The 137,614-nt window shown below is 53.5% G+C and overlaps 6 protein-coding genes and 1 non-coding gene across 13 annotated transcripts in view; 2 read left to right on the top strand and 5 right to left on the bottom strand.

Moving 5' to 3' along the window:
• The window catches only part of Dhx34 (DExH-box helicase 34), a 24,338-nt gene extending 4,439 nt beyond the window's left edge, over window positions 1–19,899 (top strand). For all 3 annotated transcript variants that reach the window (XM_021648315.2, XM_060367985.1, XM_021648316.2), the window contains exons 2-17: window positions 1–191; window positions 1,657–1,968; window positions 2,670–2,924; window positions 3,659–3,761; window positions 4,977–5,194; window positions 7,739–7,913; window positions 12,033–12,226; window positions 12,641–12,742; window positions 13,908–14,141; window positions 14,306–14,479; window positions 14,748–14,865; window positions 15,875–15,981; window positions 17,941–18,225; window positions 18,784–18,960; window positions 19,141–19,276; window positions 19,678–19,899. The exon at window positions 1–191 is cut by the window's left edge. In XM_021648315.2, coding sequence (XP_021503990.1) covers window positions 1–191; window positions 1,657–1,968; window positions 2,670–2,924; window positions 3,659–3,761; window positions 4,977–5,194; window positions 7,739–7,913; window positions 12,033–12,226; window positions 12,641–12,742; window positions 13,908–14,141; window positions 14,306–14,479; window positions 14,748–14,865; window positions 15,875–15,981; window positions 17,941–18,225; window positions 18,784–18,960; window positions 19,141–19,276; window positions 19,678–19,811 — 2,915 coding nt within the window. In that variant the 3' untranslated portion in view covers window positions 19,812–19,899. The remainder of the gene's footprint in view (window positions 192–1,656; window positions 1,969–2,669; window positions 2,925–3,658; window positions 3,762–4,976; window positions 5,195–7,738; window positions 7,914–12,032; window positions 12,227–12,640; window positions 12,743–13,907; window positions 14,142–14,305; window positions 14,480–14,747; window positions 14,866–15,874; window positions 15,982–17,940; window positions 18,226–18,783; window positions 18,961–19,140; window positions 19,277–19,677) is intronic.
• Window positions 19,900–28,777: 8,878 nt separating this feature from the next.
• Window positions 28,778–38,439, bottom strand: Meis3 (Meis homeobox 3). Of its 3 annotated transcripts, none has more exons than XM_021648318.2 (13): window positions 38,195–38,435; window positions 36,441–36,622; window positions 36,157–36,316; window positions 36,015–36,065; window positions 35,281–35,331; window positions 34,975–35,124; window positions 32,438–32,549; window positions 32,125–32,273; window positions 30,787–30,863; window positions 30,547–30,605; window positions 29,933–30,016; window positions 29,554–29,623; window positions 28,778–29,280 (listed from the first exon to the last, which is right to left on the bottom strand). In XM_021648318.2, the coding sequence occupies exons 1-12, from the start codon at window positions 38,204–38,206 to the stop codon at window positions 29,574–29,576; spliced, it is 1,137 nt and encodes a 378-aa protein (XP_021503993.1). In that variant the 5' UTR covers window positions 38,207–38,435; the 3' UTR covers window positions 28,778–29,280; window positions 29,554–29,573. The 3 variants fall into 3 exon arrangements, with proteins under 3 accessions (XP_021503993.1, XP_021503994.1, XP_021503992.1); XM_021648319.2 differs by having other exon boundaries at window positions 34,975–35,073; XM_021648317.2 differs by having other exon boundaries at window positions 34,975–35,331; window positions 38,195–38,439.
• An 11,346-nt stretch (window positions 38,440–49,785) lies between these two features.
• On the bottom strand, window positions 49,786–80,419 carry Slc8a2 (solute carrier family 8 member A2). Of its 2 annotated transcripts, XM_021648311.2 has the most exons (10): window positions 79,775–80,416; window positions 75,765–76,455; window positions 67,565–68,226; window positions 63,787–64,209; window positions 58,295–58,398; window positions 58,149–58,166; window positions 56,324–56,448; window positions 55,922–56,021; window positions 52,478–52,756; window positions 49,786–51,413 (listed from the first exon to the last, which is right to left on the bottom strand). In XM_021648311.2, the coding sequence occupies exons 2-10, from the start codon at window positions 76,437–76,439 to the stop codon at window positions 51,037–51,039; spliced, it is 2,763 nt and encodes a 920-aa protein (XP_021503986.1). In that variant the 5' UTR covers window positions 76,440–76,455; window positions 79,775–80,416; the 3' UTR covers window positions 49,786–51,036. The 2 variants fall into 2 exon arrangements, with proteins under 2 accessions (XP_021503986.1, XP_060223934.1); XM_060367951.1 differs by lacking the exon at window positions 58,149–58,166 and having other exon boundaries at window positions 79,775–80,419.
• Window positions 80,420–82,460: 2,041 nt separating this feature from the next.
• Kptn (kaptin, actin binding protein) lies at window positions 82,461–90,305 on the bottom strand. Of its 2 annotated transcripts, none has more exons than XM_021648297.2 (12): window positions 88,036–90,305; window positions 87,627–87,709; window positions 87,432–87,516; window positions 87,304–87,358; window positions 86,626–86,701; window positions 86,440–86,513; window positions 85,855–85,964; window positions 85,705–85,782; window positions 84,978–85,053; window positions 83,867–84,002; window positions 83,613–83,783; window positions 82,461–82,849 (listed from the first exon to the last, which is right to left on the bottom strand). In XM_021648297.2, the coding sequence occupies exons 1-12, from the start codon at window positions 88,256–88,258 to the stop codon at window positions 82,724–82,726; spliced, it is 1,293 nt and encodes a 430-aa protein (XP_021503972.1). In that variant the 5' UTR covers window positions 88,259–90,305; the 3' UTR covers window positions 82,461–82,723. The 2 variants fall into 2 exon arrangements, with proteins under 2 accessions (XP_021503972.1, XP_060223947.1); XM_060367964.1 differs by lacking the exon at window positions 88,036–90,305 and adding an exon at window positions 87,974–88,013.
• Window positions 90,306–91,033: 728 nt separating this feature from the next.
• Window positions 91,034–109,391, bottom strand: Napa (NSF attachment protein alpha). The gene is made up of 11 exons (XM_021648303.2): window positions 109,157–109,391; window positions 100,608–100,687; window positions 98,940–99,056; window positions 95,643–95,689; window positions 95,117–95,194; window positions 94,886–94,941; window positions 94,732–94,816; window positions 94,015–94,119; window positions 92,921–92,989; window positions 92,547–92,597; window positions 91,034–91,710 (listed from the first exon to the last, which is right to left on the bottom strand). Exons 1-11 carry the CDS (start codon window positions 109,252–109,254, stop codon window positions 91,609–91,611), a joined length of 888 nt encoding a protein of 295 aa, XP_021503978.1. The 5' UTR covers window positions 109,255–109,391; the 3' UTR covers window positions 91,034–91,608.
• A 2,225-nt stretch (window positions 109,392–111,616) lies between these two features.
• On the bottom strand, window positions 111,617–137,083 carry Znf541 (zinc finger protein 541). The gene is made up of 14 exons (XM_021648293.1): window positions 136,680–137,083; window positions 131,190–131,430; window positions 127,934–129,773; window positions 126,063–126,121; window positions 125,610–125,769; window positions 123,897–124,215; window positions 118,013–118,076; window positions 117,355–117,497; window positions 116,945–117,048; window positions 115,501–115,576; window positions 114,947–115,035; window positions 112,677–112,817; window positions 112,360–112,541; window positions 111,617–112,269 (listed from the first exon to the last, which is right to left on the bottom strand). The coding sequence occupies exons 1-14, from the start codon at window positions 136,984–136,986 to the stop codon at window positions 112,101–112,103; spliced, it is 3,894 nt and encodes a 1,297-aa protein (XP_021503968.1). The 5' UTR covers window positions 136,987–137,083; the 3' UTR covers window positions 111,617–112,100.
• On the top strand, window positions 133,268–133,374 carry LOC132652067 (U6 spliceosomal RNA). Its single transcript, XR_009589559.1, has one exon. It is a non-coding gene; the product is annotated as a U6 spliceosomal RNA (small nuclear RNA).
• Window positions 137,084–137,614: the final 531 nt, after the last annotated feature.

Here is a 137,614-nt window from a genome sequence, read left to right as displayed (position 1 = left end):
TGCAGACGCTCAAGAAGCACCAGGTGGTGGTGGTGGCCGGTGACACAGGCTGTGGCAAGTCCACTCAAGTGCCCCAGTACTTACTGGCTGCCGGCTTCAGTCACGTGGCATGCACTCAGCCCCGGAGAATCGCCTGCATCTCGCTGGCCAAGCGTGTTGGCTTCGAGAGCCTCAGTCAGTATGGCTCCCAGGTGAGCGGCACACCAGGGTCCCAGGTGTCCCAGTGAGACACTGGGGGTGAGCTGACAGTCCTCAAGGCAGTATGCATAAAAGGCAACACTCAGGCCCAGAGACACCAACCCAGAGCCGATTCTGCCAGAACATCTATCTATAGATCAGCTTGTACAGGGGCCAAAGGACAGACAGCTGGCATCAACCATTGTAGGGCCTTAACAGCCAGACGAATGGAAGCATCCATAATGCTCATCCTAGCAAGCCAATAGAAAGTTCTGATGAAAGGCACTTTTATTTTATTTTGTTTTATTTTATTTTTTAGTGGGAGTGCTCAGGGTTGGAGGTAGGGTCTCAATCATACCAAATAGTTGCCCTGTCTCTGGGCTATATCCCTAGCCTGTTGCTTTCCTCTAACCTCCAGAATTCCTGGACTTCATTTTGAGACAAGGTCTCACTCTGTAGACCACCCTGACATGGAACTCACAGAGATCCGCGTGCCTCTGCCCCCCATGTGCTGGGATTAAAGACATGCTCCACCACGCCTGGCACTCTCCAGAGTTCTAATCCTGTCTCTACCATTTAAAAGCTTCTGCTGTTGCAGCATTTATGATTCCTATCCCTTCAGCCTTTTTTCACATTTGCCTCTTCATTGTTCTTCCTATTGTTGGTGCACTGTTTTGAGAATTTTGCCTACTTTTGTGAGATGAAAAAGCACTCCTGCCGGGTAGTGTTGGCACTCACCTTTAATCCCAGCACTCAGGAGGCAGAGGCAGGCAGATCTCTGAGTTAGAGGCCAGCCTGGTCTACAAAGTGAGTTCCAGGACAGCCAGGGCCACACAGAGAAACCCTGTCTTAAAAAACCAAGGTGTATGTGAGTGGAGACAAAGTACTCTTAAGAACTTCTGCATTTAGAGCCAGGGTTCATCAAGAATGAGGTGGGGTGTGCGTGGGGGTGTTGTGGGGGTGTGAGTGTATGGGTGTGTATGTGTGAGGTATGGGTTTGTGTTTGGGGGGTTATGGGTGTGTGTATGGGGAAGATGTGGTACAGTGTGAGGTCAGGGTTACGATATCAGTGTCATTTCCGCTGTCATCGAGATAAATGGCTTTGCCTCCTCATGTGGAGTCAGGATAGTCAGGAGGTGGGGTAAGGGTGACATGAGTCACATGAGGGGAACCAGGGGAGTCATAACTGTTAGGATTACTCTCCATTACTTTGATATCAGGAACTGCACCCATACACTGCATGGGCATAACCACACACAGTGCTGTGCACCCAGGGGAGGAAACCCAGCCTCCAGGGCGGCCTTGTGTGCCTGGGGGAGCTTGTGTGCCTCGCAGAACTGCGAGTCAGCCCCAAGCCCACAGGGCTCCAGTTCCACCTGCAGGCGTGGCTTTGCTGGCTCATAGGGGGGACAGGGAGCAGCTCCTGTGCCCCGGCTCCTGCTTTCGCCCGTCCTGAGCCGTCCCTTCCTCCCACCCCAGGTTGGCTACCAGATCCGCTTTGAAAGCACACGCTCCGCAGCCACCAAGATTGTGTTCCTGACGGTGGGGCTGCTCCTGCGCCAGATCCAGCGCGAGCCCAGCCTGCCGCAGTACCAGGTCCTGATAGTGGATGAGGTCCACGAGCGGCACCTGCACAATGACTTCCTGCTGGGTGTCCTGCGGCGGCTGCTGCCCCAGCGGCCTGACCTCAAGGTCATCCTCATGTCGGCCACCATCAACATTGCTCTCTTCTCCAGCTACTTCAGCCATGCTCCTGTGGTGCAGGTGCCCGGGAGGCTCTTCCCCATCTCGGTGAGCACTGCCCCACCCTCCCTTGAGGCCCTGCCCACTGCCCCTTCTCTTGTTAAAGGCTCTGGTCCCCGAACATCCCAAGCCATTGGGGTCTGCTTTAGGGGAGACATTTTTTTCTTTTAGGAAATCTAGCCCTTGCAGCTGGAAGACAGCCGTTCCACATGGTCCTTCAGGGACCCCCGTCTTGTGGGGCAGGGCTCCCTTTTTGGTCTGGATAGTCTGTGGTGGGGACTCTCACCGTAGAACCTTTAATCCTATCACTCCCTCTGTGTAGGTACCAGGGGCATTCTCCTCCCGCTGTGGGCACAGCCCAAATGTTGCCATTGTGTAGTGAGGCTGTGCTCTTGTCTGCGTGGTCAAGTGTTCGGGCAGGACTTCATTGTTGCTGGTAGTTTGTGGTGCTGCAGGCCAGGATGGATGTTTCCGAACAAGTCCTGGGTGGGCCCTCACTGCTCAACTCTTCTCCCTGTGCAGTGTTCCATTCTCTAAGGGCATATGTGCTGTCCACTTAACACACCGCCAGGACCCAGAAGCCTTCGAGTCACCTTGCTGCTTTTTTGATTTCACCATCTCCTCTAAAAGTTACCTGCCAACCAGTTGTGCTGTTGCCCCGCCTCCCCCCCCACTTCCCACGAGACCACGGTTCCTGCCCCATCGATGCTCCAGAGTGGCAGTGTGTTCCCTCCCTGGCTCTCTCACAGGTAGTGTACCAGCCGCAGGAGGCAGAGCAGACAGGGTCCAAGTCGGAGAAGCTGGACCCACGGCCTTTCCTGAGAGTGCTGGAGGCCATCGACAATAAGTACCCCCCCGAGGAGCGGGGGGACCTCCTTGTCTTCCTCAGTGGCATGGCCGAGATCAGCACGGTGCTGGACGCTGCCCAGGCCTATGCCAGCCTCACCCAGCGCTGGGTAGTGCTGCCGCTGCACAGCGCCCTCTCTGTGGCTGACCAGGACAAGGTACTGAGCGCAGCCTGCAAAGCAGGCAGTGGGAGTCTCCAGGCCAGGAGAAGCAAGTGCAGCTATGTATAGCACTGGTTGTCTCCCCCAGTCCCAGGTCAGTGGGCTTTCACGGGGTTACATGGCCATCAAATGGCCGAGTAGCCTGTAACCCAGGATATTTGGCCCCAGGGATCTTAGGCAGAAGTCGGCAGATTTTTCTATGAAAGGCCAGAGGGAGATGCTTTCAGGTTTGTAGGCCATAGGCTCTCTCACTGAATTCCAGTGAAATTTTGTTTACACTGATATGTGGCAGGCTGGATGTGCCATCGCTGTCGCTCTTAGCCATCGTGCTTAGCTGTTCCCAAGCAGCAAGAGAAGGGGCTGGTGCAAAAGGGGTCTTGGTGACAGTGTGAAGCAGTCAGGAGAGATGGGCTTTGTCCTGAGTATCCCAGGGAGTCCTGGGAAAGCTCAAGGGGGATTAGGCTGGAGTGTCTCCAGAACGGAACCTGGAGGCCAGGGAGTAGCTTTGTGGGTGTAGGGTAGAGATGGATGACCTGGACCAGGGAAGGGGCCTGGGCTTGGGGTGAAGGAGTTCAGGGAATGTTTAGGATGCTCAGGGCCAGGAAGCTAAGGAAGGGGCCTGGGTGGCTCAAACGCTGTGCAGAGGTGAGGTAGGCACCCAGGAGGCCACTGAGGAAGCTGGCCAGTCAGGGCTGAGGTAGCTCCCGGCGTGACCTCCTCCCTTGCCCCAGGTGTTCGATGTGGCTCCAGCTGGAGTGCGGAAGTGCATCCTGTCTACCAACATTGCCGAGACCTCGGTCACGATTGATGGCATCCGCTTTGTTGTGGATTCGGGTAAGGGCGGCGCTCTGCGTCTGTGCACCACCACAGGCACAGTGAGAGGGGCACGGATGTGGCTGTGGAGCCCCAGACCACCGCAGGGAGGAGGTGGTGTTGAGCTGTGGAGCCCAGGCAACACTCACGTGCCTGGACAGTCTCGCTCACGCCGCTCCAGGGCCTCTGTGCTTACTGCTGCCCCCGCTGAGGTCTGTCTTTCTAGATGCCCTTGCCCCATCTCTCTCTCCTCCTGTTTCAGGGCTCATGCAAGTGTTCACACCTAGAAACTGCCCCTGCTTTCACTGTGGGGGCTGTGGAGAACCGGCATTGTATTCTAGCTCTAAGGCTCTGTTTCCTGTGTCCTCAACTGGCCCCTTCACTGGAAAGTCAGCCTAGCATACCAAGCTACATCAAGCCAGCTGGTGGGGGCTGGCCGCCCACACCTTTGTGAGAAGGAAATGGCAGCTGGCAGCGGCCTTAGGCTGCAAGGAGGAGTGGCCTGCTTGTCTTAGGTGTGCGGGCACGTGAGCCATAGCAGTTAGTGGTGGCATGGCAGGTAAAACATCCCATCGTAGGAAGACATTGCCTAAATGCTGGTAGTTAGACATGGCGTGCTCTTGACTGTGAGGCAGCAGAGTGTGGCAGACAGTGGAGGCCATGCAGCAGGACACTTGGTCCTGGGACCAGGGCCCTTGCTGTGGCTGTCTCCCTGGCGCCTGTGCCTGTACATAGTAGGTGCTTAGTTAATCAGCTTGTGTGGCATGACTGACCATCCAAAGGAGCAAAGGTCAGAGAAAAAAAAGGTAAAAAGGGGCGTGTATGGCCACCATCCTCCTACCTAACTGACCACGCCTCATCGCTCCTGCAGAGGTGTACCCTGGTTTCTGTCCCTGCCAACCCCGAGACTGTGGGCCTGTGGTAGCAAGTGTAAGTGTGTGACAGCAAGACAGCCCGCTCAGGACCAGGAAGCAAAAGGGGCAGACGAAGGGTGAAGCTCTGCTGTCCCCTTCACATCAAAGGGACCCAGTGGCTGGAAGCCTACCTACCAGACCCACGTCTGAAAGGTTGGGGTGCTGTGTATGCCAGGCATGCTATAGCCATGCTCTGGAAGTGAAAGCACAAGAGCATGGGGCCAGGCCTAGAATGTTCCCTCAGGGCTTGTGGGCATGTGTAGGGCTGCTGTGCACAGTTGGTACCCTCCTCAGCACCTGCCCCTACCTTCTCTCCACCCAGGGAAGGTGAAGGAGATGAGCTACGATCCGCAAGCCAAGCTGCAGCGGCTGCAGGAGTTCTGGATCAGCCAGGCCAGCGCCGAGCAGCGCAAGGGCCGAGCAGGCCGCACAGGCCCTGGTGTCTGCTACCGCCTCTATGCCGAGTCTGACTACGATGCCTTCGCTCCGTACCCAGTCCCGGAAATCCGAAGGGTGGCTTTGGACGCACTGGTGCTTCAGGTGAGGCCTCCTGACCTCGGCTGCCAGGGAGGAGTCTGTGGGGGTGTTGACCCAGTCAGGGCTGTCAACAGAACACACGCAGGTTGAGAGCTGCGCTTCAGATCCAAGGCCACACAGCCAGGGCTTTGGTGGGAAGCTGAGCTCAGTGGCTTTTAAAAAAAATAATTTATTTTTATTTTATATGTATTACATGTATGTCTGTGTGAAGGTGTTGGATTAGAGATAGTTGTGGGTGCTAGGAATTTAATCCCAGGTCCTCTTGAAGAGCAGCCAGTGCTCTTAACCACAGAGCCATCTGTCTAGCCCTCTCAGTCACTTTTGACACCAGATTTCTCTCTGTGTGTGTGTCTCTCTCTCTCTTTCTTTTTTCCAAGATAGGGTTTCTCTGTGTAGCCTTGCCTATTCTGGATTTGCTTTGTAGACCTGGCTGGCTTTAAACTCACAGTGATCCGCCTGCTTCTGCCTCCCAGAGTGCTGGGACTACAGACCTGAGCCAGCATGCCCAGCCACACCAGATTGGTGTAGCTTTTGGTTTAGTTTCTGTGACAGAGACCCTCAGGGGATGGCTAACAGAGCTCGCTTGTTCTTCTGTCTCTCAGTGGATCTCTGTGTCTTCCTCTGGAACTTGTAATGTAGCCCAGACTTGCCTTTGTGTGTGTGGTGGGGGGGGGGGGGAGGGAGTGGTTTGAGGCAAGATTTTTCTGTTCTGTAGCCCTGGCTGTCCTAGAACTCACAGAGATCTGCCTGCCTCTGCCTTCCGAGTGCTGGGATCAAAGGCGTGTGCCGCTACACCCGGCTGCTCTTGGTTGGCCTCTGAGTTGCAGCCGTCCTCGTGCCTTTGCCTCCTGATTGCTGGGATGACGGGCATGCATCACTCCTCTTCATGGGCCCTCTCGTGGGAGGAGAGTCTGGAGTGAGACCAGCCAGGTGTGGGACCCTGATACAAAGCCTGCCACGGCACCTTTAGGAAGGCCAGGACTGGGTGTCAGCCGCCATCCCAGCACACACAGGCTGAGCAGCAGCGGGGTGCATGGCTGCGGTTCAGGACTGAGGCTCCACCTCAGTGGAGCGCTTAGGGTGTTTGGCTCCATCCTCTGCACTGTGCAACCCGGCATCCCAGCACCCCAGCACCCCAGAGGTGGAAGGGTCAGGTTCAGGTTCCACAGTGAATCGAGGCCCGGCTGATCTGTCTTACGATGAAGGGTGGAGAGAGCTGGCGGTCTGGCTCAGACACAGGACACTGATTTAGCTCGTGTGAGACCCCTGTTCACTGTCCAAGACCGGAAGAAAAAGGAGAGAGCAAGTGAGGAGCTGCCCACACCTGCCTGGCTTTCCGTCTGCCCAGGTGTGGGGGACTGAAGCAGGCCCTCCTCAGGCGCACACTGTGGCATCCTCCGTTCTGATTCAGCTCTGAAAGGGAGTTTGAACGTGACAACAGATCCTCTGACCCACTGGTGACTCCCTACCTGCCAGTTAAAATGACAGGGGTTCCCTGGGGTGATGGCACACGCCTGGAACCCAGCATCTAGGACGCTGTTGGGAGGATGTAGAATTTGAGGCCAGCCTGGGCTACACAGAGACCCTGTCTCTAGAACTCAAAATACAACCTTGAAAGCACTGGCCTGTGGGAAAGCTGCACTGGCTGTGTGGGAAATCTAAAGCAAAAAGCCAAACAGTTCACTTTTGGTTTCTTTCTTTCTCTTATGTTCTTTTCCAGTTTTTCAGTGAGAGAGAGAGAGAAAAAGAGAGAGAATGTGTGTATATGAGAGAGAGCACTGTGAGAAAGTGTGTGTGGGGGAGAGAGCATGCGTGTATGTGTGTATGTTGAGGCAGGATCTCATTCTATAGCACAGGCTGGCCTCGAACTCAGAGTTCTCCTACCCCAGCCTCTTGCGTATTGGGATGACACATGCTTTACTCATTAGATGCGCTTTTGACAGCATCAGGGAACAAGGTGGAAGGTAAGGTGGCAGGTGTCCTGGTGGACGGCCAGCTGGCCCAGGTGGGCTCTCGGAACGGTCCTGTCACGTCTCCTTTCATCTGCCCAGCACAGTGGTTCTTGTTCTGTGTGCCAAGATGAGCCTGGAGATGGGGTATTTTCGTTACATTCTCCCAGAACGGGCTCACCTCCGGGGACTCAGTGTGGCTGGGGAGCCTTTATTCTACAAGCGAGAAAAGCGCAGTCACATTGTCACGGTGGGTCACGGTCCCCTCAGAGGCGGCTGGCCCAGCTGGGGAGAAATCCAGAGTCCTCTGCTGTGGCGGGCTGGTCCAGGTAGCACCTCAACTTGTTAGAGCTAGGCCTCCACCCAGCTTCCCCAACCCAGAGGGCGTGTCAGGGGCACTCCAGCCGCATCGTGCCTTGTCCCCGGGGGTCGCGTGCACACTGGAAGCCGGTTGCTCTAATGGGTTGAGGAACTGCAGTTGATCCACTGTAGGTTTGTGAGGGAGGCCAACCAGGACATTACAGACATTTGGATGAATTTTATATCCCATCGTCCACGCGCCGCAGTGGCTCACGTGGGCATTTGCTTCGCATTTCAGATGAAGAGTATGAGCGTAGGGGACCCACGGACCTTCCCCTTCATTGAGCCCCCGCCACCTGCCAGCCTGGAAACTGCTATCCTTTATCTCCGAGACCAGGGGGCCCTGGACAGCTCGGAGGCGCTCACGCCCATCGGGTCCCTGCTGGCCCAGCTGCCTGTGGACGTTGTGATCGGTAAGGACCCGCTCCAGTGGCGCTCACAGCCTGCTCACTGGGAGTGACCACAGCCAAGGCTGGGCCTCCCCCGGACATACACTCTCACACTCATGAGGGTCCAGCGCCTTGTGCTGGGATGCCATGGTGGACGTAACAGACCAGGAATGTGAGCGGTGTGCAGAGGGGCCTGATGGCACAGGCAGCACAGGGAAAGCAGGAGATGGACGGGGGTGAGCAGGGCCCCACTCTCACCTCATGGGCGGCTGACAGTCATGTGGAGATGAGGGTGTGAGTGATGGGCATGGAATGGGCAGTCCGTTCCCAGGATGAGCCAGTTACACAGGAGCATGTGTAACTTTAGATTCAGCAAAGGAAGATTTGGGGAATCCATTATTATTGTTATTATTAGTTTGTTTTTGTTTTTTCCAGATAGGGTTTCTCTGTGTAGCTTTGGCTGTTCTGGACTTGCTTTGTAGATCAGACTGGCCTCGAGCTCAGAGATCCACCTGCCTCTGCCTCCCTGAGTGCTGGGATTACAGGTGTGGGCCATCACGCCTGGCTGGGAGTATCCAGTTTTAATAATACATTTTATTTAAACAGACACATCCAAAACATGCTTACGACATGTAGTCTGTGTAAAATTATCATGGCCTGTGTGTTGTTTTGGAACATGGCCTGTGTGCCAGTCTTGGAAGTCCGGTGTGCATTTTATTCCAGCACCCATGTTTGTTTTTGGATCAGCCACATCTCAAGCGCTTAGTAGCCATGTGTGGCTAGGGGCTGCCATGTTGGACAGATGTGGCAGAAAGGCATGCCAGGCCTCAGGAGTAGCCAGTGCAGAGGCCTTGTGGTGGGAACCTTCCAGTGTGATTCAGGAAGCCCTGTGTGGCTGGTAGAGGAAGAGGGCAGTGAGGTAGGGGGAGCAGGGGACCTTTAGAAGGCAAAGAGAAAAAACCAGGGAACAGCCGCTCTGCAGGTCAGTGTTGAGCCCCGGTATGTGCGTGTGCTGCCAAGTACCATGTGTGCCTGAGAACCAGACACGTCTCCTTCCGAAGCCCGATGCCTGTCCTCCACCCAGCCACCCCAGCCTAGTACTTTGAAATACCCAATCAAAATGTATGTAGTAAAGAAGCCCAAAACGTGTAACTGGGGGCCTCTAGCCTTTGTCTGTACCTCTAGAGCAGGGCTCTCAACTTCCCAGTGCTGCGACTGTTAACACAGCTCCTCGCGCTGTGGTGACCCCAACCGGAACATGATCTCCCCTGCTCTTTCAGAACGCTGATTTCCCCACTGTTGGGAATCAGGGTAAATATCAGTTATGCAGGATGTCTGAAGTGCAGCACCTGGGAGAGGCTTGCTCAGCCCCCAAAGCGGCGGTGACTCAGGTTGGGAGCCCTGCGCTGGAGGCCCACTGTCGGAACGGCGTAGTAAACGCTGTCTGGCTTCCAGCAGCGGCAGTGTGCCCTGAAATAGAGCGAGCCCCACCCATCACCAAACGCTGGGGAGGTGTATTCCAGACACCAGCGGGACAGTGAAGGGCCACAACCCACCCTCACGGAGCTCACACATGCTCGGGAGCAGAGTTCTACTCCTGAGGGGACACAGCAGGCACTGTCTGGGAGAAGGCCAGTGGCGGGGGCCAAGCTGGTACTCTGCCATCAGCAGAGGCCTGTGGCAGACAGGGACAGGGCTGTCTCCAGCTGGGTCAGTAAGAAGCCTTGGGGGAAAGACTGGAGTATTTAAGGAGAACTCTGTGTCGGGCTGGGGGGCAGAGTGAGCAGAAAATGAAGAGATCTGCCTGGCAAGTCAGAAGGACTAGGTTTGGGCTCAGGAGAGGGTAGGCAGTCTTAGCTGCTTGGTGGGTTCTTCTTTCTTCCACCCTTTCCACTCATTTTCTTCTTCCCTTTCTACCCCCAACACTAAATAAGAGAAAAGAATAGAGAGGAAAGGAAAGAGATCCCGAATAAAGTCAGGGGTGAGAAGGGGTGACATTATCAGTAGACTACTTCCTGCTGCTTAGGGGTGTCAGGCTTCTTGGAGCAAGTTTGATCTTCACCACCAGGATCTGATTCCTCCTCCTCTTCCTCTTCTTCCTCCTCCTCCTCTTCTTCTTGTTTCTTCTTTGAGCATGACTACTAACAAACCTGCAACCAACCAGCGATCAACCAGCAACCCATCTTGCCTCTTGGGGCCCTGGCATTTACGTAACGTCTGAAAAGTCCCCAGAATTCCAAATGGCACACACTCGCAGAAACTATTTGCAGCTGGCAAAATCAGGCCTCTGCTCGAGCTCGAGGCAATCATAGTCAGCTGCTGTAAGCAGCCCCTTTTCCCCACGCCTGGGATTAAAAGAGATTAAAGAAACCAAAATTCCAAAACTGTCACTGGAGTGGAGCCTGTGCACCTGCACACTAACTGCACACTGTTGAGGTCCTCGGTGTCTGAACAGATTGGGTGAGCGAGTCCATTACCAAGAAGGGACATTTGCCCTGAGGGTTTGGGCCTAGGAGCTCTGTCTGACCTGTGACTCAGTGCCAGTCACACTCTCTTCAGGCAGATATCCCATTGCAGGCGCTAACATTGGGAGTTCGCATGGCCTGAGGGCGAGTTGGAGCTGCCTGACTCAGCAAGAACTGCTGGAAAGATGGGCCTTTTGCCACCCCATCCCCGAGGAGGGTCAGCAGCATCGCCCACGGCTCTCAGACCACAGCTCCTTTCCACAGTAGACCCACCTACTTCCAGGCCCCCCTGCTGTGTCCTGGTGGCCCTGTTTTGTCATCGGATGTGTCAAGCAGACTTTCTCTTCCTCTTGCTCATACTGAGTCACTCCTGTACCTCAATTCTTCTGACTCATGATGTCCTCACCACAGGCCACATTTTGCCACCTCAGCAGGGCCACCCACACACCAATGTCCAAGTCTGTGGCCAAGGTCAACTTTCCTATCCTGGCAGAGCAACCCTAAGAGGCTGGGTGCCACTGTCTCTGGGGCCTGTGGCAGCTAAGCAGGCGGCTGGTTTTGTCTGTTTGGAAGTTGGGGCTAAAGTATAGGAATGAGAACTGGGGGCCAGAGAGCTTTCCTGGGGGATCTGCTGTGCTGTGCCATGGGGGTGTCAGGTCACACCCCACTTCCTCAGCTCCTGATGAGGATGGGCCTCTGGTGTGCCCCAGGGTGTGGAGTGGCCACCTTCAGGGGAGCCCTACAACTATGCTTCACGTCCTCTCCCGAGAGTCCACAGTCCACTTGACAGCCGTGGTAAAGCAAGCATGTGCAGGGCCAGAGCAGAGGGCGTGAGGCACACACAGCGGGCTGGCTCTGTGTCACAGTGAAGCGCAGATGGTCTTGGGGCAGTCCCAAGAAGCCCATGACTCTGTTGTTTCACAGACACAAACAGGTGCAGATAGGGATGTGGAGACCCAGGAGCACTGGGCCCGTGCAGGCCTGGGCCCTGACTAGCCCAGCTGCAGCCTCAGTGTCTCTGCCGCGGGGCAGTGTGTGACAGGTACTGAGGAGCGCAGAGAGGGTGAGTCGGCATGTGACAGGGGCAGGGAGACAGGGCCTGAGCGCCCAGAAAGTCTCATGTATACACAGGTCTCCAGGGCCGGGGATTCCTAGCTCCTCTCTGAGGGGCTGGATATATGGGCGCGGAGGCTTCCCCAGCCCTTGCCTGCTGCCTTCACCTTCCTCTCAGCCCTCCTTCCTTTCACTCCTGCTCCCCCCTCCATCTTGTCCTTGAACTAAATGAAGGCTGCAGGCAGGCACAGGCAGCACTGGCCAGACCAGGGCAGGCTGAGTGCAGGGAGGAGAGCTGTGGTCACAGAGAGGTAAAGAATCCAGCCACGGAGGGCTGGTGGAGGCCATCGTGAATACACGGGCAGCTCAGAGTTGTGTCCAGCACTAACCAGGGCCCGTGGGCTTGAGGAGGTAGGAACTCTGCTTACCTCCAGTGGAGAGATGGGGAAACAGGCTCTTGCCCAAGACTACATGATCACAAAGCGCAGCTTGCAGGTTTGATGCTGTCCCTTTGGCCCCCAAGGTTCTTAGGGAGCAAGGAAAAAGAGGTGTGAGCAGGGGCCCAGACCCTCCAGGGCGGGGAGGTCGCTCTCCTGAGGCTTAGCTCTGCCGCTGCCACCCACAGGGAAGATGCTGATCCTGGGCTCCCTGTTCAGCCTGGCAGAGCCGGTGCTCACCGTCGCTGCCGCCCTCAGCACTCAGTCACCGTTCACCCGCAGTGCCCAGAGCAGCCTGGACTGCGCCACAGCCCGACGGCCGCTGGAGAGTGACCAGGGTGACCCCTTCACGCTCTTCAACATCTTCAATGCCTGGGTGCAGGTGAGGCGGGGCTGGGTGCCCCACAAGGGGATCTTGCAGCTGTTTCTAAGCTGCGAGTCTACACGGAATCCCTTGTCCCTGCCATTCGTGCTCCAGGGCCAAGGGACAGCCAATGTCCAGCCTAGGATCAACAGGAAGCCAGGGACTGCCAAAGCCCTGTAGAAACTCTCTAGGGAAGAGCCAGCCTCCTCAGGGGACAGTGTAAACCCAGCCCACCATTCCTGAGCCCCCAACAGTGGCAGTTCAGTCAGGCCTCAGGGACCTAGCGAGCTGTCTGGGCGTTCCTGTGGAGGCACAGCGCTGGGGCCGTGAGTCCCTGAGCGCGGCCCCCGCCCAACCCCACTAAAGAGCCTCTCCTGGGGCTTCCTCCTCCAGCCAGCTGGGCCCTGACCGTGGCGTCTGCCCCCCAACCAGGTGAAGTCCGAGCGGAGAGGGAACTCGCGCAAGTGGTGCCGCCGCCGGGGTGTGGAGGAGCACCGGCTGTACGAGATGGCCAACGTGCGGCGCCAGTTCAAGGTGAGGAGCAGACTTCCTGGGGCCCAGGCCCACTCCCTCCCCCTTCCAGAAGATGGGCAGGACGGCAAAAATGTGCACCTTGAGGAGGGTTCCTGGCTGTGTGGCATCGTGACGGAGAAGCCCCAGGGTGCTGGCCTGAGTGCTGGGGGTGGGACATGCATGGACAGGACAGTCTGGAGGCCAGCATTGTGCAGCCCGTCCTGACTCGGCCATGTCCTAACAGCATGGCTGCGGGTGGCCCTTGCCCCCTTGGGTAAGGTGGAAGCTTAGCTTCCCCTGGAAGGTGGAAGATGAAAGTAGTGGCCGTCTCACAAGCCTTGTGAGTCCCAGGGAGCAAATATACATACTTGCTGAGCGACAGGCTCTTGGGTGTCTGTGTGGACCACTCGTAACTGGTCACTGGAGGTGAGTGGGGACCGGGCAGAGGATCTGCCCCTTGAACTTGGCTCCGTCGCTTACAGGAAGCTCAGTTACTTTGTGCTTTGGGGTGGTCTGGCAGTCTGGAGAGTGAGGCAACGGGAGGCCCTGGGGTAGACTGTGGCCTTAACGGCAGGCATGCCAGTGGGGCTGAGAAGCCTTTCTAGGGTCTCAGGGTTGGGCTCAGTCTTTCCCTCTCCATGTCTGCCGCTTCCAGTGCTGTGTTTCCACCATAGTTGCTCTTGAACCCAGGGCCTTGTTCACGCCAACTAAGTACCTTATCACTGAGCGGAAACTCCCAGTCCCTCTTTTTCTCATAGGGCCTTATGTAGCCCAGGCTGGCCCCAAACCCATGATCCTCATGCCTCAGGATTACAGGTGTGCATGGTTATGCGTGGCTTGCGATTTGGCATTCCTGACAGTTTCCCAGGCACTGCCCAGCCTAGGAGAGGAATCTCCTGGGCCGGCTCTAGCCCTCAAATGAGCCTGCGGGCAGTTCCGGGAACAGCTGCGTGACCCTCCTGTGACCCATCTGTGCCTGATCAGGTGTTCCTGGGCTAACTACTCGAGGCTGGGGCAAAGAGCTGACCCCACCTCCCCCAGCAGCGCAGGGGACACCGAGGTGCCCTCACTTTGCTGAGGAGAACACTGACTCGGGGGAGATATCCCCTGGCAGCCCATGAGCCTGTGTCAGCCCAGAGCCCACTCACCCACAGGGCCCACTCACCTGTGCCCTCCCTGTCGTCAGGAGCTGCTGGAGGATCACGGGTTGCTGAGTGGGGCCCAGGCAGCGGCCCCTGGGGACAGCTACAGTCGGCTGCAGCAGCGCCGGGAGCGCAGAGCCCTGCACCAGCTGAAGCGGCAGCACGAGGAGAGCGGGGGACGCAGGCGTAAGGTGCTGCGACTGCAGGAGGACGGCTGCTCCAGCGACGAGGAGCACGGGGGCGCCACGTCCCAGCAGGCCGACAGCGTGGACATCCAGGTGGGCCAGCCGGTGCTGGAAGTGTGGAGGGCTTTGGAGCACCGGAGGCATGGCCACCCCCGGGGTGACTTCCCTCCCAACCGTGCATCCTAGCACAGCGCCCTACAGGGCAAGGTGGGGGCCTGGGTGGAGACCCCCGAGCCACCACCGACCCCTCCACACAGGATGTGAAGTTCAAGCTTCGGCACAACCTGGAGCAGCTGCAGGCGGCTGCCAGCTCCACCCAGGACCTCACCCGAGACCAGCTGGCCCTGCTCAAGCTGGTGTTGGGGCGGGGCCTCTACCCGCAGCTGGCTGTGCCCGACGCCTTCAACAGTGGCCGCAAGGACTCAGACCAGGTGGGGTGCCACCTCACATTTGTCCCTGCCTCTCCCCCTGCTTTGTTCGGGGAACTCGGTGTGACAGAGTTTTGTCCTTGGCTTTGTCCTTGGACCGCTCTTTGCACTAGCCAGTGGGGGCCAGGGCTGGAGCTTGGGCAGAGGATGAGGGGGTATCTGAGGGAGGTCATGGAGGAAGGACATTGGCCCAGTGGGAGAGCAGAGGGGACTGGGTACCCGTGGGACAGCTCTGAGGCCTCGTCCCACAGCTCGCCTCTGGCCCCTGCAGCTTTTCCACACCCAGGCCAAGCAGGGCACCGTGCTGCACCCCACCTGTGTCTTCGCCAACAGCCCTGAGGTACTGCACACGCAGGGCCAGGAGGCCCCAGGCTGCGAAGGGAGCCGAGGTACGGTGGCCCTGGCGGCACGTGAGGCTCGGGCACTCCCAGGGCTCCTTCTCACACCCTGTCTGTGCTGTGCCGTGGTTGGCGGGTGGCTGTGGGCGTGTGGAGCTTCTGGGCCACTGCCTGGATCCCGCCGCTGTGGCACGGTGCTGGTGCCAGCCTCAGCTTGGCTCTGAGGAGGAGGGAGGGCTCCCCAGCTTTTTGTGCAGAGCCACTGGGGCCCCTGCAGCCTGACTGCAAGCTCAGAAGCCAGTTCACCCTCCTTAGGTGTGAAGAAAGGGATGTGGCCCCCAACACAAACCTGGCTTAGGCTTGGTAGGGTCTGGAGAGGAGTCAGCTTTGTTAACCGCAGTGATGGGGACCAGGTTGGCAGCCTCTCTGCCGGTCGGTCGCACTTCCTTCCTTCCTTTCTGTTGTTGTTTTGTGGTACTAGCTGTTGAACCCATACCCCACCTAAGCGAGACAAGTACCCTACCCAGCTACGTCCTCAGCTTCTTTCTCTCCGTTTTGAAAATTTCCATTCATACAAAGGTGCTAATGAGCCCGGGTGACCTCAGGCAGCGCTGCTGCCAGCCTTGTCACTGTTCGCTTTTTCCTTTCTAGTCTCTGCCGGTGACTATTTTCACAAATAGTATTTTTCACATTTACTTACTTTGTGTGTGTTTGTGGGCATGCACGTGGAGGTCAGAGGTCAGTCAGTGGGCCCACGTGGGTCCTGAACTCAGGATGTCAGGCTTGGCAGCCAGCACCCTTACCAGCCCAGCCACCTCACCAGCCCTTTCTGGAGCACTTTAAAGCACATGCCAGACTTCATGTCATTTAACATCAAGGACCATTTGGGTCAGGACACTGCAGTTCCTCAGTGTCAAGCCGTAGCCAAAGCTCATAGGCTGTGGCAGAGTGTTTAGCCGAAGTGGGTACACTGTGTGATGACGGGCCCTGAGTGGCAGGCGGTGGTCACGGGTGTGGGGGAGCTAGGCGGGCCTGAGCTGCCTCTTTCGTCGCCTTTCAGATGGCAAGGACCAGATGAGCTGCAAGCACCAGCTGCTGGCCTTTGTCTCCCTGCTGGAGACCAACAAGCCGTACCTGGTGAACTGTGTCCGCATCCCTGCCCTCCAGGTAGGCCTCTGCCCTGACTCAGGCTGGACGCTCGCCTGGAGCCACTTTCCGCCCTGGCTGGCTGCTGGCACGGTCCACGGCGGTTCTCACGTGTGGTGCTAGTCCACGGTTACTGTCTAGCACTGTCCGAAGCACCCACAGGCACGTCGAGCAGTCACGCCCTCTCCCGCCCTCCTGGGCTTACAACGCTGGGAGCCTCCATCATAGCTTCAAGGGTGGCCAGGAGTGAGTGCAGGTGCCTGGAATCCCAGTAGGAGGCTCATGAGTTTGAAGCCAGGCTGGGTTATTTGAAATTGTGTTTTTAAAGCAAAATCAGGAAAAATAGGGACGGGGAGGAGCAGCAGCAGGATGTGTGTGTGGGGGGCAGTGTCTGGTCTGACGTGAGCCGACGCCTGAAGGGACCGTGTCAGGTTCTGAGAGGAGTGTCCTTAGCATGGGCCAAGGCCCCAAGGCAGGCATGTGCCACTGTGTGCGGCTGGAGGCTGGGTAGGCTGTGATGTGGTGGCTGTGGGACGCCAAACCCCATCCGGGAAGAGGCTGAGGAAAGTGTTGCCTCTGTGGCCTAGGTGTTCCGCTCTCCACAGAGGAAGCTGAGGTTACGTCACTGCCTGGGCCTCACAGAGGGAGTGGCAGACCACAACTCTAGGGTCGCCTATCCCAGCGGCTCCTCCTGTCAGTTGGATGTCTGCACTAGTCAGACCCCTCTGGTTTTGTTCCCGGGGACAGGAAAGCGACTGTGAGGGTGGCCTCAGGAGGCTTGGCCCATTACCTCCACTGAGGCCTTTTCCCCATGCCAGCCACCATTGCTGTGGGTCAGTGCAATGGTGAAACAATGCAGCCAGGGCTTCTGGGTCCCATGGAGAAAGGGATGGTGTGGGATGCCGGTGGGGCGGTGATTTGAGGTGATGCCGGGATCCCAGTCTGCTCCCCTAAAGGGAGTAAACTGCTTGCTTAGGATGGCGATTCTCAAATGGGCATCACCTGCTAAGCCTGGTGGTGCCATCACCAGCCACGGCCAGCCCTGTCGTTATGTGGGACTGCCTCCAAATATCACCACTGAATACCACACGGGTGCTTCTGGCCCTGCCTTGGTGTCAGAGACTCATGTGCCTGTGTCTGGGGTCTTTGCAGCCTCCATCTTCCTGAATCAGCTTCCCAGGGAGCGAGATTAAAGCACACATCACCATTTTACTACTGCCTTTGATCATGTGACCCCCAGCCCCCATAAGAGCCCTTGACACATAGGCCTCCAGGACATTATACTCTTTAATTTTGTCCAAGTTGAGTGTTGTGTCTCTAGCATGGTCCCAGAGCATGGCTGAGGAGGCCTGAAGGATTGTTGGATGGTTCTGTTGAGTGGCCGGGAGAAGGAGGAGGATGGGAGGATGTATGGATGGGAGAACAGATAGGCAGGTGGACAGGTGGGGGACGGACTTGAAGCTGGATGGACAGATAGACAGGTGGAGGGTAGACAGTTGGGTACACAGATGGACAGGTGGATGATGGGTAGACAGGTGGGCACACAGATGGACAGGTGATGATGGGTAGACAGGTGGGCACACAGATGGACAGGTGATGATGGGTAGACAGTTGGGCACACACATAGATCAGTGGAGGGTAGACAGGTGAGCACACAGATGGACAGGTGATGATGGGTAGACAGGTGGGCACACAGATGGACAGGTGATGGTGGGTAGACAGGTGAGCACACAGATGGACAGGTGATGATGGGTAGACAGGTGGGCACACAGATGGACAGGTGGCGTGTAGGTAAATGGGATAGAATGGTGGGAGTGGTTATCGGATGCAGCGATGGTCACGGAGGAGAAGGGCTGGTGAGGAACGAGCAGGTGCGCGTGCTCACTAGACAAGGAGGTGGGTTCAGGCAGAAACACAGCCAGGTGGCTCCCTGAGACGGCTTCCTGAGCCGCCCCCTGAGCCGCCCGATGCCCCCTTCAGTCCCTCCTGCTGTTCAGCCGCTCCGTGGACACTAACGAGGACTGCTCCCGCCTGGTGGCCGATGGTTGGCTGGAGCTGCAGCTCGCAGACAGTGAGAGTGCCATCCGGCTCCTGGCCACGTCCCTGCGGCTCCGTGCCCACTGGGAAAGTGCCTTGGACAGGCAGCTGGCCCACCAGGCCCAGCGACAGAAGCTATTGCAGGAGGAAGAGGTGGAGCCTCCAGCAGTTGGCCCCCAGGAGGTGGCCGCTCTGAGCCAGGAGCTGCTGCGCTTCATGGCAGCCAAGGTACCGTGTGCCCAGAAGGGGTGTCCCTTAGTGGGGGTTCGGGTGAGGATTTTCAGTTCAGCGAGCTCGGTGGATGGTAAGGGGAGGCACTGGCATTTGGCTCCAGGGCCATGCTGCCAGGGCCACCCTGTGCCACTCACTGAGCAGGTGATAGGTGCCTTCTGTGTGCATGTGTGAGCTAAGGACACGTGGAGCGTGAGGGCCCAGGTGTCCCTTGTGAGGACCGATGGGGTGATGTAGGTGGGGTGGACCGCAGCCGCACTCCTTGGGAGCCCAGGAAGAGGGATGAGTCTGGGCTGACGTCAGCGGAGTGAGGACAGGCCCTTGTGGGACGGGAGTCAAGCCTGAGACCTCTTGCAGGAAGGACAATGGCTAAGGGCTGGCCTCACCGTCAGGACGGTGCAGAGGCGGTACAGAGGGAGGGCCACTGGGCCTCAAAGGCCAGAAAGCAAGTCGCAAGGGGCTTAGGCGGGTAGCTCCATGCCCACCAAGTCCAAGGGAGGGCTCTAGGCTCTGGGGATGCCCACCCCGTCTCTGTCTCTGGTCTCCCTTCTGTAGGTTCCCTACAGCCTTCGACGGCTCACTGGCCTAGAAGCCCAGAACCTCTACGTGGGACCCCAGACCATCACGACCACCCCTAGTCTGCCCGGCCTCTTTGGAAATTCTGCCCTGACCCCGCACCCCACCAAGGGGGGCTACGCTGTCTCTGATTTTCTCACCTACAACTGCCTCACGGTGAGTGTGGCCACTTCCTGCCTGATGCCTCCTGCTCTGGCCGTTGGTATTGCCCGCTCCAGGCCCACCTGGCACCCACAGTCCCACTTAGGCTAGAGACTAACTAGGCTGCAGCCCTGAAGGGGCCGGCAGGCTCCCAGCTGGTGAAGCCTGGGTCCTGACCCCTTTGCCCTGTCGCAGAGTGACACTGACCTGTACAGTGACTGCCTGCGTTCCTTCTGGACCTGCCCACACTGCGGCCTGCACATGCCCTTCACACCCCTGGAGCGCATTGCTCATGAGAACACCTGCCCTGAGGCGCCAAGGGACAGTCCAGGCAAGTGTGTGCATGTGTGTGTTTGTGTGCCTGTGTGTCTGTGTGTGTGTCCTGTGCCAAGCATGATGTTTGTAGCCTCTGTCCATCACCCATTATTTCCTGTATCTGCTTGCTGGAATCTGGGGACCCACAGCCGAAGCCCCTGGCCCTGGCTGGGCCCACACACTATCCTTGAAGTGTGGTTGGAGGAAGGAGGACCTAGAGGGCCAGCTCTTTCCCTGTCATGTTTTTTTCTTCAGTGGGTGCTGTGTTTTCTTCACTGTGCAGCCACTTCTGCCTTAGCGTGCTGCTGTCACATTGGCCACAGAGCCACAGTGCACCTCAGGGGAGACTGTGTGCCCCAGCTGTGCTCACAGGTCCCAGGGCTGGGTGGGAGCTGAGGCCACCCCTTTCCTCCACAGGGTCTGAGGAGGCTGCTCCTGCCCCGCAGCACAAGACGCCAGCCCTGCAGAGGCCCTACCACTGCCAGGTGTGTGGGGAGGACTTCCTGTTCACGCCCACAGAGGCGCTGAGACACCGCAGGCAGCACACGTGAGCCAGCGTACCTGCCAGAGTCCCCCGAGCACCCTGGCCGCCTGGGGCTGCAGTGTGTCCCTGGAATAAAGCCAGACTTTGCTTCCAAACCTGTGCATCCGTGGGAGGAGCCATGGCCTTGGTCAAGCTTGTGTCTTTTCTGTGTTTGCAGCCCAGAAGTCCCCCCACCCCTCACCCGCAGTCAGCCCAGGGACGAGCCCCCTGAGTGAGCACGATAAGGCCACTGCTGAGTGTGTGGGAGCCCGGAGCCTGGCCGCCCTCTGAGGCCCCTTGGGGTGCTGTCCAGGTTTGCCCTTCCACGTGCTCTCTGAGAGTTGGAGGTAGAGCTAGGGGTAGTGAATGTCCAAGCGGGACCGTGAGCACACTTGGAATCAGCCGCCCGGCCTCGCCCTGCTGCCGGACACAGGGCAGTCTTCAGGGGCCTCCGCTGGCCTCCTTGGTGTCTTTCTGCTCCTTCGACCTCACCCCACAGGTGTTGCCCATGGCCCTTCCCTGTCCTGCATCCCTCTCCATCCCCTAGGAGCTCATCCAGCCCTGCTTTGGGCACATCGCCCCCACCCTCGGCTCAGCCGCTTCTGGCCTTTGCGGCGTCCGGAGTCTGGGGGGCTCAGAGTAGTACACACTCCCTTCTGTGTTGCCGTGACCTCAGTCCCAGGCAGAGGCAGCACGAGGGACGAAGGCTTTTCACCTCACTGCAGTCTAGGAAGCAAAAGAATGGACAGTTGTGAGACACTAGCCTTCAGAGGGCTGTGCCCAGGAACTTCCGCCAGCCGGGCCCTACCCGCCCCCCGGGTTCCATAGCCTCGCTTCCCACAGTAATGCCACCAGGCCCCGGGGCCTCAGCTGGAAAAGTGCTTGCTGCACAGGCAGGATGACCTGAGTTTGGGTCCAGAATCCACAGGAAAGCTTGACGCAGCAGCGTGAGTCTAATCTCTACACCGGCCCAAGGCTGGAGGCAGGTGGATCCACAGCTCATTGGTCAGCCAGCCTAGCCAAAGACCTTGTCTCAAAAACGGTCAAGAGCCACCAAGGAAGACACCTGGCATCAGCCTCAACACACACACACACACACACACACGCACACGCACACACACGCACACACGCACACACACACACACACACACACACACACACACACGCGCGCGCCCACACGAACATCCATGCATACATATGCACACTACACATACAAGATAGTGCAGGCAGCTAGGAAGAAGTGGGTGAGATAGGTAAGATGCAGAACCTGAAAGAGCAGTAAAGCAGGAGGGGCTGAAGCCGAGGCATGGAGCAGCCACCGTCACAAGCCCTGTGAAACAGGCGCAGTCAGCTCAGCTCGGTGGGGTGCTCCCGAAAGAGGACAATTCACTGTCGCTGCTGCTTTCCTCTTGTCTAAACGACACAGACAGGAAGGGCTTGCTGCCTCAGGGTTGGGGCGGGGGCAGGAGCCACTGAGCCTGTGGGAGTGTGGAGGCAACTGGTTCCCGTAGGGCCATGCAGCAAGCACAGCTTGGGCTGGGAATGGAGCGGCCCAGGTCCTGATGGCCTTGTGCCCCAGAGGGCTGTGGCCTCTCAAACCAGCACTGCGTCGAGGCTAGTCAGGGACAAGAGGAAATAGACTGAGGGTCTCCATGCCTGAGTTGAAGTGTACTGTCAGGGACAGAACAGTGCTGCCTGCGCGTCACCCTCCAGCTCACCACTCAGGAGGCACAAGGAGGAGGAGGAGTTCAAAGTCACTCTCAGCTACAGAGTGACTTCAAGGCCAGCCTCTGCTACGTAAGACTGGCTCCCGAATACCCTTCCCCCGGCCAAGATCAGATGAGCACGGAGAAACTGCATCTTCTCAGACCTGCAGGCTTTGTCTCCCACACCCGTGCTGGGGCTCCAACTGGGCTTTGTGCATGGCAGCCAAGCGCCTCCCCAGGCCTCAGCAAACAGCTGCTTCGGCGATTGCCAGCGAGGACAGCGAGACTCCAGCCACACCCCAGGTGTCAGGGAGGCCAGGTCCGGTCTTGTTACAGCTCTAGACTTCCAATCTCGTATCTTTACCCAGTGAGTGTGACGGGCACACTTCTAGATTGAAGGCACTCTAAGTTGGGACACAAAGACCTCAAGTTCAAGGCCAGCCTCAAGTGCAAAGCAAGACCTTGTTTCGAAAAGCCGAGAACAGGGAGCTGAGCTCCGCAGTAGAATGAAAAGACTAGAATTCCCCAGTGAGGGGCTGGGGGCGGGGCTCACTTGTGGAGTACTTCCTAGAATGAGGCTTTCGCCCTCAGCACCACAAGAAAAAAGCCAAGTGTGGATGCATTGCCCTCTCATGGGTGAGGCCTGCAGTTTTGATCCGTGCTCATGAGTGTGCGTGGTCCAGAGCAGGCGGGAGAGCCCGTTGTTGTATAGCGATTTCTTTGCACCCTGCAGCGAAGCACCTTAAAACAGTAAACAATCAAAACTGCCCCAGGAAGTCCCTAAAGCTGACCGGATTCACTAGGCCCCAGCCTCCCTACGAGAAAACAGCAAAGACTGCTGGGCTCACCCTCAGAGCAGCCAAGCCTGGAAAGGATGCTCTCCAGCCCACTGATCCGCCTGCAGGCTGTGAGTGTGCCCGGCTCCAGAGCTGGCACCCATGCCGGGGTGGGCTTTGGTGACACAGCGGTCTCTCGGGCATTTCTGCCCCCTGTAAGTAACCCCTGGCCTATACTCCTGCAAGTGACTACAATACTCACTGATTCACCAACGTGGAGCTTGTGGCATTGTACTGTGGTCTGTCGTGGGCTCCCGTCTGGAGTAACTAAGTGTGTCACAATTTACCTCTCCAGGAAAAGTCTGTCACAAATGTCCACAGAGCAAGGGAGTGGGTTCCTGGCTTCCAGGGTCTGGGACTTCTGGGACTTCTCTAAGGTTTTCTTTTTAAGTTTTTTTTTTTTTTTTTTTAAGATTTATTTTCTTTTGTGTGTATTTATTTTTCTTTGTCTGCGTGTTCATTTGTTCTCCACGTGCATGCCTGGGGCCTAAGGAAGGGGTGAGCCTCCGAGTGGGTGCTGGGAATTGAACCAGGGTCCTTTGCAAGAGCAAGTGCTTTTAACCACTGAGCCAACTTTCCAGCCCCAGGTTTTTGTTTTGTTTTTCTTGATGTTTAGAATGTTCCAAAAACTGCTCCCTCAAGATGGGCATGTTGTAAGGCCTATAATGCCAGCACTTGGGAGACAGAGAAGGGGGACTAGAGTTCAAGACCAGCCTGGGCAATTTACTGAGGTCATGTCTCAAAACCAAACCAAACATTAAAAAACAAAACAAAAAAACCCCAAACCCAGAAAGTAATGATAATGGCAAACCAGATTGTATGAGCCACACCTATTCTCATGCAAGCAACCTTAATTGTTTCTTGGCTCACAAAACAAACAAGCAAATTAAATCAAAACAGACAATTCTGGAAGTAGAAGGGACTTGTTGAGAATAAAATGGGGTCCAGCCAGGAGCGAGAGAGGGTGAGAGAAGGGAGTGGGGAGGGGAAAACATCATGCATAAAACTGCCAGTATAAATACTTGTTAAAAGTTGTTAGGGATGAGGGCTGGAGAGCTCGGTGGTTAAGAGCACTGGCTGCTCTTCCAGAGGACCTGGGTTCAACTCCCAGCATCCACATGGCAGCTCACAGCTGTCTGTAACTCCAGTTCCAAGGGATCTGATGCCCTCACAGACATACATGCATGTGAAATAAAATGAACACAATTTTAACATGTTTTGGTAGAAAGAGAGACCTCCATCACACAGGCTCCTCTCAGCAACTAAAGAAATAAATGGGGGGGGGGGAGGGGGAAGAATCCAGGTGTTGTGGAAACCAAAAAAAAAAAAAACCAAACCCAAACCCTGTCATGGTTCCTCAGCGCCCCCTTGTGGAAGTCAGACACATGCTGCTGCATGGTCTCTGCGATGCTGGCCTCCAGCTCTTCACACCTGCTCTGAGGCCTACGGGGCTGCTGCGAGGTGCCTTGACTTCAGCTCCTGCTCTGACAGAAGGCCCCCAAAGACATTCTGGTCTCCTTGGATTGGGGCTATCGTTCCCCCAAACTGATTACTCTCTCTTTTCCAGCGCATAGTGGTCTAGGGAGGAAGCCACAGTTCCCTTTGAGAAGATGAAAGATCAATGGTGCCTGTTTCTGGTGTTCATTGTTGTTTGGATGCAGAGGACTGAGCCTGGGGCCTCAGTGCTGGGCAGGGAACTCTACCACATATGTAGCTGCCGTATCTGCATATCTGTATCTACTGTATATATGTATACATGTCCACCACATATGTATCTATATCTACCTTATATATGTATATATATCACATAGATAAGTATCTACCACATATATATGAATATTTTGTCTACATGCATGTGTGCTATTTACATGCCTTTCTCCCCACTGGCTGGAGTTGAGGATGGTTGTGAACTACCCTGTGGGTGCCAAAAACTGAACCCAGGTCTTCTGCAAAGGAAGCAAATGCTCTTTATTTCTGCTCTATCTCTCCAGCCCTGTTTTTTAAATGTATTTAGTGTGGGGGGCACGTGCGTGCCATGGCATGCACATGGAGAGTTCAGAGGCTGACCAGGGCTTGCGCTCATGTCGTCAGGGAGCACACACCGTCGCCAGCTGGTCGGCTCACAGCCCCTCTCATTTTGAGACGACCTTACGAAGTTTACAGGCTGGTCATGCTTCTGAGATCCTCTTGCCTCAGCCTTCCTAGTACCCGAGCTTGTAGGCATCCTCCATGCCGGGCACCTTCTCTTCCTCCGCAACCTGATCCTGCTGAGGGCTCTGGGACTTGGAAGTGGCTGCATCTTGCAAATGGCCTGAGGGTCTTGTGTCTCTGCTTAGGATTCAGGGTGGGTTTTCCTTTCCTTGACCTGAAACTCTTTCTCTATGCCCTATGGCCTCACGTAGTGGCGGAGGCACTCTGTGAGTGTTGGTGGATAACACAGAGTACCTCACTCAGATTCAGAGGGACTCAGATCCCCTGATGACACAGCCCTGCGGGTGACACCGTGGTCATGTGACCTGTTGTTTCCTAACGTGGTAAGATGCGGTCCAGGGCTCCGGAGACCCACTGTGCCTCGTTGTCTGGCTTCTGGAAACCACGGATAACCAGCCAATGCCATCACCCTGCGCTCTGCTTCTCCAAAGGCTGTTTGCCCTAGCTGTCCCTTAGTGACAGCACCTGGCCTGCCTTTGACCCTGAAGTGCTACCGCTGGTACCCTAGGCCCCGGGGCTCCCCAAAGGAGCCCACTAGGTTAAGGTTTCTGCTTCTGGGGCAGCAGCTCCCCTTGAGTTCTGACTTCTGAGAAAAGTGTCCCTTGGGCACAGTGGCACTGTAATCTCACTGCTGTTCAAGGCCCACATGGACCATATGAAATCCTATCTCAAAAATAGATACATAAATGACAAGAAAGCCGAATGAAAGCCAGGTGTGGAAAGCGCCAGGGAGCTGGAGGCAGGGGGTGAGGTGTTGATGGTCATTCCAGGAGTCAGAGGGTAGCTTGGGTTCCATGACATCCTGGGTTAAGGAAAAAAGGGGGAGGGCCTGGAGAGACAGCTCAGTGGTTAAGGGGGCTTATTCCTCTTTCAGGGGACACAGGTTCCATTCCCAGGATCTACATGGTGCTTCACATCGTCCAGTCCCAGTCCCTGGGGCCCAGTGCCCTCCGCCAACAGTGGCTTCTCATGCAGGTGGTGCACAGACATGCATTCAGGCATAGACACACACATAACATAATCTTTCCAAAAAAGGAAGGGGAGAAAATTCAGTGATGGATTGCAAAGCTGACCCCGCAGCTTAGACCGCTCCTATGGAGGTTCAGTTCCCAGGACCTGCATGGCGCCTTCAGCTGCTTGTAACTCCAGTTCCAGAGGATTTAACATTCCCTTTTTGACCTCAGTGGTCACTGCACACACACACACACACACACACACACACACAGAGTCAAAGCAATCATTTACATTAAAAGAACAACTGGTGGGCACAGGCTGGCAGAGGGTCTGAGCCGTAACCCCCAGGCCTGCCCTTGGTGACCAGCGAGGCCTTCCATACCGAAAGCATCACAGTGCCACTAAACACGGCCGGCTGTTCAAGACTGTGGAGGACTCACAAGCAAACCACACTGAGCCATGGGCACAATGCCAGGTAGCCACGTGCAGCAGCCCAAGGAGCGAGACTAGTGCACTGGGTGAACAGAAGGTCATCTCGCCGCTCACACACGGGGACGCAGTCACACCTGTCACTGGGCTACACAGAGCCACTTAGTTGGGAACGCACACAGAGGCACCAGGACACACAGCCTGGGGAGAGCCTCTTCCTGGTGGGACGCTGTATTGTGTCCAACCAGGGGCACGCTCACAGTGTTTCTAGGTACACTGACCCCCCCCCCCCATCTTTTGTGACAGCTGATTCCCATCCCCAAGAACCAGGTCTGGGCTCTCTGCTCTCACTTTGGTCCCACTACCCCTCCATTCCTGGGAGCTGCCACTCCTGCCTAAGGCTGGGCTGCTTTCTCCCCCCCACCAGGAAGAGGTATTTTTAGTTGCAATTACCTTCCACCTGGCTTCCCTCCTCCTGAGTGGCCCACCGGACCCTAACAATGGGAGGAGAATTCAGTGGGCGTCATTTCCGGGCACTGAGAAGATGGGGTACACCTTGACCCCACAACTAGCCGGAGTCTAGCCGGAGTCTCGCAGCCCCCTGGTTGGCCGCCGAGACCCTCGCCTGTGCCAGGCAGGGCGGTGAGTCTGCAGCCGCCACCCTGCGGCAGACTCGACCACTTAGTAACTTCCCATCTCCTGGGTCCCATTGCGAGCGGCATGGGCGGTCAGCTTGGTGGTCCCTCGCCCATTGCACTGCAGACTCCTGGGAAGTCCCGGGAGAAAGAAACTCAGCTCATCCTAGTCACAGAAGCGGTGCCATACCTGTGAAATCGTTCGAGAGTGAACTGTAAAATGTTTACTTCTGTTACCTTTGCTTGTGTATATGTGTGCGTGTTCGTGAGTTAATGCTGCCTGTGCGCAGGAGCCTATGAGGCCAGAGAGAGTTCCTCGTCTCCCGAACCTGGGGTTTGTGGAGGCCGTGAGCCATGTGACATGGGTGCTGGGACACAAACTGTCCTGCGCTGCTTCAGAGATTCCTGTTTTGGTCATGCTCTGTAGTACAGGCTAGCTCAGAGCTCACAATCCTTTCTCCTGAGCCCCAGAGCGATGGTGCAGGCATATCCCACCATACCTGGCCTCTTTTTTAACACATCCCAGAATTTTGGAGGTTTGTTTTCATTTGATTATTTTGAATGTGTGGGTGGTTTTTTTCCCCTGCCTATATGTATGTATACCACATCTGTGCAGCACCCATGGAGGCTAGAGGAGGGTGTCTGATCTCCTGGAATTGGAGTCACAGGCTGTGGAGAGCCACCATGTAGGCGCTGGGGAGAGAACTCTAGTCCTGGGAAGAGCTGCTGAACCATTAACCAAACTCCTATTTTATTTAACATGTATTTAGTGCGCATGTGTATGTGTGTGTGTGCACGTGTGTGCATGTGTTCTCAAAGACTTGAGCTCCACATTGCAAGCAGGGAAGTCAGAAGATAAATCCCTGGGAATGGCTCCCTTCTTCCACCAATGCAGGTTCCATGGAGCAAGGGCAGGTTTTCAGGTTGGTGGTGAATGGCTTCATCTGCTGAGCCATTTCACTGACCCCCTACTTAGTTTCATCTCTCTCCTCATCCTCATCCTTGTCCTCTCTCTCTCTGTGTGCATGCAATGCAGATGCGTATGTGCCACGGTAAGTTGTGGATGTCAAGGGACAGTGTCTTACTGGGGGATTCTAGACAGAGGCTCTACCACTGAGTCACACCCCAGCCCCTCACTTGGGGATTCTAGGCAGTACTACTATCACTGAGCCACACCCCAGCCCCTCACTGGAGGATTCCGGACAAACACCAGTTCTACCATTGACCCACACACATACCACAGACTCTTCCTCATCATCGAGCAGTTCAGCATGGCTGCTGTGGATAAGATGCCGTCGTCTTCAGTGACTCATAGTGCACAGAGCATTCACACACTCTGCACACACTCTGCCATTTTCTGTGAGGGGCTTGAGTGTATATGGGTTGGTGTCCCCTGGAACAGACCATCCAGGAAGCTGGATGGAGCTGGTCTCTCTCATAAGCCGGCTCTCAGATCCGAGCACCCTGACGGCATGCAGTGTGCTGTGGTGTCCTCGTGGTGTCTTGGGGCAAGGATCAGGCTGGCCCTCGAGTGTTCTGGCTTCAGGGCTGGGTTTCTATCTGCCCTGTCAGTCACTGCCACAGCTACCCCAGGTCTGAGCAGCAGCCCTGGCCGTCCGTGCTCTAGCCCTACCTGTTCTTAAGGTTTGTATGCTTCCTTTTAAAGGATGTCTTTTGACATTTCAGAGAGCTCACATCCGTGTGATGGCATGCGTGTGGAGGTAAGCAGACAGCGTATGGGAGCTGATTTTCTTCTTCCACCATGTGGGTCCTGAGTCTTCAGGCTTGTGTCTTCACGCTGGTGGTGGCGTTTACCCACTGAGTCATCTCCACAGATCTGGTTTTTATACTGCTCTTTTTGTAGGGATTCATGTGTGTGTGTGTGTGTGTGTGTGTGTGTGTAGGTCAGAGGGCAACGTGGAAGTGTCTGTTCTGTCCCCTTACCATATGAATCCTGAGGCTCAGACTCAAGTCATCAGGCGTGGCTGCAAGCAAATTTACTCACTGAACTATTTTGCTGACCTTTACCACTTTTAAAGCCCAGCTGTGCCTGGTGTACGAGGACAAGCAGAAGCGTGACAACCTTTACAATAGCGTGCATTTAAAGTCACACAGCAGCAGCTAACTGCTACACATGGTATTTCAGAGCAGGGATCAGAAGATGGACAGACAGTGGCTATTAGCTTTGTGACCCTTCAGTTTCAAATTACCGAGGATTTGAACTCTTAGAAGACAAATGAGAATTTTGATTTGTATTTTTAAGACTTTATCATTAAAAAAAGAAAAGTAGAAGACTGTCAGAGAAGGGAGGTGGGGGAGGCCGAGGGCAGGAGGATGGAGGATGCTCTCCTAAACATTGGGTCCAGGTGACCCTCCTTCCTTGAGCATTCTTGCCAACCCCGCTCCCTTCTCTGTCCTGGATTGGCCCAGCCCCGCCCCCTTCTCTGTCCTGGATCAGCCCGGCCACCATCTTCTGCAGACCTTGGCCCCGTTCTCAGCTCAGGCCCTGGGCAAAAGGGAGGACAGAAGAAGGGTACAGGACCTGCAGGCTCTGTCTTTGCCCTTGAGAGACCCTCAAGTGGGCTCTTGGGTCCCCAAGCCTCTGGGGTCCCCAGGGAGGTAGGCGTTGAATGGGGTGGGAGCTTTGGAGGTGAAGTCCTGAAGCCCAAGGACCAGCGAGGACCAATTAGATAACAAGGCTGGTGGTCACAGTCGGAGGCCAGGGCCTGTGGAAGAAAGGTGGACTGAGTCGGAAGGCACTGCACTGGTCATTATGATGGGTGAGTGAGTGGATGGACGGGCAGGTGGGCGAATGGGTGGGCGAGGGTGAACGGGTAGGTAGGTAGGTGGTGGGTAGAGGGAGGGATGGGTGCAGCATCTTCTCATCTAGCTTGGCAGATCCTCATTTCAGGAACCCAGGCCGGCACTGCTCTAACTGGGCCCACCCCCGGAGTTTAACGAAGTTTGGGACTGCCAGGCCCCGGACTTTGAACACTCACCCTCCTTCTGACCCCAGCTTCTACAGGCAATGCCACTCTCCTTCCAAGTTCAGGTTCATCCCCATTGACCCTGGGAAGCAAGAGAGCAGATCAGCAATGCCTCCTGCCCACAGAGCCCTAATCCCCCCTCGCCCCTTTCGGTCCCCAGGGTCCTTCACCAGGATCAAATGAATCAAGTGTTTCAAGAATAGAAGAACAGAAGAATGTTTGGCCCTTTTGGAAAAACTAGTCTCAGATTTGGCTGAGCCCGGCAGAACTGGAGCAAACCCGAGGAATTACCATCTTCTCTTCCCTGTGAGCCATGAGTCATTCATGAGCTGAGTCTAGGTTTGTGGTTAGAGGCGGAGCCTGGCATAGGAAGTGGCCACAGGAAACTTACCTGGTGTCCTGACTGTCACTTGTGACTGAGTCTCTGTGTAGCCTGTCATGGGCTGGCCCTCAGGGCTGAAAGATGCACCCTGCCCTAGGAGAGGGGACGGGGTCTCTGGTGAGTCCCAGGAGGCCAACAGAGGTGTTAGTGTGCAGCTAGGCCTCAGGAGCCCTGTGGAGGGGGCTGAGGCAGAGGCCCGGAGGCTCCTCAGCGTGGCCTGGGGTACAGGCAGAAGCCCCAGGGGCCCTTCAGAGACAGTTGCAGTGAGATAGACTAGGGATCACAGGGACAGGGTTGGAGCTCCAGAGGCAGGCAGACCTCTGTGCATTCAAGGCTAGCCTGGCCTACAGTGAGTTCCAGGCCTGACGGAGCTACACGGTGAGAGCTACACGGTGAGACCCACTCTCAAAAACAGAACAAAAACTTATTTTAGGAAAGAAGATGGTATTTGGGGTGCCGGCAGAGCACCAGGGAAGGGAGTCAGGGTTCGGTGGAAGCTGAAGCTCCAAGAATGGGCTGGAGGTAGAGGACGAGCTTCAGGAAGGCTCCATAGGTGTGGTGCGTACCCGGGCACAGGAGGCCGGGTCCTGCCTGAGGCGAGCGACCTCCCATCCCTCATGTACCTGTGCGATTGGACTGGTCGATCATGGGCTGCACGATCCTTCTCCGGGCATTAATAAACCTGAGAAGTGGCAGGGGAGGAAAAAAAAAAAAAAAAAAAAAAAACGTGTGAGGAAGTACTTGGGGGTCAGAGAGCCACCAGAGGAAGGGAAGTCGGAAGGAGTCCGCATCTGGGCTGCGACGACCGAGGGGCGGGAGGTGGCGGTTCAGCACCGCGGACAGCGCCCAGCCCGGCCACTCACCAGTTGTTCACCTGCAGGATGGTGAGCCCCGTGTCCTGCGCCAGCTGTTTCTTTTGCTCTTCTGAGGGGTAGGGGTGCTGCAGCCACCAACAGGAGTCATTCTGCCTGCCCCGCTGCTGTGCGCTCCCTAAGGTCTAGCCTGGTGCATCTGGTCCCCAAGGCAGGAGGAGCGTGGGAGGGCCACTCTCCCTCCCCGGCCAAAGAGGCCAAGCCCAGCAAAGTCTTGAGTAATTTACTTCCATCTCTCACACCAACCAGAGGCAAACTGGGTAGGAGGGGCACGGGTGGAGGAGGCCGCAGCCCCACCCATCCAGGCCTGCTCAAGGAGTCCCACAGAGCCCCTCCCCCGCTTCCATTTCATGTTGCTTGTGTGCCTCCTGCCTTGAGGCCTGTAACCCTGGCTGGCCTCAAATTTGCTGTTGAGTTGAGGCTGATGTTGCCTCCCAAGTGCTGGGGTTACAGTGTACCCCACCAACCACACCCGGTTACGCAGCGCTGGGTGGACCCCAAGACTTCCTCTTGCTGGGCCGGCAATCCACCAAACTTAACTACAGCTCAAGCCTCCTCTTCAACATTTCATTCATGTTCTCATTCTTTCTCTTCCCCCCTCCCTGCCTCTGTCCTTTCCCCTCTTCCCCCTGTGCTTGTGTGTGTGTGTGTGTGTGTGTGTGTGTGTGTATGTGTGTGTGAGCACATGCGTGTACATGCACGAGCCTGCATGTGCAGGCCAGAGGACAACTTGTGGGAGTCCGTCCTCCCCTTCCATCCATCACTGGGTCCCAGGGAGCACATTTGGGCTTTGCCTGTTGACCAAGCTCATCAGCCTTGTGCTTGTGTGGTTTTGAACAGAGAGGCTTCTACGAACCCCAGGTCATCTCCAACCTCAGAATCCTCCTGCCCCGGCCTCCTGGGATTGCAAGCATCACTCCTCATTCTAAGTCTGTCTCTCTCGCCCTCTTCCTCTGTTCTCAGCTCACCCCCAGCTCTATCTTCCTCCTACGAGGCCCTCCCCGACTGTTTTTAGTCTCCGTCCACAAGGCAGTGTGGTACAAGAGTTAAGGCTAGATTGCCTGCATTTGAACTTCGGTCTAGCTGTGTGACCACAAGTAAGACCCTTAGCCTCTCTGGGCCTTGTCTTCATGATGCATTTAGTAACAGAACATCCTCCCCAGGGCAACCTGGGATGAGTGGTCAGTGGATGATTGATGGGTGGGTGAGTAGATGGGTGGGGCAGGGGCTGCTGGGACCCATCTCTGACTGGACCTTGGTTGGGGCTTGGCCTCTGGGACAGTGACCTACCTATCTCCGTCCACCTCCACCCAATCTGAAGGCTCTCACCGAGAGATGCTGGAACAACCAGGCCCTCATGATGTTGGTCGCCACTTTGGGGAAGATCCCCCTCTTCTTGTTTCTCCGGCGCTCCAGGTCTAGCTCCTCATCCTCTCCTGCAGAACTTGGGGAGGCCACGCTTGTGTCCAGCACATCTCCTGGGGAGGAGGACATGAGCGATTGCTGCTGGTAAGCAACAGAGGACGTTGGTCCCTTTACCCCAGACACCACACGGCAGGGTTCCCTGGGAGCCCTGCTTGAAGTGTAGCCCTAACCCTCAGAGCAACTCCCAGGATTCCTCTGTCCCTCTGAAGTTTCTCACCTTGATCACTTGAGTTGTCCCCACTCTGGGAGGCCAGGCCTCCACTGGATGGACCTGGGGTCCCCAAGTGTACAGACCCACTGTCCTCATGGTCTCTGATCCATGTGTTGTTCTAGGAAACAAGAATGGAAAATCAGTGAGAAAGCTTAGGGAATCCAGGCTCTGCAGGTAAAACTTGTCCCTGTTTTTCTGGCTGTGTGATCTTAGGCAAGCCGCTTTGCCTCTCTGTGCCATTTTCAACTGGGAAATAGAAGACGAAACAAGCTCTCCCCTTGGCGTGAGAAGCGTGCGATGAGCTGTGTGCGGGTGTGGAGTGATTGTCAGGTAGGCAGGAGCCATGGACACCCACGTCTGACACTCTTGGGACCAGGGATGCTTTAGACTTCACACCTCATTCTGAAAGCCAGGGCTGGTGATGTCCATTAATCCCACTGTCCAGAAGGCTAAGGTAGGGTTGTCATGAACTCCAAGGCAGCCTAGGTTACAAGGTAGGACCCTGCCTCAAAAGAACAATGAACGAACTCAACTAAGAAAAGCAAACAAAACCTTTCTCGTTCTGAGTCGGGAGACTTCGGCAGTGGATTTCCTGCTCACCCCAGCAGGAGACAGGCCTCTGTCTCAGCACCAAACCCATTAACATGCCCTGGCAAGCCACATGAATATTAACTAAGTGGAAAAAATATAGGCTATAAATAGCCTCTCATTAGTTCAGGTTGGATTTTTTTTTTTTTTTTTTTTTTGCCAATGAATTTACACTGAACTTATGGAAAAGTTGGTGTCCAGATGTGTTGTCTTTTATTAAGTGCTGGGAACAGATTCTAAGGTATCCTTCATCTAGGTGGGGCCTCTAACACTGAGCCACATCACCAGCCCCTCACTGGGGGATTCTAGGCAGGGGCTCTACCATTGATCCACACCCCAGCCCCTCACTGGGAGATTCTAGGCAGGGGCTCTACCACTGAGCCATGCCCCAGCCCCTCACTGGGAGCATTTTTTTTTCCTTTTGAGATAGGGTCAGTCTGTAGCCCAGTCTGGCTTGAAAACGTACTGTTTTTCAAGGTGGCCTCAAGCTCACTGTGGTCCTCCTGCCTCAGCCTTCAGAATGATGGAATTACGAGCCTATAGCAGCATGCCAGGGTTTTCCCTGAGATTTTTTTGTATTGTATAACTGGTCATGAACTCCCTGAGTGTGAGTGCTAGTCCATGAGACTCCAAAGATGAGAGGAGGGTGTGTGTGTGACTCTGTGGGGTCATCTCTGTGTGTGACCTCCAGGTGACTGTCCTTTGAGCATAACTGAGAGTTTGTGAAATCTGATCAGGGACCTCCCAACCCTTTCATGAAAAGTTCTTCTGAGACTCAGCTTAGTCTCTTAGTCTGAGGTCAAAAGGCCTGTGTGTGTGTGTGTGTGTGTACACATACACATGTGCTTATGTGTATTTATTTGCATGTGTGCACAAGTGTGCGGAAGCCAGAGGTTTATGTGTGGTGTCTTTCCAAATTCTCTCCACCTTATGTGCTGAAGCAGGACCTCTCACTCAGCCCAAAGCTCACCCATCCAGCTTGGCTGGCTAGCCGGCTCGCTCTGTGGGCCCTGCCTCTGCTGCCCAGGTGCTGGGATTACAGTCAAGTCTTCACACTCAGCCAACATCTACCTGGACGCTGCGGCTCCTAACCCCAGTCCTCAGACTCACACAGCCAGGGCTTCACTGCGCTGTGTCTCCAGCCCCCTCGGAGGGTCTGCGAGGCTCTCCTGCGTGGTAGTGTGTGGTGTTCCGCAGGCTCTAGAGTCGTGCAATGTGCCTGTCTCTGACTCTGGGTTGTGCCCTTGCTGTGTGTGTTGCCAACATCTGGAGGTGGCCCCAGACGGCTTTTTCTAGGTGAGGTGACTTTCGATCCAACACGGCTACTCCCTATGTAACTGTTGCCTGATGTTCTGAGCTGATTTCATTTTACTTACCTGTATTTCTAAATCTACATAGATGACTATGAGGCCGCCTGGCTGCTGGGCAGCACGGCATGTGTGTTATGCCTGTGAGGCCCTATGTGTGCACAAGGGCTTCTTGTCAATCACTGTCCAAGAGTGACCATGTCTGAGTTCGTACACAAGTGTCTAGAGCTCTTTGGCTCCATTGGAATTAACTGTGTGGCCATGTGTGTATGCTATGGCTATACTTAGAATGGCAGTGCAGGAGTGACTGTATGGTCTGGGCTATTATCCTCGTGCTTGGGGCTCGTTTGCGGATGTGCGTGCGATGCTTACTTGACTGTGGCGGGTGGCTGTAGGGTCTATGCTGCTGTCTCACGCTTGGGGCTTGTTTCAGGAGGTGGTGCTTATTATGGTCTGTTGCGTACGGCTGCCTATGGCTGACTTAGGTTGGCCGGTTGCATGCACGTTTCTGTGCTGTGGTCCAGCCGTATCTGTGTGTTGCTGTGACACGGGAAGGTGAGTGGAAAGTGCACTCCATGGTTGGCACGTTTGAGGTGCTCAGGCGTGAAGCACGCCTTCCTGCCGTGGTACCAGAAAGTTGATGCCCACCTGGTCTGGGAGGCTGGGACAGGAGGCTGCGCAGTCCTCAAGGTCCTCCCTGCAACCACCGTCCCGATCCTCGATCACCAGGTCTATGGGCATCTTCCCCTTGAGGCAGGTGATGTAGCGGTGACAGAAGTTGTCGCACAGGTCGTGGACCTGGGAGGGCAGCAGGGTACTGGGGGGGCCACCCGGGGGAGCCAGGGCTGGGGTGAACAGGGTGAGGGGGCATTCTGTTTCCTCTCCAGTGGGGAGTAGGGGGGAGAGGGGGTGGAGGGAGGAGGGGTGGGGCAGGTGCCAGTGAGACACCCTCACCTTCTCCAGCTCCAGTAGGTGGAACCGGAGGACCTGGATGGCCTGGACCATCTGCAAACAGAGAGGAGGGCAGCTAGGCGTGGAGCTGCACACGTGGCCTCCCAGCCCTGGAACCACCCACAAGGACAAGGCCAGTCTGGGCTGCATAATGGGTTCTTGGACAATAGGGGGACACTGCTTTGAAAGAAGACAGAGAAATATCCTTGAGACAGAACAGCAAAGAAAACAACAGGGACAGGCCAGAGAAGCCAATTGGGCTAAAGGAAAAACAGAGACAGGCTTAGTAAGTCAGCATCAGGGAGAGTTTGATTGATGGCTGAGGTAGAAAGAGAAGTGACAGGGAGAGAGTCCATCACAAGGGGAACTTCGAGGTGCTGTGGCAGGGCCCTCTGCTCTGGTTCCCACCTCCACCTTGTGAACTACATTTCCCAGAGGTCTCTGCCAAAGGATGAGGCCCAGAGATAGTGCTGGAGTGCAAAGAAAGGGCATTTCTCACTAGTTCCCCTTCTCCCTTCTCTCCCCTGCACTTCACAGCTGTTTGGGTGGTGGCATCACTCGCTTGGTTCCCTGGTTCATTAGAGTGGCAGAGCCAGGATTCAAACCTGGGGTCTCAAATGGGCGACGCTCTTGTAGTTTGACAGGAGTGCTTTCCTGTCCTCACCCCTCAGCCAATCCCAGGTGGGGAAGGACAGGGGCCGGCTGCGGAGGGGACACGGGTGGGGCCTGGGTCTTACCAGGTTGTCCAGCTCCGGGTCGGAAGAGAACAGAGGCCTCTCAGAGCGGATCTGGGAGGGAGAGGAGAGGCCAGGCCAGGAGTCCCGCCTCCTGCCCACCCTTCCTGCTGCCTCCCTGGTGCCTCGCTCCGGGGCTGCCCACCTGCTTAGCAAAGGCAGCAATGTCCTCATTGAAGGAATCGGAGGAGCAGACGTCACCGCCTGGGGGTGCGCCCAGCCCAGCCGAGGCCCCATCTCGGGGCGAGCATGTGGCCAGCTCACACTTCTCAAAGACCAGGGCCAAGAGCGGGAAGAGGGGGTGTCTGGTGGGACAGGAAATGGGCTTTCATGGGGGAAGTATGGTGTGCTCAGAGACAGACACAACGAGAGAAGCCGACCCCCTGGAGACACAGAGGACACCCTGGGCGCCCTGCCCTGTCCACTCACCCATAGATGTCATCCTTCTCTCTCTTCAAGCTGTCGCTGTCCAAGCCCGGGGCTGGGGGTTGGGGAGGCCGGTGTGGGCCGTAGGGCCCAGGAGCTCGAGGTGCTGAAGGTGCTGCCTCAGAGAAGCTGGCCAGCGCTGTAGCATGCTCTGCAATGCCGGGATAGTGGCACACCTCATCGTACTGCAAGAGAAGGGCCAAACGCCGGGGAGGTCAGCCTCCTTCGCCCAGGCTACACCACACACCTCAGTGTCCGAGGGTCCCGGCCTCTGTCCTTGAGTTCACAGTGTTCCACAGAACCGTCCACGTGGGTGTAAGATCCCACTCAGGACCCAGAAGAAGACTGGCCCAGGTCAGGGGACATCTAGAAAGGCTCTGGATGGCTGATAATCCAGGAAGAGAGAAGGGCAGAGGTACAGACACAGAGATGTAGAGAGAGTCAGCCAGGGAAGGTGAGCACACAGGGGAGGGCAGGGTCAACCCAGAAAAGCCACAAAATTCACCCTCATATGCACAGCATCTTCCTGCTTATTTCATAAATGTAGACTTCATTTCTGTAGTACTGGGTCCCAAAGCACGGTGCACCCTAGGCTGGGGCTCTACCACTGAGCCACACCCCCAGCCCCTCACTGGGGGATTCTAGGCAGGGGCTCTACCATCCTTGTTTGTTTTTGAGATAGAATCTTACTCCGTAGCCCATGCTGGCCTGGAACTCAGAGGAACCCTCCTGCTTTAGCCTCTGGAGTGCTGAGATTACAGATGTGAGTCACCCAACAGCTAACTACACACCTCCAAGTATCCTAACAACTTATCCAACATGTAAAATGACCATACCCATATCCACACACAGTTGGGCACACAGCCTGCATACACACTTATATGATGTATGTGGACATATATGCTATAGGGATATGTTCTCCATAGCATGCAGGCTTAGAGCACCACACCTCCAACTGCCAGAGACAACCTTACACACACACACACACACACACACACACACACAGAGAGAGAGAGAGAGAGAGAGAGAGAGAGAGAGAGAGAGAGAGAGAGAGAGAGGAGAGACTGATGTGAGGAAATGAAAGATATTTAGCACAGTCTGACAAGTCAATAAATACATTGTGTGTGTGGGGTAACCCCATTCTACCATGCAAACAGCCCTAACCAGAAACAAGAGTATGGGAGCCAATTTCTGGTCCTCTTGTCACAGAGTCATGATGGGCAGCAGGACCTTTGATCTCCAGGTCCTCAGGTCCTCAGGTCCTCAGGTCCTCAGTAGCGGAGAGGCAGAGGGTCCTGTGCGCTCCAGCCGGCCTGAGTGCCCTGGGCCACCTGTGTGGCCGATGCTCGGCTAACTTCTCCAGCACCCTGGAGTGAATTCACCTGCTCCCCGCGGCTCATCACGCACCCCAAAGACTGGGTCCTCGCTTGCCGCCAGCCCCGGCTCCAACCTTCCCTACCCTCGGGGCTCGCATCTCTCCACTCTCCAGGACCAGAGAGAGAGCCCCTTGTCTGGCCGCCCGATGAGCGGGTCCACCTCAGGGTGGGTCTCAGACAACAGAAGCCTGGGGGGAGGCAGGAGCGGAGAGGGTAGAGCGGAGAGGGTAGGGGTGGGAAAGACCCAGGAGAGTAGGGGGGCCAGGGAGGGGGAGCGGGAGCGACAGAGGAACCGAGGGAGGGGCAGGGGGAACTCTAAGGGCCAAAAAGGGGCTCGTGGAGGCAGACAGGGGCTCGGGCGGGACAGGCGCGGCCACCTACCCTCCGGGCCATGGGCCGGCACGGCGCGTCCTGGGCTCGGGCGGTCACGGCCGGGGGCTCATCGCGGCGGGAGGTCCCCGAGGTCCCAGCCGGGTGCCGGGGTCTCCAAGTGGCCGAGACCCGCCGATAGCGGCCGAGGGCGGCGGCGGCTCCTCCGCTCACACGGGCCCGGCCTGTGTCACATCCGGAAGTTCACGCGGAGACGCTTAACCCGCTGTCCGCCGGAGCGGGCCTCCTCCCGAGCGTCCCCGCCCCTGTCTTGTCCCTCCCCTCTCCGCTGAGGTCCCTCCCCCAGCTCCGTCCCTGCCTCCGCTTCTCGCCGCGGGCCGTCCCCTCCCGCCCCCTCGCCCCTTCTCAGGCTGCAGGCCTTCCTCCCCCACCTTGGCCTTTGTATGCCAGCTTCGCGGGGTCCGGCGTCTGGAGCTTCCCCGCTGCCCACCCTCCCTCTCGGTCCTCTCCGCTGCTTCTTGCTCTCTCCCTGCCTGGCCACCAGGGGTCTGCAGCAGCTCTTTTGCCCCCTCCTCCCCTCTTGTCATCCTCCCGTCTCTCCTGGGAGACAGGGTTAGAGAAAAGGGAGCACAGGGAAGAACTAAACTTATATTTCAGTTTGTCCTCCTGCGCTGGTTCCGTCCCTTGCCTCCCCTGGGGCACAAGGGTGCTGTGGGTCCGAGGCTCCGGTGTGTCTGTCTTGTCTGTGCCCAGAAATGACAAATTACCGGGTTTCTGGAGGAGCTCTCAGACAAGTTTTGGGATGGGAGTCCGGTGACAAAAAAAGTAATTGTGTGTGGCACTCGGGGAGGCTGAGGCAGGAGGATCGTGGGTTGGATGCAAGCCTGGTTATATAGTAAGATTCTGTCTTCAAAAAACTAGAGGGGAAGAGGAGGCTGTGGGCTGCGGGAGGAAGAGGGGAAGAGGGAAGAAAGGCAGGAGGGGACCTGAGAGACTGAGACGCGGTGACAGAGTCCCAGAGAGGCGGCTGAGCCTGCTCGCTGTCGGTGGCCCGAGCCCCGCTGGGCTGGCTGGAGGGACATTTTATGACTCCCATCAACAGCGCGTGGCACTCCTTCATCTTCTCTGCTGGAAATAAAACAAAAGCCGGGCAGAGGTGACAGGTGGGGCGGGCCTGGAGCCTGAGGGATGGGGGGAGCTATGGTGGCCTTTCTACCATGGAGAAAAGACGGTAGGAGGCTGCAGAGGGAGGACCAAGAGGGACAGGGCCCGGGTTCTTCTCAGTCCCTGGAAGGCCTCCTCTCCCCCAGGCTCAGTTCCTCAGCCTCCCTCAGACTCTGATGAACGCCTGCTGTCTGGAGTCCAGAGCTTCCTCCAACATGCGTTTCTCTGTCAGCAACAAAACGGGGCTTCAGAGCTCAGGGGGCCTTGCCTGAGTGTGGGCTCATCACACGAGTGAGGCTCCCCATCTCTCCCCACTGTGGCCCTTTACGAATGGTGGGTCTGGCCGCACACACCTACTCCAACAAAGGTATTGTGCAGTAGAAAATTAATTTAAATAACTTTCAATTCAATGTATGAAGTTCTCCTACCTGTCCTTCCCTCCCCCACTACCTCAGTGGAGATTCATGGAAGTCTGGGGCCATGGCCTTGGTCTGTGTCTTGGGAGAGTCACCTTTGCCCTCATGGGACCTGATTTTTGGGTGGGGATGACGAGGTCTCACGTAACCGTAACCCAGGCTAACGAACTTGCTCTCTAGCGAAGGATGACCTTGACGCATGGTTCTCCTTCCTTAGCCTCCCAAGTGCTAGGATGACCAGCATGCATTGCTATGCCTGGTTCAGAAGCTGAGTGTGAGCTGAGGTGCAGCCTCACTCAAAGGAGGAGCAAGGGAAGGGGTGGACAGAGACCGCAGGGAGGGGGTGTGTACCCACAGAGACTCCAGGGCCAGCTGCTGTGACCCTGAGCCCAGAAGGCTCTAAGAGACCCCGCAGGGGCTGGGCTCATGTGCACACATCTTTTTAATTAACGAAAGGGACTAGACGTTGGGAAAAGCAAGAATGAGACTGTCTGATTGAGAAATTGATGGGCGAGGCGAGCGGCTACAGGCAGGAGGCTGGCAGGGCGCACACGCTCCCGGTCAGCCTAACGCTCATGCATAAATTTGCACGTGTGCGCACACACACACCTGTGTGTGCACAGTCTCTGGCCTGACTTCTCCTGAGCTCTGGCCACTTGATATGGCTGCCTCCCTAGTACGATTCTGGGACCCTTCTCTGGGACAGAAGGGGCTGTGGTAGCCAGGGATGGCTGCTGAGCCCCTCTGGGAGGGTGCTGTGTGGGCCGCTGTGCCTGCAGCTGAGCCTGGGAACCGTGCTGGGCTCTGCTGGTGTGGGTGCTGGGGACTGCCCCTGTGTGACCCCGCTTCTCCCAGGGGAAGGCCCCAGACTAGATCGGTCAGCACCCCTCAGTGAGTGTACAGGGCTTCCCAAGTCTCCCCAGCCTCCTAGGTGGGACTCTCCTTCCTGGGCTCAAACCACAGGGTGGGGGTAGGGGGTGACTATGGAGCAACCATACCCCCAAGGTTCTCAAGGGATCCCAGCCCTCTGTGCGCGTCTCTCTCTCCATCTGTCTTCACCTCTGTCTGTGTCTCTCTCCCCCGTTACTCTTTCCCTGAGACCCGCCATCTGCCTGTCTGATTCTCTGCACACCCCAGGTCCTCCCCACCCAGCCTGGCTGCAGCAGAAGGAACCATTTATCTCAGGAGCCCTCTTGGTTGCAGGCCCGGCCATCCATCACAGCAGCGGTGACTGGGCAGCTCGTTTGTCACCTGCAGCCTGCTGCCCTCCCTCCCACCTTGCCAAGCAATCATTCCATTAGCCATGGCTGTGCAGTCCCGGGGAGCATTTCCTGACCCCGGGGAGGGAGGCTGTCACTGTCCGCTCCAGGCGCCCACTGCCACCCCCACCTTTTCCCTCTAACTCTCTATTTTCCCGTGGCACTTTCTGCCTCTTCTCAGTCTCTTTCCTCTGCCAGCTCTCTCCTCTCATGGCTGAATGTGTCCTCCTTTCTCTTCTCCCCTCCTCTTCCCCCTCCTCCTCTTCCTCACTCTTCTTCCTCCTCCCTTTCTTCTCTGTGTCCCTGTGACCCTCCTGGTCCTCTGGTCCTGTCTTGGACCCTTCTCTTTATGGGTCTCATCATTCAGCCTCTGATGTCCCTCCTCTTCTGACTCTATCTTCCACTTCTGTCTGTCATTCTCCCTTTTTCCTCCCTTTCCCCAGGAGACACAGAGCAAAGAGAGCAGAGAGCAGAGAGCAGAGAAGGGGTGAGAGGGAGATGAGGCCAGGATAATGCATGGGGCTCCTTTGGAGGCTCTGAGGATTGAGGCGTCCTGGAGCTGGGAATCCCCACCCTCCTCCTCCTACCTTCTCTCAAGTCCTCCCTGTTTTTTCCTTTCTTTTTTTTTTTAATTGATTTACCTTTATTTTATGTGCACTGGTGTTTGCCTGCATGTGTGTCTGTGTGAAAGTGTCAGATCTTGGAGTTACAGACAGTTGTGAGCTGCCATGTTGGGGCTGGGATTTGGACCCAGGTCCTCGGGAAGAGCAGTCCATGCCCTTAACCACTGAGCCATCTCTCCAGCCCTTGAAGTGCTCCCTGGAGCCTGATTTGAATCCTCAAGGGGTTGAGGAGGTTCCTTGGAGAGGCCAGAAGCTGTGGGCGGGGAGTTACCACGCCAGGCCAGTGTCTAACCCTCTGAGAGTAGTGCCTTGACATTCCCACACCCATCCTTTTTCTACTGGAAGGATTGGGAATCCCCCCAACTCTGCAAGGCCCCACAGATCCCAGGACAGCTGTCGTGAGGCATCACCCCTGTGACTGCTCCAGAGAGGTGTCATGTGACACTTCAATGTCCTCATCCACGGGGGAACTTTGAAGAACATTGTACTCTTCCCAAGAGGGTCCCAGGCCTTCACTGCACCCTGAACACTTCCTTCCCCTCCCTTCACATTCGGCCAGGTCCCATCTGCTTCCATCCTTGCCTCAGCCTCAGTGGGGGCTCGTAGGCAGCTGGGAAGGCAGAGGAGACAGGTGGCAAGACACCCGTCCTGCGTCCTGCAATGGCTCATTGCAGCCGCGTACTCAGCAAGGCCTGGGTGCCCAGCTGGGGGCTGAACTCCAACCTCGAGGATGCTGGGAAGATGCTCCTCAGTCAGAACAGACTGGCTATGTGGGCTGTGTCCAGGAAGTTGAAGGCCTGAAGAGAAAGGGACTGAAAGTCTAGGAGAATAACCCCGTCAGTAACGAGCTTGCTGTGAATCATGAGGATCTGAGTTCAGGGCCCCGGTCCCCCAGTGTTTTGTTTATCTGGTATATCATGACAGCGATATAAAAGCAACTCACACGGAAGACTGGAACCAGAGAACGCTGCTAGCATGCCTGAGTTCGAGTTTTTAAGCCTTCAGAAGAGGATTGTAGCATGAGTTGGAGAGGGTTTGGAGACAGGCTGGAGGGTCTGGAAGCAGACAGACCCGTGGGTGGAAGCCTAGAGGACCATTGTGCCAGCACAAAGGTGGACTTCAGAAGGGAAGGAGGGTTCTGCTGGGAGCTGAGCTAGAGCCTCTTGGCTTTGGATCTGAGAAAGAGCTCGGCCACATTCTATCCATGTCCGGAGACTCTGTGGTCAGTCACAACGGTTTATTTTTAACTAGCCAATTGTCATAACCAAGGATCACTGGAGAGAAGAGCGCCCAAAGGATCATTGTGGAAGAGGTGGTGATGGCTACAGCAAAACAGTGTCTTCAGGACACAACAGAGAAGCTGCACAGGGCTCGTGACAGCACACACAAGACCTGCCTGAGATCTAGCCAAGCAAAAAAATCCCAGAGAGTAGGTAGGCTTGAAGTTCCAGCCCTCGCTGAGGCAATGCTGGCAAGCCATGACTTCTAGTGGAGGGAGGGAGAAGCAGAGGAAAGGAGAGAGAGAAAGAGAAAGAGAGAGAGGGGTCTTTAATAATGGGGCCCCTGAGAGGCCTTCCGGACTCCAGTAGACAGGAAGCATGGAGTATACTCAGTGGGGGTGAAAAAAATACATATGAATTTAGGAGGGAAGGAAAGAGTAATGGGAAAGATGGAAGAGGAATTGAAACAGAAGCAGTGGGAGGTGGACTTGATTTTCTTTTTCTTTAGAGCCTCAGCATGAGGAACTGAATCAGTAGTTAAGAGCACTTACTGCTTTTGCAGAGGACCTGAGTTTGGTTTGATTCCCAGCACCCAGATGGTGGCTCAAGACTGTCCCTAGCCCCTGCTCCAGGGATCCAGTGCTTTCTTCTGACCTTCAAGGGCACCAGCTGGCACATGGTGCACCTACATACATGCAGGCGAACACACTCATACACATACAATAAAACAAATAAATACAGTTAAACATTTTTGTTTTGTTTTTGTGTTATTTTTAACAAAATCTCAAACATTCGATTTTACCAATAAAGACTCAGGAGCCAGATGCTGGGGTGAAAGCTAGCTCAGAGAGGCAGAAAAAGCACCCAGCCGACCTTGCTTTTCAGTCCATGTCCCAAAAGGAAAAGAAAATCTCCTTCTATAGCTATCTCAAAAAACCCGTCAAACTGAATACTCTGTCCTTCTGCGTCCTGAGTGTCTGGTGTCTGTCTGCCCTCCTGACTTTCTTCTATGTTGTTTTTTTTTTTTTTCCTGTGTTCACTCTCTGTCAGCTGGTTGCTTGCTGCACCTCCTGGTCTAGGCTTAGCTATATTTAGTCCTGTTTTCAATACTCAAGAAGAAAGCTCCAGGATTAAAGGTGTGTGCTAAGACGGAACCACACCACAACCGGAAACAGGTTTTTCCAGGAAACAACTCCATCTGAAGGTTCACAGTATAATCAAATAGCCTACATTTTTGTTTTTTGAGACAGGGTCTCACCATGTAGCCCTGGCTGTCCTGGAACTCACTCTACAGACCAGGCTGGCCTTTGAACTCACAGAGATCTGCCTGCCTCTGCCTCCTGAGTGGGATTAATAAGGCTTGAAGCACTGGTTAAACAATTTTTAAGAGCCTCAGTTGAGTAATCATGTAGACCAGGTTGATCTGGAGGCAAGTCTGTGGGGCCCTTTCTTCAGTGATTATTGATGAGGGACAGGTGGCCAAGTGTGTGTGGTGCCTCCCTTAGGTAGGCAGGAGTTCCGAGCTCTGTAGGAAAGCCACTGAGTAATCTTGCCTGGTACTGACCCTGATGTCCTCTAAATCACAGCACAGTGGGAAGAGATTCAGTGGGTATGTCGAACTTCTGGCTTCTCAATGGTATAAACACATCAGGCCTGTTCTCAAGGTCACTGCCATTTCTCACAAGCTACTGAAGAAGCAAAAATAAAGGCATTTGATTTGCAAAGATGAAAAAGAAAGAAAGGAGCTGGGCAGTGGTGGTGCACACCTTTAATCCCAGCACTTAGAAGGCAGAAGCAGGCAGATCTCTGAGTGCAAGGCTAGCCTGGTCTATAGAGGAAGTTCCAGGACTGCCAAGGCTACACAGAGAAACCCTATCTCCAAAAAAAAAATGAAGAAGAAGAAGGAGGAGGAGGAGGAGGAGGAGAAGGAGAAGCAGAAAAAAGAGAAGCAGAAAGAGAAGGAGAAGGAGAAGCAGAAGCAGAAGCAGCCAGCCACGGGGAGCGAGCCAGCAAGCATTGCTTCTTCACCCTCGCTTCCCTGCCTCCAGGTTCCTGCCCTGACTTCCCTCAGTCGTGGCACGTGACCAGGGCAGGGAAGCTAAATGCTTTCCTCTTATCTGGTCATAGTGTTTATCACAGAAGCAGAAAGCAAACTGGGAACGAAGGTGAGAGGTTATTCAGCTAGGCAGAGGAAGTCCTGGAAGTCCCAAGAGGGCATCGCACTCAGGCTGCAGGTTACTCCTGCTTTTAGACAGATACCCATGGAGATCCGGAACAAACAAACAAAAGAGTAAACGGACTTGAAAAGTGTACCCAGCGTTCTGGGAGGCAGAGACAGGCAGATCTCTGTGAGTTCAAGGCCAGCCTGGTCTACAAAGTGAGTCCAGGACAGCCAAGGCTACTAGAAAAGAAAAAAGAAGTGTGCACTGTGGCCAGAAAAGGAGCACAGTGAACACTGGGGGCTGGGTGTAGTGGCACACCCCTTTAATGCCAGCATGTGGGAGGCACGGGGAAGCACGCTGGCCGGACATGCTGGAAACCTGGGGTCCAGACACGCTAACTCACCGCAAGGCCAGCTGGCTGTTCTGTTTCAGGACTTCCCCTGGGCAGACAATTTCTGCTCGAAGAGAATATACGGCATTACCAACCCAAGAAAGGATTCCTTCGGCATGCAGCTTGGTCAACCAACACCTTTGGGGAGGGTGCTACTTCCGGGAGTGTGGGCAACTCCCAGACAAGGGCCTCAGCGAACAGCTCGCCCCAGAACGGGTAGCAGCTCACTGAAACCACAGGCATCCCTGTGCAGTGCACAGGTGGCCTGCCTAACAGTCCTCTCTCCCCAGCACTCCTGTAGGAGGAGCCGGCCTCATGAGCGGCCTGGCACTTGTGTCTCACGAGTCCTTCTTTGACTGTTTTATTTATTTATTTTAATCGTATGCATGCTCTGCCTGTGTGTGTGTGCATCTCGTGCAGGCTTAGTGTCCAGGGAGGTTAGAAGAGGGCACCGGACCCCTGGAACAGGCAGGAATTGTAGATGGTTGTGAGCCACCATGTTGGTTCTCAGAACCAAACCTGAGTCCTCTGTGAGAGCAACAAGTGCTCTTAACCACTGAGCCATCTCTCTGGCCCATATATATATATATATATATATATATATATATATATATATATATATATTTAAAAATTTTTATTGACAGTGATGAAGGTGCACACCTTTAATCCCAGCACTTGGGAGACAGAGGAAGGTGGATCTCTGTGAGTCTGAGGCCAGCTTGGCCTGCAGACTGAGTTCTAGGACAGCCAGGGCTACACAAAGAAACCCTGTCTCAAAAACAACAAAAGCAAAAACAAAAAATCCCCACCACCGACAATTTTTTTTATTGTATTGTATTTTAAATTGTGTGTGTATGTTCTCTGTGTGGTTATGTGCACCTGAGCTCAGAGGCCAGAAGGAGGGAGGCCCCCGCAGCTGGAATTACAGGCGGTTGTAAGTCTTTTGGCACAGATACGGGGAACCAAAGCCGGCTCTCTGAGAGCAGTGCCCGCTCGCAGCTGCTGTACTCCCCAGCCCTTCCTGTGACTCTCCTGGGCCACCCTGTGCCTCGGTGAGCACAAGCTTCGATCCAGGGAACAGCTAGGGAAGGGGTCTGGCTTGGCTGAGTTCTGCAGGAGCGCAGCGGGAGAGAGGACCCTTAGATGCGTTCCATTAAGTCACAGCGGAGACAGTGGCAGGCTGAATGACGGTCCTCAGATGTCCACTCCACAGTCCTCAGAACCCTCGAATCTTGCAAAATGTGACCCCAGAAGAGGTGTCCAATTTAAAATCTGGGGGACAGGGGAGATCATTAACCACCCAGGTGGACCCTACGAGCCATTACCAGGGGCCTTTGAATGAAAAGAGTGTTACAGGGAGGCTGGTGCTGACGGACGCCGTGAAGCAGAGGGGGACCATGAAGCAGAGGGGGACTTTAGGGGGACGGAGTCAGGGATGCTGACAGTGGAAGCTTCTGGAACCTCGGAAACAGATTCTCCCCTACCCCCAGCTTCCTGGGAGTACAAGCCAGCCAGCATCATGATGGAATGTGGCACCAGACTTTGAAGAAAGTCCGAGTTGCTAAGCTGGAAGGTTTGTGGCAGACGGACCGTTGGAAGGTTTCTGATCCTGACTGAGTCTGCAGACCTGTCTCACCCAGAGTCCAGAGCACATAGCTACTTATTGCCGTCCAGCTGCCTTTCACGTGCACTCAGAATGCCTGGGGTGTGGTTCTCCAGAGAACCCCAAGACCCATTCTCCTAGCCGCCTATGTGTCTGTCACATGACTCAGACCCCACTGAGGTCCTAAAGTCCAAATGCACACCTTGCAGAAGAGACCCCCGATGCCATCCATCTGGATGGACGGTGAGAGGAGGGAACATGAGAACAAGAAAAAAACCTGACAGCAGTGACACCACCTCCCAGCAAGATAAACTGGGTGTCAAAGATCAGCTGTGTTCTAGGGTGCTGGGGCTCAATCCTTTTGCATACAAGGCAAGTGCTCTGCCTTGAACAACAGCCCAGCCCCTCACTGGGAGATTCTAGGTGGTCTCTCCACCACTAAGACACACCCCCCAGCCCCTCACTGGGGAATTCTAGGCAGGGGCTCCATCATTGAGCCACCACACTCCAGGCTCTCTCCTTTGGACCTAAGCAAGCCTGTGATTCCTTACTCCCTCTGAGAAGCCTTGGTGGACCTCACTCACCATGCCCCTCTGGCATTTCCACTGTATCCATTCATTCTTGCTAACATGGAGCTGTTCCTTGTCCTTCTGCATCCCAGGCCTCAGTTCCACCTTTCATCGCTGTGAGACCTTGGGTAAGCTTCTGCACTGCTCTCAGCCTCGGGTTCCTCTTCCGTGGAATGGTTGCGGTTTTGTTTGGCGTGTGTGTGACAGAGAGCGACACCCTGACACAGGTCCTTCAGCCCAGCCACCTCCCTCTTCCCTCTCCACATTTTCCAAAGTGTGTTCTATGCACCTTGACTCAGTTTCCCAGCTCTACTCACCCCACACTAGGCTGATTATACCTCACGATTGTGCTTTCTATTCTGAATCAGACCTCACCAAGCTTCTCCCAGCAAGGACAAAGCTCAGATATTTTATTTTTTTACCGAAAGAGATTCTCACTGCCCTATTCGTGGTGGCGCACGTCTTTAATCCCAGCACTCAGGAGGCAGAGACAGGTGGATCTCTGAGTTCAAGGCCAGCCTGGTCTACAGAGTGAGTTCCAGGACATCCAGGGCTAGCTACACAGAGAAACCCTGCCTTGGAGAGGAGAGAAGAGAGACTTTTCCCGATCCGGAGCCCTTCGTCCAGTCTTTCATCCAGACTTTTCCTGATGAGCAGGACATCTTGGCAGCTCCCTTGTCACCTGGGTCTTTGGGAATCTCCTCTGCTCTCGTTTCTCTCATCCTCTGTGCACCCTTTAAATGTTGGGGTTACCATGAGTCAGTTTCTGTCACTCCCTGGGCAGCCTGTGCCGGCCCTGGCTTGCTGACAAGCTAAATCTCCCTCCTGTTCAATCAGTTTCCTCTTCTGAGGACCACAGGGCCCTGCGTCTCTCTCTCTCCTGTTTCTTCTGCACTGGACACGCCCTGTGCCCCTGATGCACCCTCCTGCCCTCTTACCCTAGACTGACAGGCACCTGCTTTGACCTCTGGCTTCCTGTTGAGCTCAGCTGGTGGCTGCAGGAGATGGCGGGGTTAGTGGCTAACTCTCCACAGTGCTGCTTTGGGGTGTGGGCTCAGCTCATCGCAGCCTCTGCTTACCCCAGGTCCAGGAATGGCAGCTCCTCCCTCCGAAGCTAGCCCCGGGTCACTTGCCCCTTCCCTGTCCCTACCCTGGTCACTCCAGTGTCCTTTCTCTAAATGCCCCCCCCCCAGCTTTCAATCACCGCCACTTTCCAGCCGAAGGTGCTCCCTGCGTCTTCTCGGCTTGATCTGCCACTACCCGTTTCCTAACGCTCAGCCTAGCCTCCTCCCCACTTCCCTTGTCCGAGTGCCTGATTTCCAGCAGCTAGTATCAAAGGAGGCTGTGAGAAATGCTTGAAAATCTACATGAACAGCTGGAGAGGCGGCTTGGAGATTAAGAACATTACTCTAGCAGAGAGGTCTGGGCAGGGTTCATACTGTGGCTCCCACTGCCTGTTCCTGGGGTCCAGAGCCCCCTCCTGGCCTTGGCGGGCACTGCATGCACTCAGGCACACATACACAAGCTAAAAAAATATGGAAACTGCTGGCCAGCTCCCTCAAGACTCTTCCACAGCACCTCCTTGCTTCCTTAGTGTGGTTATTAACATCTGAGGTTCTCTCTGCTCCCCACCCCAGGCAGGAAGCACCTCTTCCGTTCCTGTTTATCCTCTGTCCCACTCTGAAAAGGCCACTGCCTCACAGGTCTGTGCACCTGAACCTTGGCTGTGCTCATTTCCTGGAAATCACCCTCATCCACGGGCGCTTCCGCCTACCACCTCCTGCTCCAAGCATGATTCTGAGAAAGCGACCCGTTTTATTTTAAGAGATTCCGTCAACCTCAGCTCCCTCTGGCTCAGGGAATTTAGGGTCCTTCTCTTTTGCGTTCCCACAATACCCAATGAAGAGGAAGCGTTTGTGGCTGGTGATGGGGGTGTGGCCAGCAGGATCTCCGGACTGGCTAGGGGGGCGTGGCAACCAGGGCCAGGCTCACTTCTGATGTGTGGGCCGTGGTACTAGAAAGCTATGACTGATAGACAGGGGCGTGGCTAGTGGAATGTGCTCAGTTGATGAGTGTGGGCTGGGCTGATGATGCCCTAGTAACCTCTGGGTGTGGTCAGTGCATTCTGGCATCCTGCTGTCTGTCCACTCCACGTGGTCTGTTTCCTGTTGCCTAGATGTCTGAGCTGATATCAACTCTCCCCATCCTGCATCCCAACTTCCCACGGGAGGACTGTTCAGGCAGAATTTCAAAGTTTTATGGCAATTTTTACAGAAATCACAGAGAAGGGACAGCGAGTGACGCTGATGAGCCAGGGGTGAGAAGGGCAGTGGATAATGGATCTGGTGCACAACTGAAGGAGAAAATGCAAAAATAATAATAAATTAGGGAGAGCAGGAGGCTCTGAGGGTGGCAGGGTCATGTGGGGTCAGAAGGAGTGGGCAAACACTCCCCATTCCCCAAGGATGTCCTCTTGGGCAGGAAACATCGACAGTAAGAAAATGCAGGTGGCCTGCCGACAGATGTGTGGCCCACAAGGTTAAAAATGCCCACCCAGACCCCCCCTCCCCTCCCCCCCCCGCCCCCCAACAGGCAGAAATGTGGCAGCATTTGCTGGCTTGTAGCATTGGTCCTCTGGGACCCTCGGTCTCCTCTTCAAGGGTCCTGCCCAGATTGGCTGGCACTGAGGGCAAAAATGAACCTTCTAGACTACCCCAGGGGAGGTCAGCTGGACTCCCTTCGATTCTCCTCCGCTGCTGGTTCTCAAGGCTGAGTGCTGCCCTCTCCAAAGGGAAAGTCTGTCAAGGCCCCTTCCCCCAAGACATGCACCCTCCCGCGCCCCCCTCCCCCAGACACACTATATACACACACAGGCCCCTCCCTCCAAGGCATGGCTTGGCTCTCAGAGGTAGCGGAGGGCGAGCAGGGCGCTGGAATGTCACAGGTGGTGGGTTCAAGGTGTACCTCCTCCAGCCTGGGGACGGAGACTCCAAATGCCCCTCCCCCCAAGCCTCTGAGTGAAGAAATCCTGGGAAAGTGCGTGCCCCGCCCCCACTCTTGCCCACAGCCCCTTTTTCCTTCCTCTGGGCACTGCTGGGAGCTCCCTGAGGGTTAGGGGGGCAGGAAGGGTGGCATCCTGGGATGGCACAGCCTCTCTCCGAGGCGCCTGGGGAGATGCCCCCTCTATCTGGGGCACAGATAGAGGTTTGTGGCTCAAGGGAGGGGACACGAGAGGGCGATCAGGCTGGTTGTCCCGGCAGACAGAGAAGGTGGTGACCGGTGGGTGGGTGTTTGGCCAGGGGTTTCGGATGGGCTGGAGGGGGCCGAGAAGAAGCCCGAAAGAGAGGCTGATCCCAGGAAGAGGGCTGGCGAGGAGGGAGCCCAGGAGAGAAGACCCAGGAGCCCAGGCTGAGTCTGGGCTGGTGGACAGGGGTGGGCCCAAGAACAAACGCCACCAGTTCCCACCCTTGGGCGGCGGCTAGGGCCTTAGAAGCCCCGGATGTGGCAGTAGGCCTCGAGGCTGGCAAAGAGGATGTAGAGGAACCAGAGGCCCAGGAAGAGCGCGGTGGTGGCCAGCTTGGGTCCCCGCGGGCCGCCCAGCTCGCCGCCGATGTGTGGCCGGCGCCGGTAGAGCAGCACTGCGATGCCCACGAAGGCGAAGACGGTGAAGAGGGTGACGGAGAAGGCCAGCGTGCCCGTACGCACCTCGAAGGGGCGGCCCTGCACGGCCCAGTACACCGCAGCCACTGACCAGGCCACCCCCAGGCCCAGGAACACGTTCACGGCGTTGGAGCCCGTCACGTTGCCGATGGACGCGTCGGCGCACTGGTCCTGCAGCGCGGCCACCTTGCTGGCGAACGTGTCTACGGGGACAAGACACGGGGGTGAGCACGGGTGGGTGAGCGACGGCCCCAGACCCTCGCCTGCTTCCTGCGGGATCAGCCTGCAAGCAGTGGGCTCCACTGCCCAGGCCAGTGGCCTGAGGCTTTCCGCTTGGTGCTCTCCTACAGGGCCTACTTTCTAAGTGTGGAGGGGCTGCTGCTGTCCGGCCCTCTGTCCCTGCGCCCGCTCTGGAAACAGCCCTGTGCCCCTACGCGTGCTCTCCCTGCTGAGGAAGGCACCAAGTCGCCCCATCCTGTCCCGGAGGTGCGCTCCTTCCCCAGGCTTGCCGGGGTCCAGACCACGGCCACAGCCTTCCCTCGGGACACAGGTCACTGGCCCGTTTGCTGTGGCATGCTCATCCTCACTGGCCGGTTAAGAGATCCAGCCAGGGTGGCGTGCATGCCCGCAACCCTAGCACTCGGGAAGCTGAAGAAAGAGGCTCACCATGAGTCTGGGCCAGCCTGGGCTACCTGCTCAGTTCCAGGACAACCAAGACTACAAACTGAGGCCCTCAAGACAAAACAACAAACAAGCGAAGGCGTGGTGGCGCATGCCCATACTCTAGACACTTGGAGGTGGGGGTAAGGGGACTGGGAGTTCCAGGCAGACTCATCTACACAGTAAATTTGGGACCAGCCTGGGCTACCCGAGCCCCGCTACAACAACAAGGCAATGGCGCCTTGAGTGTATACACAGGATGAGGACCCGAGTTTGGGTCCCGGTGCCCATGTAGAAGGCTGGGTGTTCAGCTTACAAGGTGGTTCAGCGGGTAAAGGTCCTTCCACCGAGCCGGATGCCCTGAGTCCGAGCCCTGAAACCCACATGGCGGAGGAAGAAAGAAGTCCCTCGGGCTGCTCTCTGCGCACACACCCGAGAGTCCTTGCCTGCCTCTCACCACCGGCCACGTGGCTCTGTGAAGTCCTCGGGGGAGGGCCTGTCTGTGCAGCCTCCCGCCCGCCGCCACACACGATGTCTGTGAGGTTTTCCAGGAGGCCCTCTCCCACCCCGGTGGTCCCCCTTCCAGGGCTGCCTCCTGAGGCGTTACCAGGGATGGAGGTGCCCAGCGCCACGAAGACCACGGCGTTGACTGAGTCCTTGAGGCCCACGGTACAGCCAAAGTGGGAGGCCAGGTCTCCGATGAGGGCCGTGAGCAGACCGATGACCAGGATGCAGACGCCAAAGCAGGCCCAGCCGTGGCAGTACTCCGTGGGCGGGACGCAGGCAAACAGGACCTTCCAGAACACCGTGAGGAAGTGCATCACGTAGTCAAAGCAGGACGGCAGCCGCTCCTCCCGAGGCCCGTCCTCCTCCTCCTCCTCGTCCCCTGTGGGCACACGACCCGACCATGCCTCAGACTTCCTTGCTTACACAACTCCGTTTTATTAGGCTTCCAGACAGTTCCACAAGAACTGCTTTCCCAGCATGCCTTGCAGCTGCGAGAATGCTGGTCTGAGATGAATGTATTTATTTTCTCAGAATCCCTTGCAGCTAAGAGCGTGTTGAGCCCAGGTAAATGTAATTACCCAGAATTCCTAGTAGCTAAGAGTACTGGGCCGAGGGAAGCTAATTTGCCTTCTCTAATTAGACTCCACAGCTAAGAGAATAAATATTGGGCTTAAGTAAATCCAGAATCCCTTGCAGCTGAGAATGTTAGAGAAAGGTAAATACATTTACTTTCGCAGAACTCCTTGCAGCCAAACTTCTGTTTACTTTCCCAGAACCCCTCAAAGCTAGAGGAGGCCATATATCCCTTGCTAGAAGTTCTCAATGGCTCACAAACCCTGGCTGCTAGAGATGACCAAGTCTTGAGCTAAAAATAGTCATTTCCTCAAAAGTCCTCAGAACCACTGTCAGCCACCTGTACATCTAGAAATATTCGCTCCCGGGAGTCGCTGCAGTGGCCTGGGGCTTTGGCTCAGAGGTAGACCGCCTGCCTAGCCTGCAAAAGGTTCTGCGTTCCGTCCCCAGCAGCATCAACCAAACGCATGTCGAGACTCCACAGTCGGCTAAACATACTGGCTTTCCCAGTCTCCAGGAGCAAGACAGAGACAAACGCCCAGCTAAAATTAGCCAAGCTCCCAGAATCCCTTGATGTTAGCAACAGCCACATCCTCAGATAAAAATATGCACTCTCCCAGAATCCCCCGCTTCTAGCCATGCTAAAATACATACTTTCCCATAATCCCTTGCAACAGTGGGCCACTCTCCCTCTCTGGCAGTGAGATAAAAGGAGGGGTTCTGAAATGCCCTAGCTCCCTCGGTACAGGCGCCCTGTATGTGCTTATTTTCTGAGCATTGTAAAGAGTCCCAACCTGTCCCTTTCTGTGGCCTGATCGACTTTTTAGCACCCAGTCATTTGTGTGATTGGAAAAGCACAGAACCCTCATCCTGAGCTGATAAACTGGAGGCGCTGAGTGGGAGACAGCAGGCTCGGATGCTGGAAGGGTGCTGACAAGAAAGGTGGCCAGCAGGCAGCAGGCAGCAGGCAGGAAGGCAAGGTGAGGCTAAGCCAGCTGCGGACCCCTAAGGCCACTCGCCAGTGCCAACCACAGATCCCTAGGTTTTCTCTCTAACACGCTGGAGGACACGAGCAGGGGGGGCAGAGCGGCCCCGCCCCAGCTGTAGGACTCCAGTCCCAACACCCTGCGTGGCTTTCCTGCCTTACTTAACCACTGGCTTGCCAAAGAAATAAAGGCTTGAATTTGTACTCATCCGAGTGGGTTTTGTGGTTTCTTGGTTCTGCAAGACCAAACTTTTAGCCTTAACTACGAGAGAAATGGAAATTAGAAATGAAAACTGAAAACTCAGCAGACACCCTTTGTGGCTCCGCTGATTGCCATTTCGTTTCTACTAGGGCTGTGGGGCGGGCACCTGGAGGAGCAGCAGCCACTCTGCACCGACAAGGGCAAAAGCGGGGCCAGATCCAGGTGTGATGGGAGACTGAGGCAGGAGGACATCTGAGTTCCAGGCCAGCCTGGTCTACATGGAGGGCTCCAAGGTAACCAATGAGACAGGCCTCCGTGAGCTTCAGTCATCTGAGACCGGGTTTCCGGCTGAACTCACTGTACCACACCACACTGGGGCAGCTGAGGCCACTGAGACAGGCCCAGGCTGCCTCACTGAGAGCTTCCCCTCACTCTGCTCCAGGTTCACCATGGCTCCTGATTGCCCTCAGTCCAGACTCTCGCTTTCTGTGGCCAACCCTTTCCTCGTACCCCAACTTAACCGCCATCTCCAAATGCCCAGACCTCCACCCTTGCTACCCTACCCAGCAGAGCCCTGCTTGTCCTCCCCCTCCGGTCCCACACACCTGTCCCCAGCTGAGGCCTCAGCATGGTGGCCCTTTCCAGGACTCCCTCTCACCTCCAGGCTGGGTCAGGAGCTTCATGTGGGCTCTTGGGGTCTCTCCTCTTCCTCTGTCACCCTCCCCCCGGGGTTGTCACTGTTTTGTGATGTCTTCTCCACTGTGCTGTTAGCTCCAGGGGGACGGGGACAGTGCTGTTCCATCCACTTCTCCATCTTGTCTCCCACCCAAACAGGTCATCCCCCAGATACTTTAAAAACTGCCCTGCAGAGGGCTGTGCGCTCTAGGCTGCCCTCCCCTAGCTCCACAGCCCTAACTCTCAACTGTACCAACAGCTTCTTTCTTTTCTTCTCTCTTTCTCTCTTTCCTCCCTCCCTCCCTCCCTCCCTCCCTCCCTCCCTCCCTCGCTTCCCTCCTTCCTTCCTTTCTTCGTGTGTGGAAATCAAAAGAAAGTTGCAGCAGCCAGTTCTTCCCCCTGCCGCCTGAGCCCAGGAGTGGAACCTAGAGTATCAGGCTGGGTGGCAGTCACCTCTATCTGGTTAGCCATCTCTGTCCTCCATTTCGTTAGCTGAAATTCTTTGGATATTAGTCTTCCCAGAAGCTAACTTGATATTATGTGTGTAAGGGAGCCCTGGGTTGCAGCTCCACATCTCATCATAAACTCTTTGAGAGACTTTGGGCCACCCCTTCCTCTATCTGTGCCTCAGTTGCAGAAAGTGCCAATTTCCCAGATCGAGAATCTGTGTGTTCGGGCGCCATTCTGCCTCTGGCCACACGGGGGCGCTGCAGGTCCGAGGGAGAACCAAGAAGGGTGCGGCCCACAGCAGGTGGGAAAGAGCCCGATGCCCTCTGCTTCCATGGCAACAGAGGAGCCCAGGGCTGGGGGGGGGGGGGGGAGGGCGGTGTCATTTCACCTATCTGCTAACTTCCTTGTGCTCCTAGGGTAAAGGCCGGGTGGCCCCTCACCTACCTCAGCGGAGCCTTCAGCTGCTGGGACCACCGCACAGGGCCAACTTTCTCCTTCCTTCCGCCTCTCCCTCTCTGGCCCTCTGTGTGGGAAGGGATGCTCGCTCTCTGCCTGTCAGCTGCGCCCATCTGTCTTCTTTATGCAGCCTCCGTCTGTGTACCTTTGCGCCCCTGTCTCTCCATCACCTCCCTGGCTCTCACCCTGCCCCCTTAACTTACCTGCGCTCACCGTAACTGCCTCTAAAAACTGTTCCCTCCACGAATGAGTCCCAATCACCAAGGCCAGGTTCGTTTTCTTTATGAGTTTATCCACTGTGTTCTGGGAAAGAGAGGGTAAAGGGAGGGATTGCCGCCCACAGCGCCCCGGGGTGGGGTGGTGGGGGAGGGGAGGCTGGAAACCAAACCCACATTCAAGGAGTCTCTACACGCCCAGTTCAGGAAGGCGGTTATGTGCGTTCCACAGTGCTGAAGCTGGCCCTGGAGACTACCTGGGAACCCCATTGTGGTCCCCAACTTTGAGATTTGCATGCTCTTCCTTTCCTGGGCCTCTCCCCCCACCCCTTGCCATGCCCAGCATAGCTCAGGACCGGCTTCAGGAAAGGGGAGGCCCAGGAAAGTCACCTTAAAGTCATAAGACTCCTCAATGATGACCTCGAGGCGACAGTTCTCCCCAAGAACTGGCTTGCCCATCTCTGCTATTCTCCAGGCTTCCTCCTCCTCCGCCGTCAGTTTCCTGTCCCCTTCCCCTGCGGCACGAGGGGGGAAGGTTAGACAGCTGAGAGGGGCAGCAACACTGTCTGCTCTGCCCTGGACGCCGGCGAACTCGCCCCGCTCCTGCTGCCCACCTGCCCCCTCGGCCCATGAAGCTCTAGGAATGCACTCTGGGTCCACGCGGAGGCGGTGTGACCTCAGGTGGGGCACTGCCCTCTCTGCTTCCCGGTTTCTCCATCTGCTGATGGGTACAGTAAGAGCACCCACTTCCTAGGGCCCCAGATGTCACTCTAACATCACACTCTAGTCTTGCGCCTGCCCGCAACCCTAGGCCCCATTCCTGGACAGCATCAGCAGCCTCTGGGCCGCTCAGCACAGACAGCTGACACCCACATCACACAGCAAATGGCTGGGCTGCACTTCCCATCATTTCTTGTAGTCAGACATGGCCATGTGACTGAACTAACACCAGCGGGGGTGCGGGGTAGTGTGGAGGGGCGAGCCTCCAGGATCTCCCTTGTGGTCCTGGGGGGTTTCTTGCCCAGTTGCCTGCAGACAGCTCAGTGGCAGGTGGAGGCACAGTATGGAAAGGCCACACTAGAAAAGAAAAGCACCCGCCACAAAGGGAGCCCGGGAACCTTTGACGGGGCAACAAGTAAATAAATAACTGCAGCCAGTATTTGCTCCTTTTTTTTGTAGCAAACAGGACTGCGTGTTACGGCAGCTTGCTGGAGTTCCCAATACAACTGAGCCTTAGGCTACTGGAGACTATGTGCTCCATGCAGATCTTGCTTCTACACCATCACCATAGCCAAGCTACTTGCTTTAACTTCAGCTCTAACAGCCAACTTGGAATCCATTCCTTTTTTTTTTTTTTTCTTTCTTTCTTTCTTGGTGTGGCTGGTTTGAGACAGGCTCTCTATGCCTCCCTTCTGAGTGCTGGGATTAAGACATGGCTACCAAGTCTGTTTTTTTCTTTTCTTTTCTGTTTTGATATCCCAGTCTAGGCTCCTTGAGCTTCTGATACTGTTGCTTACATCTCCCCAGTGCAGGGATTACAGGCCTGCATCCCTATAGCGTTAGGGATGGGACCAAGGGCTTTGTGTATCGTAGGCAGGCAACCTACAGACTGAGCTATCCTCAGCCTTCCCTGGCCCTACTTCTAAAGTGTGTGTGTGTGTGTGTGTGTGTGTGTAAATGCATGTGTGTGAGTGTGTGTGCATGCACAGGTGCCAGAATAGGGCGTCAGATCCCCTGGAGCCGGAGCCACAGATGGAAGTAAGCGACCCAGAATAGATGCTGGAACTGAATCGGAGTCTTCTGGAAGAACAGCCAGGGCTTTTAACAGCTGAACCATCTATCCAGCCCCAACTTCACTTTTAGCATAAACACTGACTCCAGTTCTAATCTAATCCCATCTCAATCCCTGACAACAGCTCTATTTCAGTTCTTGTCTTGACCCAGTGAGAAGATGGATCTCGTACCTCAAACTCACCCTGGCCACATTCAAACCAGTGCTAAACTGGATTCATACATGCCACAAGCTCAAATCTGAATTTAAACTCAAGTCCCCCCCCCCCCATCTTTGATTATACTTGTCATCTTGAATGACACAACTCCCACCCCAGTCCTAGCAGGCTCCAGTCTTCACTGATCCCAAATCCAGCCTGCCCCAAACCCAGCCCGGTGGCTGCAGTGGCTCCTCCCCTCCAGCCCCAGGGGTTCCTTCACTCACCTTGGTTGAGTAGCAGAGCTGGGGAGAGACAGAGACAGGGACACAATAAGAGAGTCGATTCTCCTCAAAGCTCAGGCTTGCGAGCCCCCCAGGAGCTCCCAACCCTGGGCTCCCTGCTTCCCCCAGGGCCACCTCTTCTCCCTCACCTGAGATGCCCCGCTTCAGCCACTGGGGCTGGCCCAGCTCGATAAAGAAGTTGTCCTTCTTCTCATACTCTTCGTCGTCCACTATCTTGACCTGAAGGGTCTTCCTGAGGGAAGGAAGAAGGTATGAAGTGCCCCAGCACAGCCACCTTAGTATGATGCTATTGGCTCCTGGCGGGGCTTAGGCAGGCACTCCTTCACCAGGAAGAAGCTCTATCAAAATGCAACCACCCCAGAGTCACGATTTTGTCCCATTTGTTGGAACTATAACTATTCCTAAATAACATGTCTCAAATAACATGTCTGAGTGAAGCTAGATCCTGGAAGAAGCTGGGAAGATGGCTCAGTTGATAAAGCACTTCCCGTGAAAGCCTGAGGACCCAAGTTCGATCCCCAGCATCCATGTGAAAACAAGCTTGGCAGGATGGCACGGCTGTGGGGGTGGAGGCAGAGGCAGGCCAGCCAGCCTCGCCTAACCGGTGCGCTCCAGAACAACGGCGGCTGTTCCAAATAAGTGGACGGTGTCTCTAATGACGGCACGTGAGAGTGTCCTCTGCCCTCCACATATATGTGCATACACACATGTGCACATTAAAAAACAAACAAACAAAACTGGGTTTGTAATCCCACCTGCTGGAAAGGCTGAAGCAGGGGTTACCATGAGATAAAGTCTAGCCTGGGCTACAGAGAGGAAGGAAGGAAGGGTTGGGAGATGGTCTGTGCACTGTGTATTCCTGAGATCTGGGTGCTGTGTACACATGGGTGTTGTCATTTCTGTGCAGAGCCTCCTGTCTCAATGCTGTGTAAACACTGTTCTCCATCATCTCTGATTGGTTAATAAAGAGCTGATCAGCCTATAGCTGGGCAGAGAGGACAGGAGGCAGGACTTCTGGTCCCAGCCAGGGGGTCTCAGGTGAGGACCAGAGAAGAAGAGAGAGGGGAGGAGGAGGTTACCATGAGGACAGACAGATGGAGCAGAAGCAGCCAGGTTAGTGCAGACAGGCTTGAACAGATCAATATCTGACCAACTGTAAAGCTCATTAATAACAAGGCTACACAGAGAAGCCCTGTCTCAGAAAAGGAAGAAGAAGAAGAAGAAGAAGAAGAAGAAGAAGAAGAAGAAGAAGAAGAAGAAAAGAGCTTACGAATAAATCTAATAAGTCTCTGTGTCATTGTTTGGGAGCTGAAATGGGTAATAGAAAAGCGGACTTATACTTTATTTTACCAGGAACAGAGGAAGGAAGGAAAGAAAGAAGGGAAACAACTCAGTCTATCAAAATCACTGCAGCTCCCCCCCTCCACCCTGACCACATTTGGAAGATCAGCCTAATGTGCCCAGTTTTTTTCCAGCATCTCTGTTCCTATGGTAACCAGGGTGAGGCAGGGAATAGCCCAGTGTTACCTGTCCCCTTAAGGCACTGAACCCACACACCTCCTACCCCTCCTTGCAATCTCCAAGCCCCACCGCAAAGAATGCTCACAGATTGGGTACCAGCAACTCTTGGCTAGAGGAACCGTGTATGTAGCCAGCCCCATAAGGCCTGGCCCCAGATCCCAGCCACACAAACACCCCACCCACGCAGTCACCAATAGAGGAAGCTCCACCAGTCACCCGCCCACACGCACAGCCATCCGCCCAGCCATCCTCCCGCAGCGCATGATCTCAGGGAACAGATGCCTGTTAGTTTGAGAGACACCCCAACACAGCCTGGAGACAGACACTGTCACCCTGTGGGACCCCTCTAATTCTCCTCCATGGACCTTGCTCTTTTGTTATTTAATTACTTTTTGTTTCTGTGAGACAGTGTGTTACTATGTAGCCAAGGCTGGCCTGGAACTCACCAGGTAGCCCGAACTGCCTTGAAATTCACTACCCTCCTGCCTCTGCCTCTAAAATCTGGGGTGGTAGGCATATGCCACCACTCCGAGCTTAGATTCCTCTCTTTATGCCATTTGCTGCCTGCCTGTGTGTATCGCTTCAGCTTGGTCTCTCTGTCCACCGCCCTCTCCATGCCTTTCTCTGTGTCTCTGTATTTCCCTGCTTCTGCCTCTTCCCTCACTCAACTTTTCTTTATCTGTTTTCTCTTCTTTGTCTTCACCTCTCAGGGGGCCCCAGATGAGATAACGTTAACACAATCAGGCAGGAGGCTTCTAATCAGGGGGCAACCCAATCAACACATCTTAGCAGATGAATTTACACAGCGCACAGAGATACTGTCATGAAGAGACAGACACCCACCTCCACTCTTTGGGTTTGAAAAGTATTTATTTGAGACGGGGTCTCTTGTAGCCCAGGTTGGCCTCAAACTGTATGCGAAGGGCTGGCGAGATGGCCCAGAGAGTAAAGGCATTTGCTTGTTGACTTAAGTGTGATCCGTAGAACCCACGTTTTAAAAGGCTGAAGGCGAGAAAGACTCTCCAAAGTGGTCCTAGTCTCTGCATGCGTGGGCCTCAGAACACACATCCACACACGGCATGTACATGCCAACAAACAAATGAAAACTCAAACTTGATGCATAGAGAAGGATGAATTTGAATACCTCACCCTCCTACCTTTACTTCCTGAGTGCCGAGATTAAAGATGTGGGCTGCCATGCCCCACTGATGTGGTGGCCCCAGGAATGGAGCCCAGGGCTTCAGGCATGCTAAACAGTCTACCAGCTGAGCTATACTTCCAGTTCTGTCTGTAAAACAAGTTTTCACACTGTAGCCAAGGCTGGCCTGCAACTCATGGCAATCCTCCACTCTCCAGCCTCACCTTCTGGGGTCACATTCAAGCAATACTGTGCTCAGGTGGTTTTCAGAATATTGTGCTAAGGGCCTGGCGGTGGTGCACACCTGTAATCCCTGCACTCGGGGGAGGCAGAGTCAGGTGGATCTCTGTGAGTTCCAGGCCAGCCTGATCAAAAAGTCCAGGACAGCCAGGGCTACACAGACAAGCCTTGTCTCAAAAACAAAGCAAAACATACAAACAAACAAAATTTAAATATTCGTATGTGTACAGCCCTGAGGCAGCCCCGGCTTAAGGAGTGGACGGGGCGCTGTCCGAAGTGCTGAACACATTTGGGACGCGGGCTTGGGATGAGGACAGTCTCCCAAGACACACCGGACTCCTTAAATAATTCACAGACAGACACAGTGACACACTGACATGGTGGCACACACTCCCCACAAACTGCTAACACACGGTAACTGTACCTGGTGTCAGTCAGTGCTCTGACAGGCAGCCCAGGACAATGACGGCGTCAGCTAGGCAAAGGCAGGACGGTCCTGGAAACAGTCCTCCTCGCCAGCTATTCTCCTGCCATTCCTGGAAGCTCCATTCCACCGCTCACCCCTCAGACTTCAATGTCTCTGCCTTCTCCTTGTGTTTCCATGACCCCAGTTCTCTGGGTCTGAGTCCTTTCCTACATTCTCGCTCCTCCGCTTCCTTCTCCTTTGCCTCTCTCTGGTTATCTCTGTTAAGTCTCTGACTCCTCCAATCTCTGTGTTGATCCTGCCCAGGCCTCCACTCCAGCTTGGTTGCTTCAAAGCTCCTCTAATTAGCGCCTGCCCGTCAGAGGAAGGATGTGTTTCCCTAAACGCTAATTAGCCTCCTGTTCTCTTGTCTCCTGAAGCCACAGCTGGAAGCTTGGGCGCAGGCAGGAGGTGGGAAAGGACAGAGGGTGTCCCGAGCGGGGGAAGCCTCGTGGGGGAGGAGAGGCCCATGGGATTGCAGCAGCAAGAAGGAAGCGAGTTAGACGAGCAGAAGGACCAGAACCATAAAAAGACAACCCTGCTATTCCCGCTGCCTCTTGAGTTTGGGAGATGAGGTTAGGGATGAGGCTAGGGCTCTAAGCAGCCGTCACTCTCCCTCCTCCCCGGCCCAAACAGAAAAATGTAGAAAGCTGTGCAGGGCCTATGACTGAAGCATAACCCGAGGCAGAAAGCCAGAGACGGAGGACAGAGCCAGTCGGTTCCCAGAGAGGCATAGCCTGGGAGGTCAGAGATGCAGGGATGGGAAGCCATCACCGGCCGGCTGGAGGCGAGGCGGAGGCCCAGAGGCTGGAGGGAGCGCGTGGGTGGCCAGAGGAGGGAGCCAGCCGCTGCGGGGGCAGCGGGAGGGCGTGGGGGCGCTGTGCTGGCTGCGCCCAGCAGGCGCCGGGGAGGTGAGCTCCGGGCCTCCGCGGCGGTGCCAGGGAGCAGAGTTTGCAAAGCCCTGTCCGTCTACGCATCTACAGGGCCTAGGTGTGAGTCCAGGCACCTCCCAGTGTGCAGGAACCCGGACCCCAGGTCCCCCGAATCCTGTTCCTCTTGCCAGTTCCCTGGCCCTCCCACAGTTTCCCAGGTTTTTCCTGGATCTTTCACGCCTCACCTCTCCGACTTCTCCCACACCTAAGGCCCCACCCACCACTCAACCACGCCCCCTCTTCTCGGCCCAGCTCCTTCTCCAGGTTGGTTCAGTAGGCCATTCCCACCCACAAGCACGCCCCTTTCTAAAGCCCCTCCCCCACCTGAGACCCCGCCCTGCGTCCGGAGCCCAACTGACTCTTCCAACCAAGGTCCATCCAGGCCCCGCCCACTTCCAGTTTGGCCCATTCAAGTCCTTTTTCCTTGTATCTATCTATTTATCTATCTATCTGTTTGTTTGTTTGTTTATTTTTTCCTGAGGCAGGGTTTCTCTGTGTGGCCTTGGCTGTCCTAGACTCGCTTTGTAGACCAGGCTGGCCTCGAACTCACAGAGATCCGTCCTTCTCCTTCCTAAAGCTTCACTGGGTCTCCTCAACCATGTCCCCTCCCATCCATGATCCTTTCTCAGGCTGTGCCCTGTGGCCCGGTCAAACTGTCTCTGCACGGCCCCTCCCACTGTCAACATGCTATTCTAGCTCTTCAGACCTGAGCCTGGGCGCCACTCCCAGGGCCCCACCCTGTCTCTACAGCCCCTCACAACCTGCCAGTTAAGTCACGTCACAGGGCCTGCCCACTCTGGTACCACACCCCGCCGCAGCCCCGTCCTATCGTACAGAGCCATTTCTCAGGCTCTGCCCACCTCGGCCCCGCCCCCTCCCCCAGGCCGGTCCTCAGCACCCCCTTCACCGCGGCTGCCCACCGACTCCAGTCAGAGCTGCTCTGCTCGGACGGGGTTTCTCTTTGTAAAGCTAGCTGCAGGGCAAGGCCTGCAGACCTGGCTCCCGGGCACCCGCCCGCCTCTGCCTCCTGTCTGGGGTTAAAGGCGTGCGCCACTACCCCGTGTGGGCCTGTGCCTCAGGCTCCGCCCCGCGCTCCCTTAGGCTCCGCCCTGCCCTCCCGCCGGCTCCGCCCTTCGCTTCCGCACGCTCCGCCCTGTCCTCCCACAGGCCCCGCCCTTTGCTCCCGCAGACTCCGCCCTGCGCTCCCGCACGCTCCGCTCTGCGCTCCCGCAGGCCCCGCCCTTCGCTCCCGCACGCTCCGCCCTACCCTCCCGCAGGCCCCGCCCTGCACTCCCGCAGGCTCCGCCCTCTCCCAGCCCCGCTCACATGGTCTCGTCGTCGCCGAACTCCAGCTCCCCACAGGCGTCCTCGTAGTGCACGCCGCCGCCGCGGGCCGTGCCGTCTACCGTGCGGTAGGGGAGGCGCACGGTGCCCCGCGCGCCCGAGCTGCGCACCACGCGCACGTCCACGGTGCCCATACACTCGCTCACGTGCAGCAGGCGGTCCTGGAAGGAGAAGATGCCCGCGTGGTCGTCGTCCAGGATGGTGACGGTGGCCAGCAGCGGCGCCACCAGCCGCCCCTTGGGCCGCCCGCCGCCGTCGGGCTCGAACATGCCCTGAGCGTCGCCCACGCGCAGGTTCAGCAGCCGCACGAAGAAGTGCTCGTCCTCCTCGAAGATGTCGTCGTCGATGATGCCGATGCGCAGCTCCTTCTGCGTCTCTCCCGGCTTGAACACCAGCGTGCCCTCGCTGCGGACGAGAAGCAGACGGGGCCGGCCCGGTGAGGCGCGCATGCGCGTGCGGGGCCTGCAGCGGCCGGACGGTGCCCGGGGCGTGCGCCACCCGCACAGCGGCCGCCACTCGGACCCCCGCGGCCTGGAGGAGCAGCCCGTGCTCTTGACCGCTGAGCTAGCTATCGCTCCAGCCCTAAGGATGAGCCTTGGCGGCCCTCTCAGCCCGCAGGCCCCCTTAGCGCCTGCTGAGGCCGGCGCGTGTACAGAGCCCGTCGGCTTCTAGGCTCCGCGTTTGTAACTGGCCCTAGGGGCTGGGGGTGGTGCTGGGACCAAAAGCTGAATAGCAGGGATTCAGGGACTTTGGAATGGACAATAATACTAATGGTAATGATAATGACAATAAATAATCAGGGCTGGGCAAGACGGTTTTGGGGGGTAAAGGTGATTGCCACTAACCTTGATGACCTGAGTTTGATTCCTGGGGCTCACGTGGTGGAAAGAGAACACTAACTAACAACCATAAGCTTCCATGCATGTATAAACATGGCACACACACAGTTACAAATAAGAAATGTAATTTAGGGACTGGATCAGTGGCTGAAAGCACTGGCTGCTTTCCCAAAGGCCCCGAGTTCGGTTCCTAGCACACACACACATTTATAACTCTAGCACTAGGGCACCCGATGCCTTCTTCTGGCCTCTGTGGCTGCCAAGCATACAGTGGTGTGCAGACATACATGTAGGCAGAACACTCATCCATATAAAATAAAATAACTTAAAATGTAACCTAAAAAAGAAAAATAAAAACCCTCAAGCGCTGGTGGTGCAGCCACACTGCAGCCCCTCCCTGGGGGTTCCGCGCAGGTGCTGAATGGGTATGCCACATCCCAAGCAGACTTAGACGCCAATGAACCCTGAGCCCTGCAGATGAGGAGTTCGGTACCACCTTGGATTGGGGCTCTGGAAGCAGGAAGTGGTAGCCACCACTACTGTGACCAGCTTTCTATAAAGCTTCCTCAGGAAAATCCCAGCTGGGGGGCGAGGGGGAGGATACAGGGCACCCAGGTTCACAGAGAACTAAGTAGACTAAAAGGACAGGGCTCCCTGTTACTACAGCCCTTGCTTTGACAGACACTGTCCTTAGTGGCTCCTAGCCACGTGGGCCAACCGGCTGTGACCCCAGCTCAACCGCAGAGCCATCTGAGTGACCTCCAACCTGAGTGTCTCGGACATATTATGGAGCTGACAGCGGCGGGCACCTCATTGCCTGAGGAGGGGGCTGAGTCTGTACAGCAGCACTCTCTCCGCAAGGGTCAGCTGGATGTGGTGGCTCACCGCTGTAATCTCAGCACTTGGAAGGCAGAGGCAGAAGGATTACCAGTTTGAGGCTTGCCTGGGCTACATGGCCAAAACAGTCTGACGCAAAATAAAACAATTTATCTAGCGCTGTTTGCATATTAGTGTTAGAATCACAGACTTCCGTAACCTGGGGTGGAGGCTCGGTTGGTAGGTGCTTGTCTGGCAGCCACGACATTCTGGGCTTCGTCCCCAACATCAACCAGGCACAGCGGTGTGTGCCTGTGAACCAACACTCGAGAGGCAGCAGGACAAGACGAGAGCAACCTTGAACTACTTCAAAAGTTCCCGCCGGGCACTCAGGAGGCAGAGCCAGGCAGATCTCTTATGAGTTCAAGGCCAGACTCGTCTACAAAGCGAGTCCAGGACAGTCAAGGCTACACAGGGAAACCCTGTCCTGAAAATCAAACAAACAAACAAAGTTCCAGGCCAACCTGAGTGACCGAAGATTTTATCTGAAAACAAGCCCCTCAGGATTCTAAAATAAGATGCATGAAATGCCAGCTTAAGGGAGGGCACAACACGGGAATCGCTGTGTCTTCATACATCAAGCAGGGCCCCATCAGCAACGGCGGAGTGGGCACTGTGCACCTGTAAATTGCGCCAAGGATGCAGTTTTCCTGGCTTCCCACAGGAAGCGCACGCAACTCGGTCTCTTTCTGAGGAAATGTGAGGCCCACGTGGGCAGACTGCAGGTGCTTCAGAGACCTGGCCTCGCTTCCAGTGCCCTGGGGGTGGGGACGGGGAGAAGCTATGAGCCAGCTCAGCGGCAAAAGTGCTTGAGGACAAGCGTGGGGACCCACGGGCTCGGGTGCCCAGAGCCACACAGATGCGGGTGGACGCGGCGTCCTGTGTGTAACTCCTGTTCAGAAGGCGAGGACTGGAGTCTCGGGGCAGGCTGGGTAGGAGACTCGGTGAACCTGTGGACTCCGAGTCTGAGGAGAGGAGAGCCTGCCTCGTGAATGAGATGGATTCCCACCGTCACAGGCATCCTCACACCTGTGCGGTGACTTACGTTCACACACACACACACACACACACACCACACGCACACAGCACTCACCCGCGTGTGAAAATGGAAGAGGAGAGAAACAGGGACACAAAGCTCCTGGGGAGTCTAAGAAGCGTCTGGAATGAAGTCATTGAGGTGTGACATTCAGGCGACGCGTGTGCTTTTGGGTTCAGTGTGAAGAGAGGGAGGAGGATACGGCAGAGGATGCCATGGGCACCCTGGGACACGGAAGCAGGTCCTGGAGATTCACCATGTCCACTCTGCTAGATGTCACTAGTTAAAATACAATAGCCTGCCGGACGGTAGCAGCACACGCTTTTAATCCCGGCGCTTGCGGGCCAGAGGCAGGCATATTTTGAGTTTGAGACTAGTCTGGTCTACACGGCAAGTTCCAGGACAGCCAGGGCTACATAGAAAAACCCTGTATTAAACGAATGAACGAACAAACAAACAAACAAACAAACCCAGCACGGTCCACAAATAAGAGGCGCAGATAATTTGTGAATGTTGACAGGAAAAATCTCAAAGGCAACGTGGCCTTCCCCAGAACGGTGTCTGGGGCATTTGGGGAGCGGAAGGGCGGTTACACGTCCCGCTGGCCGAGAATGACAAAGGTGTGCAGGTGACGGGCGAGGCGGAGAGAGCCGCGGTGCGGGCCAGGACCATCACCTACCCTCTAAACGCAGGTAAGCAGCAGGGAGGTCACCTCCTCTGAGGGACACGGTATTTCACAGCTAAGTTTAGGTGTGGGTCAGGGGGATGCTCGCCTCTAGAATCCCTGAGTGAGGTGCTGGGCGCGGCTCTGCGGAGCGGGCCATGAGGGAAGGAAGGCGATGACCCGATTAGGAAGGGAGGAAGGAAGGGATGCGGAGTGAGCGCATCCCCACCCCTGCCGCAGGTCCGCCCAGAGCGGGGACCAGGCAACGCTGGCGAGGCAGTGGGCCTCTCTTTTCCTCCTGCGGCCTGCCCGGCCCCCCCCCCCCCCCGGCCCGCGCGCACCCACCTGTACTCGTAGTCGGAGCCGGCCTTGGCGGAGCCGTCCTCCGTGCGGTAGTCCACGTAGAAGGTGCTGTTGCCCTCGCCGCCCTGGCAGGCCACGGACAGCAGCACCGAGCCGCAGTTCTCCAGGCAGTGGTAGAGGCTGGGCTCGAAGAAGATGCGGCTAGCGCCGTCGTCCTCGTCGTCCGCGCCGTCGGCGGCGCCGGGCCTGCGGGCCGCGTCGGCCGCGTGCCTGCGCAGCACGTTGCCCGCGCCCGTCATGAGGCGCGTGGCCTGGATGCGGTAGAAGGCGCGGCTCTTCTGCTGGTGCAGCAGCGCGTAGTACTTGGCGATGCCCACCAGCTGCTCCAGGTCCTTGTCCGGGTGCTTCTGCTTCAAGTCCTTCAGGATCTGGATGACCTCCCGCCTGCTGGCGTCCAGCTCGCGGGCCTCGGCGGGGCCCGCGCCCAGGGCGCCCAGCTCGCCCGGGACCTCGGTGCCCACGAACGTGCCGTCCAGTTCGATGCTCTTGGGCGGGTCTCCCTCCGCCCCGATGATGATCCCGCTGCGAGGGTCGGTGCGGTAGCGCTTGTACACGTACTTGTAGAAGAGCAGCCGCTTGTCCGCCATCCAGGCGAACACCACGCACACCGGGAAGAAGACCAGCGTCAGCAGCGCCTCCCACACCTGCGGGCGGCAGGCCATGAGCGCTCCGCGCGCGCCTCTCTCTCCCTTCATCCCTGTTCCCGCCAGCGCCTATCGTGCTCACCTCCCTCCACACACACCCCCACCCATCCCACCCGTCGGCACGTCCACCCACCTAGTCACCCAGCCGTTCATCCGATCAGCCCGCACACCTACCCACCCATCCTATCCATCCATCTCATCTGTATTGTGTCCTCCCACCCAGCCATTTAGCCACGTGTCCTCCCTCCTATCCATCCATCCCACCCATACACACACACATTCACCCGTCCTCCATCCATCCACACCCCATTCGTCTATCTGTGAGTCCATCCACCCATCCCACGCATTCACCTGTCCACTCATCCACCTATCTAGCCATCCATTCATGTGTCCACCACACATCCACCCACCCATCCATCATCTATTCATGTGTCCATCCATCCACCCATCCACCCACCCATCCACCCACCCATCCACCCATCCATCCATCCATCCATCCATCCATGTGTCCACTCAGCCATTTACCTCTCTATCCATCAACAATCCACATGTCATCCATCCATCCATCCATCCATTCATATATCCATCCATCCACCTACTCACCCATCCACCCATCCATCCATCAACCATCCATGCATCCATTCATCCATCCATCCATCCATCCATCCACCCACCCATCCATCCATGTGTCCAATTACCCATCCACCCATCCACCCATCCACCCATCTACCCATCCATACATTCATCCATCCGTGTGTCACTCATCCTTCCACCCACCTACTCATTAACCCCATCTGTGCTAGCTGGTTTTATGCCAACTTGGTGAAATCTAGAGTCCTTTGGGAAGAGGAAACCTCAATTGAGAAGATTCTCCCAGCCATGGCCTATGGGCAAACTTTTTATGCAGTTTCTTAGTCAGTAATTGATGTGGGATGACCTAGCCCATATTTGTGGGGGCTACTTCTGGGTAGGTGGTCCTGGGGTGTGTAAGAAAATAAACTGAGCAAGCCAGGGAGAGCAGGCAGTAGGCAGTACTCCTCCATACCCTCTGTATCAGCTCCCGCCTTGAGCTCCTCCCCTGACTTCCTTTGGTGATGGGCTGATTTGGAAGTGGAAGTGTGGTGATTTAAACAAGAATGGCCCTCATAGGCTCATATGTTGGAATGTTTGGTCCCCAGTTAGTGGGAGTGTTTGGGTAAGATTAGGAGGCATGGTCACGCTAGAGAAGGTATGTCACTGAGGGTGGGCACTGAGGTTTTAAAACAAGCCCCAACTAAATATTTTCTTTAATTGCCTTGCTCATGGTGTCTCTTCACAGCAAAAGTACAGTAACTAAGACAGTAAGTTAAGGTGCTGGAGAGATCGCTCAGAGATTTAGAGCACTGGCTGTTCTTCCAGAGGTCCTGAGTTCAATTTCCAGCACTCACATGGTGGCTCACAACCATCTATAATGAGATCTGCTGCCCTCTTCTGGCATGCAGGCACACATGCAGGCAGAACATTGTATAAATAATAAATATATAAATCGAAAACCAACCAACCAACCAAACAAACAAACAAACAAAAAAAAAAACAAACAAAAACAGTGGGCTGGAGAGATGGCTCAGCACTGGCTGTTCTTCCAGAGGTGCTAAGTTCAATTTCTATCAACCACATGGTATCTCAAAAGCATCTGTAATGGAATCTGACTCCCTCTTCTGGTGTGCATGAAAACAGAGCACGCCAGATAAATAAATAAATCTTTACAAAAAGACAGTAAGTTAACTATCCCTTTCTCACTAATAGACCATCCATCGTCCATCTGTCTTCCATCCATCCATCCATCCATCCCATCCATGCATCTATCCATCCATATATCCACCCCACCCCACACCCATCCATCCACCCTTTACCCACCCATGCTCCAAATCATCCGTCCTCCTTCTACACAAACTTCTATCATCCAGCTCTTCCTGTCCACTCACACACCTGCCCACGCGTCCTTCCTTCATCCGTACATTTTCCAACCCAAGTGTGCACACAGCCCGACAGCCCTTTCCCCGTTCACACTCATTCCTACTTCTGTGTCCCCATTAGCCACCCTTCTCCTGCACCTCCTCCTTTCCCCACCTCATGCCATCCTCAGTCTGCCTAACTCTTCATCTCTGCCTCTCTGGCCGTCACTTCCCTCTGCTCCTGTCCCCAAGCTGGTGTTTTAATCTTCCCTCTCTTCTCCCTCCAACTTGTTCTTATTACCTAGGTCCCCTTGTCTCTGTGCCATTATTTTTTAAAACCTTTTTGTAGACACCTATCCCTTGAAGAGTCTTCAAAGTTTTTCTCCTCTGTCCTCTCAGCAAGCGTGTTTCTCCAAATGGCCCTGTGTGCCTGTGTTCTCTGCCGGTCTCACTCCATCTGCCTGCCGAGAGCTACACCTTGCTGTGCATGGGCTAGACACTGAGACATTCTTAGCGACCACCAGGGGACATATGTCCCCACTTGTGGACCAAGTTTATGAGGGTCAGAGTCTGCACCTCTTCCTGCCCCCCACCCTATTGCTCTCTTCCTCCCCTCACCCGGGAATGCCTGCTCTCTGATCACCACAACCCTTCCATCTCCCCAGACTACAGCTCCAGCCAGATTCTCCTTCCTGAGTTTGAGCAGCTCTGATGGGCAAGTCTCATTCTGAAAGTTCATTTCCTGAAGCTCTAGATCTGCAGCAATCATTTACTTCCTGTTCCTCAGAGGCTGCACCATGCCATCAGCTCTGAGGAAAGCCAGCAGCCCTGTGGTCAATCAGCGAGGGCCACCTCTAAGCTCCAGCTGACACGCGTGTCCCTGGCACTCAGCACTGCCAGCTCCTGGCATGGGAGACACTCAAGCGGTGAAATGATCTGCTCATGGTGGCACAATTTGGTGGTTGTAGCATCTTGGGAGGTGGAGGCAGGAGGATAGCAAGTTCTAGGCTAACTTGGGAAATGTGGTGAAATCTTTCCTCAGACAGTCCAGTGGGTAAAGGCACCTGCTACCAAGCCTGATGCCCAGAGGTTGGGTCCCAGGACTCACACAGTAGGAGAGGTCCAATTTTTTCCAGTTGTCTCCTGCCTTCTACTGTGTACCCGTGTACCTCCCTACACAAATAAATAACGAGTTTTAGAAGACTTTAGCCAGGTATGGTGGTACATGCCTCTAGCTCTTGGGAGGCAGAGGCAGACTGATCTCTGCAAGTTCAAGACAAGCCAACACTACATAGTAAGACTTTGTCTCAATCTATATATTCTATTTTTAGGTTTTAAGCAAGGAATGGATGGAGCTGGAATGATAGCTCAGTGGTTAAGAGCACTGGCTCTTCTTCCAGAGGACCTGAGTTCAGTTCCCAGCACCCACATGGAGGTTTGCAACCATCCATAATTCCAGCTCCATGGATGCTCTTCTAGCCTCTACAGGCAGCAGGCACACGTGGTGTGCAAATGCACCAAAACATTCATACACATCCATTAAAATAAATAAATCCAAAGAAAGTAAGAAAGAAAGAAAGAAAGAAAGAAAGGAAAGAAAGAAGAAAAAAAAAAGAACAGAGCTTCATGGTGGCGTGCTTGCCTAGAACCTACCATTGAAGTGTTGGGGGCACAGCTCAGTGGCACCAAGCCAGGGCAAGGCCCTAGCTTCAGTCTCCATTATGAGCTGAGAGTGGTGGTGCTCGCCTATAACCCTAACCCTCTCAGGAGGCAAAGGCAGGTGGGTCTCTGAGTTCAAGGCCACCTTGGTCTACAGAGCGAGTTCTAAGACAGCTAGGGATATACAGAGAGACACTGTATGGAAAAAAAAAAAGAAGAGAAAAAAGTGACAAAAGTATTCTCTGTTCAGTATCATCATTAGTCTAATGGTCTTAGGCTGGCTGAGAGCATAGACTCAGCCTGTCTGTCCTTTGGACACACTCAGGCAATATCCAACAACATTTGCCAGCTGGTCTTGAAGATTTTCTTTTCTTCCTATTTTTTTTTAAAGATTTACTTTATTTTTAATTGAGAGAGACAGAGACAGGGAGAGAGACTGTGTAGTTGCCTAAGGAGGCCCAGAAAAGGGTATCAAATCCCCCGCAACTGGACTTACAAGCAGTTCTGAGCCACAGATTTTGGGTGATAGGAACCCATCTCAGTTCCTCTGCAAGAGCAGCAGGCAATCCTCACTGCTAATCCATCTCTCCAACCCTGAAGGCTTTCACATAAATACCCACAACACCATCTTTCTCATTAAAGGTAAAGAGGAAAAGACGGAAGATCAGGTGGTCTCAAGTTCCTCACGGATGTGTGAGAGAAAGAGGGTTTTTAAAAATAACATTACTTATTTATTGTTGTGGCATGGGAGGGCGTGTGGAAGCCAGACCATCAGGTTTGGCCACAAGTAACTTTACCCACTGAGCCATCTTCAACAGAAAGCCCCAGCCTCTCCCACTTCATTCCCCTCCTGTATAAATATAACATTATAACTAATAATAAGTATAAATAAACACAAGGAAAACGTCATTCTGGAAGGTTCTCACCCTGTAGAACTGCCACTGTCAACAGGTGTGATGATGGGACCCGGCCTGAGGCCTTTTCTAGTCAACCCTCAGGAGCAAGGGTGTCCTTGGCAGGTGGTGTGGGAAACCTTAGGGCGCCCTCCTAGCTGGGGGGAGGGTATGATTGTGACATACTCCTCTCCCACTAGGATGGTACCGCTAAGGACAGTCCCATTCCACAGGGAATGGGCCCCATCCCCTCTGGACGTTGGCACTCCTGTCCCTAAAGATGCTATTTATGGCCATTGGAGCACAGGGTTCAATTCTGATTTTTGTTTGGTTGTTAAAAAATGGTGTCACCTAGCCCAGGCTGGCTTTGAACTCCTGATCTTCCTGAGTGCTGGGATCGTAGGTGTGCACACTCAACCCTGCTATATGTCTTTTCTATTTTCCTGCATGATTTTGCAGGAGTGTTTAACTTCCGGGCTCTTCTGCCTCTTACACGGCATGGTGTCTCAGTTTTCTTTCTCTTCATGCACACAGGCCCCCGTGCGAGGCTCCCCTGTACGGGATAGCTGTGCCACAGCACACACGGACACTTGCTTGGTCCTGTGAGACACCCCAGCCTATCAGTGTGCACTAAATGCTGACTTGTCGGGAAGTCAGTTGCATCAGTGATTTCACTCGTGGGAAGCACAGCTGGGTTTGCTCTGTCCAGATGCTGCCTCAAGACACTGGTCAAAGTTGTCCTCAAGGCAGCCCTGAGAACGCAGCACTGGAAAGCCCAAGTGGGGCAGAGTTCCCGAAGGAAGTGTCCACCGTCATGCAGTGTGGCTTAGCAGAGGGCGGTGTGAGCCCAGGCCCCCGGCTCCAGGGTCTGCAAGCCACTTTCTTCCTCCTGAGACAGGGTTTCTCTGTGTAGTTCTGGCTGTTTTGGCCTTGCTTTATAAACCAGGCTGGCCTCAAACTCACAGAGATCTGCCTGCCTGTATGGCAGGGTTGGGATTAAAGGCGTGTGGCATCACACCCGGCTTCCAAACCTCTTTATTATGGTGACTTAGGACATCCATTTGTCATAGTTCAGATGTGAAAATGGAAGCCCAGAGAGGGAACGGGCCTTGCCTAAAGTCGCATAGCATTTGTGGGAGCATCTGGAACGAGGTTGGTCTTTCTGAGTCTCCCTGATGCCCCTGGAGGGACTCCAGTCACGGCGTTTCCATCTGGGGCTGTGGTGTCCTCCGTCTTCCCTCTACCCTCAGGGTCACAACTAGCTCCTAGTCTCCCCCACTCTGCTCCTCCCTACCTCTCACCTACAGTGTCAAAATTTCCTGACAGCTCTCTCTCTACTATATATGGGGAGGTGGCTTATTGGGTAAAGTGGTTGTCGTGCAGGCATGAGGACCCGGATCTGAACCTCAGGACCTCAGCTAAAATACAGATCATATCTGTAGCCCCAGTGCTGAGGAGGTGGAGACAGGAGGACCCCTGCTTGGGGGCCGGCCACTCTAGCCAATCAATGATCTCTAGGTTCACAGAGAGACCCTGACTCAAAAAATAAGGTGGAGAGCACCTGAGGAAGCCCCTTGGCACTGACCTCTGTGCCTGCACATGAGTACACTCACATGACAACCCACACCCCACACACTCACACAGCCTATTTTGGACCCTAACCCAGGATGCTGTCCTTTTTAAGAGAACCTACAAACTGTCCGATGCCCCATCTTGTACTTTTCACCAGGGCTGCTAGGAAGCTCAGTGTTACAGCCATGGCTCAGGTGCAAATGCTCTGAGCCTGTAGTATCTTTTTTTTTTCTCTTGCTCTCCTTTCCCTCCTTTCCTTCCTGTACTGGGGATAGAATCCAAGAGTTCTTCATGGGTGCTAGGAAGTACTTCATTCACCCTTAGCTACATCTCCACTCCACATCCTCACTGTGTTACCCAGGCTGAACTCGAACTTAAAGCAATCCTCCTGCCTCATCTTTCCTAGTGCTGGGATCACAGGCATAAGCCCCCATGCCCAGAGAAACCCTCTTGTCTCCACTTTGATGTCAACCCTAAAGTTCTTTTATATCGGGGCTCCTTTTATAGCAGGATCTATTAAGTGACAGGAGTTAGCAGATCACACACAGTGTGAATGAGTGTCTTGGGCACCGCAAATAAATTATGCATGTGCGTGAACGAATTAGGCCAGACCCATGAATAAATTATGCAAATAGAGGCAGCAGACTTAGACTTGTGGGAAATAAATTAACCAAATGCTGTAAAGGAAGCTGAGGACAGGCAGGAGTGCAGGTGAAGACACTGGACGGGGGAGATGGAGGACTGTGGGAGTCCCAGTGTGAGCCAGGCAGCTGTGAGATTCAAATTTGTCTCGGTGTGGAAATAAATTATGGAAAGTGGACACCGGCCTATGCTGGTGTCTCTGCCAGCCGGACGGGAGTATGAACTACACTGTCTGAACTGAGATGAATAATGAATGAACTGTGCAAACTGCTCCTGTCTCTCTGCCCTACGGAGAGATAAATTATGCAGATTAGGGCACCACAGATGCCAGTCCGCGGATATATTATGTAAATGCACGGAGTTACACAAATTGATTTGTGCCGTCAGAACACAGGAGGCTGGCCTATGCAAGTGTAGTGTGAATTATGCAAATAGAGATGTCATATTGCAAAGTCAGAAATAAATTATGCAAACGGAGCGCTCTCAGGTGCCCCTGTGGCAAGCAGAGGCGTGTTTTACAGGGACCCGGGGCTCCGGGTCCGTTAGCCCATGCGTGGCCCCGGGAATTACCTTCTGTGTGCACACAGCGCTCTCTCTTGCACCTGCATTCCTGACTTGCTTCTTTTGTCTCAGCCCTCTGGTGCAGAGAGTGACTGGCACAGCTGGTGGTTCTGCTAACACACATGCACAGGCACATACACACACATGCCCACAGACACACATGAGTACACACATGCTCTCACACGCACGCACGCATGCTCGCACACACACGAACACACATACATATACAAGCACAGACATTCCAAGGCAATCCCCTGGGGTGCGGGCCTCTACTCACCTGGACCACGCCCGGGGAGAAAACTGCTAGAATGAGATAAAGCCAGACATAGGCGAAGATGCTCCAGGAGGCCGTGACGAAGAAGACCCTCAGGTGTTTGATCTTACGGCTCTCTCCAGCTGGGATGACATACACGCACACGGCAATGACCACAAACATGTTGAAGGCGGCGCTGCCCACGATGGTGCCTGGGCCCAGCTCCCCCGCCTGGAAGTTGTGGCCACAGACCTCAATGACAGACAGCAGAATCTCGGGCGCGGAGGAGCCCAGCGCCATGAGTGTGAGGTTGGACACTGTCTCATTCCAGATGCGCACAGTGCCCACGCTGGTCTCCCCGTTGGCCTTGGTGATGGTTATCTCCTTCTCCTTGGACGTGATGACCTCGATGGACGCCATAAAGCGGTCGGCGATGATGGACACACCCAGGAACATGTAGACCATGGCCACAAAGTACACCACGGCCCGAGCAGCCTTGTCCCCCAGTGACGGGTCATCGGGTTCCCACACAGGCAGCAGCACCCCCGGTTGGCAGCGGTAGGAGCCTTGGCAGCCACCTGGGCTGGCATCGCTGTCGTTAGCTGGGGGAGGCGGCAGGGAAGGGGTCGGAGTGGCTTCCCCCAAGCAGTGGGGTGTCCCCAGGAGGAGCACAACCCCCACCAAGGCCAAGGGAGCCATGGGGGGTGGTGGGGTCCTGGGGGGAGGAGCAGGAGATCAAAGTGAGTGGATCACATGTCCTCCTGTCACTCAAAAGGCACAGTATGGGCCGGGGGTGTGGCTCAGTGGTGGAGCTCCTGCCTAGAATCCCCCAGTGAGGGGCTGGGGTGTGGCTCAGTGGTAGAGCCCCTGCCTAGAATCCCCCAGTGAGGGGTTGGGTTGTGGCTCACTGATAGACCTCGTGCCTAGCATGCAGAAAGCCCTGAGTTTCATTACCAGCACTGCCAAACAATAAAGTTCCAGTTTGTTAGGCTACAAGACAAGGGTGAGCTGGGAACCAGCAAAGGAGGTAAAGAGACTCAGGGAAACAAAGAGATCACCACACAGACACCCAGAGAAAAAGACACAGGAAAGCCCAGGGCAGAGGGGCTTGTAAAATGCTGGAAGCAGAAATTAGTCAAAATGCCTTGGGAGCCTGCGGCCAGCCACCACACACTCTATGCTTCAGCAGCTCTGTTCCTGGGACAGACTTAGAAACCTGTCTCCCCAAAAGGCCCCCAGAAGAACGTCCATGGCAGCTTTGTCTATAGCAGAGCCAACCTTGAAACAACTCAGAGGCCTCTCAACAACTGGATGCAGAGACAGTAATGGAGTAGTATACTGCCCTGAGCGGGGGTGGTGGTGGCTGAATGTCATGACCTGTAAGAGCAGGTCCTGACACCTGGGGCTCAGTGAAGGATGCAGGCCGTGTGAGCCTGGAGCTGGCGGTCAGGACTCTGCCAGGACATTCTTGTCATCTCAATGTGGCTCTTGATGGGGCTGTGGTAGGTTCTGGGTCTGAGTGTTTATTTTTGACTTTCTGCGTTTATGTTTTATTACATTTTATGTATTTGGGGGGAGGGGTTGAGTGTGCCATGGCCAAAGAAGAGGTGTGAAGACAGAACTAACTCTTACAAAGCTGTCCTCCGACCTCACATGTGCACATGGTAATAAAGAATAAGCATACACGAGCTTCCGGCCATCCTCTTTCCAGAACATTCCACAGCTCTACTGAGGACTGTGGTCCCCTCCCTTCCCTGCACAGCCTCTCCCTCTCCGTTCCAGCATTCTACCCTCTGCTGGTCCTTGCACACACCATGCAAATTTCTCTCCGCCTTGGGGCTCATTCGGGTGTCACTTTCCCTGACTGTCCTCGCGGAGATGACATCCCCGGCCTCTGGGGAGGAGTCTTTCACTCAGTTCACAGAGTGAAGGATCACAGCTCGAGAAGTGAAGCAGGTTGGGCTTCCACTCTTGCCAGAAGGTGCCCAAGGTCTGAGCTCCTGGCCCCGCCCTCATGTTGCTATGGTAACCCACAGAGAGAAAAGGCGGGCCAGGGGAGCTGTCATCTGAGCCTGCTGCCCTCTTAAGAGATGCCTTGGGGGTGTCTCTAGGAATCTCCACCTTCCATCTCAGTCTGAAAGTTCCTCTGAAAGTCTAACCCACCACCTGCCCTCAGCTCACACCCACAGATCAGGAACGGGCTTCTCTGTGGGAGGGAGGCAGCATGTTGCCAGAAGTTCCCCAAAAGGACTGATCAGCGCGCGCGCGCGCGCGCGCGTGTGTGTGTGTGTGTGTGTGTGTGTGTGTGTGTGTGTGTGTGGAGGGGCAGGGAGAGGGGTGATTCTTAAAGAGCCACTGTACAGTAAGCCCCCTAGACAAGCCCCTAATGATATATCTAATTAGCAGCCCTTTATTAGCAAACACTCAGGCATAATTACGAACCCACCAGGATCCTAAGCAGACTTCGCTTCACTTCTGCCTCCTCCCTCCTTGGCTTTTGGGAGAAACAGGGAAGACCCTGAAAGCCAAGAATCGATCTAGTACATCTAACTGCCTCTTTTGGGGAGGGGGAGACCTGGGAAGTTCTACCTCAAGTCTAGTCAATTGTCCCTCCAGCTGCAGCTCTCTAGGAAGAGCAGGATCTGCCTGCCCAGGGGCGAGGTTATCCAGTCTGTTTAATCCCTTTCGCTGTCACCCAGACTCCCCCTCCCTTCCAGGACTTAAAAGACCCAGGAGAGAAAGCACTAGATAAATATTTGGGAAACACATGGACAAGAGGCCTGAGCACTGTCTGCCTGTGGCTGGGGCAGCCACACTTTGTGCTCCAGGCTTCCTCCTCCAGCCTTGAAAGCTAATCTGGGTGTAGACGCAACAGCGAAAGGATCAGGTTGAGTCCAGGAGAGGCCCACAGGGCAGATGGTAGCATCCTCTCTGGGCTTGGAGGTGGTGGAATCTTCAAGGCCATCGCTCCCCCAACCTCGTGGGCTGCTGGCCAGCTCTGCCTTGCCTGCCTCTAGGGGATTCTGGAAATCCAGGTGGGACCCCTCTGTGGGGTCCATCAAGGCAGCCGTGGCAGGGTGAGGACTGAGGTGTATCCTGATTGCTGAGTGCATCGCAGAGCGGGACACAGAACACAGAGCACAAGCAACCAACCGTCTCTCCCTCCATCAACCACACAGGGCCCCCACCACACACAGAGTTGCGATTGCAGACAGGTAAACTGAGCCCAGCCAAAGGCAGAGCAGAGATGTGGTGGTAAGGCGTTGGGTTCCTAACCCAGTGATCTTTTAAGCCATCGGGAATCCCCACGCGCCTGACACACAGGGCGGGGAGTCTTGTGAGCATGTGAAAGCTCACCCCATTCCGGCCCAGGTGTTGGCCAGCTCCTCGCCCACTTAACCGGGAAGGAAAACGTCAGCTGAGCCCCTCTGCAGAGCCCCCAGGAGGCGGCTGCTTTCCCACACCACCTCCGGTGAAGCAGGTGTGAGGCGGAGAAATGGAAGTGAGAAGGACTGTCTGGCCTGACCTTAGAGCAGTGCCCAGGAGTAGGAGAGTGTCTCAGAGTTGTGCAAAGAATGAACGGACGAACAGGGAGAGGGATGGGAGTTAGACTTTGGAAGGACTGGTCTAATGGTATATACTACACAGGTTAGGCTGCAGGCAGGACCAGCCTCAGAATGTCAGGGTTGGGAGAACAGGGCAACCTGGGCTAAGGAGGAGTGAGGAGGATTTGGGGCCACTCCAGGCCCTGGGGGAGTCCACACTGCGGGGGATCGGCCTCCTCCAGGTCCCCGTGCATCAGGGGCGGAGACAGAGGTGTGTGGGTGTGAATTGGCTGCAGGAAGAGGGAGAAGAAGGGAGAGACAGAGACCCAGAGACGGACAGACAGACACACACCACACACATGGCGCACGCTGAAAGCGGGGCAGCCAGGACTTGGAGCCAGGGCTCAGGAAGCCCCCGCACTTGACGACGCGGCGCAGCCTGGGTTCCCGCAGCCCCAGGGGCTCCGGGCGACCGCGCTGGGCTCTTACCTGCCTTGCTGCCCGGCCGGTCCCCGTTGGGCCCCCGCGGTGGTGGGCGCCTCCGCCCGAGGAGGAGAGGGAGAGGAAGGGAGAGAAGCCAGGGACTGAGGGAGAGCAGGGAGGAGGGAGGAGAGGGGATGCGAGGAGGGGAACCCGGGAGGGACGGGGAAGGCGGAGCCCAACAGAGGGGGCGGGGACAGAGGAACTAGGGGCGGGGGGCGGGGTAGCGAAGAGAGGAGCCCCGGGGAGGGGGCTAGACTGGAGAGGTGCTGGGTACAGCTTGGGAGGAGGGAGGCGGCCCGCGGAGGGGCGGGGACAGGGAACCAGGGGCGGGGGGAATCAGCCGTGAAGAGGGGCTAGGCTGAAGGAGGGAGAAGCTGCTGAGGGGAGGGGGTGAGACAAGTGAGCTGGGGAAAGGAGCACCAGGAGGTGGGAGGGAAGAAATTAAGAAAGGGTGGAGTGGGAACAGGATAGTTGTGGGCTGGAGGACAGGGACAGACTGGAGGAGGGAGGGGCTGAAGGAGAAGAGAGGGTGGGCACAGGGGAGGCTGGGAAAGGGCCAGCAGGAGGAAAAAGAGAGGCCGAAGGAAAAGTGGGAGGAGCCAGGGGAGGGAGCAGGGCCTGGGAGCTCAGGCTAGGGAACCCGCTGAGGGAAGAGCCAAAAGGAGAAGGCGTGGCCATGGGAGCCGGGGGCGGGGCCACAAACTGGGAGGAGACCTTGCAAAAGAGCAAGAGGGAGGGGCCCGGGAAGGGGCGTGGCCAAGGAAGCTAGGGGGGCGGGGGAGGGGCCTGGCAGGGTCGGGGCCGTAGGTTGCCCTGGTCTCGGGTTCAGCACCAGAGGCCAAGGACAGCGGCACAGGGTGTACGTGCGTGCACCTGTCAGGGCATCCTTCTCGTCCCCCATCATGCACCAGCAGCATCCCGTCCATACAAGGGCCCATAGATGCAGTCATCGCTACAAATAGCCACAGGCTGGCAGACCTGGGGGGAGGGGGAGGGCAGGAATGTAAGGCGCCAGTCCTTTCCAAGTTCACAGGCGCAGCCTGCTCAGAGGACCTTCCAGAAGGCAGGGAGCTGCCACCAGGGTGCCCAGGTAGGATGGGAACTGCTCCTACAGCGCCTGCCTCCCCAAGGGTCTCATTCCCCACCCTGGGAGATGGGGAAACTAAGGCAGCAGGCTCCGAAGGCTACCCTGCCTCTGGGCTGACAAGGTAGGACGGATCAAAACCCGGAGTGGTGGCACACGTGTGTGAACCCTGCACGCAGGAGGATGGCCGAGTCCCATGCCATCCTCAGAGCCAGTTGCGGGGTGGCGGTTGAACGTGGACCAGTGGGTAGACTCGTGCGCTGAGCCTGGGTTCCGGCCTCAGGACTACGTGAACCAGGCGTGGCGCGGCATGCCTGCACCCCAACAGCCAAGAGGTGGGAGTGGCTCAGGGGCTGAACTCACCCATGGCTCCAGGCCAGCCTGAGCTGTGTAACACCCCATCTCAAGTCCCCCTCAAACTGCAAAGCCAAGCGTCCTGGGATTCTGAAGCTACAGGTGGCTATGACTACTGCACAGCAGCAGGTGCATGCACACACACTTCCTCAGGATGCACTGCAACCTCTCACCCTGCTCCAGGTCCCCTCCCTCCACATCCCGGGTGCTGGGTGCTGAGCACAAAACGGTGAAAGAAGGGAGAGAAGGCTGCCCCTGCCAGTGGCTGTGTCCACTGCCAGCTCTGGAGGGACACCCTTGGGCCTGCTGCCAGGAGGAGGTTCCAGCTCCCGGTGGCTTCCCACGCCTAGGCCTGGCTTCTTTAGAGGTTGGAGCCTGGGAAGTTGGCTTCTGGTCTCCCCAGGCCCTGCACTTTCTCAGTGAGGGAGGCAGCCACACTTACAGGTGGCCTTGCCTAGCAGGAGCAACTGGTGCCTACCCAACCCAACAAACACGTAACCTCCAAGGAAGGTGTCCTACCCCAGCCCCAGCCCGGATTCCATCTGAAACCCAACCACACTGTCTCCAATCCTCTTCCTGGTCGGGGGTTGGGGAGGAAACACTTCCTGTTTGGCTACCTTCCTCTGGGCCATGGGATGGCACTTCCCACCTCCTCCACTGTGTAGCTGAGCTGTACCCAATATCCGCGTCAGCAGTGACTCCTGGGGCCTCTGTGCCCCAATCCAGCTTTGACCACCCCAGCAGAATCTATGTTCAATTACTGTCCATCACCCTGGGCCTTGTCCAGTCTGCGCACTTTTCTCTGCAGACTCCCTCCGTTCCCCTCACTGGACCACTAACATCATCACTTCCACTTTTGGGCTGAAGGAATATGAAGACCCCTCACTGGTTCCACTGGAGATCCCCCAGCCCCAAAGACTTCCTCAGTCTCCATGGGTCTCCCGGGCCCCACCAGAGCCTTTAGACCCTCCTGCTGGGTTCTCACCCGTCCTTTGTCTGTGGCTCCTTATTCATCCCAGGTGGAGATTGGACCCCAAACCTCTGGCTTCGGTGGCATTGTCTGGCACCGTACTTGCTGAGTTTAGCTCACCAGAGCGGGGAAAGGCTCCATAGCTCTCAACTGCCACCCCCCCCAACTGTAATTTCCTTGGCCTCTCTGCGGAGTCCCCCACCCTCAGCTCTTCAGGAGTGAAGTCAGCACTGGAGAACTGGCATACAGGAAGTACTGAACAGACGCTTGCCAGACAAAGGCAATGAAGAGAACTAGGACAGCTTTGTTGCTCTGTGCGCAGGAACAGTTGTCAACGGCCCAGCACCTGATGGGAGAGCAGGCGGCTGCTGAGAACACCCCTTCGCAAATGGCTCAGGCAGGAGTGGTCAGCCAGGATCAAGCAGCACGGGGAGGGGGGCAGGCAGGGACTCCCAGCATGCCCCTTCTGGGGGAGTCCAAAGGAAGCACGCCTCTTCTGAGATGCTTCCCTCACCCAGTCGATGACCGACGTGGGAAGAGGGAGTGCTCAGGAGGCCGGGGGCTCCTCAGGCCTGGGACCCACCCTGTCCCCAAGGCCCTGCTGCTGTTTCCTCTGCTCCACTCGCCGACGAAGCCGGGTCAAGACCAGCTCAGAGGCCTGGATCAGGCTGTGCTGTGGAGGCAGAAGAGAAGAGGCCCACGTTAGGCCACACGGGGAGGGCAGACACACCTACACAGGGGCGAGCATGGGTCTCCCAAACAGAAGCCAGACTCGGGGGTGGCGCAGAGCTTAGACCAAGTGGAGAGAAGTGAAGCTGGGATCAAATCACTAGCAGCGCCGAGTATGGCGTGGGGCTGACAGGACTGTAGAATGTGGGACAGCTTTGGCTACAGTGACCCTGCCTCACACACCCAGGGGCTGGGGCAGAGCGCACTGAGTGGGTCTGATGCAAAGTACCACACACACACACACATAAGTGGAAAGACAGACAGAAGGAAGGAATGCAAAAGCAGTCAGTGGAAGAGACAGAGATGGCACAAGATGACAAACTACTTGACATCTTTCACACCCTGAAATCCTCCCTGGCCACACACACACACACACACACACACACACACACACACACACACACCCTGAAATCCTCCCTGGTCTTAGACACACACACACACACAAAATGAGATTTAAAACCCCACGACATCTACCTCTGCTTTCCCAGACTGATACCTCCCTGATGAATGCCACTGGGTGGCATTCTCCTGGCTGAGAGTCCCCCCTCAAGACCAAGCTACTCCCTCTTAAAGGCAAGACACCAGGCCTGAGCTGGGCAACTAGCCTGGGCTCAGGCCGTTGCCCTGTTTCCAACCTTCCTCCCACCATCCCTGGCAAGGTCCCCCAGGGAGTGGCAGCTTCTGCCACAGCCCAGCAGGCCTGATACCTGGAGGACGTGCACCCCTTTCAGCGAGACCACGGCCAGCTCCCGGAGCCCATCTCCGGTCAGGTCCACATGGGCCATGGCCAGCAGCGGGCTGGCGAAGGTCCTGCGCCACAGCAGGCAGAAGCCTCTGCTGGCCTCAGGTGGTCCGAGGTACTTATAGCAGAGCAGCTCCTGTGGGGAGAGGGGTCAGAGTCTCACAGGCCGAGGGCCGCTGCAGAAAACAGGTGACCGACGGCCCACCCTTCAACACCCACCTGTCCATAGGTGGCCACCAGAACTTCTGGCTGTCCATCCAGGTCCACGTCAGTGACTAGGCCACAGAGGACGCTGTCAAACTGGTCACTGCCGGGCAGGAGAAGCTGGTCTTCCAGGCCCTTGTTCAGAAGGTCCCTGAGGGTCCCAAACACAGCGGGGAAGCTAAGGTCAGGTGACAGGCCTGTGCCACCTTTGGTTCCAGACCGGAGGTGATGCCTGACTGGCTTCTGCTGGGACCCGGACTCCTCTGACGCTGTGCACCTTGGTTTCAATGAGCTTACCACTGACGTCCCCACAGCAGGCCAACCTGTTATTCTGGTGGCTGGCCTCAAGCGCCCTTCCTGTAGACCCCATTCTGGACGCCCCACCGTGCTCCTGGGTACACACACCCACATGGTGACTCCTGGAAACACGGGCACCCTGGTGGTCCCTTCCTTTTAAGCACACCCACATGGAGAACTCTGTGCTTGCCTGGACATTTTCACCCCCAACCCAGAGTGTGCCAGAGCTGGATGGAACTGGCTCATAGGAGCTGGTGAATGTGTGCATGTATGTGCTTGGACTTGAGTGGGGGTTGGGGGGTGGGAGAGGTGGAGAGGGTGAGGGCTGGTGGAGTGCAGCATGAATGAGGCCCTGGGCTTGACCCAGCACGGCAGTTTGGCATGTAGTCCCAACACTCGGGCGGCAGCGGTGGGGGGGGGCTGTGCGAGTTCAGAGTCATCCTTAGCTCCACATTGGAGGGCAGCCTTGACTTCATGAGAGCCGCCTCACCCCACTTCTAACACGTACAAAGCTGACTGCCTGTTTTAGCGTTGCGACTGCACCATTTGTAGTGATTTAAAATCCAAAATGGTGGGCGTTCAGACACCAGGGAAACTGACAGGCACTGCATGTCCAGGCCTTCCCAAGTCCACCCGTGCCAGGTGTCTTTAAGATAGGAAGACATACCCACCCTTAATAAATCCTCTGCATATCCTGATGTGAGCATTCCACCTCCTCCCTGACCACAGCACCTCTCCTGACTGTAACCATCCCAAAGGGGTGACAAGGTTAGACCACATCATACAGGCACGAGGCTAAACTTTGCCCAGAAGCCCCAGATGCCCTCACCAGTACACCACCGCTGGCTCCAGCATGCTGGCCACAAGAAGACTGTATCCTTCCTGCTGGGCGCTGTCCTTGGTTGCTATGGGAGAGATAGGAGTTGGTGGTCTGTGGAAACAGGCTCTTCCTTATCTCCTTACCCTCTCAGTGAAGAATGCAGGACAAAGACCCAAGACTGGGCCTCACAGGGAGGGCTAGGGGTTAGACTAGGAAATGTCTGTAGCCAGACATTAGCTTCTAACGGTAGAACATGACAGAAGAGACAACGGTTAGATCAGAGTTGAAATCTAAGGTTAGACCACAGTGTGAGGACTGGGGAGGTGTTGGAGGGGCCTGCTTAGAAGGCAAAGGGCAGGGTAAGGTGAATGTCAGTGTAGGGCAGACCAAGGTCAAGGAATAGGAAGAAACTGGCACCCGGGGGTGGGGTGAGGCCATGACTGACAGTTGTCAGTCCAAAAGGGAGTGGGGGTGGGGAAGTCAGTGTAAGATAATAGGAGAAGTGAAGGTTAGAGCACGCAGGGAAAGGTGAAAGTAGAGAAAGAGTTCAGGCTAGACCAAAGTGGGGAGGGTGAGGCTAGGCCCTAACGGAAATGGTCTGAGTCTGAGCTGTGGCCCAGCTTCTGGGGTGGAGGGAGGGCCCAGCAGGAGCATGAGGTCTGGTCTGGACTCTTAGGGTGGGAAAGGGAGCCTGCAGTCCACACTCCACACTCCAGGCCTAGAGCTAAGAGCTTACCCTCGGGGCTCGACAGGCTGAATACAATCACTCTGGAGATGGGCCCATCCTGCAGGACTGTCCATGTCTGCAAGATCTCTGTGTGGAAAGCAGGGACTCAGGGACCTGTTCCCATCCCTGGCTCTGTCCCCACCCAGGCCTGACCCTTACCTCGATTCCTCTGGTCCACGTGAGCCACACGCACACAGCCACTCTGACAGCCCAGAGCTGAGAGCCGCCGGGATGAGCCAGGGAGGTTGTGGACATCAAGCCAGAGGACACTGGTGGGAAGGCGATGGACGAGTGGACAGACAGCCCCTTCTGTGCTTCCCGGGAGCACCGAGCCCTCCCTGAAGCACTGGGGCCCTGAAGCCTGAGGGGGCTGTCCCTACTGCACATGCTTACTGAGCCCCACCCTGCTTGCTCTGGGGGGCCCACCCATGATCAATTTCCTTGAGGTGGAGCTGAAACTTGCGAACTTGCTAACTGCTGCTTTTTTTCCTTTCCTTTCTTTTTTTTTTTTTTTTTTTTTTTTTGAGACAGGGTCTCATGTAGCCTAGGCTAGCTTCAAACTCAGGGACAGATCTGAACTCCTGACTCTCCTGTCTTACCACCCGATTTCTGGGGTCGTGCTGCCTGGATTTTATGGTGCCCTAGATTACGTGACAGAACCTAGGCTTTGAGCATGGCAAGTATTCTGGCTTCTCTGCAGTCAGGGCCCTGGTCCTTTCTTCGGGTGCGGGGGTCCCCTCCTACCTACTGGTCAGGTTTGTGAGCTCTGGGAAGAGGTTTTCCACGGGCTGCTCCTCAAACTGATGTAGCCCCTCGTTCTGGGGAAGCGAGACCCAGCCCAGGACGTGCAGTCAGTCAGCAGCCTCCTGCACAGAGGCCGTTACTGCTGTAGGGTTCCCTGGCAGACTATCCCCAGCCTGCCCACCTCACCTCCTTGTACAGATGAATGGCTGGGTCATTCCCGCTCAGAAGAAAGACGGTCTCCAGCTGGTCCCCAACCTGGACTCTGAAAGCAGAGAAATCTAGAATGTGCTAGTACCTGAGTGAGGCTCAATTCCTTTCTTTCCCGTTTCTTCTGAAGCAGGGTGTCATATGACCCAGGTTAGCCTTGAACTCATTTTTCTGATCCTCCTGCCTCTGACTCCTGAGTGCTGAAGTTAGAAGTATGTAGCACCATCACTGGTTTATGTGCCACTGCAAATGGAACCCAGGGCAACTTGTGTGCTATTGCTCTGCTGCCTTCAACTGTATCCTTTAAGTCTGGGAATCTCACAGCTCTTGACACTAGAGAACCACCCCACGTCTGGGAGTTAGAGATCTAAAACTTCTGAAGTTGAGTTCTGGGTGTTCAATTAACTGCTGTTATGATTTGGCTCAGAGGTGACCATGTAGCCATCTTGGCTGCATTCACTCTGAAAAGCACTTTCAGAACCAAACTGGTGTCCTGTGAAACCCACTTCCTGACTATACTTCCCATTACTTCTTGAGCCCCTAACAGTACCTGCTTCCAACCCTTATTATACTAAAAACCCTTTATTTTCCAGATGGGGTGAAAGGCTCCGAGTGCAAGGAAGGGGTTGGAGAGCATGGGTGCCCAGGGTCACTCACTCTGTGTGGCACAGCTGGAAAGGCGTGAACTGGAGTTCCAAATTCAGGCAGCTCTCTGCAGAAGGACACAAGTTGAGCTCAGCAGCACCTGCCAGCCACGCCCACCCTCTCCCTCAGGCCTCACTCACCTGCAATGGAGTCCAGGTTGTACTCCGAGCCAGGCTCATAGTCACAGTAAATGTTAAGGAAGGGACTGCCCTTGTCTCCTGAGTCCTGGGGGTGGAAACTGTCCTCAGGGGAGGTGAGAGGCATTTGGGGTAGACTTGGGGGGAATCACCTGTGAGTTAGGAAGAGGGTGTGGACAGGTGGGGGTGCTCTGGTACCTTTATAAATGTGATGCCCACAACCAGGCCCCGCTTTGGGGGTGACTTGTTGAAGGTGTCGATGGAGACAATCTCAGCATCCACTAGGGGGAGATTTCAGAGTTCACCAATCAGCAGGTGCACTCCTGCACCCTTAGTCACTCTAACTTCCTACCACTGCGGTATAAAGCCTTTGGGTCCACGGGAGTCCTAACCACCATCACCATGACCTTTGGCCACCGAGTACCAGATCTCTATGCTTGCGGAATTCTAGACCCTAACCACTTTCAAGCCATGACCGCCCATGTCTCGGACCCTAAGGATTACCAGCTTTGACCCTGACCTCGCAGTGACTAACTCACACATACTCTTGTCTTAGAAGCCTCAACACCAGACTCCAGTCCCGCCCCGGCACCACAGCGCCACGCACCGGGGATGTAGTTGAATTGCAGCTCTTTGGCCACGGGACGGATTTTCTGTCGGAGGTCTTGGTAGCGGAAGCCTAGCACCTTGCCTTTAAGAGTGGCGGCCAGCAATTCCCCTCGCCCGTCGGCGCCTCCCGCCAGCCCATACACGTTGCTCTGCGACGAGAAGCGCGTGAAGCTGTCCTCGCGGAGTGGACAGGGTCCTGCCGCCACGGCCACCTCCCCCATCCCGGTCCTCGGCGGTCGGTCCCAGCTGGCCTGCTGCTCCCCAACCTGCCAGAGACTCGCCACTCGTGCACAATGATGACGTCAAGAAGCTGCCGGCGCTGCCCTCTACCAAGATGGCGCCCGGCTCCCAGACCGTGTTTCCTTTCTGCGCCTGCGTGCTCTGTCCTGTCCCATTTCAGAGCTAAGGAGAGTCTTTCAGAACTCGATGCGGGAGATGGAGGAATCTCCTGGCCTCTTTGTAAGCGATGCGAAAAGGAGAACGAGAAGCACCATGAATAGGGGTTTGGTGGTGCAGGCCTGTGATTCCAGCACTGGGGAAGTGTAGGCAGGTGGATCTGCTACATTGTTGGAGGCCAGCCTTAGATTCAGGCACTTTCCAGGACAGCCAGGCTACATGAGGGACCCCCCCCCAACACACACTCCCTTCTCTATCTCACACACACGCACTTCTACAAATATTTTTATTCCCCAACAAAACACACCCAAACAACAAAAGAATTAGAAAACCTAATTAACCTTTTTGGATTAGCATCTATCAGTTTATTTAAAACTCATAAGCAGGCTGAGGCACATACCTTATCTTTTTTTTTTCTTTCAGAGACAGGCTCTTGCTTCAGGGCTTAACTGGTAATTTATAAATTAGGCTGGCCTCAAACCTGTGACAGTCCTCTTACCTCTGTCTGCCAAGAGCACAGCATGTCCTTCTAAAGTAGGTACTCTTACGATTTATTTTTTAAACGTTTGTTTATGTTTCTCTATGGGTACGTGTACCACAGCACGTGATCGACGAACAACTGTGCGAGTAAGTTGTCTCCACATTGTGGGTCCCAAGGAGTGAATTCAGGTAGTCAGGCTTGGTGGCAAGCGTCTTTACCTGCAGGGCCATCTTGCTGACCCTAAGGTACTATATCGGTTGTACAGGTGAACCGAGGTGAGTAAATTCCCTAAGACCATAGAGATAGTAAGCAGTAGTTAATATTAGAGTTACACATATCAACTTCATACTTAAGCAATATCACCTTTAAGACATTAGTTTGTTTTTTTTTTTTGTTGTTGTTGTTGTTTCTCTGTGTAGCCTTCACTTTCCTGGACTCACTTTATAGACCAGGCTGGCCTTGAACTTACAGAGACATGACTGCCTCTGCCTCCCTGAGTGCTGGGATTACACCTTCTGTGCACCACCCTGCCTGGCTGTAAAGTGTCTTCTTATCCCAGGGAAAGACCAGTTGATCTGTTGGTCCTGGTGGCAGATGAGACCTGCTTTATTGAACACTCCCAGTGACAGTCTACAGGACCTGTGGCCACCGTGTCCTCGAAGGCTGCACCTGGTACCATCACAGCCTTTGGAGAGTCTCCACAAACTCACCATAATTACACAGAGCAATCCAGGGAGAGCAGGCTCTGGATTAATGCCTCTCAGTGATGGAGATGGGTTGGAAGCCAGGTGCTCCCAACTGCGAGGCCTTCAGAGGGCCTGGATTTGCCACTTCATTCTTAGTCAAACCTCAGCACCTGGAATGCATGGCCCGACACAAAGGCAGCTCAATAAATGTTAAGAACCTGCCCACCATGGGCCATGTAGGTGGCATAGACGATAAAGCTGCTTGCTGTGCAAGTGTCACAGCAACCGAGTGTTCAGTCTGTGGCTCTGCGTAGAAGGGCAGATGAGGTGGTGCTCATCTGCAATCCTAGTACCCCCTGCAGAGATGGAGCGGAAAGCTCACAGACCAGCTAACGTGGAGTACTTAGCATCTTTCTCTGTGTAGACCAGGCTGGCCTCTCCAAGTCAGTGATCCACCTGTCTCTCAAGTGCTGGAACTAAAGGCACAACCCACCACATCTGATTGCTTCTGGAGCTTTGTGTATTTGCATGTAATGTATCATATGCACATCCAAACACACACACAAGAAGATGGGACATCAGCTGTCCTGCCACTCTTACTGCCTTGAATGGAGTCTCTTGTTGAATCTGCCTCTAGGCTTCTGGCTACCAAGCCTCAGCAATTTCTGGCTTATGGGTATGTGTGGCCACAGCAGTTTTTTTTTTTTTTTTTCCACATGGATCTTGCCTTGGGTTCTCATGCTCTTACCCACTGAGCCATCTCTCCAGGCTGTGCAGTTTTTTTTTTTTTTTTTTTTTTTTTTTTAACTCATGTGGCAATTTATAAACACGTTCAGTTTCCAACCTTGGTGTATATTTGAGCCACTTAGGAAGCTTCCCAAACTCCAGAGGGTGGCCACAGAGCAGCAGGGTGTGCCCATGGCTTGTAGATGGGTCAGTGATGTGGAAGCAAAGGCAGGGCTGAGGCTCAGATTTGGGCATAAAAGGGAGATTCTTATAAGCCTTCTTGGCAATCCCATGGTGGACAACTGTCAGTCTCCAGCCTCAGGTTTCTCCAGAGCTAAGGGCCACTCAAAGCTAGCAACTGACTGAAGCTGTGGGGGCACTGGAAGGAGAGAGCAGCAGAGCAGGATGTCTGGAAGGCCAACTTTGTCTACTAGGTCTGCTTCAGTTAGGGCAATCCCACAGGGCAGGGACTAGCTCTGGCAGTCCCACTGTGGGGTGGAATGGGTATGAGGCTCCTGCCATCTCTTCTGGCATTGTAGATGGAGAGGAGTGGGGATAGGCCTCACGGGCCAGACCAGAGCTTCTAGAAAGCTCTGACTCTGAGGCTCTGGTGGAGAAACCTCTAACTCCCCACAGGCCAGCTGGGGCCCAAGGGGAGGGACACTATGGGGAAGGACACTGTGGGCAAAAGGGACAGCGGAAGAGACTCATGCAAAAGTGGCAGGTTTTATTGTCCTTCTTGGGCCAGCTGCAGCTTCAGGTCGACAGACAGACCTGGATGCCGGGAAAGAAGCAGGTGCAGGGCAGGGCCAAGGCACCCCTGTGAGCTCCAGGGTGGGTCTAACCTGAGACACTGGCATTGTAGGGAGCAGGGGAAGGTTCCAGGGGCAGAGGTCAACCCCAGCCTCGGAAAGCAAGTTTCAGAGCTACCTATGTTCTTATCTCTGCTAGGGGACAAAGTAGGAGAGATGGAAAACAGCCTTAGCACACAGCTGGTCAGAAGATGGGACTGAATGCTGACCCCAGGTTCCATCAGCACACAGAGAGGTCTGCACTGGAGATTCTGTCCAGGTGGTTTCCAGGGCAGGACACCTTTAGGGATTTAGATCAGTGGCAGGCTGAGGGATGCAGCAGGCACAGGGTGACCAGCCAGCCAGCAGAGCCTGCCCGGCACCCTGGAGGATGTGGCCCGCATCGCACCCACTCGGCCTTCAAACTCCTGGTGGAAGGTGTTGGCCCCACCTCTCTGACAGACAGATGGTGGAAGGCAGTGGCTGGAGACCTAGCGGAGGTCCTCCTCGTCACCCTGAATGGTCTTTTTGATGCGTAGAAGCATGGTGGTGAGCCACTGGTCCAGTCTGGAGATGGAGTCATATTCCTTCACCTGTGGCACAGGGAGAGTGACCTATGACACACTGCTTCCTCCTGGCACTCTTCCTGGCCCGTCTCAAGGTTTCCAAGAGGGCACCCTTTCACCTCAGCCTACGAAGACTGCAGCATGATTTGGAGGAAAAATACTTCGTAGTTTAAAAGTTCCATCCTGTTTTTTTGGGTGGAACTGAGGCCTTGGGGCTTGAAAACAATGCCATCTCCCAACCCTGTGCCAAGTGAGATGTGGCCAGCTTGCCACATCCCTGCCCTCGGGACCTGATTACTGAGGGCACCCAGAAAGTGATGACAGTGATAAGTATTAGCTGCAGGACACTGTTGGAAACAAATGTACAGAGCCAGTGTGAAAGAGAAACAGTCTTCCAAGGGCAGCTGGGTGGTAAGAGCTTGGACAGCTTAACTGGCCCCAGGGCCTTTGAGAGGGTGTGAAGTTTTGGTTTTGAGGGGATTGAAATCTCAAAGGACCAAGGTAGGTACCAGTCTCTCCTCAGTCTTTGTGCCGTTGTCTATAAACAGAGGCAAACACTGAAGGTTCCAGGGTGACCCACAGGAAAGAAAATTAGACTCAGTACCCAGGGCCTATGGTTCAAGTAGGGCAGATTTTTTTTTGCGGGGGGAGTGTTAGGAGGGTTTCTCTGTGTAGTCTTGGCTGTCCTGGAACTCACTCTGTAGACCAAACTGTCCTCTAACTCACAGAGATCCCCTGCCTCTACCTCCAGAGTGCTGGGATTAAAGGTGTGCGGCACCTTGGCCAGCTTAGGTAGGGTAGAATTTATGAGCAAGCACACTGGAGAAGATCCACTGGCCAGAAGCCCTCTGCCAGCCACTCACCGACTCTGTATAGCTGTCCACATTCTGTTCCTCATGGGCCTCCAGCAGCTTCTGCAAACAGGTTAGGGTTAGCCAGACCCAGCAGATGCTGTGGGCTATAACTGCAAAGAGGACCCCACACTGACAGGCTCCACCCATCAAGGGTTGGTGGTGTTGGACCCCAGGCTCCTGGCCCTGCCCATTTCTCTCCACTGTCACTGCATTAACTGAACTTTTCTCATGTAGGAAACAGCGGAAGAGCAGGAGAAAACCAAACACAGCCCTTTGAGAATCTCACTAGACAATCTTGGTGGTTACCCCAGCTGAGACCCAGGTATCCAGGTGTCCCTGCCCACTCCACATCCTGGTCGAGGTGAGCGAGATCCAGCACTCACTTTCATTAGCTTGCATTCCCGGGAGTCCGAGAAGGCCGGGAACAGCTCCTCATACTTCTGAACAGCAAGCTGAGCAATAGGAAAGAGGGTGACAAAAGGTAACAAAAACCAGGGCCCTGAGAACACTGGCTGCTGGTTCTGAGTTGGTGCTCTATGCCCAGCCCTGGCCTCCCAGGTCACCTGACTTGTGCCTGACTGGTGTCATTGTCAACTTAGCTGAGTTCAGTTGGCAGAGATGGCTGCAGGAAGGGGCAGGCTTCCCAGGCAGGGGGTGGGGATGGAGGCAAAAGAGCCTACCCTACAACCAGGCCTACCGCTGGGCCTTCACACATGGAACCTTGTGAGAACCTTGCATGGATCAGTGACATTGTGAAAACACTTACTTGGGATACTAGGTGAATGGAGTGGGGGTGCAGTGCTCTCTGACAAAACCTAATTGTGTGCTCATAACTCATCAGTAAGGGCAAAGATGCAGCTCAGTGGTAGAGCATTTGCACAGCAGGCATGAGGCTCAGGTTCCATGCACACCACAAAAAGTAAAAACAGCACTGTTCCACTTCCCCCAAATGCATAGCTGCCAGCTGTCCTCAGGCAGGAGGAGACTGTGGGGCAGCCAGACATCACATAGCCCCTGCGGTCTGATCAGGAAGCCAGATGACTGAAATTCAACACCCAGTCTCCAGATCCTTCCATCACCCACTGTCATCCCTAACCCTGACCTCTCTTGCCAGGAAGCACTGATAACCAGTGGGTAAGTATTGAGCCAAAGGTAAAACCATGCCACCAGGAGTCCCAGGGCCTGGCAGGAACTGTGCCTGGGCCTCAGCACCTTCTGTACCACAGCTGAATGGGAGTCAGGTTTTGCAGTAACTCATGAAGGGGACAGGCCAGCAAGGAGCCAGCCAGCAGCTAGGAACTCACAAAGCATCCAGGCCTAGGCAGGGACACCAGGGTGAATAACACTAATGCCAAATTATTTTTCACTTTAACCAAAGGGCAGGGACCAAGTGGAGAAACTGACTGCTAATGCCGAGAAGTGACTTGGTGACAAACAGTGGCAGCTTGGAGAGGTGGTCTGGCTGGCGTGGGCTCACCTTGGCATTGAGCATGTCGATGCAGAAGTGGCAGAGGGCTGCCTTGAAGAAGTAGTCTTTGGCGCTGTACTTGAGGAGGGGACTGTCCATGGCGCTCGTCCCCACCTGTAACCATGTATCACCATGAACTTAGGCACACAACTCAAGGGTGAAGATTACTGTAGCACTAAAGCCTGCTGGGAGCTAAGCCAATACCCTAGGGTAAGGTCTGGGAACCTCAGGATGCTAGTGAAAAGGGACAGCTCAGCAAGGCTACCAAGTGTCGCCAGAGTGATTAGGATACAATGAGGGTGTGGTTGAGTAAGGGAAGCCGGGTGTCTGCGGGCCTCTCCCCACATTAGTGGGGGAGAAGACCCCACTGCTAACCATACAGTAAAGTGGCACTTGGTGGGCAAAGAGGTGGCAGTTGTGGGAGCATGAGAAACAGTTCCCAGCCCTCTCCCCTGGGGCCAGCTGCCAGCCTTTCTTCTGGCAACAGCCTGGCCATCCCCGCAAGTGGCATAGGACACTTGCTGCTTCCCTGGGTCAGCATGCCTGTTCCTGCCCTACTACTTCTGCAGAGGCTCCCAGCTCTAGGGGCAGTGCCTGTGAGGAGCGGCAGGACACACAAAGGACAAGGCAGTGACACACACCGGTCGTAGGTGGAAGAAGCATTTGGTGAGGGTACCCTGGGAGAGTAGACTGAATGGGGCAGGCAGAGGGGGTGGCAAAGCCCACCTGCTCATAGATGTCGATAGCCTTCTGGTACTGCTCCAGCTGGGCGGCGTAGCCAGCCACCTTCAGCAGACACTTGTTTGCTGAGCTGTGGGGAGGAGGGTCATGAGGGAACTGTGGCTAGTCCCACAAGGAGGGGCAGGCTGGGGAGGGCTACCTGTTGGACTCTTCGCCTTTGTAGTAGTCTGCAGACTGCTCATAGTGGGCGATGGCCTGGGGAGACAGGAGGAGGAGGCAACCGGAATGGAGGACAAGATGGAGCAGTGCACTAGCGCAGCCTCCCCTGCCTTCCAAGACCACACAGCAGGGACCCTTCCTCCCACTCCGAGCAGCGTGCTGGGTGTGTGTGTGTGGGGGTACACCAGAGGCCCAGGCCCAGCCAGCTCACCTTCTCCACATCCACCAGTTCTGTCTCATAGATCTCAGCAATGGAGATGTGGTGCTTGGCCGCGATCGTGAATCTGCCCTGGGGGACACAGGAAAGGGATGCCTGTGACCCGAGGCATAGTCCATGACAAGTCTCACCCCACGCCAGCCTCCTTGGGTTCCCACTATGGTAAGTCTGACCACACAGACAGAGAGCTGCCATGGGAAAGGGGTGGGCAGTAATAAGCTGACAGGAGCAGTGGCCTACTACCTATCAGCTGTCTCTCAGGACACTATCCCTAGAACAGGGTGAGGCTGAGCACTCCTCAGCTCCTAGGGACACTTGGTGAGGGCCAGGCAAGGGAAGTGCCTGCATGGACATTGTAGCTACAGAGGGTCACGAGGGGCAGAAGTAAGCATGAGAGGTTCGTGTGCTGCAGCAGACACCACATTCTGTAGCCCAGCTCAGCGACCAAATTCACTGCCTCCCAGAGCACAGCACAAACAGGATGGGACAGAGCAAGGTAGGACCAGCAAGCAACCCTTACCATGTCTGTATAGATCTCAATTGCTCTCATCAGACAGTTAATGGCCTCTGGGGAGGAAAGAGACAACGGAGAGGTCATTATAGCAAGTAGTGAAGACAGGAGGCGGACTGTGCTCCCCATGGAAAATGACAGGCACACAGTTGCCTTGGCTTCAGGGCTCTTGGGCTCTCAGAGCAACTAGAAGGAAAGGATAGGAGCCCTCGGCCCCAGGCAACCTGGTCAGATTCAGTATCTCCGTATACAGAGACATGATGGGCACATCTTCCCAGGGAGGCCATCTCCCTCAGGCAGCTGGACTTCTAGTTTTCTAGCAGGAACTGGCACAGTGGCATAGCCACATTCCTAAAGAATATGAATCAGACTTGCACAGCCCTGCAGTCAATGGGCAAACTGATGGCCAGAGCTGAGCTGGGGTGCAGGCTACAATGCCCACCATCTGTCCTGCAGGCTTGACCTTGAGCAGGTCTCATCCTTGGTACTGGCTTGACTGGCCTCTCTGGCAGAGAAGGCTGGATGCCATGAGCACGGGGGGGGGGGGGGGAGGTGTCCATAGGGACTCTGCATCCCCAGTGCTGAAGAGCACTGTCCTATCTTCAGTGCCTCTAAAAGGTCCTGGCCCTGCTGGCTGCTTGAATAGCAAGCTATACTCAATGCCAGAATGGCACTGGACTACCTTTGTTGTACCATCTCTTCTTAAGATTTTAAATTGGGAAAAGGTTTTTTTTTTTTTTTTTTTTTTTTTGACAAGTTATTTGGAGGAGAGAGGCGTGAGTAGGAGGCATTCTCTAGCAGATGGAAACGAACTCTCAGTATCTTTTAACCACTTTAATGTATCTCAGGAGGGAAGGCTCCAGGGCTGCCCACTGGGATGACAGTGGACTGGGCTCTTTTGGAATGAGGCTGCTTCCTGAGGGATTTCAGTAGCTAAGGTCTGTAGGCACAGGCTCTGTTGGTAGGGCAGCTCCTGCCACAGAAGCAGGGGAGAAATTTGGGTTTACAAGACCTAGTCCCCTCTTGCTGGCTCTTTGCTCTGGAAATAGCCTGGAGGGTGACAGGCTGCCAGCTGACACTTTGGCCTGCTCTCACCACTAGGCTTATCTGATGCCATAGGCCTGAGTGCACCCCTGAAGGCCTGTGGTCTGTTCCTACCCTCCTGGATGCTCAGCCTACAGAGAGTAGGCAGAGAGGTACAGAGCCCAGCTTACTTCTGCACAGCCCTGAGGCACTGGGTCATATGTAGATCTAAGCAAACCCTGCCCACAAGAAAACAGGGACACATTACAAGGTCAAATAAGGAGGTGGGATGGATGGAAAGATGCCAGTGTTGGTACAAAGTAGACATCCAGGAAACAGCAGTGGGTGTGGGGGTAGACAGGAGACATGGGAGCCAGACTAACCCCCTGCCCATGCATACACATAGCACACTCCTACTATAAGAGGGTTAAGTTCCCAGGCCTCAGGTGAAAAAGAGCTAATGGATGAGACTCCAGGGCAGGTGATCAGATCCCTCCTGAACAAACTGGGTGTTCAAGTCCCTACTAAGGCTGTTCAAGCCATCCAGCTGTTTCCCAGAGGGGGGACCCAGGCACACGGGGAGGCTCTAGCACCTGGGGCTGCTGCTTTGGGTGTCAGGAGCTGCTGTGCACACCTCACAGTAGGCCTGGCTATCACTGAGAAGTAACCAAAGCACAGACGAGTGATGGGGCTAGGCAGCAGCAGCGCAAGATCCAGGGCTCCTGGCAGAGGGGGGTGATCTGCTCAGTCACCTGAGTATGTCCTCCCTGCTTGGCCACTCTCATGGGCCTGAGCCCCACCTCACAGCTAAACAAACAGGAATGACCAGTCAGCCCAGGACAGAGTCAACACAGTCCTCTCTCCAGCTGGGAGTGGTCCCGCAACAATGACAGCAGCTGTCCACTGAGGCTGGGGAGAGCTGGAGGGGCTTGCCTTCTCCCCAGAAGTGGGCCTTTATCCCAACACCGAGCATCTCCTTTTGAAAAGAGTATTAATTTCTTTTCCATTCTCCTGAGAGTAAAATCCTAAATATTTAAAAAATTCATGTAGAAGACTCAGTCTAAATTTTATTTAGTTCAGGATAGCCTCAAACAAACTATGTGGCAAAGAGCTAAGGATGGCTTTGAATGCTGATCTTCCTGCCTTTACCTCCCAATGCTGGGATAACAGATATGCACCACCATGACTGGCTTAGATGGTCAGTTAAAAACAAGTATCTTTACTTGCTGAAATTTAAAGTTAGCCATCTATTATTTATACAGGACCATGTATGGACCTAGAACCCCTGCTCGGATGTAGCCCATGGTAGCTCAGTAACCAAGTGGGTTTTTCCTAGTAAGGGGAACAGGAACTATTTCTGACATGAACTCAACGACTGGCTCCTTTACCTCCCCCTCCCCCTGCCCCCCGAGGGAGGAACAGTCTTGCTAGGCCACAGAGGAGGACATGGCAGCCAGTCCTGGAGATACCTGATAAGCTAGGGTCAGATGGAAGGGGAGGACCTCCCCTAGCAGTGGACTTGAAAAGGGGCAGGGAGGAGATAAGGGAGGGATGGTGGGGTTGGGAGGGAATGAGAGAGGGGGCTACGGTTGGGATACAAAGTAAACAACCTGTGATTAATAAAAAAATAAAATAAAAAAAAGATTTATACAAAGAACTGCTGTAGAGACGAAGGACACAGGCAGCATATTCTCAGCACACCAGAAGTCCATGCTGCATCCCTGCAACTAGGGATCACAAAAGTGAATAAAAATAACAAAAGCGAACTCCCCAGTCCAGGAAATCCAAGTCTGAGGTCCGTGGGCTATGCTCTGCCCAAACCAGGCTCCTGTCCCCATGGGCTCTGCTTTAAGAAACTGGGCTCTGGCAACTCATCCAAGGCTTTCCTCTTCTGCTTCTTTCTGGGTGCAGGGAAGTCAGGTCAGGCTGATTTCTGCTCTACCTGGTTCATCTTGGACTGCCTTGTTCCCTTTTGCATGCTAATTCTAACAACTGAACAGCTTTGCCTACGTCCCTAGCAAGCAGTGGGTCTAAAATGAAACTCCCACTCCCAAAAGCTCAAAGCCCAGAAAGAGGTGAGGGTCGCACATCAGGGTAGGGGAGGTGAAGGTGTGGGATAGGATGCCAGTGCAGCCAAGAACCAGTCAATTCTGAAGTTAGGGCTTGTTTTGCTCCTGGCCTATCAGGTTTCAGCCATTGGAAAAACCCAGATCTTCGTAGACACCTGAGGATGTGGGGACAGTGTCTGCCACTCTGGCATCGGTGGCTCACACAGGTCCTTACCTTGGGGGTCAGCTTTCTTGAAGGCATTGCCGGCGTCCACAAAGCAGGTGGCTGCATCGTGCTTGCTCTGGAGCTGCAGGTGCAGCTGGGCGGCCTGGCAGAAAGCGTTCCCAGCAGCTAGAATGGAACAGATTGGCCCAGCTTCAGGCACTGCCCTAGGAGGTACTTCAGGCTCCCAAGAACACAGCCAGAGTTCCACTCTAGCTCAATGGCAGCCTTTGCAGAGCTTCCTGGTGGTGCACTTGGTGGAGTGAGGAAGTCAGGAAGCTGCCTTGGAAAGCCTGAGCCCAGAAGAGCGAGGGTGAGCCCAGAAGAGCGAGGGTGAGCCCAGAAGAGCGAGGGTGAGCCCAGTGACAATCCCATGCCTTTCACCTGGCCTCTGCCAGCAATTCAAGAGCCATCACTTCCAGAGAGGAAGGGAAGGCAGGGAGTGCAGAGGGCTGCACATGCATAGCACCCAGGTTCTTGGGTCAGAAGCTCTCCCCTCAAATAGGGAAGCCCCGAACCTGAACAGAAGGCGAGGTGGGAGGGGTGCTCTGGGAAGGTATAGGTGCAATCTGCCTATGCGACACTTCCCACTTGCTTCCTTTCCCTAGCCCATTTTTCCCCTCCACAAACTCCTCAAAGCTCTCAAAGCTCCCTGTCATAGTCCTTGTCTACAAAGGAAAACAGGACTTGGACAAGAGCTAGAGTCCGTGCAGACAGTGCTCATGCTGAGGGCCAGACCATCTTGTGCTTGTTTGCTCAGTTGACACCCTCGGGTCCCATGCCATTCTGCTCATGTGCCTCCCTCCCCTCAACACTGGCTAAGGGGAGGCAGCAGGGTCTCCCTCCCTGTGGATGGTGCTAAGGGGCTACCTCAAATGCTTCTCCAGTCCCAGCTGAGAGGGAGCCTCCAAGCTGTGGGATGCTTGGCCTGTCTTCTCCTGAGCACAGCAGGATACACAAAGCCTCCAGGGCTCTGCTCTACCACTATCTGATCACTGTGATGACCTTGTGGGCCTGAGGGTTGAAATCACAGCCTCACACATGCCAGGCCAACACTGCCTGTCATATCATCAGTAACAGTAGCAGTGTTTGTCATTGACATAGTAGTGCTTTGGTTTTCTGAGACAGGTTCTGTTTTACTGCAGAATAATCTCAAATTCCCACAGTAACCCACGAGAGCCTTAAACTCCGGCCCCACTTCTGGAGTTCTGGGACATCATGATAGGTTCTTGAATTACTTTTAGGAGAGCTCCAAATAGTGAAAGAAAAAAAGAAAAGGAAGGAAGAAGAAAGGAAAGAGGGAAGGGTAAGGAAAGGAAGGGAGTTGAGAGCAGGGGACAAATGGCCCAAGAGTTCTGTTTTGAACATGGGGAGGGGCAGGAATGCAACCCGTGATTAAAAACAGGCCTTGGAGCGATGGACTTTGGGAAGGCACTCACAGGATGTGGCAGTAACTGAGCCTACCTTGTGCCTCTGTACCCCCCTGACCAACTTTGCTGACAGGTGGGGTGCCCCAACAGATCTCATCTGGAAGCAGGTGGATGTCCTCTCCTTAGAAAGGCGCCCCCCCATCCCCCAGCTTAGGGAGCAAAGCATCCCATTTGATCTCATGCTGTGGACTCCTGATGCTGAAGAGGGGACTTCAAGGCCACACACTGGGCCAGGCCTGAGGGCACGCACCGCTCCAGTTCTTGGCCATCTTGAACATGTTCGCCGCTCTGGCATAGATCTCGCATGCTTCCTCTACTTTGGATGAGCCTCTGGGGGAGAAGGGAAGGGAAGAGGTAAACAGACCATCCAGTCTGCTATCAGAAAGCAAACCCATACTCTGCCCTGCCAACAGCTGAGCTGTGCCCTGACCCCCGCAGACAGGCATCTGCAGGTGGAATGCTGCTGGTGCAATCCCTGGAGAGCAGTGTGTGGGTACCTGTGGTAGTGGGATGTTTCTTGGCCTCCCCTCCGCCTCAGCCTGACTCTGCAGCTTTTTCTTCTTCCTGCCTAGCTGGTAGATGACCACTTAGACCTAGGAAATCTACAGATTTCTGTTCTTCAGGAAGCTGCAAAGCATTCTGAGGGACCCCAGGACCCTGATCCCGTGCCTTGCACATGGCCATGATTCCAGTACTGTCATACTCAGAACAGGGTAGACAAGGAACATGACAGCCTTACGGAAAAACACTAACAAGAAAGATATAAATACAAAATGCTTCTCTTTATATATATATATATATTAAAAAAAGAGGGCAAGAAGAAAAGAAACACACATTTATATAAACACTGCATATTTCTGAAGAAAATATAGCATTGTTTCCTGAGGTAAAGCCTGCAGAACTAGGGCTGGGTGGTAGTGGCTTATCCGATAAATGCATTTGCATGCTAGTTTGTTTTGTACCATCTACACCTTTTATCTCTTTCAGAAAACTTATATATCTTATTTTATTTTTACAAGGCTCTCATGTAGCCTAGGCTGGCCTCAAGCTCTGGATCTTTCTGCTGCCACCTTCTAAGTTCTGGGATTACAGGTGTGGGATTACACCACAGACCCATGTGTTAGGGATGGAACTCAGGGCCTCCTCCTGCATGTTAGACAAGCACTTCACCAACTCAGTTCTGCCTCCAGTCCTGTGTGTTGTATTATCAGGATTTATATTTGACCCTGTAGCCCAGCAATGAGTAATATCACTAGCAATTTATCCTGAGACACAAACCAGAAGAACTGCGAAGGCATTTGGCATATTCTGAAAATGCAAAACCACCTTTGTACACTCTCTGTCCCAGGGTAGGAAGTGGGGAGACACACAAGTAGAGGAGACTTTTGGTCTGTTTTCTGAGTCGGGGTCTTACACAGCGCTGGCTGGCCTCAACCTTACTGCACATAGTGGAAGGTGACCTACCTAGGACTCCTCATCTCACTGCCTCATCTCCGAGTGCTGAGGTTATGGCTTGCACCATCACATCCTACTTTGGCTTGACAAGCAAGTATTCTACCACTGAGCTACACCCTGCCCCAGTAGCTTATAGTTATTTTTAAATAAAGGGCACCTCTTTGGGTTTTATCCTGGCTTCTCAATCTCCCAAGAGGTTCATATGAACCTCCTCCTGGGCTGGGGGATGGGATGGGGGCTTCCTTACTAGCTAAAAACTCTAAAATTCCCTTCCAAATTCTGTCTTCCAATGAGATCAAGCCCATGATAACTGTGACCCCACAACAGTTCAACCTCTCATCACCCACATAAACAGCCAATGAAATTCTCCACCCCCTGTGTCCTATCAAGTGGAATTCAAACCCTTCCCATGCTGGCAGTGTTTAAAAACAAAAGGGAACATTTACCTATGAAAAGCCACAGCCTTCATCCTCACTACCTGCCCTGCACCCTCGTGTCTACAGATACAGCATGGACGGCACCTGGGAACTTGCCTTATTACACAGCTGTGGATGCCCCAGAGGCATTTGAGCCACTCCCTGCCCTGGCGAGATCAGAAATGTCCATGTTGCTGTTACAGGATAAAGCAGGAAGGCCTTTCGGACCCGGTTGCAAAATACCCCATAAAGACCTTCTTTGGAATGCTTTTTTTCCGGATGTGTTATGAGATACAAGCCAGGGCCCGGCACACGCTCAGCTGCTCTGCCACTGACAACCCAGCCTCAGGAACATATTTATATTCTCTGTCTCTGACAGGGTCTCCTGTATCCCATATCCAGGCTGGCCTTCATGTTTTATTTTATGTGGTGCTTGGGACTACACTTGGGACCTTGTGCATGGTAGGCAAGCACTACCAACTGAGCTATATCCCTGAAGTATTTTTTTTTTTAACTTATTTTACGAGTATGAGTGTTTTGCCTGCATGTATGTATGTGCATCATTTGGGTGCCTGCTGCTCCTGGAAATCAGATGAGGACATCAGGTGTCCTGGAACTGTAGTTACATACAGCTGTGAGCTACCACACAGATGCTATGAATAGAACTTGGGTCCTCTGCAAGAGTAGCAAGTGCGTTTAACTGTCTCTCTCCATCCTTCGGAGTACTGTCTGAACAGGCCGTGCTCAGAGACGTTAGCCACAGATCTTCCACCCCAGTGACCCTGAGTTCATCCTTTTTTGGTGTGTGGGGCTAAGTCGTACACCAGCCCAGACGCTCCAGGCAGAGCAGATGTGTCTGGCGTTACCAGGAAGCCTGAGGCAGACTGGCAGTAAGAGCAGTCACTGCTGGCTGGGCTCGCTCAGCTCGGCTCGGGAGGCAGGCTCAGCACAGTCTGCCAGCTCCCGGCTGACGCGCTCTGATCCCATGCTAAGCTGGGCTGACCTGTCTACTGTGGGGAAAAGCCGGGGAGATTACTGCCTGCCTGTTCTGGCCCCAGGCTGGCCCCTGCCCTGATAGTGTGGTCCTTGTCCAGCCTCTGTGCGGTGACAACAGAAGATCTCCACAGCCCCAACTCCTTTTAAAGATGGGAGGAAAGCCCCACGGGGCAAATCTACTTATGTAGGTTACCCAGCAAAGCGTGAAGAAGTCAGATACAAACTTCCTTAGCTGTGGAAAAAAGTATCTGAGGATCTGATGATGGCTGTCACAGGGGAAGCCTGTTCTCTACAATAGCAACATGCTTGCTCACTGCTGCTTGGCATGAGGGCTGTACTGATGGTGTGAGGCCAGGGCTCAGACTTCAGTGGCCAAGGAGCTGCCACAGAAGAGGGAGGGCCACAAAAGATGAGACTCAGAGCAGGTGCAGTCAGAAACATGCCTGAGGAACTGAGGAAAGGAGTGGGCAAGGTGGGCAGGGCAGGGTGTGGCAGAACTAGGTTGGAGTGGGCAGGACCCAGAAGAGTGATGGCCTTGCTCTGACATGAGAGGGCCCAGAAAGACAGCCTCAGCTCTACCATGCCATGCTGCTCCCCCTGCGGGCTCACCACGGCTTCATCTCAGCGTGGGGAAGCTGTTTCAGTCACCTCTCAACTGTGGCCTGACTAGAGCGGCTGACCCCGGAAAGGATGCCTCCTCTATGACACACCACAGGCTCACTGGCTGCCTCCTGAAGGGCCTGGATAGCACTGCATGTGACAGCTGACAGGCCTCCCCCACTGACCTCCTCCAAGCTGCCTCAGTTGCACTCCTCAACCCACAGCTCTATGCCTCACTGGGAATAGAGGGAACTGGTTGGGGCTGGCCTGGTGCAGGCTGTCTATAATTACTGCTCAGCTCTGCTCCCCCAAGAGGTGCGGAGGAAGCAGCCCCAGGCCTCCCAGGCACAGCTGCCATATGGAGTGCTGAATGGTGCCAGGAAAGTGCAGGCGCTGTTGGCAGCGGCCAGGGGCCTCTGCAGGGAAGGCTTGGCCTGCCTACCTCCCGCCCCTGGTCCCAGAACCATGCCATTTTACTCTTCCTGAAGTTCCCCAGTCTGTGTCTGAGACTCTCTCTCTCTCCTGTCCCTCTGGCAGCCACAGCCACTGGTCTCAAGTTCTCTCCTAGGGCTTAAAGCTCATTGGCCAGATTATTCAGCCAGCATACTTAGTTTTCACTGATATGATGGATCCGAGCCCTCCACCATAACCCATGGCTCCGCACACGGCTCTCAACCAGTGGTGACACTGGGGGACCTACAAGGAGCGCCCCAAGCTGACACTGACTGTCCCTTGCTTAGTACCAGAGTCCTCTGAAAAGCGAGGAGGGTGGCCAGGTGCATGCTGGTCTCGAGTGCCCACCAGAGAGCAGCACACACAGCTGGGCTGCTGCCCCTGTTGGAGTTGCCAGGGGTCTGCTAGGTAAGAGACAAGTCATTTAGCCCGCCTTCACGGGTCACCACAGGCAGAAGAGGGAAAGGATCACCAGCTCGCCACCACGCTCTCAAGTCCTCTAGAACCCTCTCACACCTGTCTGTAAGACAGTGACAGGCAGAAAAATGCTTCAGGCATTTGGCTGTGTCTGTGAACCCGGGCTAGTACCCCAGAGCCTGCCTCTCCTCAGCTGCACGATGGGGACTAAACCTGATACCATGACCTGGGAGAAAACTGCGAGACAACACACACTCAGTATCTAGCCTGGACACAGTACCCAGGAGGTGCTCAAAACAGAGGAAACAACCCTCCTCCCACTGGGCCCTTTAATGTGGTTGTGGCATGCACCCTTGCCTTCCTTGTCCCAGAGACAGGCTCTGTACCTTGTTGGTGAGGGTGTCACTGTCATTAGGCCCCAGATAGCTCAGACTCAGGAATGTTTCCCCACTTCAGCAGCTCAGCGTGGGCTCTGAGGCCTCCCCCTTCCGGTGAGCTGTGCACTCCTTTGTTTTCAGAGTCCCAGGTCTCGCCTTCCCGCACCTTCTCCCAGTGCTGACAGGGAAGAGGCCTGTGCATGTGGGTCTGCCCCCATGGAGTCAAACCATCAGGATCACAAATGCTCTAAAACCCTATACCTGTCTTCAACAAGTCCTAATTCCCCCTTGCAGTTCTACCACAGACATTTTGTAAGGAAGTAACCTGCAGGTGACTCAAAGGGTACAGGAGGGGAGCATGTGAAGGTTTATGTAAATGCTACACCCTCTCATGGAAGATATCTGAGCAGATGCTGCTGTCTGTGGGGGTGGGGTGGGGGTGGAGGGTGGTTCGGGGAGGACACACTGGGACCACACTGTGAGTCCTCGGTCCCATGAAACTGGCAGCTCAGGGAGGAGTCACAGATGTTGCTTATACAGCCTCAAAGGCCGCCCTTCTGTGCCCGACAGGATCTCACTCATCACAGTCCACAATGCCAACATTTGCTTTCCTTTGGGAAGTGCTGAGGATGCCCCTGGCCTCTTGGCAAGTTGTTCCACACAGGAGGAACCAGGGAACCTCTGTGCAACCAGCTGGCAACCATCCTGTGATTAAGTCAGGAGCCCTGCGACCCCCCAAGAAACCTCACCTGTCCAGATTGGACAGGAGGTATCACGCTTTCAGCTGTGTACCCTGGTGGCTTCTGCAGATGGCAGGGGAGCAGACACTCTGCAGAATGCCTATGGGCCCAGTTGGAGGCACCCTCCCTCCCCAAGCAGGAGTCCTGCTCGCTTCCAAAGCTGGCCTTGCAGGCTGCTGGTACCAGCAGGCAGCTCAAGTGGAACCAGCTTGTTAACATGTCGTCTTGGGGAACTGGCTGTTTGTATACAGAGCACATTGCTACCTCCTCCAGTTTCCAGTGCCTCCAGCTCAGCTTGCAGCAATGATTCTAAGACTCATTCTGGTGAGCACCTCACACAGACACTCAGAGTCAACAGAAATTATCATGCTCCAAATCAGCCTGCTTCCCTGATAGAAAAATGCTGGGAGGGGGATCACTCTGAACTTGTCTCAGGGGAAGAAACTCCCCAACTACATCGGCATCCCACAGGAAATCGTCTGTCCTGAATCTCGCTATGCAGACCAGGCTAGCCTCAAACTTACAGAGACCTGCCAAGTGCTCGTGGCCGCCAAGACCCATCCTGGTTGTTTTGCTTTTGTTTTTGAATGGAAGACTGCAGGGAGAAGTTTGCGATTAGGAAGACCCTACAGAACAGAATTGCCCTTCAGGACCTGTTCAGTTCCCAGGATACACAGCAGCGGAGCAGGAAGGAAGGGCACACAGACTCTCAGGCAGGTATGCATCACCAAGCAAAGGTGCTAAATAAAGAGGCTTTGATCTTAAACTGTTCCAAAGCCCTCTAGTGTCTACGCCCAGAAATTCAGAACAGTGAAGATCGGTGAACACCAAGCCACCATACCCCAAGTGAGAACAGCCTACCTGATTCCTGTAACCTGAGCAGAGGCCTCTTACCTTGAGAAGGATTTATCACTGACACTTCCAAGAACAGAAGCAGCCTTAGGGAGCAGCCCGGCGAAGGCCACTTGTCAAATGTTTACCGGGCAGCCCCAGTTTCAAGAAGAAGGGTCAGAAAATGGCCCATCTGGTAGGGAGGTGGCTTCTCTTCAGGCAATCTCAGGATACCTCCAAGGCCCCCTGAGTTGGGGGACCTTGCTCACTTCCCTATAGTAGCTCCTGTTCTTCCTGGAGGCACCAGAAGAAACCCTCCTGCTCTTTCAAATATTTGTAGAAACTGCTGTGGGGGTGGCAACATTCTAAACTAAGTTTGCCAAACTAGTTTGCCAACACCCTCCCTACATGCAGTGTCCATAAGCAGGCTTGAGTGTCTGGGAGTCTCTGGGCCTCCGAGGCACAGCACCAGGCTAATGGAGAAGGCTGTGGAACTACACAGGCCAGGTCTGACCTCCTGGTGCCTCCTCTGCTTCCTGTGTTGCTAGACAAATAAGTTTATGTCCCTTTCTCTTTACCTCCACAGTGATCTGGGGACCTTACCACATAGGTTAACTGCCTGACCCAGGCAGGACTGGGCAGCAGAGTGAGCGACTGGCAGATGCCAGCCACCATCACTGTAACGTTCCCACATCACTGTCCCCCAGCCAGCTGCTGCAGATTGGTTTCACTTTGTTTTTTCTTAAGGGTGAAGAGGAATCCACTCAGACAGGCCCTTGGCAAAATACTGTAGGCTCCCGGGTACCTCAAGTCCAAGCTGTGCTCACAGGCCTCAGCTACCTCCAGCCTCCCCTCCCCCTTCTTCCCTTTTAAAAGCATAGTCTGCTTTGGAACTCTGCCTGTACTAACCTTCTGCTGTTCCCCAACAGAGAGAACCCCTAAATCTCCTGCTCTGCCCTGGGATGAAAGCCTAACCTCTAGGAGGCCACCTCTGTCTCTGCCCCATCATTCTGGGCAGAAGCTCCTCTCACACCAGACCTTGCTGCCTAGACTGGCCTCCTCTGTTCCCTGCCTCAGTCCTCACCAAGAGCCTCCTGGAAGTTCCCAAAGTTTCCTTTCAGCTCTAGAACTTTGACCAATAGGAGCTGGCCCTTACCCTCACAGCTCTGCCCTATCAGCCCCATCAGGGAATGGGAAGTGTAAACAGGCGGGACTCACAACTGCTCCCCTGGGAGCAGCCCAACTATACACTCATTTCTGTAGGCCAAGAGACCAGACTCGAGCCGTCAGGAAAACTACTGCTGAAAACTGAGCCTGAGCCATGGCCCCAGCACCACACCTGACCTGCACTTCCTCCCTTGTGAACACCCCCCCCCCCAAATGAAACATTCTTGGTCTAATTGACACAGCCTGCCATTAACCAGATGTCTCTGTGGCAGGCACTAACTGTACACACAAACATTCTTCCTGTTCTTTTCCTAAACATGAGCTGACTTCGAACGCCAAGGGGTACCGTCATGTCTTTCTGTCCCCCACCAGCCTCCTAACTGTCTCCCAGAACCCAGACCCTTCCCCCAACTTTCTAGCAAGCTCTCCTGTCTTCTCCAGCCTTGCTTCTGATTCTGGGCCCTGTCCCTAGCACGCCTCCCTAGCTCCTTTCCCACTGCTCCTCTCTGCTTGTTCTTCAGGAGCCTTGCCTGCTCCATGTACTGTCCTTCCCCCTTGCCTCTTCTGTATCCCAAGGAGAGGCGGGGGTTCTCCCAGATCCTCTCAGGCTCTCCAGCCTGAGTCTCCCATCAGCCTCGTACACCTTCCGAGTCTGCTTCCTCCTGGCTAGTGAGCCTTTCAGAGGGCCAGACATAGTTCATACTCACAAGAAAACATCTGCAGTTAGTTTCCACCAATGAGCCCTTTCAGGGAAATATGCTCCTCTGAGATAAAGCGGCTTCGGAACAACATCCTAAGCCTGGGCTCTGCTGTTACTAAGTTAACATGTCTGAAAAGGGCCAACTTGCATCAACTTTGTGTGAGGTGCCAGCCACCTCCTGGGTGTGTTCAAACCTCAGATTTGAGGACCACCCAGTAGGCCTCTACCATATTCTGGTTCTCTTGGGTGCCTCAACCTCCTAACGCCATTTCCCGAGCCAAACCAGTGTCACTGTGCGTTCACGACCCGCCCCGCCCTACCGCCCGGATCTCCACCTCTAAGTCCAGGCCTTCTCGGCATCAGTCACTCATCCAGGGCTCCACTCGGCCCCACTCACCCTCACATCTCGCACTCCGGCTCATCATGCCCAGGACAGCCCCAGCCTGGGGACCCTCGGTCTGGGGTCCTCACCACGGCAGCCTGGGCCGTGTAGATCCACGGGCACCAGCCTGGGGAAGGCGCGGTTACCTTCCAGCCCGGTCGTCGGCCACAGGGCCCCGGCTAGAGTCTGAAAGGCGCTGAGGGACTCCCTGAGTGCAGCGAGCCCGCTCTTACCCGCCTCAGGCCCAGCCTCGCCCGCTGCTCACCCGAAGAGGCCGGAGAAGAAGGACTGCGAGTTCTTCACCTTGCGCTCCGCTTCGACGAGCAGCGCCATTGCCTCCGCCTGTTTTCCGGAGGTGTCCATGACGTCGCGCAGCTGCTCGGCTCAGGCCCCACACAGCCGGGCGACGACTCACAGGCCCGGGACACCGCGCACTCGGCGGAGCTATGCCCGCTGAGTGACGTCACTGGGGCCTGACGCACCACGTGACTCGTGCGGACCAACGCAGCTTTGAGCTGCGGAGCGCTTCCCCCCTCCCACCACGCCTCCTCTGGCCAAAGCTTTCCGGTCCTTGACCCCAACACGTGAGCACACGCCCGCGGACTGACGCCGCTAGCTTTCTAGAGCTTTGTAGCGTGCCGTCACGTGCACCACATATGCCAACCAGGAGCCCGCACCACCCCCAAACGCGACCTTTGACTCCCCCCAACCAATCAACAGGCGCTATAGATTCGTTCAGCCACACCTCTGCGGAACTGGGACATACTGATCAGCTGACCAGTGACGCGCCGTTCACGTGACGGCTCAAGGTTCACGCTCCAGGTTTGACAGATCCAGCAGTGTAGCTCCGCCTCTTGCTTGATCACGTCACAGTCACTCGGGAAAAGGCTTTGTGGGGAAAAAAAAAAAATCTTCCTCCCTCTAGCGATCATCTCTGGAATTGGCTTGGGGAGTCCAGAAGGTCTCCTTTTCTAGCCATGGGGCTGACCATGGTTCAGCTGTTAAAGGTAGTTGCTGCCAAGCTTAACAACCATAGTTCGATTCCTGGGGCCCACACGGTGGGAGGTGAGAACTGACTCCTGAAAGTTGTTCTCTAACACACACACACACACACACACACACACACACACACACACACACGATGAGTTTAGAGCATTTTGCTGTGCCACACACAGAGCTGCAAGGATAGGTCAAAGGGCCACAGGAATGCTGAGGAGATGGCGCACTGGCCCAGCTGGCAAGCATTAAGACGTGGGTTTGGATACCCAGACTCATGTAAAAAGCTGGATGTATCAGTGTGTAACTGTAACAACAGCAATGGGTGGGAGGCAGGCATATGCCAGAGCTTGCCAGCTAGCCTGTATCAATGAGCTCCAGGGTCAGTAAGAGACCTAGTCTCGAAGAGTGAGATGGAGACCTGAAGAAGACTCCAGGCATCAACCCCGGCCTACATAAAGAGAGAGACACGGTGAGGGGAGGGAGGAGCACACACAAAAACGTTAAAAATATTAGTTTAGAAAGTCTAAATGAAGCACGAGTAGTCAGTTAACAGAACTGACAGTGGTTCAGTATCTGTAGTAAATACGCTATGCTATAGTGGGGAAAGTGGGTATGTGGGAATTTTTGGCACTATGCTGCTAGTTTTCTGCAAATCTAGTTATTCTAATCTTACCTAGATCACAATGATTCCAGTCCCAACACCGTGCTGTGGCCCAGGAATCTCTATCTCTCCTTTACTGAACTTTACCAATTAGCTAGCAAAGAACATTTGAGGAAAGTGTTATGTGAGTTGGGTGTTGGGAACAGGAAAAGACAAAAGATAGCTTCCCCTGACTGCCATTAACTGATTTCCCAAATGTATCTGTTCTCAGCACTGTACTCTGACCACAGACCTGGTGAGTCTGGATGTCCACAAGCAGTTGTTTCCACTTCCATTTACTACAAGGTGCCATCTTTTTGGAGCAATGGGATACGCAGCAATAGGTGACTACATACCCTTAGCCTATAAGGCCAGACTTGTATTTCCATTCATGGAATTGGAACACTCAGGGCGCAGCAGTGGAGTGCTCATTATAGCAATGCTCAGGTCATTGGGAACATCCACTAAGCAAAGTGCATTTCCTCATATACCAGCTACACACACTGAGAAAACATGTTCAAGTAGGAAGGAAGAGGACCAATTCTGGTTCCTGGGCTGCCCTGTACTCCCCTTTCCCTCGAACAGGGTGTCTTAATAGCTCTAAAATCAGTTCCCTGCCTGTAAGCTTTAGCTGAGATGTAGTCCCTTGGTGAGACCTTCTCTGTAGGGCTGGGATGGGGCCCTGGGACACAGGAGGTGAGGCAGGGCTCTTGCAGGTTGGGGTTGGGATAGAGGTCCCTGTCCTTACATGGGCTGCAGCCTGGGTACTATTCTGTCTGCTGTCAGGATCCTTCTTCATTTCAGGTTGGCTTCAGTCTAACCAACCCTTCCATTATCATGGCCAGAGCATGCCTACTGTCACCACCTTCTCACCTGTGTGCTCACTCACAACTGCTACAAGACATCCTCCTAAAATGAAGCTCAATGAGGAAGGGGCTTTCGCTTCTGTGTATGTTCCCATCTACAGACTGGGAACTGCTGATCAAAGTATGGCTAACTGTGCCTCCCTTCTCTATCTCTGCTCACCTCCTGGTCCCAGCTATGGCCCTGAAGCTTCTGCAGAGCACACAGGCTTGGAAGTTGGAAGACAGCTCTTTAAGAACCCAATTTAATAAGATACAAGCAGACACGTAAAAAACACACCTAACAATATACAGTCATTGCAAGAGTAGGGATGGTGGGAATGCAGGGAGGCCCTGCCCCAAGGGCCCAGCTCACTGGATTTCAGGTGTCCTTACTGATTCTAATAAAGCCAGTCCTGTGCCTACACTAAGATCTAAATTCCACCTAGACCAAACCTGCCTCTCAGGATCCCCTGCTCCAAGTGACTGGGACTGCAAGTAAGCAACTATTAACCAGGAGGGAATGAAGCCTCTGGTCACCCACATGGCTTGAGAGCTACCTTGACAGCTTCTGTCGGTTCATGTCCAAATGCCAGGCAAACTTGCTAGCAAAGCTGGACAGTGAGAGGACAGAGATGATAAGAGTGCCCCAAATACTCCTGAGAGGCCCAGGGCACTGGCCCAGACGCTGGATCCCCTCTCCTTGCAGAGCAGCGTCCAGCAAGGAGTCACCACTGCAGAGGGCCCATGTCAGCCCCCAGCTCCTCCTCTTCCTCCTCCTCTTCCTCCTTCAGTGGGTAGGGCTTCACAGGCCACTTCACCCTGACGGGCTCCACGTGCTCCTGGAGGCGGTGGCGCTTCATGTGGGCATTTCGACTCTTGATCTTGTCAAACACCCTGAGAAGTCACAAGGATATGAGTCAGAGCTGGGGGAGCTTGGGAGGTGAGTCAGGCCAGAGGGTGAAGGTCCAGAGGGAAGGCTAGTACCTTTCACACTCTCTGCAAGGAAACACTCCCTGGCTCTCAACACTCCCTGGAGGCTCAGGGGTGCGCTTCGGGGCTGCACTTGGGCTGGAGTGAAGGATAGACTCCCTCCTGTAACTCTTGGTCTTTATCTTTAACTCAGGAGTTGGACGGTGGGTGGGTCTCTCCCGAGGGCTGCAAGTGACCTTCAGAGGGGTAGAGATGACTTAAGACAGTAGTGTGGGACCATCTCCTTGTCAGGGAGACCTTCCCTTGGGAGCCTCCACCACCCACCGACTGACCACAGATGCACCCAGGCCATTCCCTCATGCATCCTCTACCTTGTCTTCAGTCCTTTCTACCTCATCCAGCTCTCTCCTGCCCCTCTTCTCCAACCCAGGAGCTCGGCCACAGTCAAACTTAACCATCTTTTTCCAGATGTAGTAGTACTCAACGCACTGTGCTACACTCTTAGTCTGGATCTAGTGAGAAGGAAGACACAGAAGCAGGCTGTGAGCAGTACCTCACATGTGAACTCCACCCTGGAAATCCCTTCCCCAACATCTCTGCCCCTGGCTGGGCAAAGGCAGGGATCTTGGTCCTTCTGGGTGGTGAAGGTCCAAAGTGAAGCCACATAGTAGCCATCAGCACCAAGTCCAGCATGCTTCCTTCCCTGTAGGAAGACATACAAAGACCCACAGGTGAGACGGCTCACTATGACATTACAGCAGGCAACAGCCACACTCAGTGAGATTAAGGCTCATCAACACAGCATGTCCTTCCTCTGTGATGAGCTTGAAGCCACCAACTAAACAGAACCTCAGAAGCCCTCCAGAGAAGTGGCCACATGGGAAGGATAGCTCTCTCTGAGTGCAGATGGAGTTGAGAATTCTCAGGCCTAGCCACTTACACTTGTAAAAATATGACTCCTGGGCTGAATGTGGTACTGCATGCCTTTAATTCTCTGGAGGCAAAGGCAGCCTAATCTCTGAGAGTTCCAAGACAGGTTGGGATATAGATCGACCCTGTTTCAACAAACATGAGTTCTGGCCAAGCAGTGGTGGTGCACACCTCCAATCCCAACACTCTAGAGGCAGAGGGCGGGGATCTCTGAGTTCAAGGCCCGGACTTCTGGAGCCAGGTGATATGGGAATGTAATCCTAGATTTCAACAGGCTGAGGCAGGAGGACTGAGAGTCTGAGGCCAGCCTGGGATACACATTGATGCCTTATATCAAGAAAGAAAGATATGGGTGGTTGAGGGGAACCAAAATGGAGAGGTGAAGGTAAGACCTAGTGGTGAAAAGATTGCTTACTATGAAAGAGGATGTGAGTTCCCTTCCAAGCACCAAGAAGAGGAGGAAGAGGAAGAAGGGGAGGATGAGGAAGAAGAGGAGGAGGAGGAAGAGGAAGAAGAGGAGGAGGAGAAGGAAGAAGGGAGGTAGGATGGAAAGGAAAGCTGAGCTGCCCAAAAGGAAACTTTCCCAGGAAATTAACTGGCCAGTGAGCACCTCACTCCAGAACACACTTTCTCCACATGAACCTGAAACTGCTTGTGTTTTGTCACAAACTAGATGTCAAGGCAGCACGTCCTCTGCTTAGGAAACAGCACCAAGTTAAAAGGAAATGGAAGTTGACTTCTGTTTCTGAGCAAGATTGAGCAACAGGAGCAAATTTATCTTTTAGCTACAAACAATGAAAGAAACAGTGCTGGGAAAGACAGTGAGCTCTGAGAGCAGATTCTATGTGTGATGCTTGCAACCACATTCTTTTATAACTGCGCAAACTGGAAAGCACTCAAATGTCCATCAACTGGTAAATGATTAGATACAGCTGTGGTACACCCATGCAGTAGTGTATTATCTGGCAGCAGAAAGGATGAACTATTAATAAATGCAACACAAAGAAACTCCAAAGTAAATATACTGAGTTTAAGCAGCTAGATGAAGTTTTTGACTGCTCTAGTGATTCAAAACTCCAGAGAGCACAAACTTTCTTACAGACCAGGGCTGTCCAGGAACTTGGGCAGGGGTGGGGAGAGGCACTGTGGCACATGTGATAGGGTATGATATGGAAGAAGGATGTGCTGGGCATCACAGAGAAGTCATTCTCTTGCCTGTGGTGACACTCTCAGGTGCATACATGGCATACATATGTAAAACAAACTCAGCCTTACACCTTATGTATAGTTTTATGTATGTCATTTTTTAAAAATCAGAAAAGAGAGCTAAGTGTTAGTGGTGCACATCTTTGATCCCAGCACACAGGAGGCAGAGGCAGGTGGATCTCTGAGTTTGAGGCCAGCCTGGTCTACACAGTGAGTTCCAGGACAGCCAGAACTACACAGAGAGAACCTGTCTCAAAAAATAAAAAATAAAAATAAAAAGACCAGAAGAACGTATTGGGTTGCATGTTCAAATGTTTTCCAGCACATGCACACATGAGTAAATCTGGACAGAGAACAGAAACAAGTGCTGAGCTAGAGTGACCAGTGCTTACTGATGAGAAGCAGGGCAGTGGTGGGGCAGCCTTGTGCAGTAACAAGCTGATTAAAAGGTACTGAATGTGCTGTGTGAGGTGGGGCTTACTGCCCCAGCTCTCTGTCACCTTACCGTCTTGTGTATCAAGTAAAAGTCCTTCTTGTGGGCACAGAATGCCTTCTTGAAGAGCCTCTTCTCCATGGGGGTCCAGATGTCTGAACCTGCCAGGGAGCAGAGTGGGGCAGGAGAGGTTTTTCTCAAGGGATCACACCCTTTAGCACTGCCAGTATGTGCAGTCTTCCCAAACCCCACAGAGCCCCATAGAGGGGCTCACTATCCTCATATTACAGATGTGGGCAACTGGCTGGGGCCTTAGTGGCCTAACAAGGGCAGGTGGGCCCAAACTGCCAGGTTTTGCTGTGCTCAACCTGAGCCCATGTCTCCTGCTCTGGTCAGGAGCACTGATCTTGCTGGAAGAATGAGGGAATGATGGAATAGGGTTGGTGGGGTTTAGCCAACTCAAGGCAGTGCTTGTTGATTCCCCCTGGAAAGAACAGGTCTCTCCAGGAAGTCAGGCAATGGGCCCTGAAAAGAAGGCCTAGGGGTAGAAGCACAGGAGGAGTTTGCCATTAGCCCTGGCAGGGACCAGCCAGGCCCCAGGATCAATCAATCCTCTCTCCAGTCACCTGTGTAGCGATAGTCAGCCAGCGGGTGAGTCCGGGGCTTCTGGGGCCCTCTGAGCAACAGAGTCTCCAGGGCAACCTGGAATGAGAGCAGGTGTGGGTCACTCACAAGGCAGGGGACAGGGAGATGGCCTCAATTCTTCTTTCTTTCATTGAAAAACAAATGTCTCTAAAGTCATCTGGTTCAAGGTGACCTACAAGTGCTTGGTCCTTGTGCTGGTGGACAGTCTGTGGGCCCACGACAACCTCACTAAGCACCCCTTTGAATGCCATCTTTACCTTCAAAATGTGACTTTTTCTATGAAGGACACAGTATGTGGGTTTGTGAGGAATATAATCCTACCCCAGCAGATCCTGCTGCCTTGAAGAATGCCATCCCAACCAGCACTCCATTTTTTCCCCTTCTGCACTCCTTGCTAGGATACTTCTTCCTTTCCGCAGTCCTGGGCCCCACATACGAGCTACACTACCAGCCTTTGACTTTATGAGCCCGAACTTCATACTGTAGCCCAGGCTGATCTTAAACTTATTATCCTTACCCTTCTAAGTTCTGGAAGCACGGGTGTGAGCGACCACATCCCTCAGAAACACACCTTTAAACATCTGTCTCTTAAATGATAAGCCCTGTGAGGGTATGGACTACTCTAATCCCAGTGAGGACCAGATATGGACTTTCTAGGGTCTGGTATAAAATGAAAAGTATTTCTGCTGAGTGGTGGTGGTGCACACCTTTAATTCCAGCACTTGGGAAGCAAAGGCAGGTGGATCTCTGGGTTCAAAGCCAGACTGGTCTACAGAGTGAGTTCCAAGACAGTCAAGGCAACACAGAGAAACCCTATCTTAGAAAACAAAAACAAAATGAGGTTTTCCACTCAGTAAGTCTAAAGAGTCTCCAAATGAGGATAATAAAGTATAAGCCAAGGATAGAGCCCTGACATGATTGACAGCCCTGGGTGCTTATATACACATGCCAGGCACTGCCCCTCAGCTTGGCAGAAAGCATTGCCCGGGACTGAGTCTCAGGTCTTAAACATTGGTCCTCCTGCACTGTTCCAGAACCTCTTCTCCTGGAGGAGTGGCTCTCAACCTTCTTAAAGCTGCAACCCTTTAATACACTTCCTCATATTATGGTGTCTCCCAACCATGAAATTATTTTCACTGCTGCTTTATAACTGTAATTTTGGCATTGTTAAGAATCATAATGTAAATATCTGTGTTTTTCAATGGTCTCAGGTGACTCCGAAAGGGTCACAACCCATAGGTTAAGAACTGTTGTCCTAGAGGATTAATAATTGACACACAAATCCTGTAACTGAGTACCTTTCACTCTTCACTCTGCTATGCCAGCCTCAAAGGGCTGTAGACACGGACCTTCATCTTTTCTCAGCTGAGCAATCCAAGGCTCAGAATGCCCAGCCCCAGGAGTGTAGGGTGCTCAGGGTCTCACCTGAACACTTCCCTGGGCATCATGCAGGCAGTGGAGGGCAAGCTCCAGGTTGGTGCCCCCTCCTGGCATCACACTGGAGCATGCCACATTGCAGAGCTCCATCACTGTGGTCCCAGCAAAGCCCGAGAGCATTAGAGAGAAGAAATGAAGTCAGGCCATGACAGGGAAGTAACCTTCCCCATAGCACAGGGGCTCCCGGTCAACTCCCCTTTCCTTACATCCCCATATAGGGCAGACTGGGTAAAGGGAACAAGGAGGAACCATAGGAACCCTGGCCTGGCACCTGCACTGGTAAGTCAGAGGTGGTTCTGGGAAATACAATGTGGGAGAGAGGTGCTGGACTGAGGGAACATTTCCTGCAGATGGATGGGGAAGGAGGAGCTTGGGGTCTGACCCAAAGCCTCAGCCACCTCTGTCCTGGGTCTCTGGGTTGGTCATCACATCTCCCCATGGCTTCCAAACCAGAGAAGCTGCATTCTCATCCACTCTGGCCAGTGGCCTCTCCCGCAGTTCTGGTATCTCCGCCTGAAATCTACTTCCTACGTTGATGTGTCTGAAAAGAGGCCACACACAGTCATCAGGATGCAAAGGTGACTAAGCTAGTAAACAGCAGAAATGCACTGCATACTCTGTTCACTGCCACAGCCTGCTCCATGGCAGCTTGATGCCATCTCTCATTCATGGTGGCTGCTTATTACCTTCATTGCCCAATAAAGACAGGCATTTGAAAACACTCTTCCTGTCTATGTGCTGTCACTGATCACGTTGTCCAGCCTTAACCTACAAATGGCCTACCCTCCTGCACTACATTGTCACCACTTCTATCCAGAAACCCAGGTCCATAGCAGAGGTTCTGCCCCCACCCCATGACCAACTGCATGAGTTAAAGAGAAGTAACACAGCAGACACTTCTGACCTACTACAGAAGAAACCCACAGCTTCTCTATGGAGTATCTGCGTCTGGTTTGCCCTCCCTGGGAAGACAGATCTGGAAAAGGAAGCTCTGGAGGCCAGGCTGGTGAAAGCACTCTCACTGGAAGGACTTGGGCACTAAGTGTCCCAACTCACGGTTCGATGCTGATTTTAGTGTCATCCTTCACCACACAGATGCCAAAGGAGCCGTCCACTTGGTCTAGAAAACATACAGGGTAGAGCCTCAACAAGACTGACCTGACAGGATCCTTGGGGCCTTCTACCTGCTTTTGTGGACATTCGGTAAAAACAAAACTGTAGGGCCCAGAGGGAAAGAAAGACTTCTGAAAAAAGCAGAGGAAGAAACAGAGTAAAACAAACTATCTGCTTGACATGGTAGTACAGAGGGCAGCAGAGACAGACAGATCTCTGACAGTTCAAGTCCAACCTGGTATACACAGTGAGTTCAAGGACAGCCAGAACTACACAGAAAGACCCTGTCTCAAAAACCAAACAAACAAACTGGAGGCTGGTAAGATGGCTCAGCTGGTGGAGATGCCACTAAGTCTGAGGAGTTTAGAGTAATCCTGGGGGAATTTAGATTAATCACATGGTGAAAACAGAGAACTGAGTGCTTCAGGTTGTCCCCTCATCTCACATGTGTACCCACAGACATAGATAGATAGATAGATAGATAGATGGATGGATGGATGGATGGATGGATAGATAGATGTGAAAAAAGTGATAAAAAAAACAGCCTGGTCTACAAAGCAAGTGCAGGACAGCCAAGGCTGCACAGAGAACCCTGTCTTGATGCAAACAAACAAACAAACAAAACAACAACAACAAAAGCCAACATGAAGATATTAAAACAGTAAGTTAATGGGCCAATAAAATTGTCCAGGGGGTAAAGGCACTTGACCCAGAGCCTGACAACTTTGATTCAATTCCTAGGACCCATCTAGTAAAAGAAGAGGACGGACTCTCACAAGTTGTCTTTTGACCTCCACATGTAGCAACCATGCACATATTTAAGCACAATCAATTAACCAACCAATCAATCAATATGAGGTTTAAAAATTAAAAAAAAAAAGAAACTTGACTTTCTCTTGATGAGAATGAGACTCCGTGACTCCTAAGCAAGCTTGGCTTTCTTCCACATAAGCTTCTGGCTTGGATAACTAAATCTCTCCCATGGACTCTATTCCACAACACACAGCTCCAGGCTTAACAAAATTACAGAAAGGCCTATGAGATGATTCAGGGGTGAAAGCGTTTATTGCCAACCCTGATGGCCTGAGTTTGATCTGTAGGGCCTACATGGTAGAAGGGAGATCTGACTCCTAGAAATTTGTCTCTGACCTCCATATGTGCCCACATGCATAAATACATGTATTTTTTAAAAAGAAAGTAACATTAAAACTGTACAATTAAAAAAATCAAGGAAGTTAGAATGATGAATTCTCATCAAGAAATAACTTTAAGAGGTGGAAATTCTGATATTAAAAAGTACAGTAACCAATGTTGAACTCAACAGGTTTGAATGAGTTGGTAGAAGGAAACAGTCAGCAAATCTGAAGGAGAAGGAATAAAGAACCTGCAGAGGGAAAAGAATGGACACGACACCACTGAATGCTGAGACCACAGGCAATGGATGCACTATACAGAAAAGAGAAGAGAATGGAAAGATATTTAGAGACAATGGTAGGAGATTCCCCCAGATTTGGTGAAAAAATGTCCAAGAAGCGCTGTGATTCTAAATAGGACAAACACAGAGGAAACTTGCAAAGTCAAAAATTAAAATCTCAAAAGCAAAATGAGAAAAAACAAAACCAAAAACAACAAAAACCCCACTTCACCCTCTGCAGAACTCCAGTAAGCTCACAGTTAACTTCTTATGAAACTGGTGGTCTGAAGATAGGGTACAGCACTGTGCTGAAATAAATGTCAAATAAGTCTTATACCAGAAAGTAAACCTTAAAAAGTAAAATGAAAAAAACATTCCCAGATTTAAAGAAAATTGAGAAAAATCTGTTGCTACCAATCTTGGCTTATGAAAAATATTACAGGAGGGATATTCTTCACCCTTGGGAGAAAGATACCAAGACATCCCACAGCACAGATGGAATCTGAACACGATGGGGGTGAGGGAAGCCAAGCATAAGGAACCACATACTGTGAGTCCATATGTTTCAGACCTTTCAAGCAGCCAAGCCTACAGAGACAGAAAGTGGATGAGCTCAGCCTGAACCTGGGCAAGAGAATAGGAAAGGAATGGTGGCAGAGAATGGAGTTTCTTTCTTGGGTGAGAAAAAAATGTCTGAAAAGCAATTATGACATGATGCTGCATGATCCTGTATCACTACTAAGAGCCCTTGAAACATTAGGCAGTTTAAAATGATAAACTGTGGGGCTGAAGAGAGGTCAGATTGCTTTTGCAGACAACCCTAAGTTCAGTTTCCAGCTCGCACATCAGGTAGCTCATAACTATAACCTCAGCCTCAGGGGATCCAATGCCCCTATCTAAACCATACTGTACTCACATACAATACCCCCAAACACATACACATAATTTAAAAAATTAAGCTAGGCACGTGGTGCACACTTTACTCCAAGCCCTCAGGAGGCGGAGGCGGGGTGACCTCTGTGGCCAGCCTGCTCTCTAAATGTGTCCTAGCCATAGCTAAGACCCTACAGCAAGACCCTGACTCAAAGCAAGAATAAAATGTAGAGCATGTGGATTGTGTACCATTAAACCTATCATCATCTTTAAAAGGGGACTATAAAGAGCACTCAAGCAGTGGTGTGACTCTACATTCTAAAGTGCTGGTAGGGATGATTGTTCAGCTAATTATAAAAGGCAGTATAACTGTAATTTATTTTCTCTTCCTAATTAACTTAAAGATCATCTGCATAAGGCAGTGTATATTATGGGCCTGAAGCATCTGGAAATGTAATATATGTTACAGTGAGAGTACAAAGAAGCAAGGACTGTGCTTCTGTGGACATGGCGCCATCAGTTAGGAAGACCTCAGCTCATCCGCAGAATGCCTATAGAAAAACAACAGAAAACAAAACAAAACTAAACGCCCGTGTATCATGCTGCGTATTTGCAATCCCAGTGCTGGAGAGGCAAAACAGAGTCTCTAGGTTCACTGGCCATCCAGCCGACTTTGTTCCAGGAGCTTCAGGTCAGTGAAAGACCCTGTTGCAAAAGAAAGAGGCATTGATAGTCAGGGTTGTTCGAGCCTCCACACACATGTGCACCTGTCCACATGAACACACACACACACACTCACACAGACGACTGTGCACACATACAATGGAAGACTAGCACCTGATGGTAATGGCCCCACGGAAATTACAGGTAAAGTACACTCTGCAGGCGGCGCTTGCTTTCTTCTCTTTCTCGGCTCCACGTGACCAGATCTATGACAGTGTGTGTAAAGTGGGAAGGACAACGGCTCAGAATGGGGTCTGATGACACACCTGCACTGGAAATAGCTGGAGCAGAAAAAGCCTGTAAGATGGAGAGTGCCATGTCTCCGCTCTTCACCACTACGGCATGAAACACAAATCTGAACGGATTATGCTAAGGAAAGATGTCTACTGCACAGCAAATGGTGGCATGTGCCTGCCTTTCTACCACTTGGGAGACACAGGTAGGATGGGTAGTCCCAGGCCAGCCTGAGCTGTATAGAGATCCTATCTCAAAAAAAGCAACAGCAAAGATATGTAAGACATACACTGACAAAAATGACTGAGACAGATTGCAACAAGATCTAAATAAATGGGAGGATGGTCCACCATGAACAGATAAATTATCTATACTGGATAATTTAGACTTATCTATATATTCAACAGATAACTATCAAAGTCATCACTGATCCTAAAGTTCTACAGTAATGTAATGGACCCATGGCAGCTAACACAGCCCTGGAAGACACAGAAAAGCTCAAACACGCGGATTTGAAAGCTTACCACAAATCCATAATAGTCAAAACATTGTGCTCCCAGCATAAAAATAAGCATGCAGATCAACACGGAAGAACTGAAGTCTGAGGAGCAAACCCATGCACTGATGATTAATGGAGGTGTGTGTTTGTATGTGCAAGTATACATCTATGCAGAAAAGCATGCAAGTGTGTGGAGGCTGACATAAATGTCATAGGTTATTCCTCAGATATCATTCACCTTGTTTTCTGAGGCAAGCTAGTTCACTGGCCTAGAACTGACCAGGCTGGACTGGCTGCCAGGCTTGCTGCAGGGAAGCACCTGTCTTCCTAGTGCCGGAGTTCTGGGGACTTCACTCAGGTCTTCATGCTTGTGTGGCAAGCACTTCATCAGCTGAGCTGTCTCCCAATTTTAATAAAACAATTCACCAAAACCAACTCAATGGGAATGATCTTTTCCAGCAAATGATTCTGGAGCAAGTGGAATCCATGTAATATAATGAACTTTAATCCTTACTTCATACAATACCCAAAAGCTAGTTGGAAATTGACTTAAAGATGTAAATTTAAGAGTCAAAATTATAGCCAGGCAGTGGTAGGAAGAGGCAGATGAATCTGAGTTTGAGGCCAGTCTGGCCTACAGAGCAAGTTCCAGGACAGCCAGGGCTACATAAAAGAGACCCTGTCTTGAAAAACCAAAACCAAAACCAAACCAAACCAAACCAAATCAACCAAACAAAAAAATTTTATAAAACTCTCAAAAAAAAGATGATACTCTGGGTCTAGCTGTGGCAAGAGGGGCATGAACTCACAGCCTCCCTGGGCTACAGAGAAAACAGGAGTGTCTCTTATGACCCTGTGCCAGTCAACTTGTCACATATAAAATCGAGACCACAAATGACACCAAGAACAGATTGATCTTAAGAAGATCACTTATAAAGAAGACACACCAGCTGCCAGTGGGCACCCAGATGCTTGGCCCCAGTAACCATTAGGACAACACAGATCCAAACATAGCAAGAGGCACCTTTTATCTGACAGGATAGTTAGAAAGAAGCACAGTCTACATGTGTAGGCAAGGGGTAAAGGTATGAGGACTCCCCTGGCTTGTTGGTGGGAATCCAAAAATGGGACAAACACTTTGGCTAAATAGAATTTCCATGTGTATTTACACAAAAGGAAATGGTACATAGGAAGTTATACACAAATATTCTTACAGTATTATTTACAACAGCCAAAAGGGAAACAATAGCTATACCTATCAACTGAGACTAAAAGAAGTGATCTGGCCACCCAGCAGACTATTACTAGATAGTAATAAAAAAGAGGTCCTAACACACGCTACCACCTGGTGAACCCTGAAAGCATCAAACTAAGTAAAATGGTGAGACATAATAGGTCACATACTGTATGATGTCACTTATATGAAATTCTATAAGGACAGCAAGTGGCCACCTGAGGCTGGGGGGTGCAGAGAAATGTGAGAGCTGGAAGAGTGCTATAGCTGCCAGGAGCACAGGCTTCTGAGGTAACAAAGCCTCTAAAAATAGTGTGCGGGGAAACTCAGAGCCCAGCTTGAAATGGCTGATCCCCATGGCAGGCCAGGCATGGTGTGGGTCTCTGTCTCCATACAGCAGTTATGAAAATGAACATACAGGTGATTGGGATGAATGGCCTTAGTATGTTCTTTCTGGCTGTTAGAAAAAACAAAACAAAACAAAACAAAACATCTGGGGCTGGAGAGATGGCTCAGGGGTTAAGAGCACTGACTGCTCTTCCAGAGGTCCTGAGTTCAATTCCCAGCAATTGAGCACCCACATGGTGGCTCACAACCATCTGTAATAGAATCTGATTCCCTCTTCTAATGTGTGTGAAAACAGAGCAGTCATATACATAAAATGAATAAAACTATAAAAAAAAACACACAAGAAACATCTAGAAGGTTTCTGAGTAACACACAGTCCCCCAGAATAGGCACATACAAGGCTGGAAAGAATGGCTAGATCAGATAGCACAAGACAGAGTGATTGTGGGCCACAGGAGAAGCACCTTAGCCCAGGCGGGACCCACTCTCTGGCCTCACTCACCAAGCACAGGACTGATGAGGTGCGGCCCAGACCGGGATGTGGAGCAGAGGGTGTTGAAGTACAAGCCTGAGCCCTCACGAATGGGGCTAAGCATGGGCGGTGGTGTGTAGGGAGAGCACTGAAACAAGCCCTTCAGGAGGTGGTCCACCAGGAATACAGGAGAGCGCAGGCAGCTCTGGTGGCACCCTCCTGGGCCTGACTCCCCAAGGGCAGAGGGTGCAGGAGGGGCAAACAGGGCTTTGGGCTGGGGCCGCTTCTTCCGCTTTCTGTACTGGCTGCTCTCCTTGCTGTCTCTCTCTTCCCCATCTTTCTCTTGTCCCTGAAGAAGAGAGGGCAGAACCACAGGTGTTACCTGAGGCCACCTGTTATACTAACTCAGGCTTCAGCTGGTGCAGGGATGGGAAAATGGGGTTGGCCATGGGGACAGAGGGAAGCTGGACATGTATGCCTGCTGTGGGTGCACCCAGGACTTAGCACAGGAGGCTAAGTAGAACCTTCTGCTCACAGCCCACTTCCACCTGAGCCAGAACTGACTAACACATCAGTATGGTAATGTCCTGAGGCCCAGAGCCTCACCCAGCCACACAGGGATGTGTGGGGGCAGTTCAGTGTTCAAGTGGCATGCCTTTAATCTCAGCACATAGGAGGCAGAGGCAAGTGAATCTCTGTGAGTTCAAGGCTAGCCTGGTCTACATAGCAAGTTTCGGGTATAATAAAGACCCTGTCTCAAAAAAAAAAAAAAAAAAAAGAAAGAAAGAAAGAAAAAAAAAACCCAACCAACCAACAACAACAAAAAAACAAAAGAAAATAGAAAACAAGAAAAATATGCATAAAGAGGAAAAAAGAGTGGAGGCCAGAGACACCATTTTATGGTGTAACAAAACAGAAAATGTATTCTCCCAGATGCCTGCAACTCTTATGAGCGAACAGTGCCTTAGCACTGACACAGACACTTCAGTCCAGGGTCTAGCATTAAAAAGATGAGCTTCAGAGATCCATCACCGTAGTCACAATGACCTTTCATATCTTCCACTGCTCCTTCTTCCCTGCCAGCCTTTCTCTTCTTCCAGGTCTTAGCTCTGATGTGCCTTCCTGCTGGTCCCTCAGCCTTCCTCAGGTCCTTCTTCTCTCACATGCCAGGCCTATAAACTTGGGGTCATTTGCTGACTAGGGTCAGGACATGGGTTGTGAGGGTGATTGCTGACACCAGCACTTACATCGTTAGGCTTGACATGGGCTTAGCCAGTGTCAGCTGTGGGTGCAAACGAAGGCTTCTAGAGAGAAGTGCTTCTGGATGCTTCTGGTTTGGAGTTCCCCCAGGACTTCCACAGCAGGTGGGAAACAGCAGCTGGAGAAGCACCAGCCTTGGCTGTGTTCCCCAGCTGTGGCTATGTTTTCCAAGGACATTTTGGCTTTGGGGAACCCCTATTCTCAGCAGTGCAAAACTGTGCCAAATATCTAAACATAGAGGGTTGGCAACTCTAAGAGAACAGCCAGGAAGAAGAAGCTGCTCTCATGACAAAGAAAGGCCATGAGGCTGGTGTAAGGGCCAGTGGGGCTGCTGCAGGCCTGCACAGATGGTCTGGCCTTTATTTACCCCACCATCCCTGCCAGGATGCTGCCTTTAACCAGAGATGAATGACATGGTCTCTTCATCTGTTCCCCAAAGCCTGTCCAATCCTGTACCACAAAAGCCACCACTTGCCCCTTCACCTGCTGCTCCTGCTTCCCCCGAGGCGACGGCCACTGGTCACTGTGGAAACACATGTGGCTGCTCAGTCCTTTCTCAGTGTAAAACATCTGGCTGCAATTCTTGCACACGAAAGTACTCTTTGACTCCATCCAGTCTGTGGGACCCCCATTTGGCGGATGGCTGTGGATAGAGAAAGCAGAGGGGAAGATTGGCAGAATGCTCTAGCTCTGACTGCTGCTTTGTTGTTGCCTTTTTGTTTTGTTGTTGTGTTTGTTTGTTTGTTTGTTGCATGTAACCCCAAACCACCGATAACCATTACTAAACTTGAAAATGGAAGAGCATATTCAACTTCCCAAGGGCTGAAGCATCCTCTCAGGGCTGGAAGCCTCTGGGTCTTTCACTCAACAGTACAGAGAAGCCAGAGGACTTGCCAGGGGCAGTGCCTTGGTGGGCACAAGGACTTCTGAACTTACCATCCACCTGCCAAGCTCTCTTCTTTCACTGGATGGGGGAGCCTGTAGATGTTTCCACCCTGGAGATGAGAAGATACCTGAGCCAGCAGAGCCCAGACAAGGGAACAAGGAAGACAGCGTTGGGAAAGCATGATGGTGCACTGGGCAATGGTGTCTCAGGTTTGACACCAAAGCAAAGCATAAAATACAACAGACACACTGGACTCATTAAAACTGAAAGTTTCAACCCAAGTATTCACATATAATACGAAAAGACAGCCCATACAAGGGAAGAAAGCATTGCGAGTCACATGTCTGATGTATATACCGAATATACATATGTATATATGTGTGTGTGTGTAAATATTTGCATGTCAATAAGGCAGCAGTTCACAAGTGGGCTATAAACTCGTGGGAGGTGCTTATGTTTACAAGCACATGCTAACGTCAGTAGCACCAGGGCGTGGCAGTGGCAGCACAGGTAGACACCACTGCGTGCTCTAGAGTGACTATAACAGCAAAGTGCATGGAGAACCAGGGCACTTGTGCAGAGCAGAGGCACTGGAAAACAGCACTGCTCTCTAGAAAGTGGCCTGGCTATTTAAACATTGAGCAAGACATTTTGTAGGATCTGGTCCTAGGGTCCAGCCAAGAGAAAGCTGCACCCAGCCTTCCCGACAGCTCACTCACAAGATCCAAAGAGTGGAAACAGTCCACTAACGAATGGCCAAATCAAATCTGGCCTGTCTATCCACTGGACTATTGCTCAGGCAGAAAAAGGAAGGGAGTAGGGTGGGTAACACATGGCTCAGGTGGTAAAGGTATTTGCTGCCAAGTCTGATGATATGATTTATCTTTGGAACACACATGGTAGAAGGAGAAAACCAGCACCACACGCTGTCTTCAGTTTCACATGAGCTCTGTGGCATGCTCATGATCATACTAATACTTGCCCCCGGCCACACATTAAAAAAATGTGCCAAGTATGGTGGCACATGTCTTTAATACTAGCACTCAGGGGAAGGCAAAGGCAAATTGATCTCTGTGAATTCAAGGCCAGACTAGGCTAAGTAGCAAGCCAGGCCAGTTAAAGCTACATAGTGATACCCTGACACTAAATGTAAAAATTGTTTTTAATTTCTAAAAAGTATAATAATTAAGTACTGGCAGAAGCTGCCACATGGATGAACCCTGGCCATGTGATACAAACAGGCAATGCCAGACATAAACCACCACACAACATCTGACTCTACTGACATGAAATGTCCAGAGCAGTAAAGCTGTGGAGACAGAAGGTTTGCGGGTACCCAGGGCTGGAAGGATAATGGTAGAGGGACCAAAAGACTAGGGTGATTACTAAGGGATGCAGGGTATCTTCTGGGACTATTGCAGTGTTCAGGCCAACAGTAATAGTTGTGTAAACTTGTGACTATCCCAAAGTCTGCCAAAGCACAAACTTTGAAAGGGTTCATTAAACAGCATTTGGCTAACAAAGATGTAAATGTTCACAAAGTGGTAGCTGTGAGATGGAGGGAGGAGTGGCTAAGTGCCCAGAGCAGATGGTCACTGCATGATGTACAAAGGACCAAGGTTCTGCACATGCCTGTGTAATTCACAGCCATCCCATGGAGCTAACAGTTAAAGGAGGAAGCCCATACGTTTATGTCCTCTCCAGAGGTGAAGGAGGGAAATATAGGAGGAAGTAGGAGACAAGGGAACACAGGGAATACAGCTTAGTGAGCAACAGTTATCAATCAGTGTTTGTCTTTGTAAATCACATCTGAGAACTCACTGCAACGGGCAAGTGCCTGCACAGTTACCCAGTGGAAAACATCCAAGGACACACACACAGCCCTGCCACAGCCCAAAACATAATAGAGGGGTACAAATACCTGGATTCTGTTAAAGATTGTCAGCTTGGACTTCATGTCCCTGGGGGGATCTGCCAGAGTCCCAGCCGATGAGAAGGACGCCATGGCCACCTGGCTGGGAGAAGCTGCACAACACACATCCATCTTCACTTTCTCCTTCCGAAAACCTGAGAACCTCTGGGCTCTGGGGTGGCCTGAGAAGAGCCTGTAGCCTCCACCTCGAGGGCAGGCTGGGCCCTTCTCACCTCTCATAGTCCCTGAAGCCAGGCCATTCTCGACTTGCCCCTGTTTCCCAACCAGCTGGGCTCCAGCTGGCTCATCTCCACCTAACTGGGTCTGCCGTGAGCCTGCACTGGGGATAATGTCCCCCAGGTCCAAGGTCCCTTTGGCCAATGAAGAGTTGTCTGGATTCCGGGGTGGCCCTGTGAGGGATGGTGGTGCAGAGGCTACTTTGGGGCCTCCTTTTGTGTCTCGCCTTGGGCCACCAGGAGATGTTTCTCTGGACACTGCAGGCAAGGTTTTTCTCCTGCGGACTGGGGATCCCTCTGGCTCCGAGTGTCCAGGGCCTATCTGGAAAGACTCTACAGTGGATACTGGTGGCAGGGCCTGTGGTGGCCATGGCCCCTGCAATGGCTTCAGGGCTGACTGCTTGCCCTCTGGCCCTGGTCTCTGGGCTGAGGCTGTAGCCACCTGGGTGTGGGAGAAGATCCGCTGGGACTTGGCAATCATCTGAAGCACCTGCATCTGCTCGTGGCTTACTAGAGATTCCTGTGACTTCATGAACAGCTGCCGGAAGAGAGGTGTGGCATCTGAGGGGAGTCCACCTGGGTTCTGTGCATCTTGGAGCCCAAGCTCAGTGGGGCTCTGCCATGGGAATGACTCACAGTCCGGTTTGCTCTTCTTGGGAGCCCAGCTGTCATCTTCCCCAGCTGCCTGCCGGACTTCACTGGAGGCCTCACCAGGTGCCTTCAGGATGGCAGGAGGAAATGGAAGCAGGTCCTCCTGACTGGTGCCCAGGCTAGGTGAAGGCTCTACTGTGGTGGGGGTGCTGCTGGGCCCAGAGGTCCCCTCAGAGCCCTCTCGGGATGACACTGCAGGGGGCTTGTGGACCATAAACACATTGCTGCCCTTGTTCTTGGGACAGCCAGGCAGGTTCCTGAGCCATTGGAAGTTGTGGCTGGAAGGCTGGGAACCTGAGGGGACTGAGTGGCCTCGAAAAAGAGGCAGGCAGGCAGGCAGCGAGCTACCTTCTGGCCAGCCCTCCAGAGAGGACGGCCTTTGAAGTCGTGGAGACTCTGACTCCAACTCTGACTCTGGTGGGTCAGGGGCACTAGTCTCAGCTGCCCTTGTCTGGACAGCTGTGAACACTTCAGTGGCAGGTTCCTTCCGTTGCATATGAGTTTCCTCAGGAACCTCAGAGCCCAGGGTTCCTGGAGCCACCGGGGTGTTGGCCGGTGTACATGATGATGATCCCAGTGAGGTGGGGCAGGCACAGGCTGAGCCCCTTGCTTCAGTATCAGCAGGCCCCACTGCTGGGCCAGGCGAGGGAATCTTCTGGTGGACAATGCTGCTTACGATACAGCGAAGGAGGTCTCGGTTGGGCAAGACAGAGCCAGGGGATCTAGCTTCTGGGGGCCCCAGGGACCTGAGGCCACTGGGTGGAGGCTGGCTGGCCACATCATGGTTGTGGGTAGGGTCCCCATAGGCCTCCTCTTCTGGTGGAGCCTCCTTCAGGATGCATACTCCATGCTGAACCTCGTAGTGGCGGCGCAGCGAGCGGTAGTCACAGTAGCTCTTGCTGCAGCCCTGCTCGATGCACACAAAGGGCTTGGTCTTCTGGTGGGTAAGCATGTGCCCAGTCCTGCAGTGAGACATGGAAGGGAGGTCAACAGGCTCCACACCTCAACACAGGAAATGCCTGAAACTCCTATTCTGTCTAGCCAGCTGGGAGGGACTTACTTCCCTGCCCTCACCACCAACAAACACAGGGAAAAATACATCTCATGGAAGCCAGATCAGGTTCCCCAAAGTGGGCTCACAAGAGACAACAGTTCTCTAGAGGTGAGCTCTGGGGACCTAGGTACAGCAGGGTGTGTTAAAGCACATGGGTGCACTCCCTGCCCCACAATTTACTCTTTGGAGGTTCACAAAGCATGGGGTGCAGGGGGTGTATTTAACCTTTGCTTTCATATAGCTCCACCAGCATTCCTGAGAAGCAGAGCTCTGCAGAATACATTTGAGGAGATGCCAACATGGGACTACCATAATACTGTGTATGGTGACAGCTTCCTGAAGCAGCCCCCTTTCACCACTTCTGCCAAGATACCAATTTACAGTTAATAAAACCTTCCTAGATCCAGAAGACCAATGTGCCAATAATCTGTGCAATTGTAAATGCATGTAAATGTTTGCTGTGTCTACTTGTTCTTATGTGGGAAATTACACAGCCAACAAGGAGCCTTACCCTTGGGATCCTGACAGTATAGCTTTGGACAATCCCAGTGCATGTAGCTGAGACATTTTAATGACTACTGTCATTCTACAAAGAATGTCCATGGTCTTATGAGGAAAGGACTCAGAAGACCTAAGCACTAGTCCTAGAAGAAAATGACCTTTGCCTTGGGTGAGGCTGGGCCAGAGGGTGACGAGAGGGGTACTCATCAAAGCCTCTCCTTATTCCCAATCCCCTAGCTAGGCACAGTCCTCTCCCACTCTTGAGCCTCACAGCAACAACAACAACAAAATGTTATTCTCAAGACATTAACATCAAAGGGACTTTGTTCTGAGCTTTTACACAGGCTTTTCTGTAAAATCCTCAGAGGCTGCTGACCTTGTGTCCTCAGATGCCTGCTAGGGACTTAGGACATCTCTTTACCGAGTTATCCAAACTCATTTGTATTGTTTTTGTTTTTCTCATGTAGCCCAGGTGGGCCTCAAACTTGCTATGTATGTAGCAGAGGCTGGCCTTGGACTCTTGCTCCTCCTGCCTCTACCTCCCCAGTGTACCATCATGTGTGCTAACTCATCATATTTATAAACTGCAAGTCATGTCTGCAAATAGAGGCAGGGATTTCCTCAATGTCTAAATTTGTTGTCTCAGTGAAGAGCCCCAGACAGTAGCGATGTGAAGAGAACTGAGTCCATCCCACAGGACAGGGAACACACATCTGGGGAGCACAGAAGTGGGGGCTCAACAGAGGATAGCATGGGTGGACGAGAGGGTAGAAGGACAGGTTCATGCCCCCCTCCCCTTCTTCTGACCAGACTCTTGACATACAGGTGGTCCTGGCGCTTGAAGGCCTTGCTGCAGACTTTGCACACGTGTTTCCTCTCCTGGCTGTGCGTCAGGTAATGCTTGCTCAGGGAACTGGCACTGCTGAACACTTTCCCGCATAAGCTGCAATCCAGAAGTGGGTTCTGAGGGGAACTGTGCTGCCGCTTGCCTTTCCTTGTACTCCCAGTGGCCCTGCCTCCTTCATCAGACTCTTTAGTCACCTTGAGTGCGCCCAGCCCTAGGTCTAAACAAAGGAAGAAAGCACAGGTTATATCGAGCTAGGGTATGGGAGTGCTAAAGCAATACAGACCCTTAGCACATGGCCCTGTCCAGGTTGCCTGGGACTCCTCCACCTCAGCAGCTCTGCATGGCAGAAGACAAGGTTTGGCTTGAAGGGAACCAGGGTCCAGAACAGGTCATATATATACAGGACTGCACCTGGTCTTGGTGCAAGAAGTGAAGGTCTGGGCTGAGCTTTTAGGGCAGCAGCATGAGAAGACAAGCAGGGCTGGAAGCCGACCTACTCTGTCACCGACACTCACACGAGGTCTACCCAGAGCTACATTATCCAAACCTAAGAAAAAAATTGTGCCCTTGGGCACTCACCCATCTGGCTCTGCTCTTGGGTTCTCAGATTTAAAAAACAAAACAACAACAACAAAAAAACTACCTGCTTTTTCTAGTAAAATGTTAGAAACAACTTTATATCTGACAAGAGAGTTTAAGGGTTTGTGCTCTTTCTCTCCTCTCTCCCCCCCCCACCGTGTGTGTGTGTGTGTGTGTGTGTGTGTGTGTGTGTGTGTGAGAGAGAGAGAGAGAGAAAGAGAGTGTAAGGGAGCGAGCGAGCGAAAGAAAGAGTCTAAGAAATGCTAGTGCTTGGCAAGTACTCTAAAAGTGACCTATACACTTTCCAAACAAAAACTACAGATATATCCAAAAACATGGACGGATGTTCATACTATAATACTACTAAAATAGAAAAAGAACGAAAAGAGAAAACAGCCTACTTAAAAATAGAATTACCCCAGGTTATGAAAAAAGAAAAGTAAATTTAGTAGAAATAGGCAGAGATGGGCAGGTTTTATTTCCCCGCCCCTGTGTATATCTGAATTTCCCACATCTTCTGCACCCCTTGGTAAAATGACAGCTGGTATTTTATGAATTGTGTCACCTGAGGAGCAGCTGAAGGAAATGAAGACATTCAGTTGGGAGAGGAAATGTCTTCAAATACTGGAAAGGCCAATGTGTAGAGAAAGAACAGACTGCCTGTCTTGGGGCCAGAGAGAGGCCTGGACAAGAAGACTGAGAGGGAAAAATCACCTTGGCAGTAACTGAACAAACAACTCTAAAAGTATAAACACTATCAAGTCAGGCTCCCTCGGAATACAGTCCTCAGCCTTGCTGGGGTACTTTAAGTATACCTTAAAGCAACTCTAAAACTAGGAAATAAAACTGACAAGTACACAGATACAGGCAAAGTCATTTGCGAAGATGACTGAGCATTCTATAAAGCAGTGTCATGAAACTAGTGGAAAATGGTAAGCACAATGTTCAGTGAACTAATCCAAAAGGAAATTTAGTATATAAAAAGCTGTTCACAGAGGCTGGAGAGAGAGAGAGAGAGAGAGAGAGAGAGAGACAGACAGACAGAGACAGAGACAGAGACAGAGAGACAGAGAGAGAGAGAGACCACTGGCTGCTCTTGCAAAGGACCAGAGTCTTGTTCCCAGCACCCATACCAGGCAGCTCACAACTGCCTGTAACTCCAGCTCCAGGAAATCCAATGCCCCGTTCTGTTCTCCTACATACCTACATACATGTAGAACAGAGGAGATATTAACATACACACATAAATAAAATACTTCAAAACTGTTCATGAAAACTTTTTAACAGTCCACCAAGACTGTGGTCTGACAAGAAACTAGAACACCTATGTCAGTAACAATCAGTTCATTCTCACCTAGGGATCCAAATACACCAAGCTTTTACAACAACAAACACCATCATAATTATTACATGTATTTGTTGGAGATTGGAACTCAGGGCCTTTCATATGTACTAACTCTATAAAACAACATATAGTGCTTGCTTCGGCAGCACATATACTAGAATTGGAACAATACAGAGACGATTAGCATGGCCCCTGGGCAAGGATGACACGCAAATTCGTGAAGTGTTCCATATTTTTAGATGAATTCCATGGCAGTGTAGTGTCCAAGTGGGTTACATAGTAATGGGAAGAGGGACTGCCTCTGACATAATCTGATTGGCCTGTTCTTTGATCACCTCCCCCTGAGGGGAGAGCAGCCTTACCAAGCCACAGAAGATGACAATGCAGCCATTCCTGATGTGATCTGATAGACTAAGATCAGAAGGAAGGAGAGAAGGACCTCCCCTATCAGTGGACTTGGGGAGGAGAATTCGAGAAGAAGGGGGAGGGAGGGTGAGACCGGGAGGGGAGGAGGGAAGGGCTTATGGGGGGATACAAAGTGAATAAACTGTAATTAATAAAAAAAAATAAAACAAAAAAATAAAAACAACAATAACAACAACAACAAAAAAAACCAACAACATATAATCTGAGCAATTTCATCCATGCAGTTGAAGATTTAGGAGCTGGACCTAGTGGTGTATATCTGTAGTCCCAGCTAAAGCAGGAGAACTGCTGAGTTCACTCCTGTCTGGGGAGATAGGTAGATAGTCCCCACAAAAAAAAAAAAAAAAAAAAAAAAAAAAAAGGAAACAAAGTATTTATGTGTGTAGTACATAGCTTAGAGGTGTTTTTTTTCTTGCTTACTATATTTTATATAATAAATGCACTTTCTTTCCCGCCACCCTCCCACCCTCTGGAAATAGGGTTTTTCTGTGTAGTCCTAGTTGTCCTGGAACTCCCTCTGTAGATCAGGTTGGCTTTGAATTCAGAGATTCACCTGCCTCTGCCTCCCAAGTGCTAGGATCAAAGTGTGCACCAACACCCCCCAGCACATTTTATTTTTCTAAGTGAAAAAAAAAAAAAAGATTAATATAGCCAGGTGTGGTGGCTCATGCCAGCAGTCATCAGCACCTGGGAAACTGAGATAGGAGGATGACTCAAAGTTTGAGGACAACCTGGCCAAAAGAGTGAGACCTGTCTCAAATAAACAATAAAAATAAATGAAAGCTGGGCATGCACTGCACTCCTGTAGTCCCAGGTACTAAAGAGGCTGGTGCAGGAAAATCACCCCAGCCCAGGAATTCACTGCCAGCTTGATCAACAGTTGATCCCCATCTCAAAAACAAAAAGGAAGAAAATGACATAAGCATATTCATTTATATGAACCTGAATTTAAGTTTTAAAAGAATGGAGTTGAAATTTAGTGTTTGGGGGCCCAGCATTAACAGCTGAATATAAAGGAAGGCTAAATTAAGCAGAACCCTAAGAATAACTGATGGTAATTAGGGTTCCTGTGACCAGCAAAATGTATCACCATAGCCAAAGCTAAGTGCCATATCACATCCCTGGGGCCTGGCTACTGCTACAGTCTTCCTATGTGAACTCTCATAATTCTAAAACTTCCTGCTCTGCCCTCATTCCAACAGATAGGCCTGACATTGCTTGGTAATCTTTGGGGTGGGCCTTCAGAATCTTTCATGTTAGCAAGTTTTGGAGCACTTCTTCAGACACAATCCCAAAAGATTACTATCAGAGTATTAGGGCATTTAGATGTAGATTTACCTGCAAATGGTGGGTTTGCCCACCACTGGAGGGTAATGGAGCTCTACCCCAGTCAGTCCATTGAAGCAACTTGCCAGAAACTAATAAAGAGGGTCAGAACCAAACCAAGCCAAACCAAAACCAAAAGAATTCTCTTTTACAGGAGCCCAACAGCAAACTAAAATGAGACTTACCCAAGCTGTTCAATATTTCACTAATTCTCCCCTTGTTCTTTCATGGGTGAAAAGAAAAGTTTGGTACTGAATCAAGGCCAAAGATGAAGTATTACTGACAGTATTGGTTATGAAACAACTAGCTGGGTATGGCGGCATAACCTATGGTCCTATCTCCTGGGTAGACTGAGGTAAGAGGTCTGCTGGAGGTCATCTTTCTCTCCTGGAAAGACGGCAAGATCTCTTTTAAAAGGACAAAGCAGAAACAAATCAAGCACCTAATACCTGTCTGGTACATTATGGTCTATGGAAGGCTTTTGCAATCTTTTCCTTTTTCACTTCTCATTACTTTTGTTTTGGGGCAGGGGAAATAAAAGAATTGAGATCCCTTACTTTACAGGTTAAGACATAAGGCCTGGAAAAGTTAGATGTAGAAAAATAAAAAGGCTATTAATGTTTACTATCAATAGCCTATAATTATTTTGGTGGATATTATTCAACTTGCTATCATATCAACAAAACACACAGGCACCAGTAAGATTTTTAATATGCCTCTACACTGGAGCTACCCTTTAACCTCCCAGCTTTGCATCCCATGCCAATTGCTCTAATGATTCCTTTCTGGGCTACTTCCCACCCAATAACCCATAAATACTTGCACGTTTCTCATCTTGGTTGTGTCTATTGCTGATCCTCAGAGAACACTCCTCCAGGCCACGTGGTTCTTCTTTACATTAACCCATGGCGGCTGCCTTGCCTCTTCTCTACCTTTCCCCCTTTCTCACTCTTTCCCGTGATCCTTCTGAACTCCAAGCCCTCGAATCTTGGCCTTGCCCACCTCTCTTCTGCCCAGCTCCAGTGTAATGGCATTTATTCAGCCAATCAGGGATAATTTGGAGGCAAAGTTACACAGTATCATTCTGTGTACTTGAGAATCGTAAGAATTTCGAGGGGTAAGCAATTAACATCTGAATACATGGTGCCTCTGGTTCAACCCTCACAGTTAGACAAGCACAAACTGAATGGACAGGACCCCCATTCAGTCTGGAAGAATAAAAAGTGCTCTTGAGATATGGCCATGATAGGAAAGTCTTCTACAAGCCCAACGGTCTGTCTACACACCAGACAAAAGATCAAGATCTCAGGCTGGTGAGATGGCTCAGTGGTAAGAGCACATGCTCTGCAAGCCTGAAGACCTGGATTTGATCCCCAGAACCCATGATGGAAGAAGGGAACTGACTACACAAAGCTCTCCTCTCATTCTCTCTCTCTTTCTCACACACACACCTCTTCCAAAACCCATTTCTCAATCTAGTTCCCTAGGATTAGTATTTCCTTTCTTTCACAAGATGGGAACAATTCCAAAGTAGGCCAAAAGCCTCCTATAGAAGAAGAGATTTTTGTTTTATTTTTTCTTTCCTTCCTTCCCTTTAGTTTCACGTTTGTTTTCAGAGACAGAGTCTTACTATTTTGCTCTTGCTGGCCTCGGAATTTCAGTGTTCCTCCTGCGCTTGTCTTTACATGCTTTTACAATGGTTATGAGCTCTCATCACCATGCCCAGCTAAGGAGACCTTTCCTAGTCAATGGGGCGGGAACTGTGGTGCTGTGTCCACGAGTAAGCTCACCTTGTAAGGAGGTCTGAGATTCAGAGTCTGCATACTCTTCCAGCAGCTTCACAGAGTCGCTGTCCTTCCCTGAGTACAGAGACAGGGTGTCCAGATTGTCCTCCAGCACCTCACTGGGCATGTCTGATGTGGAGAGACTGGGGTCAAGATCCAAACTGCTTAAGCCAGCATAGAGCAGGTCCCGTGTGCTAGGGCCCAGGTCCCGGTTGACTGTGTCACTGCAGTTGAGCCCCTGACTCTCAGAGAAGGAGGCCACGTGCCCTTCTGATGGAAGGGATCCCTCTTCCCCAAGGCTGTATGGCTCCATGGCTTTCCACTGCCAGGTCCTGGCCAGAGCCCGTCTCCAGACAAGCAAGGCCGTGTCTAGAGTCAGAAAGGGGAGAGCCCTTGCTGGCAGCTAGCTCCTGAAAATGAACAAAGAGGAATCAAAATTAAGAGGTGGTAGATATGGTAGGCAGGATGTGGACTTGGAAATGGAGCAGCCCAAATGGGTCTGCTCTTTGCCCTTTAACAGCTGCATGACCTTAGGCAAGTCCCATGAGCCCCATTTCCTCATCTGTCAACTGGACAGAAGAATAATAGCACATGGTGGACTACTGAGTCCTCTCCCTCCAGCTATAAAGACCAGAAAGATCAGACAGACTTTAGCGTGTGTCCAGGCAGAACAGACAAGCAAGGTAAACCCAGTGCCAGCAACAAGAAAACTCAAAGCTAGATGTGCAGGATTGGGAAACTCAGGCCCAGGTTTAAGACTGGGGTTGCTTATCACTTATTCCATGTGGCCAGGAATCACATGAAATACTGCTGCCCAAATGGAGACACACTGCGTGTGTAAAACAGCCTGGACAGGCAAAGTCTCATACAAAAAAAAAAAAAAAAAAAAAGAGCGAGTATATGAGTTTTAATAGAGTTTAAATGTTGAAGTCAAGCTGGAG

Source organism: Meriones unguiculatus, chromosome 1, assembly GCF_030254825.1.
Source record: "Meriones unguiculatus strain TT.TT164.6M chromosome 1, Bangor_MerUng_6.1, whole genome shotgun sequence".
NCBI classification, from domain to species: Eukaryota; Metazoa; Chordata; class Mammalia; order Rodentia; family Muridae; genus Meriones; species Meriones unguiculatus.
The sequence above is the reverse complement of the archived record's forward strand: the minus strand, read 5'-3'. Positions and strand labels throughout refer to the sequence as shown.

Bases quoted from the DNA above. Each gene is read 5' to 3' on its own strand.
- Meis3 (XM_021648317.2), bottom strand. The intron at 30,864-32,124 runs GTGAGAGCCTTC...TGGTGGCTGCAG, and splicing joins GGTTGTTCCAGCATCTCTCG to CACCCCTACCCCTCAGAAGA. The intron at 29,624-29,932 runs GTAAGTTTCCTG...CTTGCTTCCCAG, and splicing joins AGTGACAGTCAGGACACCAG to GGTCAATGGGGATGAACCTG.
- Slc8a2 (XM_021648311.2), bottom strand. From the start codon at position 76,439: ATGGCTCCCTTGGCCTTGGTGGGGGTTGTGCTCCTCCTGGGGACACCC. The intron at 64,210-67,564 runs GTGGGTGCGCGC...TCTCGTCCGCAG, and splicing joins GGCTCCGACTACGAGTACAG to CGAGGGCACGCTGGTGTTCA. The intron at 51,414-52,477 runs GTAACGCCTCAG...TTGTCCCCGTAG, and splicing joins GCTGGGCACCTCCATCCCTG to ACACGTTCGCCAGCAAGGTG.
- Kptn (XM_021648297.2), bottom strand. From the start codon at position 88,258: ATGGGGGAGGTGGCCGTGGCGGCAGGACCCTGTCCACTCCGCGAGGAC. The intron at 85,965-86,439 runs GTAGGAGGGGAC...CCTTCCCACCAG, and splicing joins CTCACAAACCTGACCAGTAG to TGTCCTCTGGCTTGATGTCC. The intron at 85,054-85,704 runs GTAAGCTCTTAG...TCTCTCCCATAG, and splicing joins CAGCCTGTCGAGCCCCGAGG to CAACCAAGGACAGCGCCCAG.
- Napa (XM_021648303.2), bottom strand. From the start codon at position 109,254: ATGGACACCTCCGGAAAACAGGCGGAGGCAATGGCGCTGCTCGTCGAA. The intron at 99,057-100,607 runs GTGCGTGCCCTC...GTTCCATTCTAG, and splicing joins GATGGCCAAGAACTGGAGCG to CTGCTGGGAACGCTTTCTGC. The intron at 92,598-92,920 runs GTGAGTGCTGGA...ACCTGTTTGCAG, and splicing joins GGGAATGCAAGCTAATGAAA to AAGCTGCTGGAGGCCCATGA.
- Znf541 (XM_021648293.1), bottom strand. From the start codon at position 136,986: ATGGAGCCATACAGCCTTGGGGAAGAGGGATCCCTTCCATCAGAAGGG. The intron at 131,431-136,679 runs GTGAGCTTACTC...TCCTTTGTTTAG, and splicing joins ATCTCAGACCTCCTTACAAG to ACCTAGGGCTGGGCGCACTC. The intron at 124,216-125,609 runs GTGAAGGGGCAA...TCTCTTCTTCAG, and splicing joins GGGGGAAGCAGGAGCAGCAG to GGACAAGAGAAAGATGGGGA.